The 130,859-nt window shown below is 38.0% G+C and overlaps 2 protein-coding genes across 7 annotated transcripts; both read left to right on the top strand.

Annotated features, from left to right (window-relative positions):
- Positions 1 to 38,351: 38,351 nt before the first annotated feature.
- Positions 38,352 to 99,168, top strand: HBS1L (HBS1 like translational GTPase). 4 transcript variants are annotated; one of them, XM_072332615.1, is made up of 18 exons: positions 38,352 to 38,496; positions 41,219 to 41,284; positions 42,999 to 43,133; positions 46,471 to 46,665; positions 75,353 to 75,461; positions 83,524 to 83,780; positions 84,214 to 84,379; positions 85,102 to 85,219; positions 86,897 to 87,043; positions 87,666 to 87,740; positions 88,666 to 88,783; positions 88,979 to 89,047; positions 91,983 to 92,087; positions 94,312 to 94,402; positions 95,996 to 96,104; positions 96,718 to 96,818; positions 97,339 to 97,483; positions 98,495 to 99,168. In XM_072332615.1, the coding sequence occupies exons 1-18, from the start codon at positions 38,454 to 38,456 to the stop codon at positions 98,504 to 98,506; spliced, it is 2,061 nt and encodes a 686-aa protein (XP_072188716.1). In that variant the 5' UTR covers positions 38,352 to 38,453; the 3' UTR covers positions 98,507 to 99,168. The 4 variants fall into 4 exon arrangements, with proteins under 4 accessions (XP_072188716.1, XP_072188714.1, XP_072188717.1 ...); XM_072332613.1 differs by having other exon boundaries at positions 42,996 to 43,133; XM_072332616.1 differs by lacking the exon at positions 38,352 to 38,496 and adding an exon at positions 39,748 to 39,826 and having other exon boundaries at positions 42,996 to 43,133.
- A 2,661-nt stretch (positions 99,169 to 101,829) lies between these two features.
- Positions 101,830 to 111,556, top strand: ALDH8A1 (aldehyde dehydrogenase 8 family member A1). Of its 3 annotated transcripts, XM_072333161.1 has the most exons (7): positions 101,830 to 101,967; positions 106,174 to 106,321; positions 106,458 to 106,613; positions 108,005 to 108,154; positions 108,638 to 108,894; positions 109,669 to 109,830; positions 111,104 to 111,556. In XM_072333161.1, exons 1-7 carry the CDS (start codon positions 101,830 to 101,832, stop codon positions 111,554 to 111,556), a joined length of 1,464 nt encoding a protein of 487 aa, XP_072189262.1. The 3 variants fall into 3 exon arrangements, with proteins under 3 accessions (XP_072189262.1, XP_072189264.1, XP_072189265.1); XM_072333163.1 differs by lacking the exon at positions 108,005 to 108,154; XM_072333164.1 differs by lacking the exon at positions 109,669 to 109,830.
- Positions 111,557 to 130,859: the final 19,303 nt, after the last annotated feature.

The following is a 130,859-nucleotide window of genomic DNA, read 5'->3' as shown; positions in this document are numbered from 1 at the left end:
ATCCCAGGAGCTGCCTTTACCTGTGTTTTATTCCTAGTTTTTCTACACTTGCCATGTAACCTGCAAGTGCTATGGGATCGGTGTCATGCGATCACACACGTGTTTTTCTAACACAAGTGTTACAAATGCTCCCCTTTCTTTCCCTCTGCTCCAAAGGCATCTTAAATGCCAGGAGCATTTTTATCAACACCTTGGGCTGCGCTTTATGTTTACTTTCAGCATTTCTCTCGGCTTGTGCAGTGAAAAGCAGTAAGCAACTTTCACTTTTTTTTTAGTTTCACTTTTAGGCTGGAGTCACTGTGATGGTTCAGCTGCAGTTGTGCTACTTTTATAATTGGCAATCAGATTCTTGGGGGGATGCTGGAAGAAAAATAAAGAAGTATGTTTCCTTTGAATGTGAACTTCCCAACAGTTTCTCTTAAGAGAAGTTATGAGGATTGATTCTGGGGAGGAGGCAGGTGACTGCCTCTGGTGTAGCATAAGTTGCATCAAGTGCTGGGTCCCTCAGAGGTGTCCAGCCCACAGGTAAGGGATATCACCTGGAGTACTGTGTCCAGGTATAGAGTTCTCAGTTGCGGGAGAGAGATGGACCTGTTCGAGTGCATCCAGAGGAGGGCCAACAAAAATGACCCAAGGGATGCAAACTTCCTATGAGAACAGGCTGAGAGATCTGGGGGTTGTTCAGCACGGAAAAGAGAAGGCTCCAGGGAGAACAAATAGCAACCTTTCAGTATCTCAAGGGGGTCTGTGAGAAAGAAGAGGACAGACTCTTTAGTAGGGTCAGTTGTGAAAGGGCAAGGGGAAATAGCTTCAAACTAAAGGAGAGGAGACTGAGATTGGATATAAGGAAGAAGTTTTTGACAATAAGGGTGGTGAGGCACTGAAACATGTTGTCCAGAGAAGTGGTGGATGCCCCAACCCTTGAGACACTCAAGGTCAGGCTGGATGGGGTCTGAGCAACCTGATCTAGCTATAAAGTATCCCTGTACATTGCAGGGGCACTGGACCAGATGACCCTGAAGGGTCCCTTCCTACTCAAATGATTCTCTAATTCTACGATTCTGTTTATGGCCAACCATGAGCATCAGTGTTTCATTCCAGTGAGGTGCACTGGGAGCACGCAGACTCTCAGCACCCCATGGTGGGAAGGGCGCTGTCCCCAAAGGCAGGAGGCAGTGTCACCACCTCCATTTGAAGATGAGTGTTGTGGGCACCTGCTTAGGGCCAAAATGCTGGTGAAGTGAGGGGCCAGCAGGAGGCACGGTCCCTCTGCAACATCAGATGGAATCAACCCACAGTTGCACAGACTCCAGGGACACACTCCCAGTTCTCCTTTGCAGCACGTGCATGTCTTCAGAGACAGGAGGCAGAACTCTTCTGACTATTGCTCCAGCAGTGGAGATGGCAGCACATGCTATTGGGGAGCCCACTGTACTTCTGCATGAGCCTTGGATTGTACCTGAGGACCCACACTGTGAATCTGTGGTGTTCTGGAACAGTGCTAATGCCAGGCAACTGTGATTAAGGTTGATGCCATGCACTACCCTATTTCTTCATTCATTTTAAAGGGAAATTTGGCCTTAGTCTAGGTTAGGTAGTGATGAGAATCCAGTGATATGGTTAGACTTGATCAATAGAAAATTGGAACGAAAAAGATCAGCAGTGGCATATGAGCTCTATTTCCGTTCTGATATAACACCTAGAGTTTCTGACAGCTAAGTCTCAGGTGAGCCTGTCAGCCTAAAAGAGAAGGGGAAACCTTTGGACGGTTGCTGCCAGGAGAGACCTGTCAGATCAAGTAGTGTAGTATTAGAATGAAAGAAAGGGGCACAACTTGGTGAAACTGGGATCTGGAGTGAGGGAGCGAAGAGAAACCTTCCACGCTTCAGCAGAGGTTCTTTTTTTTGTGGTAAACCCTCTTTGTTTGTGTATGGCTTGGAAGGAGAGAAATGCCCCAGGCCTTTCAACTGCAAAAATAGAGCTCTATTTGAACGGAACATATGTTGTACAGAAGCTGTTACTCAATTTGTTCTGAAACAGCATAGTATAGTGAGTGCAAAACGAGGCTTAGGGTCCAGCTCCTTGGGCAGCAGCAGCACTGCACATGGTGCAGAGCAGGCTTTGTGCAGGGCAGCACCTCTCTGAAACCCAACCACAGAACAATTTCAGTAGTTCATCCTCTGTAAAGTACACTGCTAGCAATGGGAAGCACTTATGGCACGCAGAGTTCCATCTTCCTAACCTGTCACATATTCGAAGCAAGAAAGAACAGTGTGGTGAGATGCTGACATCATGCCTTACCTGGAACAGTGCATCCCTTCCACCCACTCTTGCTGCACAGCAGATGATGTGCTTTCTTGCCTTTACCTTATTGCTAGCAACAAGTATTTCAAAGGCAATTGCGGTGTTTATTTATTTATTTAGAACACATCGTGATAAAAGCATTAGACAAATTTGATTAATAATAGAGGGTAGGACCAATAAATGTAAACACAGGCAAATAAGTTTATTTTCTTAAGTGACTCATTTAAGTGTACTAATATGTCAAGAAATAGCAATATGCCTTTCAAAATGATAAAGTAAACCCTATTCACAAAAGAGGCGATTTGCTCTGTGTACCTGGTTTACCTTGGAGGGTGTGGTTACTACATTGTATGCCTGGCTGGCAAGGAGAGTGGCTTTGTTCTGTAGCTGCTTTCAAGTGTGTCCTCTGACTGAGCTGCACCTTTGCACTGCTTTAGCAGGGAATCCAGCCTGCTGCTTTCCTCCCATTTTTGCTCTTGTAAATGCGAAGAGACTGCACTGATGGGTTTTGATGTACTGTAGGTTTACCCCTCTGTAACTGAAAGCAGACCTCAACCTATAAGCCATAGTAATGCCACTCAGGGTAAACACGTACTGATGAGTTCAGCCACTTGTGCCATGCCAAACACAGCACTATCTCACAGACACCCTCTGCTTCAGGCTACCCACTCTTAGTTCATTGTCATCTTACAACAATCCGACCTTTTACATGCTTACATTCTTACATCCTTCTCAAACCTTCTGAGCTCCATGAAGAGGAATCAGCCCATTCTTTTTTCCTTTACACTTTCCATATCTCTGTGCAGTCCAATGTAGGCCGCATGGTAAAACTTTTCACTTCCCACTGTGTTTGTTTTATACCTTCAGGCCCAATATCACTCATTTTTGTAGTAGTCAGTGGGAGGTGCCAAAGGATTATTGAGGAAAGTAATCTTTTCAGGTCAAGACAAAATTAGTCACCTCCATTTTATACTTTGCAGTCCCTGTGACACACTGCTGTTGAAGAGCTGGTCAAATTTGGTTGGCAACAACCTTGTGTATCCAAATAAGGCTGCACTCCTTCCTGACTTTCTTGTGCCCCTAAGTGCCTCCATCTTGTCCAGTTAAACTTCTTTCATGTCACACCATCAGCTTTGAAATAAGCTTACTGGATCCTAATTAGAAGACGAAGTGTTTGAAGAGGTGATTGCTGTTGCTTTACACAACTTTGAAGCAATTGCTGTGTTGAGTATTTGTGTATTTTGTTCAGTAGCACATTCGCAAAATGCTTTTTTACACTAACTCTGTGAATTGCTTGCAACATTGCATCTGCATTCATCCACTGCTTTTCCAGCCTTTAAAATGCTTTGGAGACCTGAAGAAATATTTCCCGAGGTGTACAGTAAATGTTCATTGATCACACTCAGAAACTTGTAGTGTGAGAGCTCAACCAAATAGGAAAAGGACAGCCAGAAGTATTGAGCAGGCAGCATGCTCAGCTTTTTGAACAGAGAGAACCTGAACAGAGTCTGGGCACTTGTTTTCCTCTAGGGATCTTAGTCTTGGTTTTGAAAAGGAGTTAACTCCAGTGACATCAGTGGATAGAAAAGCAGGCCTGCTGCAGGACTGGCTTGCTGCAAGTGTTTGCTTTCTGTAGCTCCCTTGCGCATAACTACAAAGAGAAACTGTAAAAATGAAAACAGTTTTAGAAGACAGGTGTCAAAATGGAATTTTCTGTGCTTTCCTTTACTTCTCCCTTCAGTGAAGGCTGGTGAGTTATATAGAAAATGATACTTGGAAGATTCTTTTATACATTTCTTATTTAGATGCCCTGGTCTCTTGCTGTGCACCCTCTCACACGTGTAAGAGAAGACATTAACTTTTGCAGTCACACTTCCAGTGCTTTCATTATGCTCATTACTAATGATTGCACTTTCTGGACACACTGGTGTTTGTAGCTTGATTGTTTAATGTTTTATTACTCTTGTGTTGTATTTCCCATATGTTTCCGGAGAGAATTCCCTTCTCTTTTTTACTTGTCTTGTTTCTGCTTGCTCTTTCTGTGTATGCCAATTAATAATGAAGACTGTGTGTGTGCTTCCCCTCCCTATGGCACAACGTGGTTTTCTCTAGCTCTCGCTTTTTGTGAAAAGTAGGCCATCTACTGTTGCTTTCTAGTATGGATTATAGATCGCCCAGCACATGGCCGTATTATGCATACAGCTCCAAAGTTGTACTTTGGAATTGGAAAGCATGTTCTCCTATGTAGACGCAATTACTTTTTTTCCCAGAGATTTTGTGGTGGGAAAGTCTCTATAGAAAACTGACACATTTATTTATTTATCTAGTAGTAACCAATATATTTGGGTTATGTTCTTCAGTGGAGTTACAAGGCAGGAGATGATGAGCTAATGATTTAGATAAGTATTAGTGACAGTTTTGCTCAGCTTTGCAGGACTTTTTTGTTTGGCTGATCGTTGTTTGGTTATGTTTTGTTTTTTTGTTTTTGCTTCTTCTTTTCTTTTTCAGTGTGGCTGTGAACAGAAAAGTAACTTTAAAAGTTTACTCTTGCAAATACACATATGTATTCTCCATATGTCCTCTGACTCATATCTAGATTGTATATTGACGTATACAAGCTCTAGTGTTGTCAGCACTGTCAACTACAAAGAGCTGTGAAGAGGGAGCTGGACCATTGTCTACCTCTTGTACCATAAGTTCACCAGTTGGTTTCTGATTTCCTGGTTATTTTTGGAGATGCTACGGAAACTCAGTGTCAAGACTTCTTAACTTCTTGTCAGGGGTGAACTTTCTTTGGGAAAGATGGTTTGCACTTCAGTTTGATGGGGATATGACAGCTAGATAAGAGTCAGATAGAGCTACACATAAGTTTTTCTGATCCATACATTTAGGTCGAAGGAAGATATTTCTTCCTTTCCTTCCTGTGAACACTGGTGGAGGGACTTGTTGTGCAATACTATTATTGGAAAAAATTTCCTTTACTTAGTCACCTATTAGTCTTAAGCCTGTAATAAAATATTTACTACTTTGTTCATTAAGAATAAAGCATGTGTGTGCTAACTTCATTATGCTGAGTTCATTTCTTTGTCTGCTTGCAATCGTATATCATTTCTTAATGCCTTGTGTCTTTTTGTGTTTTCACACGGAACTTTCTTTATTCCAGTTTCCAGAAATGGTAGTTTTCAGAGATATTCCCTTTTCTCAATGAGAAATATAGGTATGACAGTAACTCCTCTGGAGAGTGTTTTTTTTTAAATACACCTACTTTGCATAAGCAAAAATTGCAGAACAATGCCATCTTCTTGAGAATCTGGGTATTTTTAAATTGGTTGTTAAAAGAGAGGCAGCCTTGCACTGGGTGCCATTTCTGTGCAAAAGAAAATGAGAAGGGAAGTAGGGAAATGCACCTTTTCTAGCTCTGAAAATGCTACAGTGATGTGGATCCTTAGTATTTGTGGTTAGAAATGGGGCAAGTAGAGGCAACTCGCTTGTCTTAACCAAGACAATTAGGGAACCAGCTGAATTGCTGAGAGGTGCACATGAATAAATAAAATATCTCTCCTAACTATCTATAACTTGTCAGATGTTGCTTTAATTCAATGAGAAGGCCGATATCTGTATATACTTCTGCTCTCTGCCCAAATACAACTGAATAGTAGGACAACTCTTAGGGTAAGACCGTAAAAATGCACCGTGGCGATGCATCAGCTATGTGTTATGGATCTGTGACAAATAACTTCTTGACAGACATGTAGGAACTGTATGATTATACTGTAATGTTTCAAGAATTAACCTCAGAAATCCTAAGTACCAGTATAGTACGCTAACACACACACACATACCCTGGGTTAGAAGAAGTGTAATTCTTGAAGAGTCTGGGTGGAACCAATAAACATTTTGCATGCTTCTAATGTAAACGATGAAGCAGTCAACAATGACAGTGTTTAAATGGGCTATCCCTACCTTTCAGACTTGCCCAACTGAATGTTGTGAGCAGATTGCACTGCTTAGAGCTGATGCTTTGCAATGCTTTAAACACAGGCACATTTCACAAGTTTCTTTGATTGCACAGCTGTGGAGAATAAAAACATTCCACTCAATTAATACACATTATGTATATTTTTACATTTTGCCCTACCAGAGGTTGCTCTTGCAGCAAATCATTTAATTTTTTGACCTCAGATAGGTTTGCTGGGTTGTTGTTACTGTTTAAATGTGCAATTGCAGGCACTCTTGACAAAACCTGGTAGGATTTTGTGCAGAAACATTATTATGTCAAGACAGATTTTCTTATGATTTCACAGGAGGACTTCTACTCCTCATCTAAATTTCCATCTAAATCTAAAAGGTTCAGAGACCACTGGATATTGTCATAATATAGACTATACAAACTCTATCTTCTATAAATAGGTGGATGGATGGACTGACAGATGACAGAGTTTTTCAAGAGTCAGTCACTGAGAATGCAAGTGCTTCCCCATGGAGTCTGTTTTATTTAGCTGACATAACAGGAGCTGATCTGTACATAACTGTGCCAAGGAAGGATCATCTTGTCTACACATTTCTTCCAGTCTCTGCCTTTGCTTCAGGATATTGAGGGCTGGTGATAATGCACTGGAAATGAAATCTTGCCAAAAAAGCTTTGAAACCTTGCTCTATAAACCATGGTCCATTTTTTCTTTATAATAGTTCCTCTGGAATTCCCCTGTAAGAAAGCACACTCTTAACCTTTCCAGTGACATTTTAGTTGTACTTTGCAACCATGCAGTTCCTAAGTATTTTGGTTAATACTGTATGTAACCCAACTGGCTATTTCCCTCCCTCTTGTGCATGGAGATTGATACCCACTCCTCTAGTCGTCCTCAGACAAAGCTGGCATTATCAGAAAATCACCCTTTTTGTACTGCTGTACTCACATGTCAGAGTATGTATTTAGAAGTTGCCTGGCTTTTTCATGTGTTCCAAACTTCTATGGAAATAATATGGTGTGGGTTCTGTTTTTGTTTTTTTTTCCAGCAGTTTCTAAAAGCCTCAGGGCCTTCCTGTCTTCTGTTTTCAGTTTCCTTTCCGGGTTTTAGGGATTACCCAAACCCTTCAGAGGAATATGAATTTTGTTTGTATTTAGTAACTCACTACTGTTCAAAAAGGCATGATATTTTGTAACTTTGCACTCCATTGGGTTTTGGTCAGATAATTGTGTTTTATTTGTTTTGACTTTCCCAAAGAACAATGGGCTGTAGATTTCCCTGCCCCTGTGGTGTCTTTGCTTTCATCCCTGGGATAAATATATTTGGATTTTTGTTTCTGTAACAATACCCATTGTTATGAAAACTTTCTGTAGGACAATGTCATGCCTGGCTTTGCAGGCCCCAATAGCCTACTAGTAGAAATCTTGTGTTAGAAATTACTCATGAAACTTCATGTGATTTCATGTTAGATGGGAGAGAACTGTTCTACTCTTACATGGAAAGGAGCAACACCAGCAATACTTACTGCTTTATAAGAGACAGCTTTAGGCTATTTGGCTGATGAGACACTACTCTTCTTGTAGAGAGCTGGAAAAGACCAAACACTCTGTATTCCTTTGTTTATTTATTTTTTTATACAAATGAGCTGATTGCAGAGAACGACCTCAGAGTTGCTACACACAACAGTGAAACTGACAGAAGATTCATTCGTAGAATATATGTCTTCATCTGTTCTCATTTCACAGGAGAACATCATGAAAAACACCAGATACTTCTTTTTGCAGCCGGAAGATATTCTCCCCTAGTATCTGTCTCTCTGAATTAGTAATGATGATGTAGGCCTCAGTTCAAGGAAACAATTTTTCACTTACTAGCCTCAAGGAAACACTCATACCTCCATGACCTCCTTTTATAGTTAATCATGCGTAGTACAGGAATACTTCAGACTTGAGCCTTCCTGAATTACCTTCTTGTGCTGAAAAGTGAGGAAATATTGCTAGTTCTACCCAGGTCCTCTTGAAGTACTGTACCTTGGGGAAAAATGTTTATCTCCCTGATTGCACTGAGAGAGTGGTTACATGAATGCATTGTGTTCCTCTGAAGATTTAGCCAGTTTGACCTTTGTCTATATGCATGCTGTGTTGCTCCATCCTGCAGGATCTACTCCTGTGATGCTCAGATTTCTAGGCTGGTTCTTTCTGACCTTGTCAGGAAATGAGTTTTCATACTTTGCATCACTGCCATCAGGTCATCATTGCTATCAGGGCATTGCTACCTCTCCAGCATTTTGTCATTCTTGCCTCATGTGTCATGAGACTCACATTCTTACGATGCACCCTTTGAACTTCTGCATCAGTCATATTGGCCTGCCATTACATTTTGACTGAACATTAGCCTGTGACCTTCACCAAGATCCATACACTGGATCCTGGCAAACGAGATGTGCACTGTGTCCTTAGTCAAATGCACTTTCAAGGCCAGTTCTTCCCACTGACCTATCAAAGGTGATGCTTGTGAATTTTAGCTTGGATTGGTAATGAAGATTCTTGTATATTAACCCTGACAATAGAATTTAGTTTTAAAGCCTTATTAGACTTAGACTAAACTCATATGCTTACCATGAGTTAGGAAATCTACTTTCTGGTGTTCATCAGAGCTACCAACTCAAGCACTAGAGACTAAGAATGGCCTGCATGCTCCTTCTTATTGCCTTTTGTTCAGCATACAATTGAAAAATTACATTTCCTCTGGCATTTCCTACATCTTGCATTTCTTGTACATGTATGATCAAGATCAGTCTTTAAGTACTGTCTACTGCTTTCATGACATACAGTTGAAATGCTTTTCTGTGGCCTGCCGTTAGCTGGGAATACTTTTGCAATGTCTATGCCTGACTTATTAGGCATCTCTGTGAGGTTCTTCAGGGTGCCAGTGGTGTAGGACTAGAAAACCATTCATCAGTTCTACCAAGAGATAATAAATACCAGGTTGTCTTACATCTTGGCAGAATCTCTCTTTGGCTACATTACCATTCCTTGATCAGGAAAACTATGATCAGCAAAGAAATGCTCTGCATTTCCTATTCATTTGCAAAGTAGGGATCTCTCCTTTAACTGTCCTTGAGCTAAAACTTGATAGTTAATTGTGAAAATTCCTCTTATAACTGTTAACTTCGTTAGCATTTTAGTACTTTGAAGTGCTAAGACCAGACTTTGTTTTTTGTCTTTACAAAGTTAAATTTGTAGAAATTGTTTAGCTTGAAATCACACTGGAACACACACTAGTGAAAATAGCATGAAACATAATATAAATTCTATTAAATGCAGCTCAAATTAATTTAGTTTATCTGGGATAAAATCTATACGAATTGTACGTGGTTTGAATTGTTTTTAACACATTAGTTTCACTGAAAATTGTGTTATAAAGCTACTACATAACTTTTCATACAGATGAACATCATTGATTGTATTAATTTAAATACATTTAAATTCATGTTTAAATACTGAATTATTACTGAGTTAGTAAAAGCTAAAAACCAAACTACCTGGGAAAGGTATAATATAAAGAGATACAAAGTAGCTGACTTCAGTGTTAATTGATCAGTTTGTTCTTTCCTGTACTGGGGTTTCGGCATAAAAAAACTACAATTTAAAAGGCTCTCCTTAACTTCAGTATTGTAGTTTCAGACATGGTAGGTGAGGATGCATAAAAAATCATGGAGAGGAGGCAAGTGGTGTAATAACCAGGTTGGTAGAAAAAACATGCATGTGTGTGTATGTATATCATTAGTTAAGACAAACAGAATTGAGACACAGATGCAATCCTGAATTTTGCTTTCAGTTCTTTAATAGGCCCCTTTCATAATGTCATATGGCTGCTTCTGTTCATAGCAGTATAGAAAAGACTTTTCTAATAATCTACATGAGGGCAGGACGAAGCTCAGGGCACAAAGCATGAAGCTCAGCCCTAGACAGGATGATTTCAAGAGCAACATCCAGCAGCAAAACACACAGATACAACTTTGTCGGGTGCTCAAGGGTCCTCTTGGAATTGCTGAATGCACCCTGAGGCTGAGTTTCAGTGCAGAGGACTACATGCTGCCATAGGCCTGCTGTGTAACCCAAAGCACATCATTTAGCTTAACAGTGTCCAGCTTTTGGTGTGTTACAAGCAGTAATATTTCCATTCCTTAGAGGATGTTGCAAAAATGAGTCCATTAATGTTCATGAGAGTCACTAAGACGACTGTGATATATATCAAATGGAAAGTTACTGAAGCAAAAAGCTCTCTGAGAGAGATCTTTCTTTTAGAACAGTTTCTCCTACTCCACTTCCTTCTCTCCACACTGTGGGGGTCGGCAGGCTCAGACACAGCTGTATTGACTTTTCTCATGTCTACAGATTTTTATTAAATAGCAGTGAGGCAACTTTCTAAAAGGGGACTGACACTTATGACTCTTGAAAAGCCCTCTACATCTTCAGCCTGAGAAAGTTTAACTTGGGTTTTTATATCAGATATTTAGGTCTGTTTCTTCCTGGAACACAATGCAACATGGAGGATAATGGTATCAGTGTCACCCATACAAGTGAGATCCGATTAAAAAAGGTGAACCTTTTTTTTCATCTGAATTATTCCAAAGTCTTCTGTCACACTTAATCACCACAAATGCCGCGACTGCTTGTGAGGAAAACTTCCTTGTTGATTTTTAATATTCTTATCTTTCTGTTGAGGCTTGAGAGATCTCAAAACACAGGGAGGGCTGCTAACGGGGGAACATCTGATACATAAAAGCTGAAAGAAAACAAAGTGAGCAGAAATTTGAATGAAGTTTATGTTCTTTTAAAACAGCAGAGATAAACATTCCATGCCATATTTGTTTTTTATTCTCACAGAACATGTTGTACAGCAATACTCAGACACTCTGTTGCAAACGACAGCAGTTGTAAAATTAATATGGGACTTTATCTGAGACCTACTGAAGTCAGTTGAAGACTTCCATTGACTGCAGTGGATACTAGATCAGGCCCTTTCAGAACACATTCTGGTCAACTCTTGTCCAACCGTTATTTCATAGAGGAGAAATGAGTTTTATCTCCTTTGTGCACTCCAGGCTTCTATCAGCAGAATGCCATCCAAGCAGGGGATCCAAGCACAGAAGCCCACACTGCTCCCCTGGTGAAGTGCACGGGGTGGGACAGCCTTCAGGGAGCATCAACATGACACATGAAAGAGAAAGGGAGGGCAGAAAGAGAGAGTGAGGAAAAAGTCAATCACAGAGAAGGACTGAAAAGTGAAGAGGTAGAGAGGTACGAAAAGAGCTCTTCAGTTTTTCTAAAAGAAAAATAGCCCAGTCATGTTAAGACTTGAGCAGGTGGGAAAGTACAGCTTCACAGCTTTAAAATTTCATATTGTCATACAGCTGTAACACAAAAGAGAGGCTGAAAAAAGTGAAAAATGTCCCAGCAAGTTTTGGAACAGGAAGGAGGGCATGCCAAATTATTAGTGATGTTCAGTCCTTACAGGTGTGCTTTCTTCCTCACTTTGGTGGGAAATCCCCACATTTAATCTCATAAAAAGCAGCAGAGTGATTGTAAGCAACCTCCTACCTGGTGTCCTTTTCTTCTGCTTTTCAAGCCGCAGCAAGGAAGCAGGAGTTAAGAGCCTGCAGGTTACAGCAGGTGGATGCAGTCGCCCAGCCTCACAGAGCAGCAGTGGCAGTGGGATGCAGGCTGCTTCATTTTTACTTCATTCAGATCTTTACTTTTTAAAGCTTTTAAATTCACACTAGTATGACGTCTGTGTTGTGTTTGACATGAGGAGAATAATAACATCTTGTACTGTCAAGCTGTCATGTAGCAGAAACATTCCAATATTTAGTGTGTCAATAAAGTTGTTTTGATGTTTTCACAGAAACCTTTTAGACTTTGATTTATATGGCAAATCTCAATATTTTGACTACTTGCTCTAAACTTGGAATTGTAATTTCTTCTTTCTTGGTGTGCTTCTTGTCTCATTTTCTCTTACCTGCTTGTTCCCATTGTAATGCTACAGCTGCATTACCAAGATCAGCTCAGTCCTGTATTCTTGCTCTGTAGTCTGAAATAAGAGCAGAAGTATTTTTTCTCCTTCTGTAGAAATTCAGATGCCAGGACTCTGATATAAAAAGAGCCTTAGATAAATGGAAAATACAAGGCCGCAACTTACTCCATACAACTTATTTGGTGAGATTGTACCTTCTCTCCCCCACTAGCCCCCACCTTTTTTGTTTGTTTGTCTGTTTGTTTAACAGAAAGAATGAAAGATGAATAACTCAATGAGATCTGGTAGTAATTATGCAAAAGTACCACAACAAAATCTATACTTCACAATGTTTGGTTGCAACTGACATACACATTGCTACTCCTGCATGCACAATGAAAACATGAAACACATTCCTTTAGCTCTGTAATTAGAAAGTGTGAATTCTCAAAGAGCTTTTTCCAAACACTGAGTAAAAAAATCCATGCATTTTAATTTGTTTTTCATTGTTATTGTTTTTCACTATTTTTACACCAAATAAAGTGCTACAGATGAAGTGTTTGATGATAATGATCTAAACAACAAGCTAGAAGATGCCTTGAGCAAAATATATGTATATATCTATTCATTACTTTTTATTAATTTTCATCTGTTTAGATTTTTACTGTGATTAATGATGTAGCTACAGATTTTTCAGCAAGGGCCTGATCCAAGCCTTGTGAAAGGTGATATCACATTTCTAATAAAACTAATTGGCAAAGTTTTTCCATCAGGAGCAGCAAGACTTTGAGCCATATATATTTTGAGATTGAAATTCCAGTTCATGCAAGTACAGCTCGTGAACAATAATGAATGGAAAGTTGGGTGGAAATCTTGAAGTACCTGTTCAATTAAATAGAATTGTTTTCATGTGAATATGCTAATTTTTTGGGGAAAAAAAAATAATTGCAAGAAGTTATCAAAATAGTTTCTCATTCCAATAGTCATATTCTATATATTGTTTGCATGAAATACACATGGTGTGCAGTAGCTACTATTGTAGCTTTTTCTATAATAACATAGGTCAAAATCTTAAGGTCTAAAGTGATTATTGTGACTTAACCAAAATAAGAATTTACATCATGTTCTACTCTGAAAAATCAAAAATATCTATTATGAAAATTTCCTCTCAGTTTGGGAAGGAACAAAATGTTGGCATCCCAGAGCCTTGTAGAGAGCACTAACTTGCACACTGGCATCCTACTTTCTTTAGTCATACATCTGTCTTGTTAATAATCTGTCTTATTGAAACCACTGGAAATTTTACCATTGTGTGAAATAGGGTGATAGCTATGAATCTTATGTTCTTTTACTTTCAAGTAGATACACACCTTCCTTAGCTGTTCTTTTTACCTCCCTGTCTCCCCTCCCTTTGCAACTTCACAGAAATCTTGTCTTTCATAGGGCTATGATCATTTCATATCAATAGACTTTGTGCCATGTGGTGACCAAAGTGTCTGGCTCCCACCAAGTTCTATCTCATTGCATTGCCTCTTGGGGTGTCATCTCTCTGTGATCAAAAATGTCCCTGTTGTGTTAATGTAAGCTGATTCTGACCAGCTGGGAGGAAGGACAAAAGAGGAAGGATGCTTGTGTGGTTATGGTGTTAGCCAGAGCCTCTGGGGATGAAGGTGTATTTCCTACTTCTACCACAAATGGCTGTAGTGACCTGGAGCAAATTACTTAAAATGCTGTACAAGCCCCTAAAATGGAACATAGGCAGCAGAAACACCTCAAAACCACTGCTTTAGATGGTGATAGCTTGAAATTCATCAAGCCCTTGAACTTCTCTTTCCATCTATGTGAAAAAATACTGCGGTGTGGACAAGAACAAACAGCTTGAAGCCTGGCTCATATCTGAGCCTGCCTAGTCAAAAAAGCCTTGTCAGTTCTCCACCCACCATTCCCTGGCCAGGGACACAGCCTACTCGGTCAGTTTGCCTGCCACAGGACCACCAGGCTGAGTCCCACAAGACCGAGTCACACCAGGCTGAGTCCCATGTGAGGGCTGCTTGCTGCTGCTCCACAGGGCTGGAGGTGGTGCACCCATGGCTCTGGGACTGATCCAGCTTTGGGGAAGAAGAGGTATGAGGCCCTGTCCTGGGCAGTGAGCTTTGATGGCCACTAAATGACTCTCATGCACTGCTTTCTCTGCTTTCTCTTCATTTTGAAATGAAAGCTGTAAATGATGGGGGGCAATGAGTACCTTCTTGAAGTCCACAGTTCAGCACATAGGTCTCTGGTCTCTAGGGACTGAACAGGAGGTATCCTTCTTAACCTCAGTCCTTGTCACCCAACCATCCCATAAGAGGATGTGTCCCCCATATCAACCAGTCTATTAAGTAAATCCATTTCCTGTGAGCTGCTCTCCTTGGCAATGTAGACATGGTGGTATGGGAATTAGGTGCTTAGATGCTCAGCTATGACCCTTTGCTTTAAAGAGCCTTCAGGTGCTCTTTACCTCAGCTCTCCACTGAGAAGTGAGGATGACAGAACTTTTCTTTTTTCTAGCATTTAGTTACTCGATTTCATCCTGTGGTGTTATCTCACTGGAGTGAGGATTTGCTGAAAATAAGATCTTTTGCCTCCTACAAAGATAGACTTTAGGCCAAATTCTGCGCTAGGTAAATGCATAAAGTAACCAAGATCTTAGAGTTCTCCTCCTCTGCTTTGCAAAAAGAGACAGAAAACCTGTTGATTTGTCCCAGATTTCCTTTAGTAAAAGGAAGACAAAAATAGTGCCCTGTTTTTATGCAACAAGACATCTGAAGAAAGATGGGAACTCCACATTCTGTTTTTGGTGTTCTATGGACTTTTATACTTTCATGCTGTTTCTTAAGTGAACTATTCTCTACACCTCCCTTTCCACAGGTGTGTATTTAACTGATACACATTTGACCTCCTTTCTCACTCTCTTTGACACTATCAGGTGGTTAGTCCAACTTCTCCAAAACTGTATTTCTGTCTATACCATTAAAATCTTTTATTTTCATATCCTGAATCTCTTTGTGATCACTTAAAAAAAAAAAATACAGCTTTTGCTTTGTTAAGAAAAAGGATATATTTCAACCCACGTTAATTTATCTTTGATAAAATTTTGAGAAGACAAGAGAATTGGAGTTATTAAGCCCTTGTAGTCAGTGAGGGGAAGCTAGGGATTTTGACAGAGCTGTAAACACAAAAATAGCTTAAGATATTTTGTGTATTGGAATCGTTTGAAATAAGTTTCTGTCAGAGCTGAAAACTGAGGTAGAAGTCTGGTATCAGAGTACCTAAATGGCTGGTGTCCAAGTGACAGTGATTTGTCAGATATTCTTTAGGCCCCCAAAAGCTCAAAAGAAGCTAGTTGCGCTTTCCAGATTGCCGTAAGAATGATTACAGTTGGTTCCTTGGACATTTGTTGATTGAGACAGACTGAAGATTATACTTCCCTTGGTTTCAGGTCTGTAGCATAGATCATGAATAAAATAGATTAAAAACAGCCTTTTTTTTTTTTTTTTCTTTCCTTTTTTTTTTTTTTCCTTCTTTTTTGGTCTATTCCTTTTTAGAGAAGATGAGGTCTGTGTACTATGTAACTAGGCAGTTGGGTAGAAAAGCAATATACAGTTTCAATATGAAAGTGATCATCTCTCTTCAACAGCACCCTGCAATACGTGCTTCATCTGGAAGTACGCAACAATCTGGAATATGCTGGGATTGTCACTTCCACATACTTTGGAGTTGCACGCGCCCATCATGCCCTTAAGTAAATTTTGGATCAGGCTTTGGTTTCCCTTTCTGATCTGAGGACTGGCTCACTCAAAATCCTTGACCTCATCACCTGGGGAAATCTTTTCTGAAAAGTCCCCCACATTTTGGGTTCTTCTTTTTTTAGACAGCCTAATTTAGACACCTGCTGGTAAGTGTTTAAAGCCAGACAACCGTAAACAGAGGCATGCAAAGTCAGTGAATTTTTTTGAGACCTTTCAGCCTTAACTCTGTATGGCTGATTAATTTCTGGTGTGATTTGGGAGGCCCAGATGAGTTACATCAGGGCTAAATTGTGAAATACATGTTCATATTCAGAACTGTTTATTTTTTTTTCCATAAAAGCTGATCAAGGATTTCAGTCTGTAAGGCCTGAAGGTAAGCTTTCTAATGTACTTATCTACCTCCATATGAGATGTGGCCTTCTTGGATAAGGTTCTATGTCTGTGTTGACTAAAGGTGAACAAGATAGCTTTCATGACTTCAGGCACTTACGACTGAAATGAATTGGTCACATCCAACTGGTATTAGCAATAAGGAGTCCTGAGTTGAAACTTAGATCAAAATTACTAGGATTGATATGAAGAGGAAGCATATTTGGTGGTTATCTTTTCAGTGCCAAGCTTATCACTGTCGCATGGAATTAAAAGCAAAATCAAGAAACAAAACATTGAAAACAGAAATCCACAAGATAAAGAATCTGACTCATGAAAGGGATGCCCTTACTTTCCCTACTGGTAAAAATGAATCACTTCTGTGCTTGAGCTAACTGAAAAAGAAAAAAAAAAATAGAAAAGAAAAGAAAAAAGTTCAACTGTAAATACTGCTTTCTTTTTCCTCCCTGTTCTTGCACATAAAAGCTGTGGTTGCTATGAGAAATATATTAAACTAGCTGAACTGATAGGTACAGAGGAAGAGTCACCACAATACTCACCAGCTAACCTGGATATTAATCTAGCTTCCCTTCTTTTGTTCAGTCATCCATGCTTTGGGTGGGATAACATGAGACCAATTTTCATGAGTTGGTTCAGCTGCCTATGAATTTGAAGCCAGTATCTCACTATTTGGAAAGGTTTTGCCCACAGCTAAGATGTAGGTGTGTTTTGCCTGAGCAGGCTCTTGAGACTCTGTTGCAGAAACTTTATGCTTTCCATTTTAGTTTATTATGTTTGATCAGTCTTTATCCTTTTTTTTTCTCTATCTTTTTTCCTTGGTGCTTGTGAATAAGCCTAGCAGTCTGTAATAGTAAAATAAAGAGTTGCAGAACTAAAGATAATTTGACTATGTTGTTAACAATAAAGTACGTGTACAATTCAGGGCATAATGGAGATTTTGCCCCTGATCTTGACTTTGTTAGATGTTAACTGTGATATAAAGGCCTAAGAATGGGCTATGTGCTAATGTTTAGTAAAGCAAACAAAAACCCAAGCAACACTACTGATTAGAAGATTTTTATTATTATTATTTTTCAGTAAAAGATCCCATATAATCCAGGCACATATATTTTTATTTTCCTAAGAGGTCACAGTAAAACTAAAAAACATTCCAAATAAAACAGTACCAAAAATTCATTGTCAAATTAGAGGCTGACACATTAATGCTTGAACAGCTGGGGCCAGACCACTACCTCTTATAAATCTAGCAAACTTATTTTTCCCAAGCAGGGCTATAGACAGTTTCTCTCTCTGAGAATCCTGCTTCTAAACTACCAGAGTGTAAATAAGTGATGGAAGTGTGGCACTATCCCCCAAAGACTATTGTCATTGCTGTGAAAACAAGTGTAATTGTCTGGTTACTGTCCAGCCTGCTCTTGAAATGTGTCCTTGAATTACTCTGCCAGTGAAACAACTAAAGTCTTTCAGAATATGTCCAAAAGACTTCATCACTCACCTTTGTACCAGCACGTTGTCACCTGTATGAAGTGAAGTGTCCTTTGAATCAGATACATAGCATTTGCTTACTACACAATATGCCTCATCAAAGCTCTCCAGCACAGGCAAGAAGGCAATACCCTTCAATTCTCAGCACTTGGCAGAGTACATCTACTGTGTGCTATGGATGTGAGTACGATACTTCCAGGGGCCCTGTCTGAAATCTCCCCAGCAGAGAGTAAACTAACTTTTGCTTTCTGTCTCATGAGGTTTCTGATTTGCCACACTGTCTGGATAGTTTCTCCTTTTGTGTTGTGGCGTTCTGCTTTTGTAGAGTATTGGACGGGTTTCATCTCTGAATTTCTGTTTGCTAAATGTTCACCATTCTTCCCATTCTAAAAGATTAATGAGAATGTAACTCTTTTCACCAAAGTACTTGTGGCTGCCCACAAGATTATTTTTTTTTCGAGTAGGATTTCTGTTGTGCTGTGTAAATGATTATGGAAATAATAAATACTACTAGATTTGTAAGAATCCTGGCAGAACCCACTTGAGATTTTGTTGTTTGTTTGTTTCTTGGGGAATCACTGATAACTAGACTTCAAAATGATTTTTTTTCAGTCAACCTTACCTACCTGATGATGACTGTTTCTAGATTCTGCTTCTGTACAAAAACACCACATAGGCAACAACAACACTACTGTGGTTGAGATACAGCATATCTTCTCTTTCACCTATGTATGTTAAATATGGAAGCTATAAAAGAAATAATTGAGTTAGGTTTCATACTTCCTTGTTGCCTTTTTTTTTAAATCACTTTATCACCTTCAAGGCACTTGACATGGCTTTTTCAGTAATTTGTTCAGAGATTCACAGAATCACAGAATTGTAGGGGTTGGAAGGGACCTCTAGAGATCATCGAGTCCAACCCCCCTGCCAAAGCAGGCTCCCTACACCACGTCACACAGATCTGTATAGACTGATTAGTTTATAATGCTTGGCATCTTCACACCTTCTTCTCTCCCTCTTTAAAAAGTATCTGCCCTTCTTCATTTTCTAAATCTTCCTTTGCCCTCTCCAGGTTCTCAGAGATTCTCATCTAGGAAAGCATCTGTGTAAGTTCCAAAATCAGCTGGCCTGGCTACTTCCAAATTTTTCTTATTTCTTTCTAAATTTTCATCTAGCTCTGCCAGCCAGCACATAAATCAGTTACCTAAATCTTCTTTGGAAAGTAGAAACCTGCTTTTTCTGTGTTCTTCCCAATACAATTCTATCTTTGTTAATACATTTCCCTTTAAATAGCCTGACTGCTATTTATCTTGTGTGTGCAAAAGCACGTTTGCTTTTGACTTACATAAAGAGTAATACATAGGTTTCCTCTCTTTCTAATACATTAAGAACTATTTTTTATTTCTTGCATTTTAAGCCTTATGGTAATTTATATCCATTTTCATCCAAGGTTTTCTGATTTTTCCCCTGTAAACATGCTTGGAAATAGTATTTGTTAAATAACATGCTTAACAAGAGTACTTGCTACAGCTGTGGAAATCCTAATCTGAAGACCAGGAAATAAAAGCTTAAGCACTGCTTACCTTGCAGAATAAAGTTTCAAAATCAAAGAGAATTAAAGTGAGTATGAAACAGATTACAATCACTCTTCAGAAAGAAGGTGGCCTCTTCATCTGAATCAAAACTGAAAAATAGTAACTATATATTTTTTGGCATTAGGAACTAACTCAAAGATACTGCAGAGAATGCTATGTTTTGCCCTTCTCTTTCTCTTCTAGAAAATTCTAGGGAAAAAAAAAAACTACAAAAAAAACCACACAACTTTCTAGGAAAATTGTATTAAGTTATGGTATGTAGGTATATTTTTAATACTATTATTTAGCTATAGAATGTCTTTCTGTAGATTCAACAGTGGAAAACCATGGCAATATTATGAGATGGGTTTTGCTAATCATGTAACTGACCTGAAAAGTCTGAAAACTATTCTATGTAATTTACCAATAGCTTCCGTGAATGCTTGTCCCCTGAATGATCATGCACCTCTCTCTCACCTTTAGAAGCCTGTTTTTTGTTTGTTTTTTTTTTTTTTTCTCTAAAGAGGCTGTGTTTTCTTTTAAATGCTGCTAGGATATACCTTTCAGTATGTTTTATTTGCTGTTTTGACTGGCTTGACTTTTCAACAATGCAACTGAATTACAAGTCTTGCATTGATTTTAATTCATCCTTTTGATAACATTAATTGAGAAGTCATTCTTATCAGGGGTAAGAATCAAGGAGGATTAAGAAGCTAAAGCAAGTGGGACAGAATAGGGTGTGAATCAGGTTTCTACATAGGAAATGAAAAGACGAAGAGAGAAGAGTATGGAAAAGCTCATGAGCTAGAGGAAGAGGATGAAACTGGGAGCAGTGTTGCTATGAAAGTTCAGGCCTTGTGGGTTATCAGACTTGCCTTCAAACATCTGAGAGTTTTCTTAGGAGCACTATGATAACAGGCACCAGAGTTCAAATACTGATTACAACTGAGGAGGGTAGCTAACTTCGCTAATGTACTGCATGTACTAATGTACTGTTGGGAGCAGGTCACACACATCTGCTATGGTGAGATCCTGCAAAATGAGTCTGTGTGGGGATTTGAATTGATTGGATTAAAAAAAAAGGCAAAGGAGGTTTAGATGGAGACTGCCCGTGACTGAATTCCATGGCCTTTCCCACCCATTCCACAGAACAATATTGGGATATCTGAAGGAGAAGTTGCTTCAGCTCACACCTGTCATCACAACCTCCTTCAGGATCCCCCTGGCTATTCTCTGAGGCTTCTGACTCTCGGTCACATGCAGATTATTTTAAGTCGCTTGAAGGAGCAGAAGAATTGGCTGCTATGGATGAATATCAGGAAAGGCAGGGTGCAGAGTGGTCATGAACTATTGAGTTCAGTTGTAGCCATGTTTCTTTAAAATAAGAGACTGAGTTATTAACATGTTACTATTCACAAGAGGATTTAATAGAATCATAGAATAGAATCATAGAATCACAGGATTGGAAAGGACCTACAAGATCATCTAGTCCAACCATCCTCCCTTTACCATACCTACAGAAAACCACTAAGCCATATTTCCTAGCTCCCTATCCAGATGTCTCTTGAACACTGCCAGGGATGGCGACTCTACCACCTCCCTGGGCAGCCATTCCAGTGCCTGACCACTCTCTGAGAGAAAAAGTTCCTTCTTATGTCCAGTCTAAACCTCATCTGATACAACTTGTGGCCATTTCCTCAGTACTTGGTGAACTGTTTGTAATGAAGTCAGTGAGGGCTGAGCACCTTACTCTCAGCTGTATCTCCCTTCTAAATCACCAATTAAGGTTGAGATGAAATAAAATTAGGTAAAATTAGGTAAGAGACAGCCTATAAAGTGTTGCAGGAATGACTGAAAATGAGGAAGTAAAGAAGGGAAACAACAAAATTTACCCACATCTCAGTCTTAAGGGAGTAGTGCATTGATGGATCAGAAGTGGGAAGTATGTGAGGCAGGAAAATACACTGGCTTACATCTGTGAAGAGAAGTATATCTATATGTATATTTTAATAAAAGAGAATTTCATGTAATTGCGGGTTTCATGCGTTAAAATCAGTTGTTGCTTCATTAGAGCATTTGCAGTGAGGCTGGTCAATTTGCAGCTATATATAGATATCTTTTGGAATCCAAGAAGCTTTTTTCTGACTTTCAGTGCTCTGTTTTAAATAGAACTACGGCTGTTACTATAACACAGCTTTATCATGTGCATTTCTTAAGTCTGCCAAAATAAATAGGGATGTAAAGGAAAGAGGGGGACAGTGGCTGACAGAGTAATGTTCAAACTGTCAGACTTCTTATTAACAAATTAGCTGATCCTAATCTAGTTGACATTGGGAAACTGTCCAGAATTATTTTTTAAATTTAAGATGACTTTTTATTGGAACTGAAACAACTGTTTCACTGGCTCTTATTACATCCTTCCTCATCAGAATGCTTTGTATGGCTAGCAGAGAGAAGTCTTAATCCTTGTCTTATCCTTCCTGCATGTATATCAATGCAAAGGGTTGGGTAAGGGGATAAGGAAAACCTCTTTGTTGAAGATGACCTGGAGAAGAAACCTTCAATAGGCTGCTGTTGATTTGAGAATGCTGAGGCAGTGCTAGAAGGATAAGGCAGAGCTGAGACATTCCACCATCCCACATCAGGAAGGACTTTGTTGTGATCTTTCTCAAATGAGGCCTTTCCTTTTCCAGCTAATTGAAATAATTATATGCTTGTAATTTTTCCTCCTTGAACATTCTGGAATTGAGCCCCTGACAACAAATGCAAAGATGTGAAGGACTTCTGTTGTTGAGTTATGCAGGTGAGCCATGCCAGTTTTCGGCTATCGTGGGAAAACTCTTGCTGCATGTATGATGTGCTTAAATGCTGTGCTTGGGAGAGCTCTTCAGAAGTCTGTTTTTTGCGTTCTGTTCCAATTCCAGCAGGCTGGTCCACCAGTTCAGCTTTCTGCTTGAAGAATGAACAATTTGTTAATTCAAATACCTTTGGATTACAGATTAAAAGTGAGGTTTGGCTAAGTATCAGTGGATGGGTGCTGGATGCTGGGGAACTAAAAGGCCACAACCAGAGGGAAGAGAAGGAATCTCACATCTTCTGTGCAGAAACAAAGACAGAGGAAAAGAAAACCCATGAAAGGGGAAAATTAAGAGTTACAGCAACCACATATTAGAGCTAATTGCCTGGACACTTTACAAAATTTGATTTCAGTAAGGGGGGGAACTTAATTTGCTCTTGGCAATAGGGTAGAATGCTTAATTCAACTTAACAAAAACACGTTTTTTTGAAAGAGGAAACAAGACTGACAGAATTTTGGCATGTCAACAAAAGGCACGAATACAAAAAGAAAAGGATTAGTGAAAATGAAGATCAAGAAAAGATCAAAAATATATTGGCTAGAGTCCAGGAAACATTTGTTACATTTTATAAGCAATGCTATTCTTCCCAAGTGTGTAGAACAGAGGAACTAGCTGATCTTTACCTAAAGCGATATTGGCCTCCCTGCGTGCTAATGAACAGATGTCCCCATCGGAATCAGAAGAGCGTTGATCAACATACTGTAACTGAAATGGAGAATACTGCCAGGTCCACATGCACTAAAAACAAACTGAAAATTCAGTAGGGACTTGCACAGCTATACTGATTTCTATGTAAATATTAATGCCTAATACATTAAACACGACACAATGAAGTTGTTTTACGCTTAGTAAAATCTTTTCTTGTCTTCTACTTCTTACAGAATCACAGAATCGTAGGGGTTGGAAGGGACCTCCAGAGATCATCGAGTCCAACCCCCTGACACAAGGACTTAAGTATAGAATATCTTCATCAGGAGGTTTCAGTTTTCACCAAAATTTCTGATAGCTGACTGCTAACAAATATCAGCATTGCTCAGTATTTGGCTTTGTTTCTTATGTTTTCCCCTTAGTGTTTTTACTCATAGCTGATGCATGTGTCCCATATTGAGCTAGATCAGTGTTAGGTCTGATCCAATATCAATATTTATACAGTCTTACAGTCCAGTTTTGTTTTCTGCCCTGTTATTCTAAAAAATAATTTAGGAAAATCTCGCTCCCAGCTGAGATTTCTGGCTAAGACTTGGTAAGCCTTCCTATAAGAAGTCAAAAGAGCTCAAACCAAGCTGATAGTGGTTTAGTTAGCCTCTGCAATATTGCACTGAAATGGACTAGGAACATTCACCTGTTGAACAAGGATGTCTCAACACAGTGCTCGATGAACAACACGAGACCAGCTTCTATTTCATGTGTTTGCAATTGCTGATGTATGCCTTGGAGTAGAACAAAAATTTGAAGCAGATTCACTGTAAGAGTTCTCTGACTATTGATGTTTCCCATCCACAATTTTTACATTAATTCTATGTAATAAGATGCAGTAGAATTAACAGAATGAAGAAATTCTTCCTGCAGTCTTAACTATGGAATGTGTCAATTATTTATTCAAATAATTTTTCTGCTAAGCACATTTAACTTGAACCACTTTCCAAAACTTTCCACAGCTTTACAAAGCTATTCCAAAACTGTATATTGTCAATTTTCAAAGCTGTTGCCTGCCCAAATTGTCTGGATACTGTGAGATTGCTGGGAGAAATTTTACTGTGCCTAAATTCATATCAAACAACAAAACAGGTTTAGGACAGAACACTGTGAAGACTGTCAGGAGCACCAGTACTAACAGAGCCGTGTCTTTCACTGCTAAACTCTGTCCATGAGGGCTTTGCTGAATGTGTCAATTTACTTCAATTTAGTTTGACTGTCTTTTTCTGATATGGAAAAAACAAAACAAAACATTTTCTTTTCAGTTTATGTTGTGTCATTTGGAAAGGGATTTATGCTTGACTGGAAGAAATGTTCTCATACCTGACAGAACGTCCATGGTTTCATTTTTATCTGTGCAGTGATACTGGTGTAAGCAAGTGATTAAACATTCCTGCATAAATAAAGTATGAGTCAGTAGCTCAAACAGAGACCATGTCAGCAACCAAAAGATAGAATCAGATGGCATTCCAGTGGTATACCAGCATGAGCTCTTTCGATTGTTCCTGTTCCTAGGAAATGACCATCAACACCAGAATTAATAGTGATTTACAGTTGCAACTGGAGCAGTCAAGTTCAAAATGCGCTACACTAGAAACGAGCTTCCAAGATAAAAAGAGCAAGAAACATAAGCAATCTTAACCTACTACAGCCCACTAACATGACCAAAAGAAGAAAACTAAATTGCAGCTTTGTGATGTGAAAAGCTGCCAAAGTTATTTGTTTGAAAAAAAAAAAAAAAAAATAATAATAATAAAAAAAAGTTTTTGGAAACAACTAGAGATTGTTATCAGAGCTTTAAAAAATGGCAGTGAATCATCAGAAGTCACTTGCAATGAATCATAATGTGGTCAGAGTTTTCACAAGCCAAGCAGGTATTTTTCTTAAACAATACCTTTTGGTTTGTCTTTTTTTCCTTTACCTCTCTTTCTTTGTTATTGTCTTTGTTTGTTTGTTTGTTTTTTGTTTTGCTCTGTTTTCCCAGTTATTCTCAACATTACTTAGTATTTCATGTTCTACAGTAGTTCATACTACCAGGACATATGGTTCATTGTACAATACTACATTCTCTACTCATTCTAGTTCAACTCTTATGCACTTTGAGTAGTCAAAGTAAAGAACTGAACTCACCTTTGGATCACACTAATTTGAGAAATGTGCAGGTACCCAAGACTGCCCATTGCCACAAGGTAGTTTGTGTGGGCTAATTGTCTCAGAGGGATGTAGCTGTGTTCCAGACTGCTTTCTTAACTCTTGACTTGTTAAGCACCTGTGCAATGACAGTTCTTAGAGGTTCAACAGCAGCTAGGTGGGTAGGATTTCATTTTCCTGTAATGCATGATTTAGTGTGTACCATGCTACTTCCTTCAGGATATTAGCCTAAAACCACTTCACCCCATTTTCAAAAACACCTGTTAATTATTCGGTATATATTTTTTTGTTTTGACTGTACTCTGTCTCTGGGGAAGATTTATGCTGCAGGTTTTAAAGATGATTTTCCATTTGTCTTGTTATATAACCTTTTATATTGTGTATGACATGCTTATCTTTGGAATTTTTCATTTTTTATTAAACAATTGGTGCAGAACTGTACCTAATAAATATGATCTCTATATGTTATTCTTGATACCCGCAGTTACATCTGAAAGACGAGAAGACATGTAATGGTTTTTCTCCATGTTTATTTATTTACTAATTAAAATAAAAGCAAACACATTTGTAAAGATGCTGCGCATAATTTCAAAGGTATTCGTTTTGTGTTCATTTTAAGGTACTTCATTTTAGTGTGGGAGAAATATTCTTCACCAATTTAATTTTTTTAAATACAAAGTCTCATCTTTCATGCAAGTTCAATTTAAAATCAGTAAGATTAAAGCTGTAATGCAGTTTTGCCAGTAGTAGCCCCCACACTTCTCCCTCCTGGCATTCTTGGAGTGCTGTAGGTGGAATGAGAACATCCTGGGGAACAGTTCCTGGGGCACCATTACATCTCTGCTGGGCAGAGCGGCTGAGAGCACGAGCTGATCTGTAGCAGTGACCAAGCCAACTCCCTACTGCCCTTGTTAATGCTAATCTCATTTGCAGACAGTTTGCCCTTTAGTCCATTTCAACAAGGCCAGCACTGAGTGGCACGTGGCTGGATTTGAGAAAGCAGTCATTTTGATTCTCCACTTCTGGCGTACCAGAATAAAGCTGTGGAGGCATGTGTGGAGTAGTGTGGTCTATGAATGTGTTATCTCCTTTCTGTTGTTTGACAGACTTTTGATCCCCTGCTGACTCATACAAAAAAAAAAGAGTTGGCAGTGAGGACATGGGGGCCGTGTGCCCCTCTGGTGATAGCAATGAAAAAACAATGTCTTGGCCTGAAAGTTTGTTTCAGCCTTTGTTTCAGAAGATATTTCTCATAATCGGTCTTTGCTTTGAAACATACATTCTTCCAATTAATCGTATTCAGTTTTGGTGTTGTACTGGTTTTCAAATTACTGCTTTGGCAAATAAAAATTTCTATACACGATATGCTTATTGCATAAATAACTGCATAATTTGACTTACTGCTCTAGTCAAATTTCTTAATTTGACTTGATTTTTTGTCAGCATTCTTTGGAGAAAATGAATAGTGTTAATCAAATTGAGATTATAATCAAGTTTTTGGGTGCCTCTATTACTGCTGCTCTTATACATTGTATTTGCATATTCAAGTAAACATTTGACTGTTTAGAATCAATGCATGAATGTATTCAAATATTCCTGAGCTATTTTGTGCATAGATATAATGGCATTTAAAGATGCATTTGGGATATTCCTTAATGAATAAGCTCATTGAAAAAAGTACTGTGTGCTGAATATATCTGGTGACTGCAGAATTTTTTTGAATGCGTAATTAATAGGTGGGTCTAAGCAGAGCAATTGCAGGCTGTGAGCCTTTTTTTCCTCAACCCTTCCCACCACAACAGCCTCTGCTCTTCAATAATTCCCTCAATACCTCAACTGGTAAGGAAATATTGCTACTGTGCTTGTCTTGATTGCTATGCTTGTCAGCCAGCCTCTTACATCTGCGTTCACTGACCAGTAAGGCAAATGTTTTTGTAACTGCTGAGTTCTCCTTTCTTGTGCTCTATTTGCAGAACTGTAGGATGGTATTACATCTAGGAGATAAATTCTATGAGACATTTAGGATTGTAATGATCACTGAGATGCTAGACATACTTAGAAATCTATAGAAACTGGTCAGAAAAAAACTGGGACAGAAAAATGCCTGGATGGCACAAACAAATTGCTGTTTTCTAGGAGACCAAGCTCAAACAAACAAACAACAACAACCAAACAGGAAATACATGGTATCTGACTTATACTTTTCCCAACATTTCAACCATTTTAAGACCAAGTTTACCACAGACAGCTGTACAGCTGATCTGGAACTCAGATGCTGAAACTAAGTTTTCACTGAAAAAGCAACAAATTACAGTTTTGTGCAGACTTAGTACTGTAAGTGAAACTTCCAAAGAAACAGCAGTACATAAAGCTTTTTCTACTGAGTTCCACAAGGTCTGGTATATTAGAAAAGGGAAATCATATAACTACAAGATAGAGGCCATAAATAAAATGTAGTGTCTCAAACAGTGTTTCCTCTAATCTAGCCAGAATGACCTATAATTCTTTAGGTTTTGGTTCTTTTTATTTTGAAAACAATTTTCAAAACTTTTACTGCTTTTGTAGCCTTTTGGCCTAACTTTAGTCTTTCTTTTTTTTTTCTTGCTTCTAGTCTTCAAGCTCTCTTAGCACCTGTTGAGTGTCTCATTTCCCACACTTTGTGTCATCATGTGATAACACCAGCTGAAGGGCTTCTTCTTCTAAAACAACAACCACAGAGACAGTCTGTGGTTTAGAGAAAGGCACATCTTGCAGAGGGTGATATCCACCACTGCTGTGATGCCACCTGCATCTACGTTTGAAGCAGACTCAAAAGTAATGTGAATCATGTGTTACTGTGTAAGTTCCAGAGGTCCAGTGTAGGACCTTAAAAAGAAAATCAGAATCAAAGAATCAGAAATCATTTGAGTTGGAACAGTCCTTAAAGGTTATCCAGTCCAACTCCCCTGCAGTAAACAGGGACACCTACAGCTAGATCTGGTTGCTTGGTGGCCTTCCATGTTGACACTGAGTATCTCCAGGGATGGAGCTTCTAATATCTCTCTGGGCAACCTGTTCCAATGCCTCACAGCCTTTATTGTAAAACAACTTTCCTTATATGCTGTCAAAATCTCCTCTCTCTTAGCTTGAAACCATTTCTCCCTGTCCTAACACAACGAGACATATCTCAAAAAGGAAGCAGAACAGAGTGGTCAGGGAATTTTTTTTTTATACAGGCCTTAAGCATTTTTCCCAACTTCGAACTATTTATTCATGAGATTAGGATAAAAAAATACATGTCTAAATGCATGTCTAAATGACATGCATCAATTCTTGTAAGAACTCATTTGAATAGTTTATGTAGGAGGTCAAATTGTGTGATAACAGCAGTCTCTTCCTGATTTATAATCTGCAAAATGATCAGTATTCCCGGATGAGACAGGAAAGTTTGTCAGAAAGAAGTAACAAACTTGCAGAGAAAACATGTACATGTAGGTTTTATTAACATGAAGATGATAGTTGCCTCAAGTTTAAAGACTTGAAATGATTTTAAAGACTTGAAAAGACTTGATGAATATGAGAACTGAGTAGAAAATCAACAGGAACTTATCCATGGGTCATAAAACATAATATAAATATCAAATATTGTCTTCTAGCTCTTCTTGATGTTACCAGGAAAACATCACTGTCTTCGCTGGCTGCTGAATGAAACAAAGAACAATATTTCTAGCAAAACATATTGCACATATTATTCTTGATAAGTTACTTTCTGTCTTTTGTACATAATCCATATATTTAATTACTTGTTATGTGAAAGTTTTCTTGCTTTTACAGAGATCAGTATTTGCTTTTTGGATTTGTTGAGAGAAGACCTTTTGTTTTTTCAGAATCAGGTGAGACATGAGAGCAGAGATGGAAATACTGAGATAATCTCATTTCTGTTTCTTATTGAGAAACAGGGAACAGTAAACACAAGTTTTCTCAGCCCAGACAAGCTTAGCAAGATAATGTGAAGTGAGGGCTGAAAAATTTTCTCTGACCATCTGCAAGACCACCTGATGAACATAGAGCCCTTATGGATGTCGATGCTGTACAAATTCTGCAAGAATTATCGATGCTTTACAAATTCTGCAAGAATTATCACACTCAAATTGCATAACTAACCATTCAATGTTGAGAACAAATTTACATTAATCAGTGGAGAATCTCTTTGAGAAAGTATTGTTACGTGAATCCTCGCATTCATGAATCAAACTGCTAAAACAATGTTTCTTTTATATAGGTATATATATTTTTTTTGATTGATGACGGCTTAGTTGCAATTCCTTATTGTAAGGGAATGCCACAAGTCATGATTGCTGTCTGCAGGTCACCTCACACCCACTAAAGCCAGCATCTGACCTTAGCTTCTTCCTCTGGTCCCTCTTTGACTCTCCTGCTGGTGAGTCACAGAACAATTTTGTTCTACCTCGAACCACCTTACCACTTGAAAAGCTCTGTTCTGGCTTCACTTCCTGGTTTTCCGGGCTAAGTTTAGTTCATGAGAGGCTGCTGAGCTGCTACACACAGGTAACACTGAGTTGGAGTTCACCACAGTTGTTAAGGGTGAAGATAAGGTCACCAACAAACAGGAGGAAATCACCAGCTAATGGTACTGAGAGAAGACCTGTTCAATACATGGGAATGTACCTGTAGCTATGAACATTCACAGGAGGTGGATCCAACATGTACAGTCTGCACAGTGCTCTACTCGCTGCCCTGGCACAGTATGAGCCTTCCCCTGCTGAACACATCCAATTCTGACCAGCAGAAAACCTAATAAGGAGTAAATACAGGCGAATACTTGCACACGTTGACAACAGAGGTCTCTATTAAGAAATGTATACTCCACTCATCTGCTGAGTTGTGGTTGTACAAATGTCCATAGTTTTACACTGGACATTTATTCCTCTTCTCAAGTCAAGAATAAACAGTAAAATAACACTGGCTACATATGTACTGCAGAGAACTGGTAGAAATGATTGATTTTTTGGTAATGATTTAATCAGTTGGCTTTTAAAAGGCAATTATTTAAAGATTTGGAATCTTTGTTAATACAAATGTCCTTTTTCCTTGGAGATTTCGTCATGGGGAATATGAATATAGAAGCATCCATTATTCCCTCCTTCCCTGGGGCTGCAATTATAATGTTAGGCCAGATAGTAACTATTACCTGCCTGCTTCCTGTTATTTTTGGAAGGATCTTCAACAGGGTGAAAGTGCTTATTCAGGGTGTGGGAATAGGAAGGTTTTATTTCACTCCTCTGAATAAAAACTCTGTTTTGAGCCAGTATTTTACATGACAAGCTAAGGACCAAACTCCATTGAAGTGAGTCTTATGATAAGATCAAATAGATTTGGAAGGGACCCTGAAATAACAATACATATCCTGTGAGGATCTGGAGAACTCACTGCATTATCATTCTCAGAAAATGCTGTACACCATGTGCCAGTGCCTGCAAACAGCATTTTTTTCACATAACCTCACAAAATACAGTTCACACCATTGGGAGTGTTAGGTCTGTATCAGGCTTAGTCTATAAATAATCACATTTGCTTATACCTTGAACAGATTGTTTGAACATTCTCATAGGAATCAATCTTGTTGCATCAAAGCAACACTTTCTTCTATTCACCAGCCAAAACAGAGGAACTTTCTCCTAACCTTGCTGATGTTGAGTTCAAATTTGAACTATATTAAAAAGTCTGTCTGTGTTCTACTTTTTGCTACTAATACAAAGGCATGTTTAGCTTCCAGAGAGTCAGGATAGCATAAAGACTGGCATTTTATGTAAAACTTTCACAAACCTGGTTTTCCATATTTTGCCTTTACTGGAGTAAATATATGCAATCATTTTGACTTCCCTCAATTATGATGATGATGATTATTATTATTATTATTTTATATATATATCTATTTCATGGCTACAGTTTTGCTTTCCATTCTCATCTGTTTATTTCCCCATTTATCCCCAAGAGAATCTGACTTCACTCTGTAATTTGGAACAGCTCATAAATCCACTGTATTTAATGCAATTGGAGAAGTGATAAGTTTTTCATGACATGCGCTCAAAGGTAATTTGTGAGTCTGCTTTAAAATACTGAAAAGCATCGTGTCTTTATTCCAAGGCAAAGGAAGTCCCATACAAGCACACAGTATGTGCTAAGCTCCTGCATTTTTGTAAACTGGCAGGCTGCCTCATCAACCAGGGAAAAATCCAGCACCACACCCAAACCTCTTTTTGGCCCTTTCCTCAGGCACAGTTTATTATCTGAAGTGCAAACTTTACCAAACAGCACCACACAAGGTTATTTCCCCTGACTAAAGCTACACCCAAAGGGCCCTGTGACCAGGAGTCATCAGATCTGGCTCGGTTTCTTGGGTCTTGTCAGGATCCACCTTCTGCCTTCCCTTGAGTCTCTCAGGACTGGCTGGTTCCAGGGCTCCTTCACCACCCTTTCCCAGCTCATAGGGACAGCCTCTGTTGTTTGCCTCTTCCTTGCTAACTTCTACTTTTCTTTTCTTTCTTTTTTTTTTTTTTCTACTCAATCTTGTGTTTTCACAGATAACATCCATTGACATTTTCTCACTGCCTGAGAACACAGATAAGAAATTTTCTATACCTATTATTATCTTTTGTTGCTCAGCTCATGGTTCCCTTAGCAGTAATACGGGCCTCTCTAAAACAATTTACTCCACTGGAACTCGATGTACAATTTTGCAGTTTTGTTCTACCAAAATCCTTTTCTTTATATGTTGTATTCATCTTTTAATGTCAAAATAATACATGAAAGCCAATGCAATTATCACAATTGACTTCCATGAGGATTGGACCAGGCCCCAAATGTGTTTCTATAAAAAGATGACCAGATTCTTTTAGTTGGAGAGTATTAGTAGAGTTCTGCTGTGACATTTATTGAGAACAAAATGTAGATTTCCACATTAGCACAGCTGAATTAAAATGAAGTAGGAATATTTTTTGTTTCTTTTGCTAATGCTTGTTCTGATCTGATCCTCCTTGTAACATTGCGGATCATTCTAAACTTTAACAAAGTTAAGCGATGAATAAAGAATGCTGGTGTTGCATCACAGCTGTGAACTGTGATCTCAAAATTATGTCCTGTAATCTTGCAGAACACTGATGCGTCTCTCTAGTATTTCGGCAGAATAAGGTTTCTGAATGGCAATTAGGTAATAAAATTTATTGCTATGATATTAAATTTGTATCTAATTGACTTTTATTGAAGTCACTCCAACCTGCCTTGCCAAATAAATTCCCCTGCTTTAATTCCTCCACTTTTAATACTGCTAAGAATAATTATTAAACACTGAATAGAGGTAATTTCATTATTTCCTGAATATCCTATCATCAGCTTAGGTAATGGGGATAGATTGTGACTATTTATATTAAATACTCCACATCAGGAATAGTTTCTGTGAAATGAGACAAGCTATTCAACAAACAGAGAAGTGCCAAGACCCAGATTCTTCTGCACTGTGTGTGTTGTACCTCCACTGCCTTTCACAGCCATAACTGTAGCAGTCTGTATCTCTGCGACACCATCATAAGGATCAAAATGATGCTAACTTGAAACTTTATACGTGTAGAATAGGCAACATTTCAATTATGTATTATTTTCTGTGTGTTTGAGTGAGCCCTAATTTGTGTCTCTCTCTTGTATCTTTCCACAGAATTTTATAAAGACAGGAGGAACATATCGTAACCGTTTTTCTATAGGCCTTCCTAAGGTTGAAAAAACAAACAAAAACCAAAAACAACCCACCCAGATTACTGATGCAGAACTTAATGAACTTAATTCTTGAATGCCAAGAGTGAAGAGCAAAGAGAGACTTCACTGCTTCATGGATCAGCTCTGTTCGCAGGTGATGGTGTTGTTGATGTGTTAGTCCCTTCAGGGGCTGTCTGCAAGAACAATTGGTGCAAGGTATGCTTGATTCAGCATGAAGACTTGTGGGGAGTTATTTTATCCATAAAAGAGAGATATAAAGAACTATTTATTTCCATTGTGTCAATGTAGGGGAATGTAACTTACACTACAGCATTGTTGTGTCTTTCAGGAAATTCACTGCATGAATACAAACATTAAAAATACGAGGACTTCAATGCAAAGGTGGAAGTTCACAACTTTAATCAGCAAGAAAATCACATAAAGCGAATTATGTTAAGTAAACTTTACATGTACTTAATTTGTGCCCACCAATAGCTTAGAAAGTGAGAAAATAACCTTTTCAGAACAGGATACTTTGGAGGTAGAACAAGATGCATCAATTAAAGTTTTAACACTAGCATCAAAATATTGATTCATAAAGCCTAAACCATGTCTGTTGTTATAAACAGCGTGGGTACAAAGCTGGAGAGATGAGTAAGAGACCTCCAGTTAAACTGCCATTGCATATGAAATAGTTGCTGTAGCACTGTAAGACCAAAGCTTTATGTGTTCCTTTTACAATGTACAGACTAGAGAACTTCAGACTGGTACAGTTGTTTTCAATTAGTGCTTCTCCCTTACACTTTGTGGCTAATGTTTTCCTATTATCAAGGTCTTGCATATTTGCAGCACCCACCCAACTCTGTGGTATTACATGTAATTTTTTAAAGGTCTGAGTGACAAGTACATTGATATAAGTGAATCATCATTTTGCAGGCATAAAATTTTATCAGATTGGTTTTCAAGTAGATTTATGTATTTGAGAGTCTGCATCTGTCATACAAGATTAGTGCATGGAAGATAGAACATTTGTTGCAATAGTGAGAGATAGAATTTTATACTTCAAACATGTGAAGCAAACTTGATAGCAAATTAGCATCTTGTTAAGTAGTTCCTGTTTATCAGATACAGTAACTAGAGCTGAACTAAAAGCATATTATTGGGGAAGATTAGGACAAGTTTCCATTCCATGGTACTGTCACTGCTTTATGATCCAGGACTACTTTCAGCCCTAGGACAAGGGCTGGTTATGGAGGTTACCACATAACAAAACAAGAAAAGTAAAGTAAAAGAACATCTGAAGTACAGTATTTCCTTTGAGCACATTGATTTGCAATATGTGCTATAGGACCTCTGCAGCACTTAAGAATTAACTGAGAAAAAGGCAATTTTGTGCAGAACTACTTCTTTAAAATGAAGCATTTTAGGGGTAGAAAATGGTGACTTTAGTCAAAGACTAGAGTATATTGCTGGCCTAATGTTGCTCTGTATCACAATCTATAAAACCATGTAACTCTTTTCAGCCTGACATACCCAAATTACACAGATTTAGCAATGTGGACACATGCCAATGCTTCGTGATGCAGAGGGCAGAAGATGGTGCAGGGTCTGCTATGCTTGCCACCCCACACTGCTGGTACTTGAAATGAGCCTAACAATGTTGTGTAGCTGAGGATTTGCTTTCAGGATACCCTATGACTTGCCTAGTGCCCTTATGTGAATGTGCACTTCAAATAAAACTGATGCATACTCAGTGACTTTGCCAGAGCCCACAATTAGTCTATGACAATCAAATGGTAATTTTTCTGTATATCTTCTGGAAGTCTGAATTTATTCTTCTGCTGAAAGTCTTTGTTACATTTTCCATCTGGCTTGAGTTGAAAAGGACCACAACGATCATTCAGTTTCAACCCCCCTGCTATGTGCAGGGTCGCCAACCACCAGACCAGGCTGCCCAGAGTCACATCCAGCCTGGCCTTTAATGCCTCCAGGGATGGGGTATCCATCATTTATTCCTTACTCCAAAACTAACTATATGTATTTGTGAAGACACAAAATGTTTGGTGTTTTTTGTTGTTGTTTTGTGGGTTTTTTTGTTTGGTTTTGTTAACCCATTTGAACAGACAATATTTCCACATCAGATTGATACTGTATAACTTACACCTAATTTAGCTAGATCATGTTGAAATTGTATAACATCTACAGTAATGTAAATCACTTCATCTCATATGCAAAACTTGCTGTTCCACACATTGATTAATTGTAAAAGAAAAATATATATAACAAGTTCATTTGTACTGTAAAAAAGTGGAGGCACTGGCTATTTACTATATATACAAAATGATCTTTTATTAATACTCATTGCATTCTAACACTTAATCACATCCTGATCTACATGGTTTCATTTAAAAAATTAGACTTATTTATTGTTTGCAGTTCTTTTGCTTTAGTCAAATCATTTATCAGCTGGAAAAATACACAGTGATATGGATAATATCTATATTTTAAAACTTACCCACGTACTGCATGGTATCTGGAATTAAGCTGCTCTTTTCCACACCATGTATTGCTTAACTTCGGTTTAAGAAGAAGCAATACTGAAATAGACTAAACATATGTGTATGTATATATATTTCAACTAAGAGCGCTGCAACTGCTAAAAATCTGGGTAACTTCACATTAAGAAGAAATAACATCATTCGCAAGATTTTCTCCTAAACAAAAGTACATGATTAAATTTTTTTATTATGGAATAGCATGTGGGCAGGAAAGAAATAAACGCTCACAGTGCTTACCAGAAGTGACCTGGTTAGTCATTTCTCTGTCAGAATTACTGGAGGCAGACTGATACGGTTCTCTGCTAGAGCAGTAATTGCTGCTGAAGTAGTAATGTGTAGTTATACTGCTTTGCTATTGGGTGAATAGCTTTCATTAACCTTGCATTCACTTCCAAATAGCAGTAACTGCTAGTGGTAGGGATTGAGAACTAAAGCTTATTTTTTCTTGAACGCTTAATCAGTTGGTTCCTCTCCCTAAAATTAGAAATGGAAGAAATGGTCACAGTGTGTTTATGACTTCTTGGAGACAGTGCTATTATATAAAATAAGTGCATTTCTGTATCCAATTATTGTTCTTGGCTGTTTGTTTTCGTTTTTGTGAGGGTATTTTTGTAGGTCATTATGTTATATTGCTATACTTCCAACTTTAATGTTAATGCAGTGGAAAGGCAATACAGCATATTATCTGCAACATTAGATAATCTTTGTAATTTTTAATACTATTTTTTTTCTTCTTTTAAATACTATTAATTAACTACTCTCACAATGTTACATTTGAATATCAAGCAAATGAAATGTAGGTCATATCTGCAGAGGACATAGTAGCTGAAAATCCAAAGTGATAACATAATGAACATAAAATTCAAAAATGAAAAATAATTATTTGGTAAGCATCTGATGATTTGTGTAAAAAGCACGATGAGGAAGACTAAAAGAAACATCTTTGCAATAGGATGATCTGGTTTGAAATGAGAAATGTCACTATTTGAAAAAGGAAAATATGTTAAATTAACATGGTTAATATTTGGGCTGAAACTTCAGCATAGGAAGTTCCGCACGAATGTGCGCAAGAACTTCTTTACAGTGAGGGTGACTGAACACTGGAACAGGCTGCCCAGGGAGGTGGTGGAGTCTCCTTCTCTGGAGATATTCAAGACCCGCCTGGACGCCTACCTGTGCGACGTGGTGTAGGGAGCCTGCTTTGGCAGGGGGGTTGGACTCAATGATCTCTAGAGGTCCCTTCCAACCCCTATAATTCTGTGATTCTGTGATTCTGTGATTTATTTGACATTCTAACGTTTCAAAAAATAGGATCCATGTAATTTTGGACGTTGAAAAAAAGTGCAGTTTCCATGTTAAGGCTTGTTGGAGGCAACTGGCAGAATGTTGTGAGGCTTGTAGCGATGCAGGGTGCTAATTTTCAGTGCTAATTTACTTCACTAGAGGACCAGATCACACATGCTACAATCAGTTTTTGAATTTAGAATTGTATCACCCAACAGAAGATTCTGCCACAGCTCTACATGATGTTACACAACCTTAAAGCATGAACTGTTCAGCCCCGCAGTTAGGGGCTTTCTACAAGCACTCCCATGGCATGACTTACTTTGAATGTGTCAGTCTGACTTCTGCTGTCAGAAGCAATGGGAATCAGCTGTTTAGAAATTTCATACATTTCTGCAGGGAATCACTGCTGCTACAAATGGTTTAGGTACGTATTTGTCATAATCCTTCAAAAACTGTATTTGAAAACACTCAAGAGCTTCTAAAGACTGTTTCGTGCCATGTGGAACTTAACATTCAGCAAGGGTTCAATCATAAAGAATGACAGCAGTTCTGCATCTCTGACCGATATCAAGAGATTGGGACAGATAGCAATCAATATAATTTCATTCAAACTGCGGCGGAGAACATTTATTTCTGTCACTGAAGGTGAACAATACATCAACGTTAATTAGATATTTTTGTTTCCAGATCTAATTTAATCTTAGCGCCATATGAAAGACATTATATAGATCCTAGGTTTGTGCAGCTGCGTGTGCTGTTCTGTACAAACAGATCAGAAATATGCAAATAATACAAGGAAACAATCTGCACATTTGCATACAATTTGTACATGAACACAAGTTTGGCTTATGTTTAACACGCCTTCTGGCAGCGGTCAGGAAGGATATGGAGTTGCAGGTACAGTTTTGGCTTTACTGACCAGGACAAGACTATAGCTAGGCACCTCTTGGACAGCCAGGCTCTGTATGCTTGTTGGGATGCGTGGCTAGAAGTGAGCTGAGGTGGGCCTGTGAACAGGGATGTCACATTTCTCTCTGCTGATGTCACACTCGGCTGCTACAGACCCATCACTGCAAGCCTGCAGGGTGCTTGAAATGCCTTTCTGACACTACTGCTGCGATATTACACAAATGCAGAAGGCATTTTCAAGTCAGCATTCCCTTCAGCAAACTTAGGCCGACTCAGAACATTCAGACTCAGAACATCTTCACAGATGTAACCACTCAGATTCAGTCAGGTTAAACACATACGCTCCTACATGCAAACATGGTTGTGGCAATTTATTCATTTTTGGGGTGTGCACAAGGCTTATATACACGAGGTTACATTTCAAGCGCCGCGAGGACACCTCCATCCAGACTTGCCACCCAGCAGCCCTCCCTCCAACCCAAACTCCTCCTGCTGTGAGGGCGGAGGCGCCACCACCCCACGCCGCCCCACGCCCGCCGATCAGCACGCGCCGCATCTGCCGGAGAGTGCTGCGCATGCGCGAAGCGGCGGCGCGGCCGGAAGTCCGCTCGGCGCGCTTGCGCAGAGGGCTTCTGCGCGACCCGGCAGAGACGAACATGGCGTCTTAGGCCCACCGACCCAGCGTCAGCGGGCGAGCGACGCGGCCGCCGCCATCATGTCCCGGCACAGGAACGTCCGAGGCTACAACTACGACGAAGGTAGTGGCGAGCAGGAGCCGGCGGCTATGTCTGACGCCGATCCCGCTTCGGGCCTGCTATCCACCCTCCACGCAACCTCGGCCCGCAGCCCTTTCCCGGCGGGCCCCTGAGGAGACCGCGCGGCTCGAGGCGAGGACGCGAGGGATCGTCGGGCCGGTGGGAGGGGAAAAACAGCTCGCTCCGTTCCCCTCCCCTCCGCGGGGGTTGGACGAGGCGCCGTGGGAGGCCTCGCCCCGCTCCCCTCGGCCCCCCCGCCGCTTCTCGTCCGTGGCCGCGCTGCCAGCGCTGCCGCCCGCCGCCGACGTGCTGCGTCCTCGTCGGCGGGGAACGCGGCCCTGGCGAACCGGGCCCCGCTGGCTTTACAGGTCCGGCCTGGGGCTGCCAAGGCTGAGCGCTTTTCAGAGGCGTGGGAGTCGCTTAAAGCCGATGACGGTGTGACTGAGCTTCTCTTGAGTCTTTTGGAAGTTTGTGGGCCCAGTCTCAGTACAGCAAGTATAATGGTATAACTGGTATAATGTGGATAAGCGACAACGCCTGTACAGTGGCAGCACTTCTGTGTAGGAGAGACATAGTTCTGAATCATAGAGCTGAGCATCTAAGGAAGAATCAGATATTTCTGTTATATTGTACTAAAGTTTGTATGGAGTGAATAAGATCTCATGTAAGAATTTGTGCTTATAGTAAAGTGACTTTCTTTGTGTCCTGTCCCATTAATACAGGCAAACTGCCCTTTGTGCCCATTGGCTGTAGGGTTTTATTTGTGTTGGCTTGTGTTGCGAAAAAATGGGCACGCTTCCACTTTATACTGGTGTTTTAGATAACATGTTAGTATGGAGGCATCTATTTTGTTGTCTAACTTTGTCAGGTACAAAAGAATGCAGGAGATATTTCTGCCTGTCTCTGCTCTTCTTGTTGAGTGAACAGGTGCAAAGTTCAGAGATAGGGTTTTCTGCCATGAATTTGGAATTTTGAGAGAAATCATTTCAATCTGCATGTACCATTACCTTAGTGTGATCTGCCTTGCTCTCTAAATTTACTTAATAGAAGCCCAACCTTAGCCTGGGTTGGGAGTTTTCGTGCTGAATTTTTTCAGCCTTGACAGGCATTTACTTCATCAAAGATGTTGGCTGTAATGTTGCTTTTAACTGGGCCTCTGCCCTCTGTGTGAGTGTACAACCTGTAGAACTCACTTTGGTTCTTGTACTTAGATCAAGAGTTCTTTAAACTCATCTTGCTGAGATGCTGTAAATTGATTTAACCATATGAGGCCTGTATTGCTGTTGCTACGCTGAAGTTCTACTGCTGCATTACACATCAGATTTAATTACAGGTGTGCATATGTGTGGTCTGTATACTTCCGTCATATACTACTTTTGTAGTCACGTGCAATCTTGTTAAGTTACTTGGAATACATGTATGTATTCTGCTTTGTTAAGCCCAGTTATTGGTCTTCTAAAGTAAATATCTACATATTTTTGGTCTCCTTTCTTAGGAAGGCTTCTGAGCCCCGAGGAAGGATTTTCAGCCTTAATGTAGCTGTATTCAGTTTCTGAGCATTTTTTGAGGTTGCCTGTTCAGAACTGAATGAGTTCTGAACTGAAATCTGCTGAACTCCTGCAGAGAGTATTTTGGCAAGATAGCTGTTGATGCTGTGGAATGTATCTGTGGTCTCTAGACTGTTCTCTATCAGGTTTATAAAAATAGTTTATGGTAAATGCAAGTTAAGTTGACATTGTTTTTTTTCCTAATTTGTGTTGAGAGTAAAATTATTAACCTTTCACAACTCAAACAATTCTGTTCCTTTTTTGGATGGATACAGCGTTTGTAATATCCTAGTTCTGTGGTCTTTGAGTCGGTACTGGAGTACCAAATTTCTGTGTGACATCTAGCTACTTTTTCTTCTTTTTCTTCAAAAAAGAAGCAAACAGTGTTTGTGGACTTGTCAATCATATGCAGTAACGTCTTCAAAAATATTTCACTGTTCTATTATGTATTTCATTATACTTGGTGAAAAATGCAAGTTTATTTTCAAGGTAGATGTAGTACCAGGGTATGCGTATATTTTTAATAGAGAATAATTTACTTTCTGATTACGCTTCCTGATATGTTTCTTAAAATTTGAATGGATGAGGTCTGCAGGTATCTTTGAGTAACTGGAGAGGAGTCTTGCTTTTTTGGCTGAAACTGCTTCAAACTTAAGTTGAAGGAAATCTTGAATTATGTTTTGGCCTTGCTGAACTTTGAGTTTTGAAAGGTGGGTGGGTAAACATGAAGATAGACCAGAGAACAGAAAGCTAGGAAATAGGTAAGTATAGGTTAGAAATCCTAATGTGAGTTAGAGGAGTGAGGATTGTAATAGGACAGACTGTGGTTAAAGCTATCGAGAGGTCAGGCAGAAATATCAAGAGAAGCACTAGAGATAAAAGTGGGTAGAACTGAAGGAAGTTGAATTTAGATGAAGAGGGCAACATTTCAAAGGAGATGGTGAAGAATTGCAACTCCTGAATTTTTTTCTGCCGAGGAATAAAGTACTGTATTATTTTAACATTTAATAGTAGAGCATCTTACCTAGGTAGATGAACAGCAACTTATTGTACTTCTGGAATACTGGAGGTACATAAGGTCTTAATACTCTACAAAAAAAACTGTCCTTTGAATGATGTTATGATTCTATTTCTAAGTTATGTATACTGACTTTTTTTTTTCTTTTTTAATTTCATAGATTTTGAGGATGATGATGTGTATGGCCAGTCAGTAGAAGATGATTATTGCATTTCTCCTTCTACAGGTTAGTTCAAATAATTGCATATAAACATGGTTAACGTGTTTGGTCATGCCAAGTGCATTACTTTGGGGAACGAATGGTCAGAATGTGCTTCATATTTATATCTGATTTATTCAGATATGGTGTTAAAATGTTTGCTATCTTTAAAAAAAGTATTGGTAGAATCCATCTGTGTGCAACAGTTGTGATTCTGTGTCTGATATTTTATATCTTTTACAAAACTTTGAAGGTACGTAGCATAAAGGGTCTTTGTGATGTGCCCCACTGGCCCTTGCTTGCACCTGCTCTCATGCAAGTTGATGTGAAGTTAATAAGCTTTTGATTATTTGGAACATGGCAAAATAGGTGCAAGAATAGTGATGCTGTTTGCTCAGGTAAGATGTGATTGGAGTGGCTTGACCCAGCTGAATTCAACTTAGCTGTAATACTGAATTAATACTGAATTCAACTTAGCTGTAATACTGCTAGATTGTGCTAGTCTCTCAAAGATGATTAATTCAGGGTTTGCCTAGATTTGGTGGCAGTTTTTTAGAGCCAGGTACACCCTAAAAATGGTACAGCTGATGCTGTTCTGCAGCTGTGCTACTGCAGATGACTTGTCTGGTTCTAAATCCACAGCATCTGTCATGTAGTCTGTGGCCTGTAGAGTTAATTGGATCTTTAAAATTCTGTTTCTCTTTCACTCCATTCTTGTTAGGTAAGTTAGTCTAGGCATATATTTTTACTAATTATAGTCACATTCCATGATTTAATTGGTATCATGTTGAATTTCTAAGTTTAATTGCTAGACTTTTCTTGACATTTTCTAAGGAATAAGGTATTTTTCTGCTTGGTGATAAAAACTTGTGTATACTTGAAAAATAAATACAAAGTGTTAAATCACAGGACAAATTCTCGTGTTGGTGCATAGTAACTTTCTTAATTCTGTGTGTACAAACTAGACTTAGTTAGATCACGTAGTAGTCTTTGAATGTTAATAGTCTCTTCAGGTATGGTGATAGAATATGGAATAGCATGCATTTAGGAAACACTTGGTATGATAATACTGCTTTTGGATATTGCATGTGTTTTTAGTAAGCATTTCAGAGCTGGGGTGGATATTAAATCTGCAAGGACATTGAAAGCACAAGGCCTTCAGTTTGTGTTATGTTTTGTATGTTTCTGAGAGCATATAATGAGCTTGTTTTCAGCAACGAGTTTTTCTTATATATGTGTTACCATGTTGTTAAACAGTAATGGAATATTGCACTTGCTGAAGGTTTGCAGTGAATGTACATTTTATCTTACGACTTGTATTTACAGTGAAATTCCAGGAGGAAAATAACATGCTCAACAAAATTAATAGTGTGACAGTGCAGTATTGTAAATGCAGTATTTATTTGCATGCTAATTTTTTTACTTGTCAATGAAGTTTAAAAAAAAAAGTGTGGAATAAGATTATGAAGACATCAGGCCATAGGAGGTAATTTAGTATAGGAAGTAACTATTTTTCAGACCTGGAATATTTTTTCTTCTGTTTGAGTATTGAACTTGTAAAATACTTACATTACGTAGACAGATACAAAGATATTTCCCAACCTATATTTTCACTGTGGAGAAAACAGTTCAGCATCCTAACCTTTTTTTGTCTTGTTGTTTTTGTTTTTAGAGGAGGAAGTAATACTTACGTTCTTTGTATTTATTTTTTTTATATTTGAATTTTTACCTAATGTAGCAGCTCAGTTTATCTACTCCAGACGAGACAAACCAGCAACGTTTGCTGAGCCATTGGAAGAGGAATATAGTTATGAGGATACAGAAGATACTGCTGGTTATTTAATGTCCAGTCATCAGTTGACGGAAGTTGATAGAGGTAATGATAGAAAAATAATAATACTCAGACCAATCTCTTATGATTCAAAGTAGTAGACAAAGTAGTCTGTGTTACATGACTGACTTACTGCTTGATATTCTGAAATCTTGCATTAGAACAGCATGCTTCGTGTGTTGTAGCAGCTGTGGTGATTCTTCGGGCCTTTAACTACCTTTTGTATGGCACTTGCATCTCACTTGCTTACACTGAAATTTACTTTTATAGCAGTTTCAAACATGACAGAGCTGGGGTGGGGGGGCATTCTCCCATTTTTGGTGTGAAGGAAAGAAAAATGACCCAATTAAGATAGGGAGAGATAACAAATTCACTAAAAATGATAGAAGAATGTATGATAATAAGAAAAGAGGTTAATTCAGATGGGAGAGAAAGGAAGGCCAGAACTGTGCTGCTGCTCGCTGTGCTGCTGGCTCACAGAAGTAGTCCTGGAATTGGAGATCATTTAGAGGCTCTTGGGAAATGTACTACATCTTAGTGATCTTCCTCTTGGGGAGTCAGAACTCAAGTGTGACTGCTAGACAAAATCAGGAAGTTCAGCTCTGCAGTGCAATGTGCCTCTGCACCCAACAGCCTGTTGCATGATGTTATGATATGGAATAGTGGACCAGGACAGCTTTCTTAGTGGGAAGATGTAGATTTGATATGAAATATAAACAAAAGAATGACTGTACTGTTTTAGACCAAGCGTCTGTGTAGCTTAGTATCTTGGCTTCACAAATGGAACAAAGGGAGAGTATTAGAGTATTTGTTCATAGAATGATATTTTGCTTATATTGCATTTGAAATTATGGTAGGAAGTAGTATTTGAGAGGTGTGAAGTAATGCATTTCCTTGAAATGATTTCATTAGTTATCCATATTCTCTACAGTTTTATCAAATACTGTATCGAATCCATTAGTCTTTGGTTTCCACTTAATCCTGCAGCTGTAAGTTCAGTGTTAAAAGTCCAGTTCCATGCTGAGTGATAAGGGAAAGAATACTTGCTTTTGTTGCTGCCTAGTGTCTTAAATGTTCTGTGAAAAAGATTTACAAGTCTCTTTCCCAAATATTAATAGCTAACTTTTTGTTTTTAACTTATTTGGAATATCGAGAGTTATTTTTATGTCAGTAAGCACAAAGTGCTTTTTCATTCATTGATGAACGAATTGAAAGTAAAATGTATAATTAAAATTTAGTGCTCAGAACATACGTTGCAGAAAATTCTGGAACAATAAACAAATCTAAATTTAATATCAATTGAATTTGTAGAATCTATGATAATGTATAGGCATGGGTAAGTATGATAAATTATGGGTATAACATGCTTTGTAGCAGGAAGCAATACAGTAGAAGGTGACTGGAAAGAGCCATTCTGTAGATGCTGTTATCTGAGGGCTACAGCACCTGTCTTGTGAGAAAGGGTTGAGGGAACTGGGCTTGTTTAGTTTGGAGAAGAGAAGGCTCTGGGGAGATCTCATCGTGGCCTTCCAATATTTGAAGGAAACATATAAACAGGATGGGAAATGCTGTTTATGAGGGTGGATAGTGATAGGACAAGGGGAAATGGTTTTAAACTGAGATGGGAGGTTTAGGTTAGATACTAGGAGGAAGTTTTTCACACAGAGGGTGGTGATGCACTGGAACAGGTTGCCCAAGGAGGTTGTGGATGCCCAATCCTGGAGGCATTCATGGCCAGGCTGGATGTGGCTCTGGGCAGCCTTGTGTGGTTGTTGGTGACACTGCTATGTGAAGGGGGATTGAAACTAGATGATCATTGTGGTCCTTTTCAACCCAGGCCATTCTGCGATTCTGTGATCTAGACAGTGCAGTAAACCGAGTTTTGGTAATGTTTTTGACAAGGTACATCAGTTATTAAGAAGCGTAATGTGAAGGAGGAAACTCATTCTGGATGTAAAGGAAAAGGATGGTATGGAAAACTAGAAATAGCCATTTCTGCTGTGAATTCAGCAGTGTTTTTTCATAAGACATTTTTTATTTTGGTATTGTCATAGAGCACTTGGAAAAGTGTGGCAAGCTGGCCATTAATACAAGAGTATTGATTGTAATCAAACTAGGTAATTGGAGATTATTCATCCTAATCAGCAGGTAATAAAAACACTCATTACAGGGCTCTACCAGTACTTGTTCTGCATCAAGACAGCTGATTCAAGTAACCTTGTGGGGTTCTGTAGTATTGGATTTGCTTAGCAGAGTAGTTTCAGTGTTGCCATCTTTGAGGAGTTGTTCAAATAAAAAAAATTGCCGTTTTCTTACTGTTGTTTTAATAATCTTCCCGAAACTGGCAGTAACAGTGATACTCACAATATTCTTCTGTTCTGTTAGGTTTGTGTCTTTGTGATCAGCACATTACTTCCAGTGAAGTGGCAACCTGGTGAATTTTTTTTTTTGTCTCTAGCTATGTGGGATATCAGGACTTAAGAAACTTATCTTAGTCAAGATTTGTATTGGTGGACAGTTATATTGGCTGCTCTAATTCGAGGAAGTTGGTTATTAAATTATAAAAGTATTTAAAAGAAAAAAAGACTGGTGAGAGTGATGATAGCCGTGTCATTGGACTTAAGTTGAAAAGTGAAAGATGTCTGAGGAAAAACCACCCTTTTTTTTTCTGAACTATTGAATGTATCTTTAGTGTAATTTTTCTTTTGTAGTGAACTGTGCTCAATTCCTGAAAAGTAAAAATAACTTCTTTATATTTTCTAACTTCAAGATTTGGTTTTGTCAATTTTCTTTAAATTTCCCTGCACATTCTGTTGTGTATTTCACAGGAGTGTAGGAATATATTATAAATAAAAAGGATTTTATGAGGCAAAACATATTTTACGATTCTATGAGAGGTAGTTTGAAAGCTGCTGAATCCATCCAGATTTGTTTGTATTTAAATTTCTTCAATTTGTAGAGACGGAGTGTTCCAAAAATGCTGCTTTACTTTTGATGCAAGTTGTAGCGCCTGTAAATACTCAAAGCAGAAACCCATTTAACAGCATATTTTAACTTACTAAATGATTTTGAGATATTTTAAGGTGATTACTTGTATTCCAACTCTGCTGTTGTACAAGTATTATGATGTTGAGACTTTAATATTAGAGACGGTGTCAGTGATGTGTTCCTTGTTGCAGTATTTGAAATGAATCAAGTATTATCCAGGGTTGGCATTTTACTATGAAATAAAGTGAGATTAAAATGACTTTATGAAGGTTTTATCTCTTACCATGGTATTTCTCTCCTGTGTTTGTTAATCAGATGTATGGTTTTTGTAGTTAGGCTGATTTGTTAAAACTTTATTTTGTGTCAGTTTGTAACAGTAATTTGTTTTTTGTAGCTCGTCTTAGTTCATGCCTTGATCAAATGAGAGAAGTTTTGGCAGAGTCTGTACCAGACCAAGCAATGGTGCAAGCTGTATTGGATAGTAAATTTGATGTACAGAAGGCTTTGGATCTTGTGCTTTCACAAGGCACTAAGCAAAATGTGAAGACCAAGGATGAGGATGATGTGATTGTAAGAAAGACAACAAAAGGTATGCTACTATTTAATTGTTTGGATTCAAGCTGTTTTGTTTGTATGTAATTTAATTTAGGCCTTACAGTCTGTGAGAATGATTATTATTGCATTAGAAATTTATTGAAAATCTTAAAGATGCCAACTGCTATTTCATTGTTCTGAAAGCGTTTAAAGGAAGCAGTGTGTTTTGCTAGTATAACTGTCAGCTTAAATTCAGAGTGTAAGCAACCATCTGCATTTCATAGTAAATTTCTGAATTTTAATGTATGACTTTAATTAATGAAAATATGTCCTGACTTGTACTTTCAATCTTTGATTAGTTAACTGACATTCCACAATGATTCCTTTTTTTGGTGTGTGTGTGTATAATTTGTACAGTAACTTTCTTGTTTTTGTTAATACTTGAATCTTCATAGTCCTTACTGGCATCTCTTTGCTGATTTGTGAAGTTGTGTAGGTATTTCAGTAGATTACCATAATTTATTTGTAGAAAGAGCAGATATGCTTGAGTAACACTTTGTAATTAAATGCCTTTTCATGTTTCTTCTTGATTTTTATTTTTTTTTTGATGCTGCTATCTACTTAAAAAATAAATGGATTCTTCGTTCTGACTGTACTTCCATCTGAACATTTTTGGCTATTGTAAGGTAAGGAGACTTACTTTGTTTTCCAGAATTATGTACTAATAAAAACTGTCTCTCTTGTGCAGTAAAAAATGTTGACAGCTCCAACAAACAAGAGCTTGGAAACCTGACAGCCAAAACTGGTTCAGCTTGTTATTCCTTAATTGCAAATGACAAAATGCTCCTAAATGTTGAAAAATCTGCTATATATTCATCTGAAAGGAAGGGATCAAAATCCTCTTCACTTGGTCTGACTTCTTCCAGTCAAGATATCTCTAAAGGATCATTTTGTGAGCCTATGAATGAGACAGAGAATCAGCTATCAGAAAGTGCAAGTGTAGTAGGTTCAGTTCCTGACAGTGAAGATGCTTGCTGTAGCATAGGAAGTAACCCATCTGGAAATTCTTCATTTACGAAGTTGAAATGCAAGGAAGCACAGGACTTGAAATCCTTGCTGCTGCAGAATGTGGCTTGTGATTCTCTGAGTGTTAAAGACAGCATTCCACCTATTTCCTCAAAAACTTTTGATGGCAGTAGTAATGAAAACTTCTGCAGTCCTTGCATAACAAGTGCTTTAGGAGAATTGGCTCTTGGTAGTGAAGTCAGTCATACTGCAAGTAGAAAAAGTGAACTTGAAAATTTTTCTTCATCTGTGCAAAGTAGAAAGCAAGAAAGCTCGTCTTCAGAGATGGCTGCATTTCCAGTATTAAGGTCTGGAAATACATCATTGGCTGACTTACTTCAGGAGCACCAGGAGAGTGGTGCAAGCCACTGTTATTCTTTGGCTGATCTTTATACCCAGTCAACAGCAGGTATCACAGATGAGAATTTGAGAACCTCATCGTTATCGCAACTAGTAAGTCAACCACAAACTTCAAGTGGGATGCCAGAGTTAACAGGATCTTTGTCTTCTTTAGCCCTCTCTTCAGTTTCTCCGCTAAAGGAGGTTGAGAACTTAACGCTCTCAGATCTAATAGCAGAGGCTATTGAATTAGATGATCCTCAACAAAAACCAGACTTTTCCATACTCAGTGTAAATGAATTGAAGCCCTCGAAAAGAACAAACATTGATTTAAGTGTCCTTTTAAAAAATGCGAGTGCACCTGCCGAGCAAAATGTGATAGAACAGTCAAATGTCTTAATTCCTGAAACAAAACTTTTAAAGGCAAAGCAGGGAAAATGCTCTGGCTTAAGTAAAACAAATAAAAGCAGAAGAGGGCTTACTTCTAAGAGGCAGGACTTGTCCCTTTCATGGATGAAGGCTCTGCGTGCAAGACCTTCAGCATTTGCTTTAACTTTATGTCTTCCTTATCCTCCGAAAGGTTATAAACGGCGCACAGTTGGTATGCATAAAGCTTTCCTGTACAGTAGGCAAGTACAAGATGTAAAACCTAAGGAAATTGCTCCTAGAACAGCCATAACGCCATTTGACTTCAAAACAGCATCTCCTGATGATATTGTAAAAGCTAATCAACAAAAAGCTTTTACAAGAAAGTAGCACAAGGAAAAGGGAAAGAATCAATGTTTTTACCGTGGTATGTTGGAAAAAGGAATACATAGGACCTATTTACAATCCAGAGCTGAGTTTTTAAATTTTTTTAACTGATGTGACATTTCTCACTGTAAGATTGGTAACTAATTTGTATGTGAACTTTTTAGCTGTTGCACTGAATATCTTTATTTTTGCCTAATTTTCACTGACAATTTAACTTTTTTAACTTTTATGAAGTCTTGAACTTTAGTATGTTGATGTGGCATGTACAGTATCTTATAAACCTCATTGGACTTCTTGGGGCACCTGTCTAGGAGTGTATGTATATATGTTTCATTGAGAAGAACACTGAAGTATTATTTTTCTGAAATAACTCAGTTTTGCTATATATTGTATAGTTTGGGGAACCTCGGTTTAGATTGCAGTTGTCTTATTAAATGTTCTTAAAGCTTAATCTCATGGAAAGGTATGCTTGTAAACTGCCCTGCCTGTAATTCATTATTTCCCCTCCTATTCTCTTTATTGTACTTAGACAGAAAATCCTTCATTTTTTAAAAAGCCTCACTAACCTCAGGTTTTGATTGAAAGTTGTAATAGGACATGTATAGTTTTTAATAGGACCAAATTTGTTGGGGAGCAAGCGCATACATTTGAAACTGCATCCCCTTTCTTCCATTTTCCAGTCCTCTGTCAAAATGTGATTTTCAGGATTTTACAGCAGCTGTTTTTTAGATACACACATGGCACGTGTTTTGCAAGAAGTTTTAGTAGAATTCTATCATTTGTTTTCAAGTCTTTCAGAAAAGCGTTGGATTAACTTTCTGACTTTAGCATGGGTTTCTTTGCTTAATGGAAGAAAATGTTTCAGACAAAGCATAGGTGCTGTTTTATCTGTCTCTTGTCTGTTTTGAAGAGAGCTTCCATAGTGATGTACACATATTGTTTTCTATTATTGCCACCCATCACTATTATTACAAAGCTTTATACTGAAGATCAGAATTGGGACATTTAAAACTGACTTTTTTTAGCTCTTGACCAGATCCTGGTGCCCTTGTTAGTCAAGTTAGTGACGATGTATTTCTTTTGTTTTCTGTTTGTATACATTAGTATACATGATTTTTTTAATAATACTTCCAATGTCAGTGTTTTAGATCCTGATCAGCAAAATGTGCAATAGGGGTACTGCTGCAACTAAAAAAAATACATTTGTTCTTGTACTGTAATATGTTTATTCATACTAAACTTGGCAGCTCGTATAGAAAAGTAGATACAGTTTTAATCCAGTTTTAATCTCTTTTTCATTTAGCATGTTATATCAAAAGATACAACAAAAACTTAAGTTGATTCCTGACTTTGGGTTGCACTATAATTTTGTTTCTAAATAAAAACAGGTTGCGTTCCATTGTGCTCAGGTACAAATTTCACATTCTGTATATTTTGCTTGTTTGTCTACTTGATGCTAGCTGTTGTTTTATAGGACTGTCAGCAATTTGACCTCTGATCTCTCAAATGACATTCGTGTTTCTAATTCTTATTAATAAAAGTTATTAAATATAGCAGTGCTGATGTGCTTATGTTCTAGATTACATGTTAAATTTAGTCATCTGTATCCTTACTTGTTTCAAGTGCCTTAAAACATTGAAGTCTAAGCAATACAGTCCAGTATACAAACTGCGTTCTCATAAGTTTGTGAGCAGGAACAGAATTGTTGTACTTCCTTTGCCTTTAGATTGAGGATCTACCTTTCTTCTATAAATTAATATCCATGTAGTTTCTTGATCCTTCTTAATTTCATATGCTTGAGGGAATTAGATCATAGAAATCTATGCAGATTGTACATGATTCCACTGATAGTTTTTATAGCAAATTGTACTTTTTTGAGCAGCATTAAATACTCTGTATGTGAAGTAATGGTGGAAAGCTTGCTAAAGGCATGCCTGGCTAAATATCGGAGACTTGTTCCGTGTACTCTTGGGGCTCTAATTAATGTAGTTATTATTAAGGTAGAGATTTCTAATAGGTATATGTTTAAACTTTTCTTGGAATATATATTTTTTTCCCTTTAAATCTTTGTTGTGTTGATCTTTTCATTGTTTTTGGCCCGCTTTCTCAATCTCCTCCACTGTTCTTTGCCTGAAATTTCTTAGCGTTTGCAATACACTTAGAGCTGAGTACTGGACATGGAAATATACATCTATGGATGCTTTTGGAAAGCATGTGCAAGAAGTAGGTGGTAATATGTAGTACTCGGTATTTAAACTGGAACAGTTTTGCCATGGGTTTTGTGCTGATGAAACTTCGAATAAGTGACTGAAGCCCAAGGGTGTCAGTATAATATATTTATTGGGATTCTTACCGTGGAATTGATATCTTATTAAAAAAACTTGGGATCTTGTTTGGTAGCTATATTTTCATGTATAAATATTTTTTCATTTGCGTGTATATCAGCACTGGCAGTGATCTTGAAGAAACAATGCATGCTTTTCTGTGTATAAGGAGTGGGGGAGGGATTTTTCCTCAGTCTATAATTCTGAATCCTGAAATGAGGCTTGAGTTAGTACAGATTTTTAGTCTGGGCACTAAAAAGATGCCTAAATGAAGAATAAATCTGATTTCCAATTAATTTTCAGGCTATTTCAACACTCATAAATTTTACTTAAAAAAACAAAAACAATACAAAACATAGATGTTGCTGTGTATGCTTTGTTGTTACTCCTTAATTTCTTTAATCTTGTTAATGAGAAACAGGTTTCTTTCATCAGTGATGGATTTAATTGTATTCGAATACTCCAGAAATATAATGGCATATGGGATTTTTGTATAACAACTCTGTTTCTGCCTGTTTTATGCTTAAAATAATCTTATTTTGTTGGTGTGTATATATAGTTTTTCCCCTCAAATTGCAGCTACTGTGTATTTTTTGTCTAATATGGGTTAGCAATATCATTTGTTTTGGAATACACATTAACCTTGTAAAGTACTTGTGGCTATGTTGATATGTGGACATGTAAACGATAATGTCAGGCTATGTAGACGTGGCTTCTGGTATTTGGACTGTATATTCCTAAGGTATTGCATACATTCAATTTATTTTGCACATTATTCTTAATTAAGTGGATACTGATTTATTTTTTTTTAAATATGAATTATGTCTTGGATATTGCTTTATGTGCTTAAATAAAATGTATTTGAAAATACAGTCTTAATTACAGTTCCTCATTAATTCACTTCGTGCAATTAGAGTTGTGATTAAATGTTCTGTAATTGCTCCTGTTGTGGGTACACTGAAATTCATGCCTAGATTTATGCAGGCAATATTTTTTTCAATGGAAGATTGCCTTGGAGGAAGTAGGGCAGAAACTGACATATGTTAGTACATCTTCAGGTACTATATTCAGGCTCCAATTTGCTTTTGGTTAGAAACGTGTGTCTGAAATTATTTAGATGATTTTGATAGCTTTTTAAAACCATATTAGGACCTTAAAAGTGAAAGGATATCAGTGAAGTAAGAAAAAGGCACAAAATAATGCTACCTTTCTAGGGCTTTGTTATGGTAGAAGGTACTACAGTAGACTACTAAATAAAGGTTCAGAGGATCTCTTCCATTCAGCTCTTCTGGGTTTATTTTTCTGGCTGATTTTTTATCATAAATTGTTTTGGAAAAATGAGCATGAATTGACTTTGATTTCTATCTGAACCTGTTTTGGAAAATCAGGGCAAATTAAAAGTAAAGTAAAACTTGAGAAGAATATGAAAATAACCCCCAGAAGAATGGGGGTTATTTTCAAATCAAAAGAAGCAATCAAAAATGATTGCTTCCGCATACATGTTAATGTAGTTATAGTTACCTGTTTTTTTGTCTTTAAATCACAACAAAGCTTATTTTTCCCTCCCAGGTTATAGGATGTTAGGAGCAGAAAATTCCAGTTTTAAAAAGAGATAAAAACTTCACATAACTGTCACTGGTATTTTAACTCAGAAATAGCTATTTGAGTAATTTCTGATTGAGTTGTTCAGACAATTCTTGGGTTCTTGAAAAGCAGCAAGGTACTTCAGTTTCTGGAACTGCTGTACAATAATATTTTGAAGAGACCAGATGGTGCAGAGGGGTAGAGTTGGCAGTTTTTGTTCTGACTTTTTTACCTCCAGTGATTCAAATTCATTTTTCATTAATCAACAATTTCTAAAAATCAACAAGCCAAAAAAATTCACCATAGAACTCTTTTTATGGAGTACGTACAGTTAATGGCAGTGTATTTTATATATAGACAGTAGTTTAGTTGTATACACAGTCATTCATGTCTGAAGTTAAAGTGCCCGGTTTTATATAATTGTTGTTATATTAAACATTGATTATGAGTTGTGGCTGGGAGGGGAAAAGAAAAACAACAAGGCCCACCAAATTTCATCACGTTCAGAAGTTTGTTTTTACTCTATGAATCACAAAGTACTGAAAAGGTGAGGGTTCACTGCTTTGTTGTTTTTTTTGTGTGTATGTTTTTTTTCTTTGAAAATGAGGTAGTTTTTATTGGTAACTTTTATTATGTGAAATTCAGACAGCTGGTGAGCTCTTTAATAGGTTTTATCTTCATAAATTGAAGTTCACTCTTCTGCTCAGATGATGAGGAAATGTCACTGCTATAAGTTGCATGTACTTCTGTGTGTGCTAATGGTTTTGACCTTTCAGGATTTCTTGTAGGGAACTAAGAGAATCACTTTTTTTTTGTGGAACTGATGTATTTACTCTGTACTAGAAAACAGAGATGAAATAAAATGCAAAGCCAATGATGTTTTATTTATTTTCAGGGAACTCTCCTGCTTTCATAGCTTACTATCTTAATGGGGCATTTCAGAGGGAATGGGGTCTGTATGTTATATATTACTGTGCTGTATAACCATATTACTTATCTACACTGTTTGTTGAAGTACTTCCCCCTTCCTCCCCCTTACCAAAAGTCAAAGCTAATTCAGTTTGTGTGATTTTAGATGGTTGCTGAAACTAATGATTCTTACAAAGTGCTTTGTAAGTTTCTGGTGTCTGTCATTAGAGAAATGTACGTTATTTAGTTTGTGGAAACATTACATTGCATACTTAAAAATGGCCTGTTAAAAACAGGCCTCTGACTTCTGAGGTATGTCTGTAGTCAGTTGGTATCATTATTCCTTTACAGAATAACTAATTGTCCTTCTCTACAACTTTCTGGTAGTACAGTGACTGGAATATGACTAGGAGTGTGAACTGAAAAGATTAAATTGATACGTTTTTAAATAGAATTCATGCTTTGTGAGCAGTTTGTTAAGAATTTCAGATTGGTGAAGACATGGCCCGCTCTGTCTTACTCTTTTTCTACAGCAGGAATGTGGATGTTCTGCAGAAGAGTTTTACTAGTGGAGTATTTTTTCATTGTCATAGTAATAGTAGATGAAGACAGATCTCAGTATTTAATTTGGCTATTTTGAGTCTCTGGATGTATAAAATCAAAGAATGAAATCTTAATACATATGATTTTTAAAACAGCGATGTTCCTCCAATATGTAGCATTGCTTGGATGTTTACTTTTTTCTAAGCAGTGGCTGTTAGTGCTGCTCAGGTTCTACTGTGAAAGTGCCCTGTTGCAGTATGGTCGCTCTCCTGTTGTCAGAGTGGCTTCTCTAGAAGTTCAGATTTCTCAAAAATATTTATGTAAAAATGGTACCTTCTTAGTCAAAAAAGATCTGCATTCTGTACATACTCGTTTCATTTCTGTTTGCTTTTTCTGTCTAAACTACGTTTTCATTTCTTATTGCCCTTGTTAGTATTACAGAACAAATACAGATACCGGTGAGTGAGCTAGATTCTATTCCATTTCAGGCACTGTTAATGGAATTGTTAACCACTTTATGACACTAAGATTTCTGGTTTTAGTGGTGTGTGAGCAAGAAGGAGGTCAAATCTCTGTAAATGTGCAGTCCTTGCAGGAAATTAAAAAAAATACTGTGAACTGAACATGTTTGGTTTGGTGTTGGGGTAGAAAGGAAGAATCTTGTTTAAATGAGAACTATCTGTGTGGGGGTCTGGCTATCTTGTATTATTGGTCTTCATAGTGTTATATGTATAAATATTTAGTGAAACACCGTAAAAGTAAAATAGGAAGTGAAGTAAAATAGAAGATGAAAAGCCTTACTCATGATATGCCAGATAAACTAGGAATACAGTGTAGGTCTGATTTCTAGATATTGAACCATATCTCTTTGCTATTGGCTGTTATTAGAATATTTATCATACTATATTATAGCAAATATTTTTATTATGTAGGTATTATCATACACTATATTATAACAAGTTTTTATTTTCTGATATTTATTGTTGATTTCTGATTTTTATTAATAATGCAGGTATTCAGGTTGTTAATATGAAGACAGGACGTTTTCAAGAGTATGACCCAGAAGCAAAACAAATAGATGCATAGCTTGCATTTAGTTAACGTTATTTATCTTACAGTTTTCTAGAATTCATTCTTTGCCTCTTCTGTGTAAATATCTTCTTTCAATTTAGTCTTATGCCAAAAGCAAATGGAGATCTCACAAGCATTATCACTTAGTGAGTTAATGTAATTAGCTTTTTCTTATCATTCAGTTGAATGCAGCAATAATTGCTTTTGTTTCTTAATGGTGCTCACGAATAATTGTTTTTTTGGTGGCTTCATATGCTGCAACTGGGCACCGATATTTACAGGTAACTTTGGCCATTTCTGCTTTGTTATCATGATTAGGTGATCTTGCAGGTCTTAACTGAAAAAGCTCATGAACTGATATCTTAGGGAGATTTCCAAAGAAAATTTGGAGAAAAAAGCACTCTGAAGAAGTTTGGTTGTGATGTCCAATATGCTTTCATTAGCTAAGATGTTTTTACTTCCACTTACCATATTTAGCTCTAATTCCTTGGTTTTTTCCCCATTTGATAATTGGTAATTTATACCTAGATGCTGAAAAGAAGTGTTTCCAACTTCAATTGGCTTTGCTCATTATCCAGTTACAGAAGTTCTCAAATGCCTCCTAGAGTGATAAGAGCCCTTTATACCTAGTGATACTCTGATATAACATGTACTTAGCCTGGGGCAAGGGGAATGTGTTCTTTACTGAATGGAAATGCATGAAGTCTGATGTGACTAGTGATACTACTTTCCATGATTTGAGATATAACTGATAATGTAAGACTTCAGTGTTTTAGGTAAGAAAAATGTATTCACATACTTCAGGAGAAGCAACTGAGTCTTGACACCGAGGTACTGTGTGGGTTTTAGAAAGGAAGTGGCTTATTTCAGGGAAAAATGTGTCATCAGTATTGAAAAGCTTCTTAAAATCCTTTGAGATATCTCTTTGAGCTTCTCCTTATACATACTGTACACCTACACTGGAAAAAGTGACACTCCAAGTGTTTTCAGAGTTTTCTTTTATGGTCCTTTAACACTAGTATGGTTTGCCTTTTTCAGACAACATATAATCCGATACAAAGTCAATCATTTTCATAGTTGGCTGTGTTGTGTGTGAAAGTTGGGTGTTTTGCTTGGAAACTAAGATATCTTATATATAAAACCATTTTTTAGTTTTATCTGTGTGGGTATATATATATTTAGAAGCTTATGATCCCAGAAAAAAAGCAGTGATCCTGGGGAAACAGTAGCTCTGCTTGTTCAGTGATGTTGTATATCAGTCCTTTCAGGTCATGGTAAAAATGGCCATTATTTCCTTTTCTTTGTCTCCATAAAAGGTAATGTGAACAATTTACAGAAGTCTCAGATGTGATTGCTGGAGTGATGGGGAGGTTTGGCTGAGAGTCGTAGTTTTCAAAAATCTTCTTAAATTGAAAATCTGTTGGGTAATCCATTCTCCACTACCAGTTTTGGTAAAACATTTATTTTTATGTTCTGTGTGGCAGATTCTTATGTGTTTTTTATTCGCTAACATGAGAATTATGTGTCTGTACATTTACTACTGGTACTGAAGGACAGTTTTCTTAAGATGGTCATTTGAAAGTCAGCATTGCAAAAATGACACAATATGTCTGGTTTATTTTCTCCTTACATTCCATTTTCTCAACGTGGGCCAAGTGTTTAAAGTTTCTTAATTAACACTTAACGGTCCATGTTGAATGTCCCTTATCAGTATGTCACATGTAGGTTTGGATGAATATGGTGCTGAGAACAGGAGTCTTAATTGTAGCTCAGCGTGAGCATTCTAACTAGTCAAAATCATCAGGCAGATTGGTAGGAGAAATTCATATTTGCAGTGGTTGTAAGATCTAAAATGTTAGAGAAGTAGTGAAAAAGTTATTTTCGTGATGGAGTTTCAGTGCTCTGAAAAATTGTTCTACATTTGTTTGTGACCTTATAAAATAAACTTGTAAGATAAGGAAGAATATCTTATTTGAAAACATAACTAAAGGAGGTGCTCTTTCCACAACTAAGACTACGGTGAGGTTACTTTACAAGTTTTTATCAAGTCATCTATGTCAGGTTTTTGTTTGCATTGTCTGTGAGAAAAGACTATTTTTTTTTCTCTAAATTACTTAATTGTCGATAGTCTGAGTTCTTCAGTAACTGTGTGACCACTTTACCATTCCCAGCTGGCACTTTCCCTGCAGTAGAAAGCAAAATGCAGTTACATTTACATTAGCGGACTTTTAATTTAGGAGTTGTTTAGTGCTGGCTGTTTGCATTTTATCTCTGTTTTCTGAGGACAAACACTGTGTTTCTTCTGAGCCAGTCTGCTCTTTGCAGGATGTATCATTTCGCAATTTTACGGATAAATAATTGCTGCTGTAGTGTATTATAAATCCAGAAGCTGGAACTTTACCTTGATGTTTGCATGTGAGTACTCAAAGCAAGGCTGTTGACAAGACTTAAGACAGTGGTATTTCACATTTGTAAACTGATGCATTTCAGCTTCAGAAATCAGTGTGTCACCTGAATGTTAGAAGTATGGGTATATCAAATTCAGTATTGTGGGATTTTAAACAAACAAACAAGCAACAAAGTAATTTGAAATATATCTGTTACCAACAGGAAAGGAGCTTGAACTGCAGTACAAAAACATGTAAAAATTCAGGAATGAAGTTAAAAGGCAAAAGCCAAGATGTTAAAATAGAGGCAGAAAATACAGAAAATAGAGGCAGTGCCTTTTTTATTCTAGGTAACTTAAACTGCAGGTAATTTTATTTCTGGTAAAATTTGTGTTATCAGTACCTACCTTATCTCTGTATTGTCTTTTGAATGTGTTTTTGCAGTATCATGCTTTTTTTTACTATGTGTGGTTCAGAATTGTTAGGAAACTTGTCAGTTGTGTGCTGTACTGTGTTATGTCATATATATGCTGTGCTTCTGTTGTGTCCTCTGGTGACAAAATGTTATTCATTTTTATAATCTCTACTTCCTTGTATTTTCTTTCATGATATGTTTTAGTGTTCAGAGTTGACAATTACAAATAAGTACCAGATTCCTCCTGTCTTCTGTTAGACCTGTGTCATGAAGCTTAATACGCTTGAGGTTACTGTCAAAACTCTATGGAATTACTGTAGAAATTCACACATAAAAAGCCAAAACCCTTGAAAAATAATATTGCTGGTAACTTAACTATAGAAGAAAGCTGTGTCTGTGGAACATGTGATGCCCAGTTGGTTGGCAGACAGGGAAGAACTGTGATTGGTTGTTGCTTCAGTCATTCTTCCGTGTTTTTACTGCATTTAAAAATTCAGGCTAAATGGAAACTTTATATCTAATTAATTCCAAAATATAACCTGAAGTTGTTTTGAGTACTCCTTGAGTCCTTGCTACCACCTTTTTGTGGTTTTAGAATCACATTTTCCTATTTTTAATGTTCTTCTCTTCCCTGTTGCAGGCTTACATAAATAGGAAAATGACTAACTTTACTCCTCAGCTAAGCAAGAGGGTGAAACTGGGTATACACAAAGAGCAACACAATGCCTAAGTCAAAATAAAAGAGGAAAATTGCCTCTTAAAGATCTGAAGTAAATGTTTTTCAAGCCAAAAATGTGATTTATTGTATAATTCTAATGGTATTTTTTATGTGTGTATTCTAAGAGACTTGTTGTGGTTGTGAACTGTGTGAATGTAGTTACTGCTGTAAATGTGTCTTAACTTTTCTTTCACTGCAACAAGGAAGAGGAAAACATGGAAAAAAATAACTTCAGTCTGCACAGGTTTCTCTCTGAAGTCCGGGTAGAATGAAATGTACTTCTTCAGACTGGCAAATGAACTTTTTTCTTCCTGGTATTCATCTGCATCTGATAAATCTTGCAAACTTATTTGAAACCACATGTTGCGTTTTACTGTATTCAAGTTTTCTTCTGGACTAGGGTTACACTGCTCTTTATAAACCAGTTTTGTTCTCCTGAATAGTTTCATCAGTGAACAATAGAGCTTCCTATGCTGTACTTCATGTACCATCTGTACATAGGATGTTTTCCAGATAATGTCTCCCTTATTCAGAGTATGGTAACATTCAGTATCGCTTTTTTTCTAGACTTAACAAGGTTTACTTTTGATAACTGGAATCCTGATATATTTGGCTTGGGGCAGAGGGAGTTCTTAGGAAATTGGAGAATAGTTAAATTCTCAGAGGGATAATGTACATAAATAGTGCAAACGTAATGTACCTTATGTAAAATAGGCTTCAATTACAAAGGGAAATCTTCATGTAAATTAGCAAGTTTCTTATACTGGAAGGTAGGACGGTTTTTATAGTATTTTCCTAAATTTTAATGCAGAACAGATTCTAATGTCTCTTTTCCTTCTTAGATCTGTGTTCCTATATGTGTCAAGTAGATTTTGCCTTGTTTGCTTGCATTTTGTTTGTCTTATTGTAACAGTTCCCGTGATAAATAGAATTATTACCTAATACCAGGATTTTATCAGTTAGCTAGTGAAAACCCTGCTGTCAGTTTAATATTCTCATGTTAGGTTCACTAACCTCCTAATAACATCCACTGGCAGCATCCACAATGAAGATGTAATTCACAAGGAATACGTTATGTGTATATTGTAGCAACATTTGTATAAACAGTGTGGTGAATAATGGCTTCATGTTTGTCTCTAACATTGTAGGGATAGATGTGTGAACATTTACTTTTTTTTTTTTTTTTAAAGTTCTGTCAGGTTTTTTTCCTAGTACTTGCTATAACACTGTGGGAGGTTCTTGACTGCAGATAAATTCAGTGTGCTTGATCAGCCAGCTTCTTTGATGGAGCCTGTGTTTATTTTGCAAGTTAAATTTGGAGATCTTTAGCAGTTTTACACCTAGCTTTCAAAGATTCTTTCTCTGTAAATGTGTTGCCACTAACACAATTAAGTAGTAAAGAACACTACAGCTTTTATTTTTCAGTACTCTGTCTTTTTTAATAGCCATTGCATCCTCTGCATTTTGTCCTGCCTCAAATTTTTGCTGTATATGAGCAAGACAAATCAGCACAGTGGTAAGCTGATTGCGTTTGCTTTGGGAATGTGTAGGGTGCTAAGTTAGGATTAAAGGAAACAAGAGGAGTGGATTTAAAGCCTGCTGACTTGATGGTTGAGGCAACACAAGAATTAACAGAACCTGGAAGAACTCCTTGGTAAAATTACATCAGTAGTAACAGCTTGCTTCTCATTTCATGCTTGCAGAAAAAGTGATTGGCCTTCAATAGGAATGTATTTACTATTTTTTTAATTTGTCTTTGTTAGACAGTTGCTGTATAGTAGGTATGTGTGCAGTGTTTTGAACCTGCAACCATCAAAACTGAGATTGTGCTTTTTTTTTTTCCTCAAGTGAATGGAGTTGTTAGGGTTTAGGAAGTACATGTATGAAAAATGTTCTTTACTGCACTGGGAGTGTCTGGAGAATGTACCAAAAGAGAAGTGATGGTGATGAACCTTTATCAGATTTGTTGGGTCTTGAGCTTTAAACCCTAGTATAAAGAATAGAAATGCAAATTTGCTAGTATAATTATGACAGCCAACGTGACTCTTCCTATGGAAGAAATGTAGGTGGAGTAATGTTTTTGTATCCTTATTGATAGGTTGTTCTACCAAATAATGAATGGGTAAGAATCAGGCTTAAAGATCATCTGTCTCGCTTCAATACTTCAAGGGATGGGGCATCCACTGCTTTTCTTGGCAACCTTGGCTGTGCCTCACATGACCAGACTTTTTTAGGCTTTTTCTTTTTGTGTCTTCCTTTTGTGCTTTTCCAGTATAGTTGTAAAATCGCATTAAGGAAAGTAGCGAGACTCTGGGTTATAATAGGAAGATGTTCTGGCTTAGTGGTACTTAATATGAATATATCGATAGCGTATCCCTGTTAATCCCTAATATTAATCATCAATTGATAAATGTAATCTGTAATACTGAATTGGTAGGCATGAACATATTGGAGAAACTGTTTTGTTTCACATACCTATGGGCCCTTTTTTGTTTTTCATTTGGTAACACATAACAAAATTCAGTTAGTATAAGGAAACCTTAAGTGTTTTCTCTTGGTCTTTTATTTCTAAAATTGATTTTGGATGTCTTCACAAAATATTTTGCTGTCCTATCTACCTAAAAACTTTTTAAAAACCAAAATTCTTTCTGTTTTAATTGTTCTAAGTTGAATACCATATAGATTAACAGAATATCCTGAGTTGGAAGGGATTCCACAAGGATCATTTAAGTACTGTTTATGAATTTCGCCTTAAAAATTGTAATGCAGTAATTTTTTATTTTTAGTATTTAAAGCTGCTTAATATTTTACAGCTAAGAAATAATGGCATAAACCACCTCCCCTTCACCTAAAATCGTGGACTAATGAAGGGGTGGAAAGAGCAGGTACTTGATTAATATCAGCCTCTAATTTGGAGTTTAAAAATAAAACAACAAAAAACCAATACGAAACACCTTGTTAATTACTTGGTTTTAAAAAGCCTGTGTGTTTTGCATCATTCTTTTACATTTAGTACTAGTAAAGTGAGTATTGTAAGAGGTGTATGTTCACTCAGCAAATTCCATTTGAACAGATTTTGTGTGAAATGTTTAAATTTACCTAATTTGCATGTGCAAGGGAGAATGCATTTTTAATGTCTTGTTTCCCACTCATCCTTTCTTAACATTTATTCTTTGTTATATGAACAGTGATTTAAAATGTGAACCCGTTAAACATTTTTCACTTCAGAATAATTGCTTTAAAGTAACTTTTAAATGTGTATATTAAACTATTAATAGCTTTTTAAAATCAGCTTAGTACATCACTTCTTATGAGGTTGTACATTTCCTGTATCATTTAAATTTGGGGTATAAGAGAGAGGTTGCAATTACAGAAGAGGCAGGATTCTGAAATTACAGTTCCACCTTTGAGCTATGCTGTTTTGTTATATCCTGTAAAATAACCATGTACAAAGTACTTCTACTCAATCCTTACTCTTTCAGTATGGTTCTTTCATCATCAGTGCTAGGTCTGGAAGTTGTGTGGCTTGAGATTATCACCTGTGTGGACCCTTTTGCATTATTTGTCTATATGCATCATTTCATCAGCAGTATCGTTATTTCATGTAAGCACGTATCTTTTTTTTCTCTAAAACTTGTTTACTTTAAGTGGCATCCAGAAATAATACTTGTTCTGAAAGAAGTGACCATTGTCTTAGATGCACATATGAAGATGCTACTCTGTAAGATTGCCTTAACATTAGAGCACTTGCTGAAAGTGGTAGTATGATATCTCCTGTTTCCCTTCTAATTCTTGTGTCTTTGGGAGCTTTTTTCCATCCAGATTAGCAGGCGTATCTTACTCACTGAGCTGAAGGCCTCGCATAGAACACTTATTTTTGCAAAACAGGCAGATTTTAGAAGTTCAGTTTTACCTTCTACTGCTTTCATCTTCATGTGGCCGTGTTTTCCAGCATCCTGGTTGTCATTCTTATGAATGCTTTCAAATTTTTGTGTCAGTTTCCTCAGTTTATTAGTGAAGAAATGCACGCACTAAGTGTACCTTTTTTTTCCGGCTTCTGTTTTGCAGTAAGTGGGAAAATGACCATGTCTAATTTATTCAGTCACAATGATGTCTTTTACTGATCCTTATGATAGCACAATAGTTTCCACCATGTCATTGTTCTTGTTTTTTTCTTTTTTCTTTTTGTTTCCATTGACTATTCTTGTTTACGTTCTTTTGTCTATTTGCAGTTTTCATCACAGGGACTTGCTTTGCTGCTTGGTGAAAATATTTAAAGTTCATGTATGTAGGTTGTTCCAAAAGTAATATTTCCTATTTGTTTCCATGGAAATTACAAGAGATACAAATAGCAAAACAACACTATTCATTAAAGCAAATTCTCAGCTACAAAACACTATCTCTCAGCACGACCACCACAAGCTATGCACTTTTGCTAATGGTGAACAAGAGCTTGTGTGCTATACTCATAAAAGTCTGTAATAGTGGAGGTGACCCGGTGTCTCTGTTGTCACTGCTGAAGTGCCCCACTCACTGCCTTACTGTGCTCACATCCATTGTTTGGTCTCCATCAGTGCTTAACAAACATCAGCGAATGTCAATAGGTGCAGTTTTTTCCACATGGAAGATGCAGTGGAATTGTCACATCACAGCATGAACTAGTGCTTGAGCACCAGGTGAGAAGACATGGCTAACCCAGTTGAGTGCACGTGCAAGCTGTTCACCTGAGCGACTGGAAGTGGGTGGACCCTGTGTCTGCTTCTCCTCACCCTCATTTAAGGGTTAGCAGCCATGGGAGTAATATCTTTCCTGATAGAGATTGTGCTCCTCTTGCACTATCACTGGTCATTGGATGGGGTGAGATAATTTTCCTTCTTGTCATCTTCTCTTGCTCCATAGCGCCTGTATTGTAGCAGAAGGCAGAGTAATGCAGTTCCACACATTTGCTTCATAAACACCTCCACGTCAGATGGCCATTGTGGAGGGCTTCCCATTTCCATAATTCAGTGGAATTTGAATTGAATGGAAGGTTCAACCTCTACCACCAAAATCAGCTTCTGAGATCATGGGTCAAAATAATAAGATAGGAAATGTTACTTTTTGGCCAGGCCTTGTAGAAGCAGTTCTGTAATTTTGTTAGGATTTGTACCATAGTATTTTCAGTAGCTGTTTTCTGCCTTAGTTGAAGCAGTAAAATGTTGAGTCCTTCAGGTCTTCCCTATGGTTATGGAGGGAGGAGTTTAATTAGCTTTTAAATATTTGTACCAAGACTTTGAGGTAAATCTGCTTTGAGTTACAAATATAAACAAATACTGAGCTTCTCCCACAAAGATGGTCTTCTTTTCTATCAAGGCTTATGTCCAAAAATCTGTTTAGGAGTTTATAGTCAAATCATTTGTTAGTTAGAAGATTGTAGCTTGCCAAAGTGAAGGGGGGAAAAAAAAGAAATCAAGGGTCTGAACACATACCGTGCTGCTGATGGTATGGTGCATGATCAGTTTCTGTCAGTTACTAACTGGTGACTTTGTACCTGGTTTTACCCAGTTCCAGAGTTATGCCTAAGTTACAGGTTTGGGAAGATCTTTCAATCTGTCTTTTGAGTGGGTGGTGGTAGCATGATGAGGATATTCAAGAAGCCAGATTTCTCACAACACAAAAACTGTTGAAATACTCTTTACTCCACACGATGTTCTCCTATCTTCTTAGCTCCATTCCTGTTGACAAACCCATATCACCATTCCTACCATCTTCAGCGTAACCTTTAGTGAAATTCAAATAAATTCTGTATTTCTTTTCATCTTCATTATAGAAAATGCTTTAAAAATTGGAGTCTGTTGCTGATGTTTTGTAAAATATGAGTGCCTCTACCTTTCGCCTTTAAAAATACAAACAAAACAATGGGACATTGTTTTGCCAGGAATCTTTCACTCTAAAATATGTTAAGGAGCCTTATGCTGTGACCTTGTAATCTCTGCTGCCATCCTTTACACCATGGAATGAGATCAAGAACGAGTATTTTCCTTATACAGAGCTGACTTTGCAGAGAAATAAGAATGTGGATGTGTGAAGAACTAAAATCTTACATTTCCTTATAGCAAGATATTAATTCTCCCATATGTCATCTTTCTGGTTCAGACATGGTCTAATGTGAATGATGTGGTTGTTAAGTCACCAGAAGAGTAGTAGAGTTGAAAATTCAAAGGACCTAAATTAAAAAAAAAAAAAAAAAAAAAAGGTTTTAGCTAATCCTACTTTAAAAGTTTTCACTGCACTAAAATTTGACCAATATTTTTATGAAACTTAAAGTGATGAAAATATTTGCAGCTTCAATGTGCTCGATTGTGAAGGACTACTGTGTATATATTTCACTTCTGATCCTTTCAACAGACACATTATTAACATTATGGGGACTGTTTGTAGAGTAGTTGTGGAAGAGCTGAATAGGTACAAGGTTATTCTACCTTTTTGTGTACTGTCAATTTGCCTGTGTTGTTCTTTTATTATTTTCCTTATAGTTAACATAGTGAAGATATTTTAGTGCATAACTAGAAGCTGTGGATTGGGAAGGCTTTCTTTAGTAAAATGCTTGAGAGTCCTGTAATACAGTCATTGAGAATGTCAGTGTGTGCATAAAAGGCATGATGTTTTTTTCTGAATTAGCTGGAGGATGTGCAGGCAAATAGCACCATCCTCTGGCATTATAATATTAATTAAAATTAAACCTTGAAATTGCTGTCTGTTATTTTGGGGAATTTAATTTTAATAGAATGTACATATCGTACTTTCAGTTTTACATACTCATTTTGGGCCAAGCTTTTAACAGAAATTCTGCTCATTTGCATGGTCTATGTGTATTCTGCTCAATTAAGTGAGTAGTGATAGATAATATCTTTTTAGGGTTATCCTACACATGGTGCTGACTCTGCTCTTTACATGACCATTTATGGTAGGAAGTTGCACTTCACAAATATCGATCTGAGCGTTCTCTAAATCACAGTGAAAGACAATTCACAGTCATTTGAGAAAAAATTCGTTGAATTAGAAGACACCACCAACGATTTAGTTGTTTGTGTGGGAGAGTAAAGGTGCTGGTACAGAACAACTGCAAATGTCTAATACATGAATTATTTTTACAGCAAATTGTAGCTTTGGTTACGGATTGAGAAGGGATGTCATTGGCATTACTCGAGAGTAGTACAAGAAATACACCTACCAAAAGTATGGTTTCGGTATTTACAGGATGAGTTGCAATAAGTTACAATTATGTGAATTCTATGTGATTGAATTCTAGCCCATTTAGCTGTAAGTAATAGGCACAGTAGGCATGAGAAATTCTGCAGGGACATTGCTATCTAGGACTTGACGGATGAGTAAGTCACTTTTAAAAGTTGTGAATTCCTATTGGACTTTTAAATGTTTACGTGTTGAAAACATCAAAAGGCGACAGCTGATATTTGTGTAATCTCTAGAAGACAGACATCCCCCCACAGGTCTGCTTTTCCGTACGGTAGACCTCTGCTCCTTTTACTCCGGAGGTGCTGGCTTAATGAAACTGGAAATCTTGAAATGAGAGTTCTACTCCAGTGACGGTGTTTTTCTTTCATCTAGTCTGGTTTACTTTCACAACTTGCAGACTAAATAGCCATGTCTATGAAAAGACTTAATCAATGGTCTGCATATAGAACTGAACTACGGGTTCCGTTGTTGAAATATATTGCTTAAACATGACTTCAGGGTGATTGCTGATTGGAGTGTCACATTAAACGTCTGGAAACAGAGAGGGAAGAGTTTAATCTACTAAAGCTCTGAATAGTCACAGCTATGATAGAGGTCAGTAAGAAATTCTATGTACAAAATACATTATACCATTCTTTGAGACACTGTTTTTCTGGGACATCAGATATTCCAAATTACTTTCTCGAGTGGAATAATGGCACTGTGAATAAAAACAATCTGCCAAAATGGTGAAATGTTGCTTTTGAAGCCAGCAGGTATGATGGCAATGAGTACAAAAAACAACAATGTTATGTTAATGTTAATTTAGCAATATTTGAGTTTTTGAATGCGCACAATTTGAATATAAAATCGATGGTTAGTAAAGTTCCACTAGAGGGTACTTGTTTCTGATAAAAAGAGCAAGAGTAACTGACTGCTGCGTTATTCATCATTTGAGTTCAGTTAGAAAATGTTGATGGCAAGGCTACAGTGAGACTCCAGAAATTCTGGCTAAGGTCCAGACAGGAAGGAAAATATGATATTGCCTAGTTAGAAAGCATTCCGTTCCATCCACTTCAACTTGATCTAATTTCAGTGTATGTTTCATTCTCTAATTTGTTAAGTCATGTTCAAAATGTTTTGTTAGATTTCTATTTCTGTTCTAAACACAGTTCCTCATGTTACTCAGAGTTTTTATCTTGTTTCAGTTTTTTACACTTCATCACGCAGAGGGTGGTGACACACTGGAACCAGTTGTCCAGAGAGGTTGTGGATACCCCATCCCTGGAGGCATTCAAGGCTAGGCTGGATGTAGCTCTGGGCAGCCTGGTCTAGTGATTGGCAACTCTGCCCATGGAAGAGGATTTGAAACTTGATGATTTTTGATGTCCTTTTCAATCCAGGCCATTCTATGATTCTGTGATCACTGCGTTCTCTGTCTGGCTGTTTCTAGTCTCCCTATTTTTCTAGTCATTGGCCGTGATTCCAACCTCCCCCCCCCCATATTCACTTTCTTCCACCCATAGCTTGCATCACTTTTCAGTTCTGATCCTCTTCTGCTCCCTCTTTTCATGCTTAGGTTCTGTGTGTGCAGTATGTGGCTTCTTGCGTTCTCTACTTTCAACACAAGTTTTACACAATTTAGATTTTTAAATAATCTCAAATTTTTCTTTTTCGCTGTTGCTTTCCTCTATTTTATTAATGTTTGATTCTTTTAATCCTTGATTCTCATGAGTTAAAAAGATCTCTTGAATGGTTTAATTTAGGCAAATTATATACTTTTTGGCTGCCCTTTTTGAAAATAAACTTGTCCATGCTCTTTTCCAGTTTCCTCATTCTACCTGTATCTGGAAGGAGGGGGGAAAAAATTGACCTCAAGAAGAGGTCAATTGCAAATACTCATTTGTTCAATGAGCCAGAAGCTGTAAGCTTTGAAAGCAATCCTTGAGCAATGTCTAGTGCCAGCTAACTGTAGCAAGAGAAACTGCTATTCCCTCTGATAGTGCCTGCTGCACATGCAGCTGTGGCAACTGGCTGTAGGAAGGCAAGCTGTTTCTACACCTTCAGGCTTGGGCTAGTGAATTGGTCTGTGTTGTTAGGGCTGTGAAGAAATGTTCCATGTTGGAGATAGAGCAAGCTATTGACTGATATTCCTGAGTATGTACTCCCCCTCCTCACAGGCTACCAAAGCTTAAAAATAAAGCAATTACTATAGTCAGATGTAAGTAAATATTTTTGATTTTGGTGTTTCTCAGTGAAAATTCCTACTCCCAGTTTCATGAAAAAAGTCATGTTCACCATCTGAAACTTTACAGAGAAGGCAGTACTTACAACAACAAGATGAAGTTACCTGGAAACCTCGACTGTGGTTTCTGTTAGGAAATAACCTTTCTTTTAAAGAGAAAATGTTAAATGCTCTTGTTTGAGGAACTGATTTCAGTAGTGTTGTCAGAGTGGATGTGTTTAAGTACCGTAGAAGGTAACTCAGCATATTGCCTTTTTTATTTTTATAGATCATTGTATTTTCACGAGAGTGAGATGTTTGTTAACATCTGTTGTTCATTGCCGTTTATAGTAGTGTAACGTCATACTTTTCCCGAACTATTTTGAGCCGGTATAATTTAAATACAGTGGAGTGACGTTTTATTTTGAGTTTTAACAAATGACAGCTTTGCTACAAGTGCAATCAGTCAGACTGCTCCATTGAGAGCAATGGAATAAAAAAATATTTTCTCATGTTATTCTGTGTGCTGTGGAATTTGAATGGAGAAAAATATTTAAGTCCCTTTTTACGGGAAACTTAAAAGCAACTTAGCAGCTGTTGAGTCCTACAAGGAAGGAACAGAAACAGTTTGAAGCATGTTGTAATCAATATTTTGAAATAGATTGTTGTGATGATGTTTGTATGTATTAAATAGTAATATAAGTCTTTATACGTGTGAGCAAATGGATAATAGATTCTTCAGAGCATGAGTTTATATGTAATCACGCTGGCATCTCTTTATCTGCTGTCTCATGGATAATGCAAGTTTGGAGAATCTGCCCTATGAGGAGAGACTGAAGGAACTGGGGCTGTTTAGTCTGTGGAAGAGGAGGCTGAGGGGAGACCTTATTGCTCTCTTGCAGTATCTGAAAGGTGCTCACAGCAGGAGCGGGGTTGGTCTCTTCTCACTGGTGACAGGATGAGGGGAAATGGCCTCAAGTTGCCCAGGGTAAGTTTAGGTTGGATATCAGGAAACACTTCTTTACTGATAGGGCTGTTAAGCACTGGAATAGGCTCCCCAGGGAGGTGGCTGAATCACCATCCCTGGATGCGTTTAAAAACAGTTCAGATGTCGTGCTCAGGGACATGATATAGTGGAGAGTTGTTAAGATAGTCTGGTTAGGTTGCGGTTGGACATGATCTTTAAGGCCTCAGTGATTCTATGATTGTATGAATATTTTTTTTTCAGTTTTATGGCCTTAGTTTAAAATTATAGCATATAGGAAGGAAAGTTTTATTGTGATGTCAACCTCAGTTATTAAACCTGTTTTTCAGACAGAACTGTGTCCTATCTGTACTGCTGTTACTGCTAATAGACTCAGGTGCAAAACCAGTAGTGCACTAAAAAATAATCTATTTCTTTTCATGACTTGCTGAGTCATGAAACACTTGGAATAGTCTCTTGATGTGATGGTACAAAACACAATGCCAGTCTTTTCTCCTTTATGAAATTGGTGAGTGTTGCTGTATAATTGGTAGAGGTTTAAGTGACTTGCTTGTGGTTATATAGAAAGTCTGTGGCAGAAGGAGGGATGCAAACCATATCTCCCTTGATCAGAAGACATGGTTACATGTATGTTTTTCCATGGTACTGCTGGTTTATGCAGTACTTAACCCCTTCCCCCACTATTGCTTTATGTTTTTGTATTTTGTTGCTTTATGTGTTTATCTGGAGTGGAAATAATGCAGGTTACTGCAGTGTATTGGGAAGTCTGCAAGTAGAATCTCTAGTTTGAGAATAAATACTAGAATTTAATACATGTTTTTAATATATGTAATAGTAGGAAAAAAATGTTTTGAAATAGCTTCATACTGAAAAATCATTTTCCAATTCTGACAGTGGATTGGTACTGCACAGAAATATGAAAATTGGATTCTCTTTAGTATAGGAAAATGCTCATTTTTTGTGACAAAAAATGCATGTGAACTTATTGGGATTTGTAAGAATGTGTAGTGTTCAGTATAGGGAGTGCTCAGCTTTTATGAAGAAGTATATATCAGAATTATTATTATTAGTTTTAGTAATTTCATAAGACATACAAAAGCCTGAGTTTTAGATCCTTGTTCAAGGAGTAAAAAAAAAAAAAGCAGTCTATCAGTAAAGGAAAAGGATTGTATGGATACTGTATTTATTACGTGAATAAGCTAGATCTGCATTTTCAGAATGACCTTCATATAAACGTGTAATGCTTATGCTCATAAAGTTGAATGATTGAGAGAGGATGTGCTTAAGTAAATTAATTTTGTTTTTCCTGGCAAAGTGAAGTTCAAAGGTTCCTGACTCTTGGTGCTAGAAAACCAAAAAGAAGCCCCAAAACAAACAACAGACCAAAGCAAAATAGACAAAGGGCACAAAATATTATTTTTATCTGCAAGTGGTTGATTAAACCTGGTTTTGTTCAAAGGGAGTTACCATCTGAGAATTGTGAATGGAAGATATGCTTGACATCTTGATATACTTCCTATCTTCTTTTTTTCCTTTTTTTTCTTTAATTCAGGTGTCATAAGGTTTAAAGTTCATCTTCTCAGAAGCAGGATTCACAGTGTAATGATACGGTTTTGTGCAAGGTTTCAGTGCTGTTACCCAATTTAATGAAGGGAAACAAACTGGGGGGAGCAGTCTCTGTGCATAGGATTTTAAAAAGGTGGTATTTTGTTTCCACTGTTAAAACGTCTGGTCATCTGAACTATAAGCCAGTGTGGACTTCAGCACCCAATGCTAGTGCTCATTTCTACTGTCTCAGTGCCAATGCTTTTTCCTCCATATTTAACTTCTTACTTATGTTTCTTACTTGAGATAGCAGATGTTTAGTGGACTTAGCGTTGTTTATATTCACCTCTAGTCTACCTGAGAACAGAGCAGACTGACATTTGAGTGTTCTGAGTGCTAAAAAATATCTCTTCCATGCCTCCACCAGAATTCAAGATTAATTTTTACCTTTTTGTTAGTTTCAATGAGAGTACATACATTGAAAAAGTAAATTCTCTTTTTCTTTCTTTTTTTTTTTTAATTTTTATTTTTATTTTTATTTTTTTTTAATTTAGTAAAGAAGGTAAAATAATCTTTTGGTTTGTTTGTTTACGTCTTTTGCAGGTAATCCTTAGAGCCATTTATACAGATGAAGCCCAAAATCTGGGGAGTTGATTATGGTAAAAGAAGATGGTTGACTTATCCATGCACTTCTGCTATTACACCATGAACACCCTGAGAGGCTGTTTTCATTTTTAAGAACTGCTCTGATGTTTTAGTTGGTTGCTGTATGTGTATGTCTGTCTCCTGTTTTTCAGTCTGCGAGTACTCCACTGTGCCATCAGATTTCAGGGTTGTACTACTAATAATTTTCAAGTTGCAGCAGGTGTCTCTGGTAAGACCTCTTGACCACATCAAAAGTTCTTCAGCTGGAAGACCATAGGGCAGTCACAGGTTAGGGATAAGCAAAGAGAAGCATAAAGAGAAGAGATGTTTGTTAGTTTGGTCACACACTGTCACAGTTGTACTTGAGTAATATCAGTGCAGGTCTCTCTGTTCCCTTTGGTGTTGGGCTCATCCTAATGTAACTCTGAAGCAAGGTGCATTAACGCATCTTTTGCCTTGTAGTACCGTTTGGTATGGGTCCATAGTTATGGTACTTGTAATATAGTTTCAGTGACATGATTGTAGTATTCAGTAGTTTATATCTGAAAACTACTTGGCTTTTCAAAAAATGATATTACTTCAGTATTTTAAAACATTCTGAATTGTGGTGACTATCATATTGACAAACCCTTATATTTTTCTAATTTATGAACGACCATCTCATTTTTGCTTTTTGTATAGCTAGAGTAAGTGAAATATTGGAGCTACTTTAGGACTTCAATAAGGAGTCATTATTAATCTTTATTTCATATACATTCTTGGTGTTAGGAGGAACATTGTCACTGAGTTGCTTGGGTTAGCATTTAAGAATATCTAAATGGCATATGGTTAGAGGAATGTTTTATCAAACTTTTCTTGGCAGGAAGTTTATCTCCTTTTCCTTTGGAGGTCAATTTTCTTGCATCTGCTTTAGTTGTAATCAGATTGGGATTACTGCACCTACACTTTATCCGGTGTTGTAGCACATTTACTTGCCTTAGGATACTTAGCTTGTTGATTCATAAGTGTTTCTTTTGGGAATCCTATCAGCATTGTGCATTGACTTCCTTTTAGTTCCAAGGTGCAATTTAAGGATTTGCATTTGATCTGTTAAGTGTTGAATAGCTTTTGCTTTGTCTGCTAAAGCGGATAAGGGTTTATTGTGCAGTTCTCTCTAATACTCAGTAGATTAGATAGTAAAGTATACTCTGTTCCTAGGCTTCTGTTTTTTGTACTGAAGCCTGTAACCATTAATCTGTAATGGCACCTGCAGTGCACAAGAAATCAGGCCTTGTCCTTATCTTAAATGAGCAGATTGATTTTATTGTTCTTAGTTGTGAAAACAGCGGAGTCAAAAAATGGTGTTTGATGCTTCTGCCAGTGGCATTATTAATAATCCTTGTGTGATTATTGCATCTCTTTGAAGAGATGCAATATATGAAGATACCTTTACAGGGTAGTCCTATACAGTTTGATTTGGCCTTGTATGTGGTCCTGGTCTTCTTCCTTACTGTGTTGAAATAACAGTGGTGTTTTTTTTTGTTTGTTTGGTTTTTTTGTTTTGGTTTTTTTTTTTTTGTTTTTTGAAGTGATAACAGAACCTGTCTGCTGTCAAAGAACAATTATTTTACTATCCCTCGCTGTTTGCAATTTTTTTGTTTTAATCTTTGTTCACCTTGTAATGTTTTTAATGTCTAGCTTTTTAATGTCTAGCTTTAATGTCTAGCTTCATCTTTCTTCTAGGTGCATTATTTAATGCTTCAGTTTGCAATAAATATTATGTCTTGTGTCAGTGAGGTAGTTCTAGTGGATTTTGTTTAGTCTTTTAGATTTTGTCTGGAGAGTGAGTAGCATGGTGTTTTTGAAGGTGGTTATTTGACTTTCTTGAAATTGATGTTAAATTCTGGGTTCGCTGAATATATTTTGTCTTATAATACCTGTAACTTTGGATCAATCTAAAACACCCCAACAGCTGTACAGGTTGAAGCTTGATTTGTGAATTGATTAGGGAATGTAACTTTAAAAAAAAATCTTTTCAAAAAGATTTTTGATATTGGATCAAATGTAACAACTATTGCTAATGGATTGTAAGTGATACGCAAGGTACACAAAAACAAATGTTTTCTTTTATTGATTTCTTTCAACTAATCTGATTTCTTTTTCATCGCGGTTCTATTCATTCTTAGTTCCTAGCATTTCAAACATGATGTTTTCTGAGAATTAACTAGTTCAACATTCAAAGGACCTGTAAAACATTCATGTCTAACTGGCAGTTGAAGGTGATTGTCTGCTTGAAAATTGTTTCAGTTGAAATGGGGAAAAAACCATAAGTTTTCTGCAACATTTCTACCGTAACTCAAATAATGAAGTTCTCATTTAAGAAATAAAAGTAAAAATAGCATAAGGGACCTGTGTAGGTGCTTGAATATGAAAGAAAATCTTCGTGTTTATCTGTTAGCCCATGCCCATTATTTATGAGAACTTTTTCCCTAAATCTTTACTATTTGTCAGTTTTAAACTTTTTAATATTTGTGAACCGCAATTTGTGCTGTTGTCTTTATTTCTTTTGATACTGCTTTTCCTTATTTGGTGCACTTGGTTTGCAATTAGTAATGATACACATGCAGGCTGCTTCTTTCAGAGATCTCTGGGCTACATAGAATAAAAATAAGTATCAACAGATAAGGTAAATGAGGGAAATGAAGTTAAATAAGAATTCCTCAAACAACAGGTTTTGGGGTTTTTTTTTGCTTAAAAAAAAAAAATAATAAAAAAAATCTGAAAGGTTGCACAACAGCTTTTATGGTGTGCTATTACAGACGTGTTTGTGGTATTCCTTTTCCGTACCTGAAACAAACCTTCAACAGGCTTGACCACAACTTTACATAAAACTTGTACAGAGCTATAATCGTGTGGTTTTAGAGGTGTAGCTGTCGTACTTTAGGATTCAATAAAGAATTAATCTGAATGAACGGGACCAAATGGTTCCAGTAATTCATTCATCAAAATTAACTTCTTATTCAAGTGTTCACTTGATTGTGGCTATCAGAATTCGAGTATTATTTGAAGACTAATGGCATTTTTCCAGTTTTCAGATGCATCTGTAGGTAAAGGTTGTGTAAAATGTTCAGTTTAGTTCTGAATTTAGGTTATTGTTTTTATTTCCCACATGTAAAACGTATTTGAAGAGGTATGGTCGTTGTCAATCATACTGTAAAGCTGGAAGTCTTTTCTCTTAAAAGAGGGAGAATGGAGTTGTTTAGCATATTAAACAGGGAGTTGTGGAAAGGAGTCGTTAACTATTTTTATTTATGCTACTCATCCCCAAGGGCAATAACTTTTTAACAGCTTACCAAGAAACTGCTTTTAGCTCTGTTGAATGTAGTTTCACACAATTCAAAATCAGTCTCAGTGCATCTGTGTTTTCATGTAAATTATGGTAAAAATTGATACCTTTTAAAGGGAGTAGGTTGTTCAGTTCTGATTATCATTCCATAATTACCTTTAAGCTCCTTCTTTGATGGAACTTAGTTTGAGTCTGCACTCTTTACAGGTTTGAGGGAAGGCCAAGTAGCTCATCTGTATTTTATGCTCTTGTTAGCACTATCTGAGGTAGACATCCTTTTTTTTTTCCCCACCTTGTACCTAAAGGTTCAACAGTGTTAAGATGAAAGAAAAATTATAAGAAAGAATTAATCTGATTGGTTAATCAGCAGTTGCAAAGTACTACTTCATCCTTGTGTTTTCTGATATCCTTCTGTCATTCTGCAGAACTACTGTCAAAATAGCAAAGCTCTTAAATGGTGTGGCTGTCGCATCAGTGCTTGGAGATGCAGATTAAATATGCAGAGTAGAAATGTTTGTAGATCAGTTTCTTGTTTGTATTTACAACATCTCTATTCAAATTGAAATGTGAAATTCCATAATTATCACAGACTGGTAACTTTGGGTGAAAGAGAAGGAATGTAACCTGTTAAACTTTGTGTGTAACACCTGTTAGTCACGACTTTAAGTTCAAGCATACTTTTTGTCTATTACTAGGAAAACCAAGGGATTCCCAGTCATCCAGAATAGAATCTGAAATTGTGCCGAAAGTTACCAAAATGACAGTGTCTGGAAAGAAACAGTCGATGGGATTTGAAGTTCCAAGGTAAGCTAAGCCCACTTATGTCAAGGTACATCAGTAGCTCTTCCTTCAGACTGATGCACCTGTAGCAAGCGTTCTTCTTCTTTTATTTCTATTTTTACAGCAGTTTTAGTGTCACTCTCCAGAACAAACCATTTCAGCTTCTTGTTTGACTCACAATTACTTTCAGAAGATGGTACCTCACGTTTTGAGTTTAACAAATCCTTTCACTATGAATAGTGTAGAGACATATCAGCTATTCAGACTATTTAAACATCCGCTTCATAGAATACTGAACGTTCATGGGGTTCGTTTATTTTAAATTTAGTTCGCTAAGTGGAATTATGAAATCAATAAATCTTAACTGTAATTGCTTGTTCTTCAAAGGAAGTAAAACATTTAAGAATAATTTATGGGGAAAATAATCACTTAAGACTAAATTTTGTCTTCCTCTGTAGCTTTTATTAACTTTATCAGGTGTTCAGGGTACAACTGTTGTAGAAAAGAAATCAGTCCTCCTTATGCTTTAGCTGAAATAATGTTGTTGATTCTAATTTTACCTTAACTTAGAACTGCTGGGGTGATTTCTTGTTAAGAGTGCAAGAACATGCATGATGAATCAAGAGTCCACCTACTTAACAGCAGTAGCCAGGAGTAAATGCTATAATGTAAGGACAGGTCAAGCATGTTGGGAATACATTTCATTTCTATGAAATGTCACTGCACATAGCATGTGGCTCCTCCATCACCTGCTTTTCCTTTTGGATGGGGTTGGTTTCTATTAACAGTATTCAATGCAGTTTTCTTGTTTGGATATGCTTATTGTGATTTTGAGCTCAATCTTATTATAGTCAAGTACTTGTGCCAAGAAATAGCATGGTTATCTTCAGGAAAATAGTCCACAAGCATAAGCAGTTCCAACACCCCCACCTCAGCTGCAGTATTTGTAGTTCTGATCTGGAAAACATTTTGAGGAGCAAGAAGATAGCATGTTTTTCATTTTACAGCACCTTGTGCATGTTTGGTGTAACTGTGTAGAAAGTAACCAGGTGCTTTTACCTAGTTTTTTAAGTGCACTTAATACAGGGGTGTAAGGCCCCTGTAATAAGGGGTGTATCATTATATCTTTAAAACCATTAAATGCCATTGATGAATGAAATTGAGGTCTTTCAGCTACTTAGATACAATAAAGTGCAAATTAAAAATTCCCAGGATTTCAAAATCCTCTCTCTGCGCCATTTGAGACTTTCAGTACATAAGAGGAAGCATTTTTCTTCCTCTCACCTTTGCTGGTCAGTGACTCTAATAACTGATTCATATTAACTTCACAAAATCTCCAACTTTGGTGTTTGTAGTTCACTGCTTAAATAGGAGTTCTTCATGATAATAAAATGATGTAGGTATAATTAAAAAGTAATATATATAATATAGTATATGATATATACTATACAATAGATATATTATTATTATATATATTATATAGTATATATAATATTATATATAGTATATAATATAAAAAGTAATCATAGAGGAGTGCAAAAGATCTGCCATTTAGTCCTTCAGCGACTTAGTAGGGATGGTAGTGATTGTATTTTTTAGCTGTAACTAAATAATGGCTATATGAAATGTTTATTAATAAGAATAAATACAGAATTTAGTCTTTCTTATTTAATGAGTGCCCCACCTTGTGTAAGTATGTCTGCTTTGTAGGGAAAGGATGAAATAAAAATGTTTCCTCATGTGTAGGCTGGAAAAATTCCTGGACTCAGTCTCTGAGGAGAAATAGTTGTCTCTGCATGGTTCTCAGCTGCTCTGCTTCTCTTTAGAGACTCTGACATAGTTTGTATCATGCTTCCTTCCATTATAATAATGTACTTTTTTGTGACAGAAGGGAAAAAAAAATGACCCTACTAGTGATATCTTCAGGTTTAAATCTTTGGTAATGTGAAGATGTGTATTTAATTCACTTCACTTGATTAGCATTTCAGTGATGCTGCTTAATAAGAACAGGCTGCCCAGAGGAGCTGTAGAATGCCCCTTCCCTATAGGGATTCAAGACCAGGTTGAATGGGGCCCTGGACAGCCTTGATCTGGTGGTTGACAGCCCTTCCCATGGCAGGGGGTTGGATCTGGGTGGGCTTTAAGGTCTCTTTCAACTCTAAACATTCTGTGATTCTACAATTCCTATAGAAATTGTATGGATGTTAGGCATTTACTGGTATAAATGGGAATAGAGGGGTTTATTAGAGAATGGAATGAGGTTTTGAGAAGAACCAATCAACAAAAATGGCAGAAAGTCCATTTGAAATTACAGTGTTATCTGCATGTTTTAAGAATCACACTTGTAGGAACCTGTGATGACCTTCTCTGTTCTCTATGGAACACTGGAGCAGTTGGTCATGCAGAACTGAGGGAGGTGGCTTTGGTCATATCTTTCCTTCTCTGCTTATGAGAATGTAATTTGCCTGATTCCTAACAGATGGAGCCTGACTTGCACTTTTCCATGGTTTCTGCATAAGACCTATGCTAAATATATTGAAGTTACCTGATGCACTACTGTTGCCTTGAAAGCTTGTAATGACTTTGTAGCTTTTATTTGTCCACTTCTAGACTTGAAAAGCAAATAAAAACATTTTCCTTGTCTCAACTCCGTAAGTATGAGAGCTGTTTTTTCTTATGCATATATCTGCTAGTTTTGTGATAATTTATATAAAGATGAATTATCAGGGAAAACAATAGATTTATGCTTATTAATGCCCAAGAAGGCTTTTAAAACTATTTTTCAAGTTCTCTTTGCTACTTATGTGCTGATAAATGTACTGCAGAGGGCTTATAATAATACTAATTTCTAAGTACATAGTTTGTATCTCTGACTGAAAGCACAATATTATGAACTGTTCACAGCAGTTTTGATAAACTTGAATTCTAAACCAAGTGTGATTTGTTAGCATTTGCAGTTTGCACTCCATGCTCTCATTGCTAAATATTTGTATGCTGTGGTGCAGACACCATTCCAAGGTGATTGTACAGTATGCTAGTTTTTGTTGTCAACTTTTATGGAATCTTAAAGATAATTCATGGGCCACGTTTTTAAAAACAGTGGTTGAGCATTAACAATACTGACCATTCTTTGAGTAGCTACTCAGCCTTTGATACCAATTTTTTTATGATGCATGACCTCATAATAATAAATGAACCTTCATTAAAATGTGAATGGAGTCTTAGAAGCCATGAATTACTCTGAGCATTGATTGCCTTTGAAATTGTCTCTGGAAAATGGAGCTTGCTCACTTCTGACAAGCTGTTTTTCTGGTGCTCTAGCAAGATTAATTACTGGGCCTTTCTCTTGTCAAATTGTGAAGGAAAACAGAAAAAACTGTGAGCAAAAAAGATTGATTATTTTAACCTGCCTGACCAATATTGTGTAATTAATAAACTTGAAAGGGGAAATAAATGTAGACATTCCTGTAATGACTCTATGTACTCCGAAAGAGTCGGTTGTATAAGAATAGTTCATGAAGCATCCAGACTTGAAGATTAAAAACAATACTTAAAAACTAAATTATGCAGTTGATCTTCAGCAGGTAAACTTTCAGGTTCTTCTTTGAATGTCTGGTAGTGTGAATCTCAGTAAAAACAGTTGCACAAGGATGAGTTTCTTTTAGCATGTTTTGTGACGGCATATGTTGCACTTCAGGATTTCTTCTTGTTCCCAGAAAACAGTGATGTAACCATAACACTTTACTCAGTTCAATCTTATGGTCTGTGCTGGCAAGACAACATAGGAAGTGTCTTGCCTGGCAGTTCTGGTTTCTACTAAATGTTGATCTTTGCCAGACGTGTCTTCTGATTGCTTAGAAAAAGCTGTGGTAAGAGCTTTAGAAATCTCTGACCTATTCGATGGTGGTCAAGCCTGTTTTTAATAAGTTCTTATGCAATGGTGCAAGCAAATGGTTAGGAAGTGCTCTTCCTCCAAACAGAAGTGGCAAATCTTCTGTTATCTGTCATGGAACAGGATGTTTTCAGATTTCCAGAACATAGTAGTATCTGAAACCTTTAGAAATCTAGATGGAGTAGTCTACTAACAGTTTCAAATACTTTACCCCTGAAGTAGTAGCAAGGCTCATTATTTCACTAGTACATCTAGTACCCTTTCCTTGAACCACCCAAATATGTACTCCTTTTGGCATCCTACAGCAGTGGTAGTCACACCAGAAGGTACTTAATCATGAGGGAATAATTGTTTTATCTGGTCTTGATTCATTGAGGAGCTGTAAATGGTTTGCATTCTGCGACTCCACATTTCATCATATTTTTGGAATTCGTACTGACATAGTCTTTGGCTTATGGGAAAATCTGAGCTTCTGAGTCTAGAAAGTAAACTGATTGCTTAGCTATGTAAGTAGAATTTAGGAACTTACTAATAACTTGTCTTTCAGAATATGTTTTTCTTTTTGAAAAGGTGTTGGAAAGCTATAGGTTAACATGGTTTTGGATCACATTATTTCAAGTTTTAGATATATGTTTTCCTTTTAAAGTTTCTCATTTTTGAAAAATTGGTTTTGGAAGTAATGCAGAGAATACTGGATTGCTGAATGCAAAGGCAGTTTTGATCTGGCTGCTTCTTTCTAGAAATTCAAGTGTTAGAATGTTTAGGAAAAAAAAAATAACACCAATGTGAAATATCATATTTGTGTTATACTGTAACTTTTGCATATTAGCAACCGTCATAATGCTTCAGTGTGAAAGTGATAGATGTTGAGCTGACACTGAATTGAACTTCATCTTCGGGGGAAAAAAAAAAAGAAAAATAATAAGAATCGTTAACGTGTTGGTAGGCATCTAGCAAATAAGTCTTAAATAGGTTAATATATGGTTCAAGCCAGACTGGTCTGGTGTGATTTATATAAGTCAGGTGTTTTTAAATACATTGTTAGAATGTGTATAAAACTTTGTCCCTGCAGTTCTGCAATCCTATTAATTTTTGCTGGATTGTCTTCCAGTCAGTTTTAGTAAAGTCTCTCTGAAGAGAAATTAGAGAAAATATTTGTGCCATTCCGAAGTAGATTTTTCATCTTGAACTTAATGTACTATTTAAGGAATTTAAAAAACAAAACAAACAAAAAACACAAAACCCCCAAACAAGCTGGTATTTTGTTCAGACTGATAGAAATGCATTTTTCTTTTACCAGCCATTCTTCACTCACCTGTGTTAGTGCTTGGGCTTGCCCTGACCCAGATGCAGGACCTTGTACATGACCTTGTTTAACTTCATGAGGTTGGCCTGGGCCCACCTCTTGAGCCTGTCCAGGTCCCTCTGCATGGCATACCTTCCCTCTTGCATGTCAACTGCATAAAGCAACTTGGTGTTGTCTGCAAACCTGCTGAGGATGCCCTTGATCCCACTGTCATGTCTCCTACAAAGATGTTAAGTAACACCAGTCCCGGAGGAACAAATCAAAGTAAAAATTATCATGAATGTATGACCAAGGGCAGTAGATTGATATTGTTTTCCTTTAAATGGTTTACAAAATTTTAATAGAATAACTTCATACAAATAGACTTTCAACAGATTTGTGCATCTATTACGCAGTAGCATACATGCTGTCCTCTACCTGCATGACATGAGCCACGTTTAGTGTGTAGCTAATTTGGAGAAAATGATGATTGTGTATCAAGTCTTGATGCAGCATCCTAGCTTTAAGATTTGGTTTATTAGCCAAGAAACAAGTCTGCTGGTTTCTGCTTTGGGATTCTCACAGGAAAGAGCAAGAACTTGGCTTTGGGCCTTATAAAAAGGTGTCAATATTGTTGTAATAGCTAGGCTCTGAATCTGAGTTTAGAAAGAGGGGACTATAAAATGGCCATCATAGCTTATGGCTGTGAATAGAAGCTAAATTTCCATTCATTCTGAATGTTTATTAGGCTTAGCGGTTTAGGTTGTAATGCTTCAATTGCTTTATTTAATAGACTAGCTTGACTGGACTATGTTGTTTCCTGAGATACAGGAAATGGAAAGGAACTAATACAATGCAAATACTGCTATGACTGCTGATGCAGACAGAAAACAAGAAGTAACGTTGCACTGAATTATCAAAAAAAGCAGTGATACTGTGACATGAGATTCTGAAGTACCATACCAAAATAAGTACTTTGAATTATAAGAGTTGAAAAGAGGAAAACTGAAGTTTCCTTCCTACTGGTATGTAAATGAAATGTGGAGACTGAAAGATTCACTCTGGAAATGAAGATAGTTGTGTTAGCTTTTGGTAACACTTCTGAGAACCTGCTAGAATCAGTTCCACAGAAAGCAGTCTGTACCACAGTGGAACTGCACTGGAAAGGATTTCCAATTTTCCAGGGGAAGAAGCCTTTTTTCCTTGTAGGAGCATTTTGTAGGAATTTTCAAAATACTGCAATTGTCAGTGGTTTGTGTATTCAAGTTTGCATTAATATAAATATGTCATGCTTCTGTTCCTGTCTTGCTGTTTACTTTAATGATTAACCATAGAGCTCTGTTAACAAGCAAGAAAGCTTTTGCATTCTTGAAGATGTTTCTTAGGGTTTAATTCTAGTGTCTGTAACAGGTATGAAATCGCATCATGTATATTCTCAGAGTATATATGTGGATTAGGAAAATACCTTCCTGTAGCAGGAGGTTTGGAACTAGAAGATCTCTGAGATCCCTTCCAATCCAAGCCAGTCTCTGATCCTGAGATCCTTAGTATTAACGTAATAATCTGTGGTAGAACAGAATGGAACAGGAATTGGGAAATCCGAATCTCCACAGTCCTAGATGCCTTGTGCGTAAAACAAACTTTTTCAGTATTTATAAATGTGACTTCACAGAATCACAGAATTTCAGAGCTTGAAAGAGACCTCAAGAGACCATTGAGTCCAATGCCTTACTAAAACAGGTTCCCTACAGTAGGTCACACAGGTAGGGCATCCAGATGGGTCTTGAATATTTCCATAAAAGGAGACTCCACATCCTCTCTGGGCAGCATGTTCCAGTGCTCCATCATCCCCACTGTAAAGAAGTTCTTCTGCATGTTTATATGAAACTTTCTACACTCAAAATTTAGGGCACTGCTCCTTGCGCTATCACTGTATGCCACTGAGGAGAGCCTGGCCTCATCCATTTGCCTTCCACCTCCCCTTAGATATTTATAAACATTAATCAGCTACCCCTCAGTCTTCTTTTCCTTAGTCTGAACATACCCAGGTTACTAGCCTTTCCTCATATGGGAGGTGTTCCAGGCCCTTTATTACATTTGTGCTCCTCCACTGGATTCCTTCTAGAAGATACCTGTCTTTTTTGAACTGGGGAGCCCAGATGTGGACACAGCATCCTAAATGTGGCCTCACCAGGGCAGAGTAGAGGGGGAAGATACTGACTGCACTCCTTAATGCACCCTATGATTCCACTGGCCTTCTTGGCCACAAGAGCACACCACTGGCTCATGGGCAACCTGCTGTCCACCAGAACACCCATGTCCTTCTTTGCAGTACTCCTCTCCAGCACATCATCTCCTAACCTAGACTGATGCATGTGGTTATTCTTTGCCAGATGCAAGACTCTACAGTTGCTCTTTATTAAACCTCATCAGGTTCCTCCCTGCCCAACACTCCAGTCTGTCCAGGTGTTGTTGAGTAGTGTTCTCACAGTGGAACATCACTCCATTCAGCTGTACTGGTACTGTAAGTGAAAGCTATTTTAGAATGCCTCAAAGCTCATTTAGGTAGTAGTCTCACTGCAGAGAAGGACAGTCTTAGTTGTAGTCCATTCCCTCCATGTTAAAAGAAGTGGCTGTGAGAAGCTTTTATTAATCAGTTTCATGAATTTTACAAGATTATATCTTATCTTGCTTTTGTGTACAGTATTTGTGTGACAAGATGTTCAGAGCTGGTGTTGTGAAGTTTGTATCCAGTTCCTTATCACTTCCATCTTAATGAGCTTGTTGCTGATTATCAGATATTATACTTCTGAGGCTTATATGATAAGAAAGGGAAGACTTTCTCTCCTGTATTTCTGTATTTTCTTGGACATTTGCACTATGTTTTCTGTTTTTTTTCCCCCACATAGCGTGATTACTGAAGAAAATGGCCATGTTACCACACCTCAGAAAGGACTGCCAATTGAAGACGCCAGTGTAACTCCTAGGGTACTTGAGGCAGTATCAAAACCTGCTCTTTCATCCCAAGTAGCGCAGGTTTCAGAAGAGCAGAATACAGTGCCTACTCCAGTGAAAAAAACAAGCAAGACAAAACCACAAATAGATGTGAAAGCAGAGTTGGAGAAGAGACAAGGAGGAAAACAACTACTTAATTTGGTGGTAATAGGTAATAATGTTACATTACAGGTATATAGATTAAAAATACTGTTGACTGAATCTGGGAGTGATGAAGAATGAAAATTGTCATCTCTTTATCATCATTTGCTGTTTTCATTTGCATCTGACCATTGCTTTTGGGATAAAGTATGTTCAGACCTCCTTGGCTAGACCATGAGGCTGAGTTACCTTGCATTTGACAGACTAGTAAGATGTACTTTCATGTTGTTTTGTTTTGACAGTGTTTTCTTTTTAGTTCTAATATAGAGATACTAGATGGCTGTCAACATTTGTACCTGTTTCAGTATAGTGTCTCCCAGTACTGGTAAATTCCTGTGGATTGCATAGACGTGCATGTGATTTTCATATATTTTTGTCTATTTCATGTGGTATTGTGTTTAAAATTTGTAAATCAATAAAGCTGGTATGTTTTTCCTCTATAGGACATGTTGATGCAGGTAAAAGTACTTTAATGGGCCATCTACTCTACCTCTTGGGAAATGTGAACAAAAGAACTATGCACAAATATGAACAGGAATCTAAGAAGGCTGGCAAAGCTTCATTTGCGTATGCATGGGTCTTGGATGAAACTGGGGAAGAAAGAGAAAGGTAGAGTTATCAATCTAATGGGAAATAGATAACATTGTTTTTCTGAAGGAGCAACATTTGTTAGGAAATCTACTAATAAGGCTTTAGTAGAAGCATTCTAAATGCTTAAAGATATTTACTCACTGCTTACAAGTATATATTTTGCTTTGTCAAAGTACATATTAAACGAGAGCTAATATACTGGTTTGACTTCAAAAATGTGAATGAGAAGTTCAGTGCTTCTTCACATATACCTGTACTAAGGAGTATAGAGTAGGTACAGTGCTAAAAGCCAATGTTCTTTAAAGCTGCCATACCTCCAACATCTGCTTCTGATTTCATGGACCAGTGGAATAACGTGGGAGGTGTTACTTTTGGAACAGCCCTCATATTTTCCTTTTAATTGTTCATCCATTGTTCCGTAGTATATAAATTGTTCCGATTGCAAAGATAAATGTAACAGTGTAAACTGCAGCTGTAGAACATCAAGTAGACTGGTGGCTGTAGTGTGCTTACCTTTGTTTTAAAGGCAGATATGCATCTGCAGCCACTGTGTATATAACTGAACTTTTACATATGCCGCTCCTTTCCAGCAAACAAATTTCTTTCAGTTTTTTGAGGTGAATCAAATGAAATTTATTACCTGTGCAATTTCATGATTGTGTTCCTAATAGCTTATTTTATATCTTTGTAGAGCTTTCAAAACGGTTTTAATGATCTGTTCTATGTATGTCTTGTTTAAGGGGAGTAACAATGGATGTGGGTATGACCAAATTTGAGACGAAGACTAAAGTAATTACTCTGATGGATGCTCCAGGCCACAAAGACTTCATTCCAAATATGATCACAGGAGCTGCACAGGTAGAGATGGTTTAAAATTCCTTTTTTTTTTTTTTTTTTTTTTTACTATGGTTTTATAGAGAGAGTAACTCTGATATAGTTTGCCCCAAGTCAGGTTCTAGCTCTATAGCAGAGACTGGGTAAGAATTCAGGTATTGTGACTTAGTGGTTAGGCTACAGGGCAGGCAAAGTTCTTTAAGTGTGGAGTAGGGCATTTGTAGTTACATATATTGTGGGGCATACACTGCAGGAAGATCAGGATATTTGAAACCATAATTAGTGCTTTAGTTTTAGAATGCTAAAAGATGTTGACTTGACCACACTATTTTCTTTCCAGTTTTGACTTAAAGTGCTTTGTACACATCTTTGGAAAAAAGTAATGCAAACAGCAAGTGTTAAGATACAACTTGCGGACCTACCAGTGGTTGCCTCAGTTCAGCAGAAGACGAGGCTTGCCAGCTAAGGCTTGATGCATTTCTCTTTTCTCTCAGGACTGGGAGGGGCAATTGTATTCTGAAGCCTATTAAGGAAATCACTGAAACTGCAAGCTTTTGATACCCAAGTAGCCTCAGAAGAGAAGAAATGGGTTGAAGAAAGCAAGTATGGTCCTGATGCCTTCATATCAGGGGAAATTCTGTTAGCGTGAATCTGCAACTGCTGTTGCACAAAATGCAAATAAGCTTTATCAGGATCAGGATCTGGTCTTAAATACACAGTTAATTCACTTGAGTTCCAAGGCCATTTTTTTTCTGTATAATTAAAAAAAAAAACAAAAAACAAACAAACAAAAAACCACAACATTTTTTTTGTAGGAAAACATCTACCACAATGCACTTCTGAGGCTCAGAGCTGTGGGGAAATTCATCCCTCTCCCTTTCATTATTCTCATGCATGCACAAGCCTCCCTATGTGAGATGTGGGGAATTTGCATCTGGGTCAGTGGGTGGTATTTTTGACTAGGGCACTGTGATGCTGGCTTTGTTTCTTCTCCTGGTATCTTGTAGCTTGCATATGTAAGGAATATGAAAAAGCACGTCTTTTCTCTCTTTCTGTTGTCTAACTGGCTGTTACTTCTGAAAGTAGGGAAAGTTGCTTTTGATTGCTTTCATTATCTATTTTTTTAATAGGCACATTATATAGCAGCATGCAAGGTTGACAGCAAAATCTTTTTTCTTTGTGTTTTGCTTCTTCTACAGTGCTGTAGATTGTGCAATCACTCTTTGTTTTTAATGTCACGGCAGAGAGTTTGCCTAGATGATAAAATATGTAGTAGACTACTTGGTCTTTTCCAGTTTCTGAGTCTGGTGTGCTCTTTTGTGCTGAATAGATTGTGAAACATCAACATGCAACATACAGCAGTTGTCTCTGGTTGAATAATACTTTCATTAGTTGAGGTCCATTCAACAAAGTGGGTGCCTTGAAGAAGACAGGTTCCTCAGCCAAGCTTTGGCTTGTGTTAGACATAAAATAGTGGTGAATGACATGAGGTGATGTAATGCTGTGATACCTCAGTGAAATGGACATGAAGCAGATAAAATAAACAGTTTCAGCTGTGTTTGAATCGCATCAGTATTCCTTCGCTGTGAAGTGCACTTGTGTGGGATATTGGTGATAGACATGTTTAGTCAGATTATTGAAATCTCGTAAACAGTTTTAATTGTTTGGGATTTTTTGTTTGCTTTTGTTTTTATAATCCAGGCTGATGTGGCTATTTTGGTTGTGGATGCCAGCAGAGGAGAATTTGAAGCAGGATTTGAGACAGGTGGACAAACTCGAGAACATGGATTATTAGTGCGCTCTCTTGGAGTCACACAGTTAGCTGTTGCAGTCAATAAAATGGACCAGGTACTTGCTTACCTTTCTCAGTTAAATGAGTTTTATCTAGGACTGTGGATCCTAGATGATAGATTTTAAGGATCAATATTATGACACTAATAACAAAATTGCATTTTTTTTTAATCCTTTCTTTAGGCTATACAATACTTTTCTATTTGAGTATATTTTAAAGCACAGTAGAAAAATAGTTTAGGTGTTAAAATGAGTAGAGATGTGAAAATTTGGACTAAGGTGCTAATCCAGTGGCATCTGTAAGGCCATCTTGGTGGTCAGTCAGATCAAGTCCAAGAGCTTTATTTAAATCTGTAAAGTGTATTGCATATTACTTGTAGTGTTTTAGATTGTGGCTGTGATATATGATCTTCATTAATCTAAATTTTATGTGAGCATTTAAAAAAAAAAGAAAAGCAAAAGAAGAACAAGATGCTGTTCAAGGATTAATCAAATCAGTTTATGTGTTTGTTTGCTCTTACATATTCAACTATTAACCCACCTGGAAATCTTGTATTTACAACATCTGCAGGTGCTGTGTGTGAAAAGCCCAATTGGTACTACAGACTTAATGACATGCAACTGTTGTTTAATGTGTTAGAAATTTACAATTTACTATCACAATCTGTTTCTTTTTTAGGTCAGTTGGCAACAAGAGAGATTCCAGGAAATTACCAGTAAGCTTGGCCAGTTTCTAAAACAAGCTGGCTTCAAGGTAAAATAACATAGACTTCTGAGGTTTTCATTGCTTTATTCAGGCATTTGGATGTGTGGTTGTTATGGTCTAGTTATTTTATATCTCTTTTTTGCTTGTCATATGTGCACGTGTTATTGCAGATTCCTTTTCTTACTGCTGGAGTGTTCTCTGACTCTTACGTAAGGTTAATCAGTTCCTTAATACTCTTTCTTTCATCATCTTTTCTTAGGTCTGTAGAATCTTTGGGACACTTGTCTTGTTTATAGTCTCTTGGAATTGTTTTCTAAAAGCAGAGTAGACCAAGGATTGCTGAAATGTTCAGTGTTATATGAATTACAGTAGATAATTTTATATTGGAGCAGGTCTCGGCAGGGATTATGAACTAAGGCTCCCCAGGGAAGTGGTTGAGTCACCGTCCCTGGATGTGTTTAAGAGCCATTTGGATGTGGTGCTCAGGGATATGATTTAGCAGGGGGTTGTTAGAGTTAGGGTACTATGGTTAGGCTGCAGTTGGACTTGATGATCTTCAAGGTCTTTTCCAAACTGGGTAATTCTGTGATTCTAAAAGAATACTCTATTTGCTATTCTCAATTCTATTTCTCGCATTTCCTCAGTTCAAACTACTATCTATTTGAACTGGTTGCAGCCTTCCTGAAATCCTATGTAGAACAGCAGCTCAGACTAAAGCATGCCTGTCTGATAAGGAGTTGGAGTTTGTTACCTGAAGTTTCTAGTTGTTCATGTTGTTATCTCAACTACTTTGCTGGAGCACTGTGACTAGGAAAGATAACAGGAAGGAAACAGATCCACCAAGTAACCTGCCTTCTCCAGGGGAAATAAAAAATATAGCTTAGAGATGTAATATTGAAAAATGCAGCCTTTGCTTATGGTAGAAGGGGCATTTAACAACATCTGATTAACTTGTGTTTATTTTCATAATTAGGAATCTGATGTGGCTTATATTCCAACAAGTGGTCTTGGTGGTGAAAATCTGGTCACGAGAAGTCAGTCAAGTGACCTCACAAAATGGTATCAAGGGAAGTGTTTGTTAGAGCAAATTGGTGAGTGCAGTTTTTCTCATTTAGAAACAAATACGTCTCAGTCATGTGCATGTCAAAATACTTATTCTGGGGAAGATGAAAGACAAAGTCTTTGGAATGCAATAGGGTTGATTCATTCCCTACTGAGAAGTTGTTGAGCATTTTTTAAATATAGATATTCTATAAAAGGTCTTACCAACTTTTATTTTATTGCAGATTCTTTCAAGCCTCCTCAAAGATCAGTGGACAAACCATTTAGATTGTGTGTTGCTGATGTTTTTAAAGGTTGGTTGTTTTTCTAATGTTTTCACCAGAATGACACCATGACACCATTATTTAGTGCTGGTGTTGAAAAGAGAAGTAAAAATAGGTGTGTTAAAATAGGACCTTTATGTCTATCAGTAGATTTGAACAGGATTAGTAATTTAAGTATTGTTCTTTTTGGAGTTTTAGACATCATCACCGAAGGACAAACGCATTGGAAAAAAATTGAGGAAGAATCTATGTGACTTCCTAACTAGTTATGTAATGAGTTGATGGTTCTGACAGTATCTGGCAGCCGTTCTTTTCCAAACCTGTTTTTGCTCCCTACAATACTACTTCTCTGACTTTGCAAGTGCAGTTTCTTTTACCTTTCAGTCCTAGGTTTAATTTAAATTTTTTGTCCCTCAACACAGTATCCAGTCTTTTCTTGAACACCCCCAGGGTCGGTGACTCCACCACCTCCCTGGGCAGCCCATTCTAGTAAGGAGCAAAACTGCTCCTTAGTGCTAGTAGAGATATGGACTGCCAATAACAATAACCGGTTTTTGTTGCCATGGCCTGAAGAAAATAGAATGCTGTGAGGAGCTAAGATTTTTGTGATAAACTTGATATTTTCTGAGTTAAATGTATTTACATTTAGAAATAATTTAGGAAATGTCTTAAAAATAAGGCTTATAACTCATCTAATTTGAAACTCTCAGCAGGTTCCTTCAGAAATGTTGCAGAACAAATGGCAGCAAGAAAAAATGTTTTAAATACCTATAATCACATATTATTTGGGTCAGTATTTTAAAAGAAATTTGAATTTAGGTATAGGCTGTTTGTTTAGGAAATATGAATAAAACAGCTTGAAATACTGACTGTATTTGGAAAAATCTATTCTGAGGTGTTCTGATTTTTATCTTTCAAAATAATATTTGTTGCAATAATCATTTTTGTGTTGAGTGATGTTTCACAAAATTAACAATTTAGATTAAATCTGTTCTCTGGAAGAAACTTTTATTTTTGCTAAAGTAAGCAAACCAGCAATGGTTTTGGAAAGAAACTCAGTTTACAGATGCAGCGTTCATTGCTGAATGTGGCCTTTTGAGTGCTCTTTAGGTTGTGGGTTTTTGTTGTTTTTTAAACTTGTGATATCATGGATTAATTAACTTGGATGCCATTAGAGTAAGTAACTGCAGATGCCACTAAAGAAGCAACAGTTTTTCTCAGCTCTATTCCAACATGCATGCATATACAGGAGAAGTAGTTATGCTTCTCCTGCACTGTGAACTAAGCTAAACTGTGTAAAAAGTGAGAGCGTTGAGTTCACTCTTAATGCAGATTGGAAATCCCCTTTCTTTATTGAGGTTGTAATGCATATGTTTCATCTACCTCAGTCTAGTTTTAGTTACCATCCTCCATAGACCTCCTAATGTTCTCTCCAGGCAAGCTATCCCCCTGACAGGAGCTGTCTGGAAGTAAGTTTGCTTTCACTGCAGTATCAGTCCCTGCTGAGCTCATTATAGGGTATGACTTGACCTGACTTGAGAAAAGCATTGGTTGCCAAGATGCGCAATTCTGTGGATGGTAACCGTGACCTGGCAGAAACTAACTAGCACGGTGTGTAGAAATAAAGCCCTTTTTTTTATGGCCCAATTATGTCCACCACTGCATTTTTGTACTTGCACTGATCCTCATGGGAAGTGAAGGAATTTGGCACTTTTCAGAACAAAGTCAGCATGTGCAAGGCTTCAAACAACATACTGGTCTACCAAGCCAGAGCAGGTGATGTACTGAAAGAACTGTTTTTTGATTATGCTTGGAGATGGCTGGGAACCAGGAACCAGTTCGTGTTTGTGGTTGTCTGCATATGCTTACAGAGCTAGTTTTAGGTTCTTTTTGGTACAGTATTGAGATAGCTTATGTACCATGATATGTGAATACTTTTCTAGCAGCTATCTACTTCTCCAGGTTTCTATTCTTTTGACATCCTATGTCATCTGTTAACTGACTGTGTTCATCTTGTTTGCCAGAATGAGTAGAGGGGAGATTAGCTCACAGACATGCTGGTAATAATTTTCCAGCTAGCTAGATGGAAACATTCATCAATAACAGTTACTAATACAAAAAGAAGTGTTGGAGGTATAAGACTCAAGATTAATGTGGCAGAAAAAATACTGATTTGTTCACTGATTACTGCCTTCTAATATTCATCAAAATGTATATTTGTTGTTTACATTGTCTATGTAGAATCACTTCAGATGGTTCTTTTTAAATATCCATAAGCATTTGCTGTGGGATAGCATTTCTTAAGGTGTGTATTTGCAAGTGTGCATGTGTGGCACCCCTTTTAAAAGTAATTGATGAATTGTTCAAGTAATGAGCAGGATATCAGTTAGGGATGTGGGCATTCAAGAATTAAATCAAATTGCATATCTTCTACTTAGAAATACTTAAGTCATTTGCAGTTACAAGAACCCCTAATGTTAAATAGTACCAAATCATTTATTGATTTTTCTAGGAGTAAATGAAATATGCAAACGGAGCATGTAGAGCTCTGACTCAGTTAAACAGTAAATGGCATAGGAAGTTGCACCTGTGTGCATGAAAATTGTTATGACTGTGGTATATTTTTTTTATCTCTAATTAGAAAATCATGAATTAAATAAAATCCCTAGAAATGAAGGGGCTTAATCTAATATTGCAAAACTAAAAAATATATTTCTTCATGCTCCTACAGTTGTTTAAAGGATATTTCTCCTTAGTTCTGAAAAACATAAGATCTAGAGGTTTTGAACCGAACGTTTCATTTTCACAATGATGCACAGCTGGCTGTCTTGCAAGTACTGAACTCTCTACTGGGGAAAAAGTCTTCATTATATTACAGACTTATCTGTGTGTTTCTGAAGGGCTCACTTGTCATGGGAAATTGACCTTACAAAGTTGTTTCAAAGTATTACTGTGCTTATTGCAGACCAAGGATCAGGATTCTGTGTGACTGGAAAAATAGAAGCTGGCTATATTCAAGTTGGAGAACGACTTCTGGCAATGCCTCCCAATGAAACTTGCACTGCAAAAGGTACAGTCTTCAGAAGTGTGTTTACTTTCAGGTCAATACTGGGCTAGAAGCAGTTACTGAAATGGTAACAGACTGTCAAACTGATACTAACTGTCAAACATAAAATGTGAAAGCATAAAACGAATTTCTTTAGATGTGACTGTATCTGTATAAATATGTCTGTGAAGAGTATGTGAAATCTTACATGGTTGGTTTTTTTTTGGTTTTTTTTTTTTTTTTTTTTTTACCTTTTTTGCCATATCAGATATTCCAAGGGTTATGGCCTCATGACTTTCTTTTATGAAGTATCTATTAAAAAAGCATCTTCTGAATTGCAACAATATATATATTTTAAAAAATGCAGTACAAGAATCATTACTATTCAGTTTTGCTGTGCAATGTAACTGCTGTTAGGTGTTTTGAGGATGCTGAACAAGAAATTAAGCTTATTAAGATGTGAAAAAGCTTGAGAATTAAGTCTGTGCTGTTTGTTCATGAGATTTATTACCGATCCTTTCATAAATATACAGACTTTCAGGATACAATCATCCTGAGCACTGACAAAATACAAGAAAATAGGATTTAATCTTGAATATATTTCATCTCCAAAAGGAGGAACTGCTAAGTCAAGACATTGAGTATTCAGCTGTTTTAGTTTTCTGTCCTTGAAACAGGATTGTTGAGCATACACCAATGAGTTAAAAATTATGACCTCAAAATAAATAAATAGGTTTCAGTATCTAGCTATTTAATCTGAATTCAGCAACATGTCAGTATGACTGTTCTGCTCTGTTCCAAAACCAGCTTGCTCGGTCTTACTTAGAGAAGCTCTTCAGTGTCCGTATTTGTACTGTTGTGCGCATATTGTTAGCAATGCACAAGAACATTACAATAACATGGATAATGAAATGCTGTTCAAAACAAACTGCTTTGTTTTGAGAGTGAGGGAAGAGGTGGGGAAAAATTTTTTTGGTCACATTCGGTTTGAGAATACCCAGTTCTATGTACAGTTCCATGGTTCCCTTGTGTACTGTCTCTCTTATGTCTGAAACACTGGTGAAAATTGAGAGCGTTACTTCATTAATCATGGAAGTGGAGAATGTCTTGGATTGGAAGGGTTCTTAAAGACAACCCAGTTCCAGCCTCCTGCTGTGGGCTGCCACCCACCAGCTCAGGCTGCCCGGGGCTCCAGCTGACCTGGCCTTGAGTACCTCAAGGGATGGGGCACCCACAGCTTCTCTGGGCAGCTGTGCCACTGTCTTACCATCCTCTGAATAAAGAATCTCTTCCTAACATCTAATCTGAATGTATTATTTACATTTAATGTGAATAAAAGATTATGTACCTTTTATTATATTAAGTGTATATAGTGTGCCCAATAGAATGAGTCTTTCATTTTCAAGAGTCTGAGCTTTATTTAATCATTCTGTGAGGATGGCACATATATAGGTAAAAATTATAAAGCTGTTTAAAAAGCAGTACTTAACATGCTTGTAGCTGAATGATGCTTTCTGACATGGCTTTGACAAATGGTTTGGAAACAGATTTGCAAATATATAGACACAGTCTGAAGTGAAATAGAAGTAGACCCTATAAATGTATGCAGTAATTATGAAAAGGGTTTGTTTTTTTCTGAGAAATATCATTCTTAGTGTCTACAGGAAAGTTCAGATTTTTAAGTTGGGGAAAAGTTAGTCTTATGCTCACCTACTTAGCAGGATAACATGAGGGTAGGAATAAAATTACTTCTAATGATGCTTTCGAATAGATGCGATGCTGTCAACGAAAGGCATCTGTTACACTTTTTTATGAAAGAGTCAGCAAACCCACTTAAGGTAAATGAAAGTTGACATAGTACCATTAAAGTATATGAAAGATGTGGTCTAGGGTGTGCATGTGCCTCAAAGGATGGGTGGGGCAGACACAGAGATTTTCAGTACTACGGCATTTTCAGGACTGCGTCATCTGCGCTATGTGACAAGCGCCACGGCCTCTCTTATGGCTTATATAAAGCCATGTTATTGTGCAGGGTGGGGTTAGAGAATAGTGAGTCCTTACCAAGAGGGGGGAAAAAAAAAAAAGCTTCCTCAGAGTTCTCAGTTAAAAAGCTTTTACTCTCAACCCATTCATACTGAAAATTGATGAGTAATGGTTGATGAAGCACAAATGGCCCAAACAGAGGTGTTTGTTTGTAACTCAGAACCTAGGTACTTCACTGTGCAGTTCTGTTCTTACTCATTTCCAGGAATCACACTTCACGATGAACCGGTTGATTGGGCTGCAGCAGGAGATCACGTTAGTCTCACTTTGACCGGCATGGATATCATCAAAATCAAGTGAGCAGAACTGAGTTTCAGTCTAAGTAACGGTTTGTTTTTAATGAAAAGCTTTATAACCATTACACTTAACAATTAGCGGTTTACTTGAAGAATGATGTGGCTACCGGGATATTTAAAACCGAAGTGATGCCTATCACCTGGCTTGCATGTACAAACGTTGGAAACATCTGCTTTAACTACAACGGCAGCCTCAGAAGAATACTGTTAGCTGTTGTGCTTCGTGCTGACACTAGCAGCCTTCAAAGCTTTTTTCCTCAAGACTTCTCCTTATGTGTCTTAATTACTGAATGAAGTGAATTCTTTCTGCTAAATAAAAGATTGGTTTTTTTGAAGAGCTTGTCAAAATTATTCTATCAAAATGCATCCAAACAACTGCCATTGCGTACCCATAAGAAAAGATGGATAAGTGAAATTGATGTTGAACTTCTTGTTCAACATGTTCAGTCACTTTATCTCATGGCAAATGCTTTGCTGACCCCTTAAATTCTTTTTCTTTTGATGCATTCAAGGAGACAGAGCAAATGGCTTTGTGTCTGTTTAGTATATAGCTTTTGTGCTGAGCATTAGCCTCAAGCTTTTAGGGAAGTAGCAATTGTTATTCAAGCTGGATAATTGGATCTGTAATCTGTACAGCTTTATTACATTGAAATTGGACTCCAGACATGAACTTTCCAAACTACTGCTTGGAAAATGCCTTGCTTTGATCGTTTTGCAAATTTATGTTATGATTCTAAAGAAAAAAAAAGAAAACTGATTCCTGTGGTATGTAGTTACTAAATGGAGAATAAAATTTACTTACTGAATGAAGGCTTGATGCAGTTCTTCACTTTGATGTCATTTTTCTTCTGGGGGTGTACTAGATTCACCAAGAAGGAGACTTCATATGTTCTAAGTCATCTTGATTTTGGTGAAATTTGGTTACTTCTTATATGTAGGTTTAACCATACGTTTCACTTGTTTTGATCATGATTTTCTGGGTGGGATTAACTTTCATTTTAGGTGCCTAAAATTAGCTGCTTAGAAAAGCCGTCTAGTCTACCTTAATGGTGTGTAACGAGCATCAGCTTCCTCGTGACTCAGTTTGTTATAAGTAGAGCTCTTTGGATGCGAGCGTTCCTGGGAGGGTTTTGAAAGTCCTGATCACTATGTTAATCTGTCCACAAATTAGTTAAATTACAGCACCACTGCTGTTTTGGATTCCCTGCAGTGTTTTGTGCTGTTGATTTGGAACAATCTCTGAATGAAAGTCTAATTCTTCAAAGTACCTACACACAGGAAATGATGACATTTTTAGAAACTGATTAGCAGTGGATGTAATTATTCATTGAACTAGACAGATCTCGTCATGCATATCCATAAAACAGTGTAGATATCGTACAGAAATTACTTGGGTTTTAGGTTTTAGATCAGAAATTCCTGATTTTTTTTTTTCTCCTGGCTGCTATTAAAATGTTGTTGTCTTTGCTTTACATGTCTTGAACTTGTTGGGTTTGGTTTTTTTTGGAATGCCCATTAGATTTTTTATATCATATATATGACATATCATATGACGGGTGTTAAAAAAAGAATTTTTGTTCTCTTTTTTTGTAGTGTTGGCTGTGTATTTTGTGATCCCAAGGAACCTGTTAAAGTTTGCACTCGATTCAGAGCTCGGATTCTCATCTTCAATATTGAGATTCCAGTCACCAAAGGATTCCCTGTAAGTTTCTCTGAAAGTTATTTTCATTGCAGCTTGCTCAGGGCTTTTTCTCTCCACATGCTTTCCCATGTCTCTACTGTAAGGAGTCATTTAGTATCCAGAAGCGTTTCCCTCCCTCTGAGGGAAACTGATTGTGCTGCAACTTGAAGAGGATGTAAGATGCTGCCATGGTTGCTTGTGCATCTTGCTGACTTCTGATGCCTAGCTAGGCCATTTCAGAGAACATGTTCCAGCATGGAGTCAGGCTAAACTGTTCTTTTGAAAGCCTGTACCCTGTTAGGAATATAGCGATGCACTTGGTTGTAAGATACCTTGAAAACAGTAACAAAAAAAAAATGGTTTATACAACAGAATTACATAGACATGGCACAAACTAATCATTTAATAATGAAAAATGTATTTGTAATTAAATAATGCATGAACTTTTTGTTGTATTGGCAGAGATCACAAAAATTAGGAAATAAAAATGGTTATTGAATGTGAAGTGAGAGAAGTTTAACACAGATTTGTTTAAAAAAAAAATCAATCTTAAAAGAGCTTTGTGTTTTGGAGTACTAACACCTAGGATTTCTGATTATTTTATAAGATTTAATAACAGAAAACTATATTCTAGGTGCTTTTACACTATCAAACAGTAAGTGAGCCTGCTACTATTAGAAGATTGTTGAGTGTCCTGCATAAAAGCACTGGTGAAGTGACAAAGAAAAAACCTAAGTAAGTGTTCTGAGTACTTAATGGTTATGTAAAAAAAATGGGCTGAGTTTAAGTTAAAGTGGGCTTTATCAAGCAAGTTCTTTTTTGAAGCAATAATATAAGGACATAAAAAAATGCTTTCATTATTTTAGCTGGTTTCATGCTTAGATTTCAGAGTGCTTTATGATGAGTCTATAGAGTAGTGGGTTGGCTCCCAAGTTAATGGGACTTGGGTTTGAAACAGGACTGATTTCTGTTAGATGTAAAAGCCAGGTGTTAATGGGATCATTCATTTATAAACAGTTTTCCAGATATTGCTGTGGATGCCCTTCTCTGGAAGTTCTTAAAGAAAAGTCAGATGTCTTTTAAAAATCTGTGCTCCAGGCAAATGCAATTTCAGTCTGGTGCCTTTGGTTATACTTTAAATCAATCTTGATTTAACATTGGGCTTTATAAGTTTATTTTTTCCAATTACTCACTGTTCTCTTTTTCATTTATATATGTGTACGTTTGTAATATTTTTCTGCTTATTTACTTTTAGGTTCCTGACTAAAGGACAGAACGCTTTAATAGAACTAGAAACTCAAAGGCCAGTTGCTGTAGAGTTGTATAAAGATTTTAAAGAGCTTGGGAGGTTTATGTTACGCTACAGTGGTTCCACTATTGCTGCAGGAGTTATCACAGAGGTATGGTGTTGTTATAGTGGATTTTCTATACTGTAAAGGAATGGTGTTGACTTTCGTATAGCATTTAGTTTTTATGTTCAATTTTATGCCTTTTAGCCTAAAAAGGGAATTAATTTTGCTGAAAAAGAGACAGCAAGGAAAACACTAACTGTTGAGATTTGTACGTATGTGTCCCCTCTGACCAGTTAAAAATAACTTTATTTTTAGTATTGGTCTTTCTGAAACTTAATTGACTGTGTAAATATTACTGGAAATAGCTTTTATTTTAAAATAATAATAATGGATTTTTAAATAAGCAGTATTGGCCGTTTCTACTATGGCTAGTTTGTGTCTCCAGTTTTAGTCTGTTAGCATTGAAGGTAGTTGTATGTTACTATTCTTACCAATGCCAATAGATATTTTCCAATCAAGTGTAAGTGAAGCCATAGGGCTAAATATAAATGCTTTACTTTCTGTTAAGAGCAAAAAATACAAATGACCCTTTATCTGGCATTTTTAAAAAGTATTGCTGTGATCTTTGACTTAGAATTTAAGCTCTAATTCTAGACCTGAGGGAGTGAAATTTAGGAATATTAACAAAGTAATGGTACTGAGTCTTGAAGCTGTGAGTGGCTTAATGTCAAAACTTGTCATTAGAGCGAGCTTGAAAATTTCTGGCTTCTCGCTGGTCTACTGGAGGCTCTGAATTATCGTGCTTTAATGCAATAAGCTTGTAAATGGGATCCAGGTTTAGGGCTTACACCGAATTTTTGCTTAAATGTAACTTAGAAGTGAGTGAGCTTGTTTAGCTTTATGATATCCAGTATTCGTAGAACTGGGAACTACTCAACTCTTTGTTCTTTGAGTATTACTGTTTTAGTCCTTGTAATCTTTTTCCAGAGAGTTTCAGAGCTACAGGAGTCTTTTTATTTTGATTTTTTTCCATGGGTAATCATGTTGGAAAAAGCTGTGATCATTTTAAAGTTAGTACTTCATTTTTCACTATTTTTTTCTGTTTGCTTTGATTTTTAGATTAAAGAATGACAGCAGTGCCTGGACTTTCATAATCCAACCAAAATGCAATCAGATATCCAAACTTCTGTTTAAGAATCCAGTTACTTCAGCTGAAGGAACAAGTGCAATTTACTGGGAGGAAGAAGGCGGTCACAAAAGTTAGTTTGAATTGGACTTCTGAGGGAGCCTTTCATCAGTCTCTCCCGCTGCAAAACAAGATGCCAGCTGACAAGAAATCGCTGATCAGAAGAGTCCAACTATTGCTCCATGTGGAATTTACCCGTCAAAGAGCCTGATGGAAAAATATTAGAAAGTTGAATTAGGGAGGGGGGAAAAAAGGGATGAATCATCATGAAGCAAACTCCTTATAGACATAAATTGTTTACATCTTTTCTTTGATCTGCTTTTTTTTTCTTTTTTTTTTTTTGCTGCACATTAATTCAGTAAAATAACTTTATTGGCCTAATATATTTTGAGTTGAACGCATATGTAGGGTAAAACAAACTATTTACTTTGGGTTCAAGAGAGTGGCATGTGGTGTTGTACTGGGATTTTTTTTTTTTTTCCTATCCCTAAATTTATTTAAAAACACAAAACAAAAAGAAGTTTCTTTTGCTGTGTTGTAGAAGTTGTGCCAACTCTGGCTAATTTTATTTTTTAAAATGTAAGGTTAATAAAATAACTTAGAGCATAATTTTTTGACTCTTTGATTATTTTTTTTTATTATTTAAACACTTGTAAGTTGTCATGTATTTTTCCTTGCTTTCTGTAATTCCTAAGTTTGTTTAAACTTACTGTGAAAATAATTTTCTCTCATATGTTGCTCCTTTGCTCAGCTACTCTGCACATGGTTCTCTTCCACTTAGATGCAGTGTTCTTCTGAACAAAAGCTGGCAAATTAATATTGGGATGTGTTGAATCCAGACTGTTTTGCTTACTGAAGCCTGTAACTGACTTGTCAGGAAGAGGGTAGGTGGAACTATCCAGCTGAAGAGAATTCTGTAGGGTTGGGTCCATCTGCCATTTCCAGAATGGAGAATGGATGTGTTTTACTACACCTTGTTTACTGGGAACTGTGAGTAGTCTTAAGTACTCACAGAATGATACTTTGAACTGTATCCAAGTGCAGCACGGGGAAAAATCCAGTTTGATTATAATGTGGAGGAGGAACTGAAATACTCCAAAACATCAGTCACTTGGTTTAACTGAAATAAAGCTGTGCCTTGCATAGTAAATGCAGGGAAAAAAACCCCAAACAAACAACAAAAAAAAGAATGTTATTTTTTTTGAAGGTTGAGGGAGCTGGGCTTGTTTAGCTTGGAGAAGAGAAGGCTCCAGGGAGGACCTCGTTGTGGCCTTCCAGTACTTGAAGGGAGCTTATAAACAGGAGGGAGAACGGCTGCTTGCAAGGGTGAATAGTGGTAGGACAAGGGAAAATAGTTTTAAACTGAGACAGGGGAGATTTAGGTTAGGTATTAGGAGGAAGTTTTTCACCAAGGGTGGTGATGCACTGGAACAGGTTGCCCAAGGAGGCTGTGGATGCCCCGTCCCTGGAGGCATTCAAGGCCAGACTGGATGTGGCTCTGGGCAGCCTGGTCTGGTGGTTGGCAACCCTGCACATAGCAGGGGGTTTGAAACTCGATGATCATTTTGGTCCTTTTCAACCCAGGCCATTCTATGATTTGTGCTGGTCCATGTCAGCAGTGCTTTATGTGGAAATGAATTATGTCAAATCATTTGAGTGAATGTACCTGAAAACTGTTAATGGCCAGAACATATGACTTACTATTATTTGATAGGTCTTATACTTTTGAATTTACATTTAGATATGTAATGGTTTCAGCATGCCAGATGTGAAGGATTTGCTGCATTTGCAGGATTCCAGAAGTGAATGCCAAAATCTTTTATTGAACTTGGTCTACCTGAACTTCAAAGCTGGAAAATACGAAGGTTGCTTTTCTATCAGGGGCTGAGTTACTGCAGGCAGAAGAATGTGTGTTAAAACTGAAGACTGGTAAATTCCTTGCTCCTTGTGGACAAGGAAGTGTGCTATGGAATGAACCTGTGATGACCCTTCCCACACACAGCTGCTGTAAGTTCTGAGACTCGATGTTTTGTGACTGAGGAAAAGTTATGCTTTCCCAGTGTGTAGCTTGGGATAACCAGCGATATGGCCTAACCCAGTTTCAACATAATGTGCTGCTTTTCGGTGCCGATATGGACTCTGCCCAGAGGCTCTAGTTGGTTGATGAATAAATGGCCTGTATTGGGCAACAAAGCCATATCTTTATTCAACTGAAATTTGTTTGTACCTTGGGCCGCAAGAAATGTTAAGGCTTAGCAGTGGTCTAGTGTTCAAAAGCTTTCTAGGCTTTTGAAACCAGCTCTTCTCAAGCTCTCCAGCTGCAGATTTTGACAGTCTCCTGGTGATAACTTACTGCTCTTTAGCACAGATGTAGCTGTTTGATTAAGTGTAGAGTGCAGGGAGATGGCATGCAGTCTCAGAGCCATTCAATAGCTTCAGTGCTCTCTTGGAGAAAGATGTATTTTATACAGTTGTTACTGGGAAGTTGAGGCATATCTTAATTATATGTAACAGGCTTGTCTGTAGTAAAATATTACCACTGGGTTATTTAAGAAAGAAAATATGAATGTAGGTGTCTTGCTGCTTTTTTTAAGGACTGTGGATTTCTGACAACATGCCACCAAGTGTCTGCACTGGGCAAAATCATTCTTCTCAATGTTCATGGTTTTTTTAACTGAAGGGCCTCTCACTTAAATTCCTTGGTTTGAGGATATTGGTAGAAGAAAGATAAGTTTTCTAAGTGTAAAAACCATGGCAGAGCCATTGTTATGGACGTTACAAGGGCAAGTATTGATAAAGCAGATGAGCTGCAGACAGATTAGTCCAAGCCTTTTTTTCTCTGTGCGTACTGATAGTAAGGAGCAGGTCTCTGGTGAGGTGTTCAGGTCTGGAATTATTTTGTGCACTTGTTGCAAAAGGAATTTCTGCAGACTGAAGCTTGAAAAACTGTTAGGGAGAAAATTTTTCTTCAGCAATTTATTTCCTATAGAGGTAAATGAACTCTCCTCATAGATACTAGCTGATTCTGCCTCCCTGCTTTAAATCCTGCAGCAGGGGGAAAGTAAGTCACAGAGATGGTTGTTTTTCCACCCTTTCCTCTTTGTTCCTGCTGCTGTAGCAGTATTTCCCTCTGACTTGCACATGAGCGATGCAGGGAAGACGGAGAAAGAGGGGAGGAGTTCAGACTTGCTGTGCAAATACGCACTGAACTATGAATCTAAACTGGCGCCTCTTAGGAAAAAATCACTGATCAAGCAAGTTGCTAACAATGGCTCACTCAGAGGCTCTCTTAGTGCTGGAAAACTTTATAGCTGGCAAATTTGTTCCTTGTTCCTCCTACATAGATTCCTATAACCCATCCACAGGAGATGTCTATTGCAGGGTGCCAGACAGTGGTAAAGAAGAGGTGAGTACTATTCAGGTGCACAAGGAGATGAAAATGAGAAATGCATGTTGTGAGTGGGAGAGGCTGGAAGGCAAGAGAATAGAAAGATGATAAAGACTTTTAAGACTTAAATGGACTTGGTTGTGTTGTAGCATTGTATAATTTATTGCTGCTGCAGCAAATGGCGTTCTTTATTAATTTTTACATTTTACAATTAGAAAGCTATAGACTGAATTATAAACCAGTGTAAATCAAACAAGATTCAGTTCCATCAGTAGAGCTGTTTCAGCTCACACAGGAGTGTCTTGTATGTAAATTAACAGTAACACTCAGGCTGTCACTAAGTGTCAACAGACTGGAAGAGAGAGAAAAGGGTTATTGACCTCTTATAGAATAAACTAAATGCCATTATGTACAGGTAAACGTGTTCTGCCCTTTTGTCTTGATCATTTACAGTTGCTTAAAAGTATTTTGACTTTCTGGCCCTTCCCTGTGAAGTAGAAAACTTTAGACCTTTCTGTCTTTGATATTATGGATATGAAATGAAGGTGGTGAGGTGGCTGCAGTGAGTACACATTTTCTCATGAAGCAGTCTGTCTTCTGCATCAGTGTAATGCTTCCTAGCCCTGTGCTCTCTGGTTGTATGTCAACGTCATGTTTATCAGGGGTGCTGCAGCTTCACTGATGCCACTTTATAAAGGACCTAGAAGGTTTCGGGTTTGGCAAGGAGAGAAGTGACTAGAAAATGTTAGATGATGTCAGAGGCTTGGAAAAGATTGACGAGGAGTGTACAGTAGTTTCATTTTCCAAACATTTTTATTTTTTAATGAAGTGCTATTGCCATGTAGCTATTCATTTGCATTTCAGTACTGCGGACATTTCTTTGCTTCTTTCATCAGAAACCTTTGCACTGTAATTTCAATTGGGTAAATATTTGCTAGATGCCCATGACCAGGGGTTAAAGTGTAACAGGTTCAGTTTGCTAGAATACATCTGTGTAAGTTTGCTCCAGCCAGCCCTAACTATGCCTGGAAATACTTCTCTTTGATGTGCAGGTGCAAATCTTCCTGTTCATTCATTCGCAGAATCATAAAATTGAGAGAGATTTGAGAATGCCAGAACAACAAAATTAGGCTATTGGCCATGCTATAGATATGGGAGATGAATTCAGATACATGTGAGGAACAATGGCTCCTCTCTTTTCAGCTTTGAGGTTGTGCCATACATATAATGCTTGGGTTGTGTGGAGTTGACAAGTCTCTAGACAGCTGTATCAAAGACTGGGCTTTGCAAAGCTGGCATCCACTGGTGACTAGTGGAATATGCTGCAGGAGAAAGTGAAGTCAAACTGCTTAGAGGTTATTTGGAGATTGCAAAATAAGCATCAAGGTCCAGGTTCAGTGAAGAGCTTGATGGCTGTTTTCTAACAAGGCTCAACATCTTGGTGGTTTTGATTGGTTTCACTGAAAACTAAAAACAAGATGGAAACAAAAGGCAAACCTGTTTCTGATCATGGAATTCAACACCAGGCTGACTGTGCAAGGGCCATGTCAGCCAGTTTTCGTCCAAAAATGCAGTGCAGGCTTGAGCAGATGCCCTGCTTCTCCAAAAGACAAGCTGGTGGGAACTAATAGGACCTGGCAAAAATCTCTTTAAATAAGTAAATAAATAAATAAATAAATGGTCTCTTTTTAAAGAGTCTTGATCTTTCCCATCATCCACTGGTTAAGCAGGTGCTGTGTCACTAGGGCTTTTTTGTACATTTTGGTATCAATCTTTTATGATAGCTCTGGATTGTGTGCTCTTTCTCTGAGGAAAGCAGAAGGAAGTGTTTCAGACACAAATTCATAGTTGCATTTTTATGCATGTCTTCTTCGTGGCTCAACTTGTTTCTGCTAGTTAAACTGTTTTAACCCTTGTTCCCTTTTACTACTTCTGTATTAATTCTGTATTAGGAAGACCTAAGAGCAGCCTTTCAGAATCTAAAGGGGGGCTATCAGAAAGGGAACTAACCCTTTAGCAGAGTCTGATGAGCTAAGGTTTCAAACTGAATGAGGAGAGATTTAGATGGGGTATAAGGAAAAGTTTCTTTACAACAAGGGTGGTGAGACACTGGCACAGGTTGCCTGATGAGGTGGTGGAAGCCTCATCCCTGGAGACACTCATGGTCAGGCAGGAGGGGTCTCTGAGCAACCTAATCTACTTATAGGTGTTCATTTCAGGGAAACTGGAACAAATGGCCATTAAGGGACACTTCTAACTCAAATGATTCTATGATAATCTTGTTTGTTTTCCTCTTGCTTTTTTAAACCAGTCCGCTGACGCTTCATTCCTTCCTTTGCCAATTTTCTGCTTGTCCATGAAGATGCAACCTCTTCTTCCTTCTAAACTTGCTGAAAGTTTAAAAGTGCAGATGACTTGAAATTTGTATTCGCTCTCTTAGAGCACAGAAGCACCAGGTGGTACACACAACAAAAGAGGGAACAGATGAGAAGCAGTACTACAATGGCACCTAATGACGAGAGGGTGGAAGAACAAGTTAATTTGTAGAGGTGGTTTTATTTCATAGGGGATGAACCTTTTCAGGGTAGGTGCCTCTCCTCACCCAACTCATTCAAGAAGCTGCTGTGCCCCTTTCCCAGATCTGCTTTGGCCCTCCTCCAGCTGCTTGGTTGTTGAACTCTGCCAAAAGGTCAGAGTCCAGCTTTGTGGGCTTGGCCAGTGATCCGTGTGACTTCTGTGAGCTGGTTTATTTCCCACTGGCCTCCATACCATTATCACCCTGCCCCTCAAGCTCTGGCCCTCATTTCAGGAGACTGTAAATTCTCCTGTGAACATGGTGGAAGGGGGAAGGGAAAAAAAAAGAAAAAGGAAATAGGATTTCCATGTGTTTGAACTTCTGTATGCTCTTTTGTTGAGTATTTAGAGTGCTGATGAATTACTTTATGATTTTTGTAACACCCATTGTTATCTGAAGGAGCAAATTTGGAAATCAATTATGTGGGACTGATAGAAATCAATCCTCCGTGATTGCATGGGTGCCAGCACTCTGACAGCATTAGTAGAGCCCGGATTCATCTGATTTATGTTCCATCAACATTTTTCTAGTTATTGACTTGGGTACATTTCCCAAAGCAGAAGAAATTTTTGAGCAAAAATGATGGGAAACCAACCAAGACAGCTTTGGCTAAAAGCCACCTTGATGCGTATGTTAGACGGTACAACCATTATCTTAATATGGTACAACTGTTACATTAATAAATTAAGAAGCAAAAACAGGGAAATAATGCTGTTAACTAAAATATAGAAAGGTGTTGGTAACCATCCTAGTAGTTCTGAGAGACTGCTGAACAGCATCCAGAGGGAACTGATTACAAATCAATAGACGCAGATAATTTTCCTTCAGGTGCCTGGAGGAGAAGATTGATGGAAGAGAGATCTTTTTATTTAATTTTAATCATTTGAAGCCCACTGTGCTTTTAGAAAAGTGCTGGTATTCTGCAAGTATTCAGAAAAGTCAGGCAGAAGGACCATGCAGAAGTTATGTACATCTCAGGGAAAATGCTGATAGAAAAGGTATGCATTAATATAAACACATATAATGATTTTTAATGTCTATGGGCTTTGTTATGTAGCTGCAATCCAGTAAGACTTTATTCCTCTGAGCAACTCTTCTATAGACATATTCTCAATCCTTGCTTGAATGAACTCTGGGAGATAAGAGAGGAAATCTAGGGTTAGTGGAGCATGCAGTCTATCCCTTCCAAGACCCATTATTTTCATCACTGATATCCTTTCTGTAAAGATCAGACTGTGGACATTAGGCTGAACTGCATTTGTTCTGGAAGATTTTTGCACTTCCCCTCATGAAAAACAAGGTTCTGCATGTGCTGGACTCATGGCATTTGCTGGTGCTGATTGACTTGTCTAGCATTTCCTCCAGGCCTGGAGCATTGCCCACCCATTGAGAAGAAGTGCAAGAGTTACAGTGAAATTCCATATCATGAACAGAAACTATCAGTAGCATTTCTTGAATTAAAGGATGGTGTCTTGAGAAGAAGAAAATGAAGAAATCATATCTCTGAAGAGATTCCGTGGTTCCAAAAACGTGATTTGAATTATTATCTCTCAAATTTGAGCAGGTCTGATGATCATTTGACATCCTTTCTGAGGTGTTTCATTAATATTTACCATTGGCCTTTTGCTTTTTTTTTTTTTTTTTTTTAGGTGGAAGCTGCAGTCAAAGCTGCCAAAGATGCTTTCCCAATTTGGTCCTCAAAAAGCCCATTGGAAAGATCTCAGATCTTGAACAAATTGGCAGACCTGATCGAACATGACCTGGAAGCATTTGCCCAAGCAGAGTCAAAGGATCAGGGTAAACATCTAAACTATTGATGTCAAATATAGTATCTTGATGTGTATTCGAATGGCATATGTGAGCTTTTGGTGCAGTGGTGTTTAGATAAGCCAATTTCATCTCCTGATATCATACTCGTTTGATTTTGTTTCAGGCAAAACGATTACATTTGCTAGAACTGTGGACATCCCTCGGGCAGCATACAACTTTCGATTCTTTGCCTCTTCCATCCTTCATCACACAACAGAGTGCACCGAGATGGCAAGCATGGGCTGTGTGCATTACACCTCACGGATGCCTGTGGGAGTTGGTACGGTGTTTCTGGAGCATGGAAAACTGGGCACTGCCTGCCTGAGAAAACAGAGATTTTTTTTCCAAACCTAGCATTTATTTTTCCCGGATCTGCTAAATCATGAGAAACTTGATGTGAATTCACTTATGCTGCTTTTCCTTAGAAACAAAGTTTATATGATGCCTTAAGCTGTGCCTAGAATCATAGAAGAATCATTTAGTCCAATGCAGGGCCCACGCAGGATCACCCGAAATCCAAACCCTATGTCTGAGAGCACTGTCTGAACACTCCTTGAACTCGAGCAGTTTGGGGCCGTGCCCACTGCCCTAGGCAGCCTGTTCTGTGTTCACCGCCCTCTGGTGAAGAACCTTTCCCTAACATCAGGCATCAGTTTACCTAAGACCAAGCAGCAGCAGCTTGCAGATCAACATCTTGGCCGAGGCACCCAGCTGCATTTTAGCCGGGAAATTGCTGAACTGTACCACTAGATGCTGCTCTTGCTTCAGATATCAAGCAGCTGTGATAAATTTACGAGGGATGGAGTCATAAGGATACTACTATTATATAGTTAGTTCATATGATTATGCATAAATGCTTCGAATTCAAGCTTGACTTATTAAAAAGGATAAAATTGGCAAGGTTAGCAGACCTATTTAAAAGTTTTTGTGACCAATGGAGAACATGAGTGCTAAAATTACTCATGGAATTTGTTTATGATCTGAAGCTCCGTTCCTACACGTGATGCGTCAAGCAGCAAGGAATTCTGTGGCTTTTTATGAACAGTCACATCTAACAATTACAGATTTATTTTCACCATTTCCGATCAATGCATAAAGGAAAAGTATTCCTGAGGGCGGATACTGAAAAAGAAACAACCAAAGAACCAGTAATTCAGCAATTTGTGGAAACAGCAGCTTTGTTGTTTTTTATTTGTGGAAACAGAAAAATATGCACCATGTGCTGTGCGTGCTCTTTTTAATACTAAAATTGGGAAGAAATTTCTGGACAGTATCATAAAACAAGAGTGATCAGGGCTAACTGAGGTTACTTTGGATTGCTGACACAGAAGATTACCACAGGGCAGTTGATGTGAACAGTTTTTATGGCTAGCCTTGCCTCAGTGTTCCTAGAAAGCCATGAAAAGCATGCTGTGAATATCAGTTTCTGCTCCAAAGAAGCTGTGAAACAGTGTCCAGCAGATTAGCTTTAGCAGTGTTTGCGCAGATCTTCTAATATGATCTGCATATGAGGAAGACTTCTAGCTGCAAATTTCTTGTATGGTTGTTTGGAAATACAAACCATAGATTCCTTTTGAAAATCTGAACTGAGATGTAAATGCTGGAGTACAGAGGATTGGGTTTTTTATCCCAGTAAACTGTGCTCCTCTTTTTTGTGGTTTTCTCTTGCAGCTGGTTTAATCAGTCCTTGGAATTTGCCACTTTATTTATTGACCTGGAAAATAGCTCCTGCCATTGCATGTGGAAATACAGTAGTTGCCAAGCCGAGTGAGATGACATCTGTCACAGCCTGGATGATGTGCAAACTCTTGGAGAAAGCAGGTATATCCCTGAGCTTATTAGGTAGATGAATGGAGTGGACTTGCTGCGACATTTTCATTGCAGAAATCGGAATGTTCAAAAAACTTAGGTGAGATGGTTTATAGTAACTGAATATCACACTGGAGAGTAAAAGGCTCTCCCTGTGACCTCTCTTCCAGCTCCTGCCCTCCCTGTGGGGGCTTCCTATGTCCACAATGCCAGCAAAGGAATCATGAAAGTGTAAGAAAGTGAGAACCAGTTCTTGTTGCATTTGGAAAATGGGAAGATAACTGCTTCTTCCCTGTTACAGAATGACTGAAAACTGGGTCACTGATGGTGGATGTTCGGCAAGCTTAACCGATCAGTAGAATTGGTTTTATGGTTTAATCTTTAGGGTCAACCTTCATCTCTAGTAATTTTCTAAGTCCAGAAACAAAACGTAGACAACTGAAACCTGTGGAACAAGAGGAGGATGTGCTTACTTTGTGCCTCTCTTTCCATGAGGGATGCCCCACGGGGTGGTGAATGTGGTGTTTGGGACAGGCGCCAAGGCAGGAGAAGCCCTCGTCTGCCATCCTGATGTGCCCCTCATCTCCTTCACGGGAAGCACGCTCACAGCTCAGCGGATCATGGAGAAGAGTGCTCCACATTGCAAAAAGCTCTCTCTGGAGCTTGGAGGCAAAAACCCTGCAATCATCTTTGATGATGCTGACCTGAGCCAGTGCATCCCAACAACCCTGCGGTCCAGCTTTGCCAACCAGGTGCCTCTCACCTCTGTACTGAGTGTTTGCAGCAGGAGGTGTGCATGTGTTAGTGTATGCATACATCAGTGCCTTTGATTACAAATCCTAATCTGACAAGGTCTGTTTCTAGGCTCTGTATTGTGAATAAACTCCAAGTAGAAAAAAATATGAGAATATTCACATTATTCTAGGGTCAGGGAAGTAAAATAAGAAAGTGTTCTTTCTATGTCTCTCCATGAGATGTCAAGGAAAAAGTATCTTTATTCCTCTCATAATAGATATATCCTTTATTTCTCCAGGAAGCAATTCTTCCCAGCAGTTAAGTGAAAAACTTGATTTGCTGAAAATGAGTTTTGGAAATTCCCTCTGAATTCTATCAGTGTTCCTGTTCCCAGCCTCAGGAGAGATTGCCAAAGCCATGAAACTATCAGGACAAGGGCTCAGAAAAATAGCATGGCATTTTCAGGAAGTGAAGAGAAGCATCAGTCCAAAATGGAAATCTCATTTCTCATTAGAAATGTTGGAGAAGAAGTAGAATATTATTAATGAAAAACAAACCACATTTGCTCACGATAGTGAATGACTTAGCAATGCTGTTATTACTGTATTGTCTTCTCTCTTCCTTCTGATCTGGGAAAAGTCCTGCTTTGCTGTGTTGGTGAATACTATTTCCATGCCTCAGGATGCAGGGACACAAGTGTCAACCTGGGAAGCAAGTCATAATACAGGAGAATAGTAATGTATGTAATAGTAATACAATGTAATATGAATTGATTTTGTTTGTTTTGGTAGGGTGAGATCTGCCTTTGCACCTCCAGGATCTTTGTTCAGAGGGGCATATACAATGAGTTTGTGAAGAGGTTTGTAGCAGAGACTAAGAAGTGGAAGGTTGGGAACCCCTCAGATCCTACTGTCGACGTGGGAGCACTAATAAGTAAAGAGCATCTAGAAAAGGTGGTATTATTTGGAGGTTATCTGATCTTATCTTTTGTTGGGTTACAAAAGGTGTTTTTAGGCATGTATGCTGTGTTGGATTAAGATTCAAGGCCATTATACGGTTTTCATCAGGTGAAGTTTCTCTTGCCTGTGGCCTGGGATCACATGATTACTCTGGAAGAATCAACTGTATGCAGAAAATGATTTTAAAAAGCTTTTTTTCCCCCATTTGAATTGAAAAAAAAAACCCTCAAAGCGGACATGTCTAAATCCTGAATTTATGCTGACTAATCTTACTGCTTAACAACATTTTCACTTATGTTAGTATTGCGTTTGCTGAGATCATTTATTTGCCTAATGAGAAAATCAATGGAGGTAAAACTCTTATTTTTATATATCTCTCAGCACATGCTGCTAGCAGGAATTTGAAATGGCATGGGTGTAGGTGACAGATGAGACAGTGCACAATTATGTCTGCTCCAATGACTTTTTGTGGTCTCAGACACAGTTCAGGAGGGCAGGTGTAAACAAGAAGCTGCTGGAAAACCACAAACTGAGGGAGAAAACCAAACCTCTGTCATGCTTCTTGAGGCCTCAGCAAGTTCTCCAGCCTGCTCTATTGTAGACTGGTAGAAACACCCACTGCTTGAGGTCTTCTTGGGCATGATAGAGGACTTCTGCGTCTAGAATATAAAGGTGTTTAAAAAAAAACAATGAGAAAGAAACCCAGTGCTATCTCTGTGGTATTTCTATAGGGAGAGAAACAGAACAAAGATTCTGGACCAGCTGAAGATCCAACAGCATGTCCTATTTAGACCATATGATAGCAGCAGCCGTGGGGAACAGCTTTAACCACTTACTGATGAGATTTTCTATAGACTTCATGGCTTCATCATCCTAGTGCCATGTAAACATTCAACAAGCCTACCCATGAGGCAGAAAAATGTTACTGATCCCTTGAAGTAATGAGTGAACCACGGCATGGAAGATCTGTCAAATGGCCCAAGCTCCTGGAAAAAGGGAGGGGTGCTTTGAGTCCACTTGTGATTTTACCATGGGTCCTGTGATTTTAAGATTGATTACTGACAAGGGCCAATAGTGAAGTCCATTGGGCTTTTACAGAAATGTATCAACAAAAGCTGGGGAATACCCTTCTGCTATTAGAAGGGAAGTAACAGCAGTGTGGTGCTGTTGGAGATACACCTGGAGTCCTGGGAATTTATCCAGACTTGAAAAGTGGGCTCTCAGAATATTGTCCTTTAGAAATGATATTTTGCTGCTGTTTCCTCAGGTGAGGAGCTATGTGAAGAAAGCAAAGGCTGAAGGAGCCAAAATCCTGTGTGGAGAAGGAATAGATTCCTTGGCTCTCCCAGCTGGCAACCAGAAAGGCTACTTCATTTTGCCCACCGTTATTGCTGAAATCAAAGATGAATCTTGTTGCATGCAAGAAGAGATTTTTGGTCCTGTGACATGTGTGGTAGCATTTGATACAGAAGAAGAAGTGGTCAAAAGAGCCAATGGTGTGAAATATGGCCTTGCAGCCACTGTGTGGTCCAGCAATGTGGGACGTGTTCATCGAGTGGCACGAAGGCTGCAGTCTGGCTTGGTGTGGACCAACTGCTGGCTTGTTAGAGATCTGAACCTGCCGTTTGGTGGGATGAAAGCCTCAGGTATAGGAAGGGAGGGAGCAAAGGATTCCTATGAGTTCTTTACCGAGGTCAAAACCATCACAATAAAGCACTGAAATAAATAAATTGAAATATGTTAGGGTAAAATAAATTACTAATTTGTGTTACTTTGAATGGCTTTCTGGAATACAGACTACTACTGGGGCCATCTTCTCCTTGGACTTTTGTCAAGAAACATCAATGACAGATGCAAACAGACACTCCAAATGCTAATATTGAATGTAGCCTTTCATTAGGTGAGATAGTCGGTGTGATGTCCTTAATTCATATCATATCATATCATAGTATCATAGTATCATAGTATCATAGTATTGTGCGAGTTGGAAGGGACCTTAGAGATCATCGAGTCCAACTCCCGGGATTCGAGCCCTCTGTGTAGCAGAGCGGCACTTCTACCCCCTGCTCCACAGGGGGGGATTCGAACCCGGGCCCCCTGGTGTTGCAAACGGGAATTCTACTGCTGCGCCACCGGAGGCACACCCATTAATTAACCCATCCCAGATCAGAATGCTTTGGTATCTTACCCTTGTGTATGTTTTTTTTTTTTTTTTTGAGTACTCTGGTCTCAAAAATCTGCTTTATAGAGGAAGATTGGATAAAAAATGACGTACAACTGTATCTGTGGCTGGTGAATTACTGTGAGAGACAAAGATAAAAGTACATTGAGAAGTTGATACAGTAATGAGAACCAACCCATTTCCATTATAAATAGCATGTTCCACAGACCAATCCATTTTACAGTTCATCAGTGTCAGGCAAGGACTGATGCTATAGCACACTAAATGCCTGAGGCAGTACCTTTAATCTCTTCAGTGGTATTGAACTGAAGAGGGGGTCATGAAATTCTCATGATATACAGAGGCAATAAGCATTTTAATTATAGCATGGTTTACATTATGTTGTTGAAATGTCCTGACACTTGTTCCCTAACTGTTCTCAAATTACAGCCTTTTGTCACTTCTAGGACTCAGTAATAATGTTTTTCACATCCTCGAACACTTACTTGTCCATGACAGAGATAATTCTTCATTAGGAGAGGCTGGAAGTGACTTTTAAAAGAATTCGCTGTTGGAATGATAGGTTTAATGAAGCGATGTATTTTGAAGAAGCATTAATGTTTCATTTTATAACGGTTTAGGTGTTCTGATGACCATGTGATGGCAGTAGAACACCTGCTTTGGTTTTTAAACCCTCAGTCATGCATTTTGCTAGGATATGGTTGAACCACTATATTAGTGCGTGTTACTCTGCTTTTATTTTATTTAAAAATCCTGTTTGAAAGAGCAGAAGAAACTTTGAAATGCTTCATTAGTTTCGGGGGCAGGAATTTTCAGCAAGAGCTGATGGGTTTTATACAATTTGTAGATCTAGGTGGATTCATTCCCCCACCTGAATCTGGTCTGAGGTCAGTTCTAATGAACTGAGTTTTTCATTTGGGAGTTAATTTTGGCTTGGAGTTAGATAAAATGGGAAATTTCCATGTGTATATTTAATATGGAGGAGATATAAACCTGTTTATTATTTGTGTGTTTCTGGCCCAAGATGTCTTACAGTGAGGTGGAGCAGCAGGTGGGGACCCATATGTGAGAAGTGTGGGAGTGCTGGCTTTGAGTTCAGCATGACTGTGTGGGTTCCCTGCTGTGAACTCTAGAGTGCCCCATTTGATCATCCCTCTGGCCAGCACCACAGAGAAGTAAGGGAGACCAGCTGGTGCTGATAATGGTGCTTACATGCTAAATTTTATCAACTTTCCTATATTTTCCTTATTCAGACTGACTTCTAGCATAGCCAGTTGTGTGCCTGCCTCTCTTCTGTCCTACAAAGTCACCAAAAATCTTTGTCTTGCAGATGATGAAAGCCACGTCTGCAGCTGCTCTGCTTCAGGGATTTTACTTTCAGCCCTGGAGGGCAGTGGGGAGAATATCCCAAAGGACGAGGCAGGCGCATCCCAAGCACATGCCTGACAGGCTCATGGAGCTGGCTGTGCTGCGTGACCTGGAATTTTCCAACCCAGCAGTAAAGATTTTTTTTTTTTTTTTTCTTTCTTTGGCTCACTGCTCTGGCTTGTGTGTGAAATCATGTGGCCATTGTGAGGATTTGTTTAATTACTGTTACGTAAAGCCTGAACAGTTGCTCCATCTGTTAATTCTTACAAATGGAGCGAGCACAGTTCTGTTTTGCACTGGATTATCTCACTGGTGTGAGGTGATTGCTTTGCATGGATAGATAGTTAGACTTTTCCCAAAGTTTGCTTCTCTCAATTAACATAATATGGGGTGGGTTTGTTTTTTGTTGTTTTTTTTTTTGTTTGTTTTTTGTCTTTTTCTTAGCATGAAACATACTATTGTACAATGCTTGAAAACAGTGTTGCTTAGAGAGACCTTGGGTGTGTTCTGGAGAGGAGGGAGATCAGTTCTAATGTTTGTATGCAAAGGAAAGTCCCTGTTCCCACAGTGTTTGTCATTTTTACAAATACTTCTTTTTTTGCCTATTTTCCAGTGAGGAAAATGAAATTAAGACTCTCGCCTTACTGGGCCAAATGAAGTTTCACAACTAGCTTAGGTAAAACAGGTGGAACTCAAATGTAAACTAGGCTAGTTATAAAATCTTACCTTTGAATTTCTGTACTTTTAAAAATAGATATCTGAAGATTCAGCTTAACAGGTAGAACCATATCTCTTATCTCTAAGGCATTCTTCCTCCCACTGAAGGAAAAAGAAAAGGATTGAGGGGAAGAAAAGGTACAGAGAGATCCTGAGTACCTTCCTGCCAGGTCTGTCTCCACAGCTCAGGTGTAGTTTTTTGCCCTGTGTGGCAGCATGTTGGCTCAGCACTGGTCTCATCTCTACATGGGATGTAATACGAAGTGTCTCAGTACTTGATTCAAGTTTCTTATGAAGCCTATGGATTTTCTGTGCGACAAGGCATTGAAAAATTAAAAATAAGTGTAATTTTCCTGGGCTGTGGAAAGACCTGAGTCCCATTCTCTACCTTAGTTAGTAGTTACATATGCTATAGAAAGCTGAATATAAGGACTAAGTGGGGCTCAGAATAGTCCTAGAAAGTCCTGGTGGCTGGGTGATCTCCTAGATTGAATTATCTTTCCTTCCATTTCAAGTATTTGTTTTGCAATACAGGAGCAATGCTTGTGCTTAGGAACCTCAGTGCACTGGCTTTGTTGATCTAGAATGTGTCAAATCCACACTGGCAACAGTTGGAGATTTGGTGGAGAGCCATGAATAATGGGAAAAGAAGGAACTCCTGTAATATTACTGTATGACTGAGTTAATTGGGTGCATATTATTGCTGCTGAAAATAAAACTATGGGTCCAGAAATTGCATGCGGACAGTGCTGTCTCCTGAAAAGAAGCAGCTGAAAAGGGTTTGGAGATCATGAGAGAACCTCAGTTTGTATGAGAACAACAGCTCAGTTGAAACAGTTCTGCTATAACACTGCTGGGCTGGTATTTCAAAGAGCAAGTTTTCTCTTCTGAAACAGGCGAGGTGATGGAGCACATCTTGCAGACTTCCTCTTTCTTCAGCAAATGAATTAACCAGAGCAGAACCTGGCTAATGATGCCTCTTTCTGGCATAGGGAAGGCTTAATCATTTCCAAGAATGCACAAGTGTTTCCACGGAAGAGGGCACAAGGCTGTCTCACCTTTGAATGTGCTATGACCTCTTAGGAGCATGCTGTTTAGGGAGATGGAGAGATGCTAAAGTGCATAAGATGTAAGTACTCGTGCAACTTCACTGCAGATGTGTAGGCATGTGGAGCTCTAAATGGTTATGTGCAAGCTGAAAGAAGAACATTTCTTTGTGTATGAGAGGCACTGTGAAGCACTCAATTACTATAATGATACGGCCTATGCAAGTCCCCATGGGAGCAAAAGGCGTCTGTCAGAGTAAGGCTAAGAAAAGTTATCTCCTGATTTCAGAGAAATGAAAGTAATTACAGACCATTTACTATGGCGAAGTAAGGGCACATTCATTCACAAAGTGCTAAACTTGTCCAATTAACTCCAAGTTCCTAAAGTAATAACATAAAGATTATACTGCCATTTTAGTAATTGAATTTTCTCCTCCTTTGGGAACACTGCATATTACAGTGCCAGCTTACCCTCTGCTGTGGAGAGATTTGTTGTTTTTCTTCAGTTTTGGCTCTCTCAATACAGAAGTCAGGCAGATGTAGCATTTTCTGCAGCTGCAAAATAACATTTTCAAGTGTTTATTTAATAAAACGGAAATTGAAAAAAAACATTTCCTAATCTGGCCTTAAATTTTAAATATGAACTTCTCAGTACTGACTTGGCTTGAGTGAGTTACTATGTTTACCTGCTGAAAATGCAAGCTTTTGTCCTCAGGAGGAATGCCAAAATATTTGTTGATAGAAATAGATGAATGTAAACTTGGATTCTGTTTGGGATTCTTGTGCTGAAATATCCATGTTTTCACACAAATACTTGCTAGTTGAGGGTAGATAATTTCAGTCCTTCTTAATGGCTGTATTCAGTCACCTTTTTACACAGAGATCCCGGAGCCATGTAGAGGACACTGAGTAACTTTGATAAGATGGTAGTGGAAATTTGATTAGGAAGTTGTCTCCTTCCTGTGCTGTTTTCTTACCAGAACTGCACTCTCCTCTGAGAGGAGGGGAAGGTTTTGTAGCTCATAAATACATTCCTACAGTAAGCTAACAATTTTTTATTTTTTTCAGATCATAGAATCATAGAATGACTTGGGTTGGAAGGGACCCCAAGTATCATCAAGCTCCAACCCCCCTGCCTCAGGGCTGCCAGCTTCCATATCTAATACTAGATCAGGCTGCCCAGGCCCCCATGAACACATCCAGGGTCGGGGCATAAACAATCTCTCTGGGCAGCCTGTTCCAGCACCTTACCACTCTCAAAGTAAAGAATTTCTCCCCAATATCCAACCTAAATCTTTCCTTCCACAACTTAAAACCATTTCCCCTTGTCACAGAATCACAGAATGACCCGGGTTGGAAGGAACCTCTAGGATCATGAAGCTCCAACCCCCTGCCTGGCAGGGCCACCAAACTTCCATGTTTACTAGATCAGGTTGCCCAGGGCCCCATCCAACCTGGCCTTGAACACCTTCAGGGATGGGCCATCCACAATGTCCCTGGGCAGCTTGTTCCAGGACCTCACCACTCTCCTAGTAAAGAACTTCCCCCTGACATCCAACCGAAATCTTCCCTCTTTCTACTCAAAACCATTTCCCTTTGTCTTACTATTATCAGCCCATTGTCATATTGGCCTGCCATTATCTGTCCTTGTAAAGAGTAGACTCCCCTCCTGTTTGTCGGCTTCCTTTATGTACTGAAAGGCTGCAATTATGTCACCCTACAGCCTTCTTTTCTCCAGCTTGAACAAGCCCAGCTCCCTCAGCCTGTCTTCATAGGGGAGGTGCTCCATCCTTCCAATCATCTTTTTGGCCATTCTCTGGACCTTCTCTAACAGCTCCCTGTCTTTCTTGTATTGGGGACCCCAGACCTGGATGCAGTACTCCAGATGGGTGCTCAATACTCAGATGTCAGCTCTGCTTCTTCACATGCAGAGTGCAGATTTATTTCTTTTGTGTATCATGTGTGTCTTTTCCACTTGTTTATGACTTGAATCATATGGTATGAGTGAAAAACAATACCCTGCAACAGCCATGCACACATATTTCTCAACTGTTCAAACAGGAATTTGTTCTATTAGTACTCTAATTCTTCTTCATGACTTAACTCCTGTGGAAAGCTTCAGACTGCTTTCTTTCTTGGTGAAATATTTTGAAACCTTTGCTTTGGTTTTAAACAATAAATGTATGTTTGTGCACGAGCCTTTAGATATGTAGCATTTATACAGTAGTGCTCTGGTAAGAAGGGTGAGCAGATTGATTCATGGGCCTCCAAAGAGAATCTTGTCCTGGTCTGAGACTTTGCCTTCCTGATCAAGTTCTTTCCACAAACAACCCAAAAGAAAAATAGTTTTGATTCGTGAGTTCTTCGAGGCACAATCTGCCATTTATTTGTAGTGCTTAGTACTGCAGGCTCATCTAAATAATTCATTTCCCTTATTTTAAGAATAAGAGTCAGAGGAGGTCACATTCCTCTCAGCTGAGATGATACACTGATGTCCACTTGTGATTGGCTCATGTTTCAGTCCTTTTTTTCAGTCTTCCTCCCTATGATTCCCTTTACTTTTCCTCCCAGGGGTCTAATCAATATCTCTGTTGGGATTCTGTTGGGATCAGAACCAGGTCAGTAGGAATAAGAAGTAGCGAAGGTAGCCATGTGCTCTGCTAATTGCTGTATCTTGCACTTTGCCTGAGGGGCACGGTTTTTGATCACTGAGCAGAAAAGTACATCTCCAATTGCTCTTCGTGAGGTTTGGCTAGATTATTGCAGTTTATGAAGCTTGGACATGAATGTTCTGTACAAGATAAAATAAAAAATTAAAAAAAAAAAAAATCAGCAAGAAGTTGCATTTCTGTCTGTTTTGAACCTATTCTTAATCTTTCTGTTCCTCTCAATATTTGGTAATGAGCAATGCGCTTATATTCACTTGCTGTTTTGCTATGAGAAATGATTTCTCACTATTGTTAGCTACCGATACAAATTATTTAATGGGCATAGTTGTGCTTCAGGAACAGCTTTGTTCGCTGGGCTGTTATGTTTTTGGACAGACATAAAGAAGATCACTTTCTGAGGAAGCTGTTGGAAATATTCTTTATTTAAACATCAAAACTGTAAGACTTGAATGTGGAAGTAAATGTCATTGTGTTCTAGCAGTATTTACTATAATGTCCCATTTGAATTGCCTGTCAATGGTACATAGTGAAACCTCATCTCCAACTGAGATATAGCTTGGAAATACCAGTTTCTAAAGAATCCCTGAGGTTTCAAGTAAAACTTTGATGATTAATCCTACGATTGGGCTATTTCTTTTTCAGGCATACTTTTTTTCTGCTATATCTATCTACTCGTTACAGTTTTACACCAGAAAAGATGAATACTGGTTATCTGCTTTTTGAACTTCATTCAGAGGTCTTCCCATCTTCAAAGCAATATATCAAATTTAGCTAATTAAGCCTCTTTGCACATTTTACATCTAGAAGTGTGAAGCACTTTTCAGCTTGCTACCAAGCCATATACAGAAATAATACAATTTAATATCTGCAAGACACACTCTTCAAGGGGTAGCAAGGCTGATTTTTGCCTTGTGCAGCCATATCCTGAAGGGCTTGGGTAGTCTCATCAGAGAAGACAATCTCTTTGGAGGGGGAAGCAGAAGCTTTCCATCTTAAATGACCTTGCTTATTCCTTCCACTGGTTGTAACATGGTTTATGTGCTTGCCAAGTATCCTGGAAAATGCTCACTGCTGGAACACAGAGGCTGCTGTGCCTCTGATAGGGATGAATTGGAGCAGAGTTGAGATATAAAAAGCAAGAATAAAAGATTTCTGTGTGTGTTACTGGGAGGACAAGTTTCTTTAATTCAGACTCTATCTGGGTAGCTCTTGTGTTGCTACAGGTGGCTCTTGTAGGTCCATTTATATTTCTCAAAACCATAAAGCACTAGTAGACAGTATTTACAAGCATTCATAGATGTAAAGAAGACAGAATTTAAGTGAGAGTCAGAGGAAACTCAGAAGAAAGATTACAATAAAAAGAAAAGGTTTTGCAGGTTTTGGTCATTTTTGCCTTTGAAAATGTTCAAATCAAGAGTAGAGGGTTACCTGAATACAGAGGAAAAGTAAGAGCTGACTTACATCCATGCCTGGGACAGAAAAATCTCTGAAATCTACAGCAATACCCTGAAATTTATTGAATTTTTCATTGAATTTCGCTGCCAGTAGTGGTGCTCAGTTTATTTTGCTTAAGGAAGCAGCCACTAAGGGCTGGACTTATACTTCACAAACTTGCCATAGGGATACTGTCAGATTTTGGTTGCTTTTGAAGAAGCTCTTTTCCTTGAATCTAAGTCAGATATTTTTGGTGATTAATTCACAGTATTATACTAATGAGTTATTCTACTGATTAAATTTAAGCAATGAGATTGTCCTCAAAGCAGTGACTGTGCATGGACTAATCCCTTCCTGGTTAGAACAGCAGGAGCTTTAGTCATGCCAAATCAGGATTGTGCTCTCTTATCTAGCCTGAAAGTTGCTCAGGGTTTTACAGACTTTGTGTGAAATCTGTTTTCTTTTTGTATGTGGCAATGAGCAGTTTGTCATGTTTTGAAAGTAGGATAGAATCAGAAAATATCCCAAATCAAAAGCAACCCACGTGTATCATTGAGTTATGGCTCCACACCAGGTGCATACTGGCTACAATTCTGAGCCTGCAGACCATACAGAACGGTAAAGACCTCCATCTGAAATGACAGGAATGGGAGTAACTCTCATTTTTCTGTAGGAGAGACTGATCCATATTTATACATTATCCATTTTACAATGGGTAAGTGTGAAGGAGGAAAGTACTCTCCAGTCCTAGGGAGGACTTTGCAGTCTTCTATTCTTCCAGTATTAATGGATGTCTCTCTACTGCTAGGGACAGTGGTGCTCTGGTTGAAGGAACAGTCCAAGAGCTCTGACTGGCCCTGCAGAACTCAGGCACTCAACCCATTCTCATTACTTTTCCTCTGATCGTCACTATAGGAAATTTGGCTGAGCACAGGTTAAATCTGCAGCTCCAGCTCTTAGCTCTTCAGAGAGAGTTCTCCACTGCAGTGAGTGGGGACAAAGGTATAGAGACAGTCATTAGATGTTGTGACCAAAGGACTGTTTAAAGGTGACAGTATTTGCAAGATCAGTGCCTGCCTCATTTTCCCCTTTACTTCCACAAGCCCCCAGAAGGTTAACATAGTTCATGTTTTCAGACAACAGCCAGAAAGCACAGCACTGCAGCCTTTCCTCAGGATATATCCAGTGCAGGGTAATCTTTATAAAACCGTGTCCTGAACTGGGAGGTGAGGGTCACATTGCCACACATGGAAATGAGAAACTTTTCCCTTCACTTCTTGTAAACGTCAAAACTAAGTGATGAGCTTTGCAAGAAGTGAGGGGAATCTCCCCATCCTGCCCGTGGACCTTTTGGCACCTCATTGTGCAGCGCAAAGCCCGTTCTGCTTCGTGTGATAAAAGGAGCATTTCTATTTCTGCCTCTTGGCAGCACCATCCCCCTGTCACAGGTTCACAGTGATAAAAGGGCTGTCAGCTCCTTAAACTGGGTGGCTGTGGCTGCAGCTGCTCTTTGTCCCATTGTTGTAAGGCAGAGGTGGCAGTCCGGGAATGAGGAGTGGCTCTACTTGGTAGCAACCTATTCGTGATACCTTCCTATCTGCTCTTAAAAAGAAATGTGAGTAGGGTCATAGACTTCTTCCTCAACAACACTCTGATTACCTTGAAATTACAGTTTCCAAAGGGGCACTGCTCTTGTTCTGTGTAATTTAAAATGTATTGCTTTATGCTATTTTTAGGGTGGTACTTTCTATTGTAAAATCTTTCCTCCACCCATAATTCAGAGTAAGATATGGCATGGTTACAAAGAAATGCTGGCAAAGCTAACATCCTGGGGGATCTGAATGTGCTCCCGTGCAAACTGGGGCAGATCAGGCCGTACCTTCAACTGTAGGGTCTCCTCTCTGCCATACTAGGGCCGAGGGAGAAGAAACTCGTTTTCAGCATGAACAGAAACTGCCAGGAAAAGCACCAGCAGTTGTGTTGTTACCAAGAACCAGTTGTCTACCTTATCCACTTCGTGTCACTTGAGAAAAAGGCATCAGGCAGCACCAGTTTTTGGCCTATGACACTGCTGCAGTCCAGGCCTGCAGCAACAGCATGGTCAACAGAAGGCTCTGCCACTTGTGACTGACTCTGAGGTACCTGGGAAGGGAAAAGAAATTCACTTTTGTCACTGTGACAGGAATGTAGGTGGACACACAGGCATTCATTCTATACAGTGTGATTGCACCAGTGTCTTTGCAGTCTACATTTTCACAAGGAAGATGTTTTAACACCTGAACACTATGTATCTTTTTCTAGGGCTTGTGATGGTGGTTAACCACCGAAGTGTGTGTATAAACACTTGTGCTTTTCCTCAAATCCCATTATCTGACAGTTTTCCAGAGTACCCTGAATCTCATTTCATGCTACTTTAGCTTCTCTGAGAGTTCAGAGGTAGCAGCATGTAAGTAAATAAAATCCCTGATTTCTTCCACCCTATTGAGGAGCTCCCTGGGAACACAAGCCTGTCCTATAATAAACACATTTCTCCCATAATCCAGATGGAAAATAGTAAATATGAAAATTGCATTCCTATAAGCCCATCATATTTTATTGTGTCCCCATCCACCTTCAATCATGTTTGGGGTGTTAGGAGTTTGAACTGCAGATGGTACCTTTTGGCAGTTTCCTTGGCTTATGCTGCCTTGCTGGCTTGTCTACATTCCTTGGGGTAGAACAGAAAGGGTCCAGCCAGGATGCAAGCACTCTGGAGTCTTTTTTAATGCCCTCACTCAGACTTTTGTGCCTGGTGGCACTTTTGTAGCTGAATCGACTCACAGGCTCATACTCATCAAAGGCTTTAGATGGACAAGGCAAGATGTTAATACTATTTAGACAGCAGCTTCTTACATCACCATTTGCAAGTACCTGCTTAGCCTCTATGTAAAACTGTAGTCTCAAAAGGCCCATTGTCCTCTCTGCACTTAACATCAAAGTATTCCAGATCCCTCAAACCTTCAAGCGTGTGCCTAGATGTACTGCTACTTTATCCTCATATCTTAAAAGAAAGTTGTACGGAAATGGTATGAACGTCCCTGATAAAATTTTAATTTGCTCATGTTCCCTAAAGGTAAATTAAGACAAAGCAGAAGAGCTCAGTGCACAGAATTCTAATTTTCTTGCTCCTAGGACTGCACGTTCAGTTTATCTAACTGGACCTAAATGCAACTTCTAGTAGAAATCCCTGCAGTTGTCAGAGTAGGAATCCAAACTGGCGCTTCTCCTGCACTGAGTGGTTTTGTTCAGTTTCTCTGGACTATTAATGTATGATCCAGACCATAGGTTTTGCTTAGAGAGTAGGCATCTAGGAGCAGGGAGTTACTATGCCTACATTGCACAGGGCTGTAGGTCTTTGCGTGACTTCTTGGATGGTTTTTTGTGTTTGTTTTGTTGTTGTTTTTTTTTTTAAAGGTTAAAGCTGAAAGGAGAAAATGGTGTTATCATCAAGGGAAAGGAAGATCACACTTTTCCTATCACTGTGTATCTGATTGCCTGCTCTCTTCTTCCTCTGCCCTGCCCAGACTATGAATAGGGGGAGTTCGGAGGTGTTTCCTGCAGGCCAGCTGTAGCATCACTACTGGAAAGTCTCAGCCACAAGCGAAGAACGCAGGCCAGACTGAAAGTGATGACTTGCTGGTGACTGATCTCAGCTGATGGGGGAAAAAATGACTCCTCGGTGAACTGGGCTAGCTCCCAGAAAAAGAATCCATTGCTTTGGAAAAGAGATTAATGAAGTACATTCAGCGGATCTGCTGGCCAGCGGACAGCAGTTTGTACTGCAGCCACCGGATGAGGCGTTCTGTTGTGTCACCAGATTATTTATATCTTCCGTTGACTAGCACATTGGTTTCCCTAAAGCAGAGGGAGTGTATGATTTGCTATTTTTTATTCTTTATTAACTTCTAATTATAAATTCGGCCATGAAGGGCACATTGAGCTGACTGATTTGTGTGGGATGGGAGGAGGCTGGGGGAACTCCCCAGCAGAGTGTGATCTCCTCTACATCCCAACTTTCACAGACTTCTGAGCCAAGCAATGGATTTTTCTTTCTGCCTGGTTGATGTTTATTCAAGGAATAGTTTTCCATAGTTTGCAGAATTCAGACCATCTGATATCTCTTCTTTCAAGCACCACAAAAAATTTTACCCATAAAAGCATTTGCAGTGCTGTGTGTGTTCCAGGTTTTTGCTTGAGCAAGCATATATTCTGATATTTATAAGCCTCTTTGGCAGTAAGTGAGTGAAAGGGGAGACCTATGATTATGGGATATTTTAGTAGTGTTGAACTGCAAACTGAAAACTTCTTCAACAAAATGTATTAAGAGTTGAGTAAAACTTACTAGGAGAGAGAAGGTATCATAGCTCTTTTCCTTCTCTTGACAATTTTCTTCAGTCTTGTATTAAGTTACATTTTGTTCTTTTTCGGTTTTCTTTGTTTGAATTTTCATGGGTATAAATCTAGTGTTTATACAAAAAGAAGAAAAAGAAGAGGAATGGATGGAACAGTTGTGCTGCTTCTGTAGAAGCTGACTAATGTCAAAACAAAAGGGAATATTAAGTTTTCATTGTGATTGTGTATACCCATTTAAATTGTGCTAAGTGTGTGGCTGGAGAGCACCCTTAATTTTGATCCAGGATCTGTGAAAAACTATCTTCTGGGTTTTTCCTCTGCTGCTATCAAAGATATTTTCCAACCAAGTAATTCTCTAATTTTTATCTGGACAAGGAGGAGATACTGGTTTCCATCTCATATCCCACAGATCTTCATCAGACCACTGGAATCAGTATCCTCTGCTAAAGACAGTAAAAGAGAATGTTGTAAAATCATAAATAGGAATTTAATATAGTTACCGAAAGCTCACAAATTTCTTGAACCATATTCTAATATCCCAAACTTTTGTCCTTAGCTTTTTATGCTGCTATTACTATATCCTTTAATTAGTCTCTGCAAATTTGAAATAGAAGCACTGAAACTCTAGCAGGAAAGTTGCTTCCATGGGGGACCCATGTCCCTGAAGTTTTAGTTTGCTTTTAGAACAGATCCAGATATGAATTTGAAACAACATAATTTTGGAAATTTTTCTGTAAATGGTGCGTACCTGTGCTTGTCTAAATGCTCAGGGACCTCTGAGTGAAAAATTATAATCTTATTATTTTTTTACCCTAGCATCCCCTGGATAGGATGAGACTTAAACTAGTGCCATTTCAGTGAAAGATATGTAATATTCACAGTCATATAGAACTTGACTATCATAGAATTGGACTCTGGACTATTAGGTATACAGATTGGCTACAGATTAGGTTTACAGAAAGGCAAACTTAGATACTTTAAAGTAAAAGAAGCACATCAGTATGAAAGAAGAATGTAGAGAAAAGTAGTAAAGCATTTTATCTGCTGAAAACAGAGGAAGACTATGAGTTACAATTGATTTAACAGAAAATGTTTCGTTAGCAGAACCAAAACAGTTTTCCACTCATGTGTGCCCATTTGTAAGCCTTCAAAGATAGCTTAGTTCAGCAGAACTGAAGTGGTGTTTTGGAACCACTGTGAAGTAGCAGTTATTAAAATGGTTCCATCTTTTTACTTATTTATTTTATATTATTAAGAAGGATATTTTCTTTTACATCGAAATAACCTAAGTAAATAGTGATTCTATGATCCATCTAGGAAAATACTATAGACAGTGTATACTATTTTTTCCAGCTATACTCTTGGAGACTTAGAGTATACTTCTTGCTGTTGGGTGTCAAGGAAAGACCTTTGACGCTATTCTACCACGCATGTTCACTGAAAGGGCTAGGATAGTTCAAAGGTTCAAAAGCTCAAACACACTTCAGCCCAGTCAAGGGGAAACTTTACTGTGGAAGAGTTTTCCTTCCAAATTCCAAAAATGTAGTCCAGGACCAGCCTTCAGAGCATTTCTAAAGCAAGTGATTTAGAAAGGCTGAGATCTCTGAATACAGTGAAAGAATCTTTGTATGATATAAACTTGCCTGTGACATTCAAGCCAGACAATAATTTCTCCTCCCCTATTCTGTCTTCATTAGTATTTTTTATTTATTCTGTCCCACATGCCAATTTTTTATTTTTTTTTTCTTCTGGCTTGTTAAAGTTATTTCTCTGCTTTCATTGGATAAGATGATGCCATATTTGTTCTTTGCTCTACAGGGCTCTGATAAAAACTGAATTCATACTGTGCACATGCAGTAAGCTATAGGCTTAGGAGGATGAATTAGATAACCTGATTATCATTAATATTTGCACAATGCAGTCTATTAGGTGTTAAGTATAGAAGGGGATGAGATTTCCTCACCAAGGTAAAGGTGATTTAATTGTAGATTGAGTATCTGCTCCATAGTGTCATCTTTGGGCTAGTGTAAAGGAAGGCAATCTCTTGTTTATTCTGCAATGCTAAGCTGTTTGTTAGAGCATGCTGTAGACTCATTGCCTTTGTTCTGTTTATCAGAGCAAATAAAGACTTGTTGTGGTCTGCTGAGCAAACAGAAGGAACATTAGCTCTTAATAAAACAGTTTAATTCTTGAGCTTTGAATCTTCATTTAGCAATCAAAGCACACTGCCTTTCACCAGAAGCACTGTGCAACTGATTGTTGCCATAGTAGCTATATTGTATTAGAAAAATAAGTTTGTATACAGAGTTAACTACAAATGTATTTTTAAACAATATTCTGACTGACCTCAGAGGACAGCTTGAATGCTTAAATTCAAGTATATGCTTAAATATCCCATTGGAGTCAAACAGTGAATTTTCAGAGATACTATTATACCTTAAGACAAAATCTTTACTTTTGCTGAGTCGAGGTGCCTCTTCAATAGTGGCAACAAAAAATGGGAATCTTAATCTGGCATACAATGATAATATCCTGAAGTTAAAGATTGCTTATGTTGGTATTATACTGTAAACAGTAGAAAATCAGGAGATGTGCAAGAATACAAATATAAAGTCACAGTTGCCATATATTATACGAAAAATAGCAAAATATTGCACAATTCAAGAAAGAGCATGACAATTGTTTTCATAGAAAGGTCCTCATTGTCCTTATCAACTTTGGGCATATGAATATCTTCACCCATGGTAAGCTCTGCTGTCCTGGGTTTACGCCCTTGGCAGCTTGCAGATGGCCCTGATAAATTAGAGGTCATTGCCTCACACTTTCAAATACCTTTTTCCTAGTACACAGGCTACTCATATACAAGCAAATATTACCACATAATTTGTTCATGATTTGAGCCTAGGTTTGGTTATTACTTCAGAAGTATCATTTCAGCTTGGCTTTGTCTTCGTGCTGAGCATTTCTTTATTAGCTCCTGGCTTATCTTCTTCCTGCTCCGTTCACGTGGATCCAACATTTATCTTCAAATATGGATTAAACAGGAAAATACCACTGTCTCTCCTAGGGTAAAAGTGTTAAATATAGGCACTACGAAGTGTAGTATTCTGTAGCACTTATGCAGATTGGCAGCCTGTGCATTCTCATTTTCACTCAGGTAGAGTTGATATATGCTGGGCAATAGATGATCCTTCTCAATATGTACACTGACTTAAAGCTGGTGTTGTACAGCCTGCCTTGCCCTTCACTTAAAATAGAAGATATGCCTAAATGTTCCGATATGCAAGAAAGCTGTTGCAAGATGTACAAAGGGGCAGCCTGGCTTTTTTGAATGCGTTGGGTAAGCAATTTCCCTCAAGAAAGGATGTAAGTGCAGAAATACTGCTACCTATTGAAAGGTGTCAATTTTGTTGGTCAGAGTCAGGGAACCCAGAGAGATGGAGAGAAAGTAGGAGCTGATCCTGTTCCTGCTGAGACTTGCTGGATTTCAGCAAGGACATGGAGCATGACGCTGGATGAATGTGCTTATCTAGAAATGAAAACCCAGTTTTTCAAGTAATTTATTTTTTTCTATCAGAAGTCCAATATGTGGGAATTAATTTCTAAAACAAGGACTGGAATATCAGCAATGATCTAATTAATAACTTGAGGATATGCAAAGCACCCTACAAATGTTAATGAAATAATCACCCAGCAGACTTCTGGGGTGAGAAAAATGTGATCTCTGTGTTACAAATGGGAAACTGGGGCACAGAGAAGATCAAAGATTTAGATAAGCCCTTTGGTTCTGCTCATAATTAATACACCCATCAGGTACAAAATTATCCAGTTAAAAAAAGAAAGCGATGTAGAACTGTTAGCTATTATATAAAAAGTGAACAGATCTCCAAACCTTTCACCTGTGAGTATAAATCATGATTCGGGGGCATCAAATCAGCTTCTTTTTCTCATGGCTAATATTATTTTCCATCCTCTTACACTCTTGAGGTGCCAAAATAATGAAGTGATGATACTGCTTTTGTTACAAAATCCTGAAGAGAACAGAACAAAGAAACAAATGTGCTCAAAAGAAATCTTGACATTACTATGTGTTACACTAAAACTGATTAGATTAAGGATCTGGCACATCATTTTTATGGGCTTTACAGCAGCATAATTCCACTGCCTTTAGCCTAGTCCCTCGTGATTTATACCAGTGCTTGTGAAGTTGGGCTGTACTTGTAATTTGATTCCATGTATTCCTCTTTCAGATGGAATTTTTCACACCCTTCATGAAGGTTACTCCTAATCCTGGCTGCCACCATCAAAGTGGGAGCTTGCCAGGATGGAATAGGGCAAAGGATGACTTTGTATACCTCATACAATCCAGCCTATAGTTACTTAGTATGATATTTTTCTTCATGATGATTACATGACAATACTGAACAAAGATTAGATCTGAAATTTTTCAGCCTTCAAGGTCCATTTCTTTGTTTTTTTGAGAAGCCTTTTCCCTCTTGTTCTCAAAAGACCTTCCAGATTGTGTGTGACCATGCAGTTATTATGGCTCTGTACACAAACCATAGCTTTCCAGAAAAAAATTGCAGCTGAATGGAAAAATGTTTAGTAATGGGATAAAATTAATGTTGCGTCAGTGAGGAAAAATGACATCAAACACAAATGTGTGCTAATTCTTACCTGCATTAGCAATTTTATTGGTTCTGAGGTGTGTTTTCATTTTTCTCTGAAAGAATGTGGTAGAACAGTTACTTCTAATTCTTTAAATATATATATACACCTTCCTCACCAGCATTCTCTTTGCAACGAGAGAATTTCCCTGTTGGAGATCCTCCTCTCACCCATGCTGTGTGCTGTGCAGCTAATCCTGGAGTCCTCATTCAGACCAAAAAAAAAAAAAAAAAAAAAGAAAGGCATTAACCTTCTTGGAATATTTCCCCAGGCTTTGAGAAAAGCCTGAGGATCTAGCTTTTAAATTTACAGAGAGCCTTTCCTCTTTCATTTGCAGTGGTGCTGTATTAGTAATGCTTAACTTCAATACTTGGACTTTTGATTTGAAACATGGCTATTAAGGTGATGAAGAAAGGTACTGCTAGTGTTCTGGAATGCCCTCAGTAGTTTTGAGAGATATTACATTTCTCCAGTGTTCAATATTTTAGTGCTCTCTCATTAATTTTTATCTCAAAACATAAAAATTTACTCTTTCTGATGTGAATCATGAAATCTTTAACATGGATATTACATGCTCTCCATACATCAATTTTCAGTTTCTGTTCAGTTATCGGGATATTTCTGTTACCCATTTTGGTTTTATGGTGCTATTATTGAAACTATGATAAATACATTGCAATTTCAAATAGTACATCCAGCACAACTGAGCAAAAATAAACAATCCTGTGCTGATTCCAATTGCATCCAAACCTGCTGCGGTCTCTGAGTCCCAAGGGCTGGCAGTGTTTGCCTTCATGTGCAGGTTGCATGCTAAGTACATCTTTGTGGGATTCAGTGACTGGTAGGACCGGTTCTCAACATCTTCTGTTATTCACTGATGGAAACCCACAAGGAAGGTCTAGTTAGATATTTCTTGAATTTCAAGTTGGTTGGAACACCCTGGTTAAAGGCATGCTTTTCATTCAAGCTACTATTTAATATGTATTTGATGTATCCAGTATATTACAGTATCTGTATAAGTATCAGGCAACTACTCCTGCTTTGCTGGTGGAAACACTTATTTGCCATGGCAAGATGTCTTTCAGCCTTTGAACCAGATTAGGGCCTCAGTGTCCTGGCTGCTATTTGGTCATCCTATTTCCTTGGCTGGCTGTTTTTTCGTTCTGGTCCTCACTTTTCCTGTCTGTAAAAGATGACAATATAAAGACAGAATTGCCTTGAGATAAGAGGTATTAAAACATGCATGCAAAGTTGAAGTCTACATTTGGAACATCAACCTTGGAATCTGTATACTTTCTTTGTTGATAGTTCTCACCGTATTTGTGGAAGGTTACTTACTTCAATTTCAAGATTAATGCACTTTAACCCAGACAAAACAAACCAAAACTCACACATACAAAACAAACTTGGACTGATGTGCTATAGAGATACTTGCCTCCTTGTGCATTCCAGTCCCCTGTTCTTGTTCCTCCAAGGTGCCATGGGCTTTCTTTGTGAAAGAATGGGGAACAAGAGGAAAAGAAAGAATATGACTTAATTCTTTTGGGTTGTTCCTTGGAACAGGAACTGGATGGGCCAAGGAGTGCATTCAGAGATGGAAGCTGGGCAGTGCTCCTGTGCCCAAGGAAACATAGATTCAATGTGGTCTGTGATGACAATCCCAGATTTGGCATTGTCAAAACTTACTCATCTTCCTCTCAGTTGGTAATAACAATTTACTGATGAGGAAAAGCTAGCAGTCCCCATCAACATCTACTGCCAGAATGGGTTGGTCATGTGCTGAACTGTAGCTGATAAGGACATGTGTAAATCATATTTTGAGTTCATCAGCACCAAAAGATCAGTTTGTTCATAAAGTCATCTATGCTGGGTAATAATTTTGCTGCTTTGGGATGGCAGTGCTGCTTCTGGTGCTGAGCTGCAACTTTCCTCCCCACTCTCTCATGCACCAGCTCTTAACAGCACTCACGTACTGCAGCCTCTTGGGAGCCATTATTTAGTGCAGCAGCAGCTTAATTAAACCCTGGGAAGCAAAGTTCTGGCAAAGTGAACCTCAGCTACATCTGTCGAAGCTGCACTTCCTTATTTTTTTCCCTTTCTCTTTTTCTTTTTTTCTATTTCTTTTTTTTAAAGGGTCCCCAAGGCCCATGTAAAAGTGACCTTACCTGCTGTCTTGCAAGAAGCTGGCAAGCCGATGATGAGCCTTGCTCCCCTCTGGCTTGCCCAGGCCAGGCACTGAGGCCTGACGTCATTCCCTGATCCCCCATCCCTGCACAGGTTAGTGAAGGGGCAATGGCTTTCATCCCAAAACTCCCAGTGGTTACTGCCTACTAAGACCCACAGCCTAAGGTGGGAATGGGCTGCCTGCCAGAATTTCACCACTCTCCCAAGATATAATATAGGGTTCGCTTATCTCGAGGTATGATTTTGTTGAAAGTAGGGTAACAAAGCTGGTGAGGGGTCTGGAGCACAGACCTTGTGAGGAGTGGCTGTGGGAGCTGGGATTGTTCAGTCTGGAGAAGAGGAGACTCAGGGGAGACCTTACTG

The sequence above is a fragment of the Excalfactoria chinensis genome, chromosome 3 (genome assembly GCF_039878825.1).
Source record: "Excalfactoria chinensis isolate bCotChi1 chromosome 3, bCotChi1.hap2, whole genome shotgun sequence".
NCBI lineage: Eukaryota > Metazoa > Chordata > Aves > Galliformes > Phasianidae > Excalfactoria > Excalfactoria chinensis.
The sequence above is the reverse complement of the archived record's forward strand: the minus strand, read 5'-3'. Positions and strand labels throughout refer to the sequence as shown.

What these genes read in the sequence shown, in the direction of transcription:
- ALDH8A1 (XM_072333161.1), top strand. Translation starts at nt 101,830, where the DNA reads ATGGCTCACTCAGAGGCTCTCTTAGTGCTGGAAAACTTTATAGCTGGC. An exon ending in ACGGATGCCTGTGGGAGTTG is followed by an intron (nt 106,614 to 108,004) that starts GTACGGTGTTTC and finishes TTTCTCTTGCAG; the next exon opens with CTGGTTTAATCAGTCCTTGG. An exon ending in CAAACTCTTGGAGAAAGCAG is followed by an intron (nt 108,155 to 108,637) that starts GTATATCCCTGA and finishes TCTTTCCATGAG; the next exon opens with GGATGCCCCACGGGGTGGTG.
- HBS1L (XM_072332613.1), top strand. Translation starts at nt 38,454, where the DNA reads ATGTCCCGGCACAGGAACGTCCGAGGCTACAACTACGACGAAG. An exon ending in ACTGGGGAAGAAAGAGAAAG is followed by an intron (nt 84,380 to 85,101) that starts GTAGAGTTATCA and finishes GTCTTGTTTAAG; the next exon opens with GGGAGTAACAATGGATGTGG. An exon ending in TAAAACAAGCTGGCTTCAAG is followed by an intron (nt 87,741 to 88,665) that starts GTAAAATAACAT and finishes TTTCATAATTAG; the next exon opens with GAATCTGATGTGGCTTATAT.